Source organism: Carassius gibelio, chromosome A17, assembly GCF_023724105.1.
Source record: "Carassius gibelio isolate Cgi1373 ecotype wild population from Czech Republic chromosome A17, carGib1.2-hapl.c, whole genome shotgun sequence".
Classification (NCBI taxonomy): domain Eukaryota; kingdom Metazoa; phylum Chordata; class Actinopteri; order Cypriniformes; family Cyprinidae; genus Carassius; species Carassius gibelio.
In genome coordinates, this window is record NC_068387.1 from 8492440 (window position 1) to 8636618 (window position 144179).

General features: G+C 37.5%; 6 protein-coding genes and 1 long non-coding RNA gene across 12 annotated transcripts; 4 read left to right on the forward strand and 3 right to left on the reverse strand.

Annotated features, from left to right (window-relative positions):
* Window positions 1–1823: 1823 nt before the first annotated feature.
* On the reverse strand, window positions 1824–16668 carry LOC128031332 (exocyst complex component 5). The gene is made up of 18 exons (XM_052619521.1): window positions 16483–16668; window positions 16058–16152; window positions 12995–13142; window positions 12651–12845; window positions 10800–10864; window positions 9792–9820; window positions 9591–9700; window positions 9403–9447; window positions 9156–9296; window positions 7484–7566; window positions 7114–7323; window positions 6843–6990; window positions 6653–6761; window positions 5305–5425; window positions 5123–5209; window positions 4887–4995; window positions 4471–4686; window positions 1824–3237 (listed from the first exon to the last, which is right to left on the reverse strand). Exons 1-18 carry the CDS (start codon window positions 16507–16509, stop codon window positions 3049–3051), a joined length of 2127 nt encoding a protein of 708 aa, XP_052475481.1. The 5' UTR covers window positions 16510–16668; the 3' UTR covers window positions 1824–3048.
* A 51-nt stretch (window positions 16669–16719) lies between these two features.
* Window positions 16720–21522, forward strand: LOC128031333 (AP-5 complex subunit mu-1-like). Of its 3 annotated transcripts, none has more exons than XM_052619524.1 (9): window positions 16720–16866; window positions 16999–17148; window positions 18548–19211; window positions 19295–19522; window positions 20231–20370; window positions 20548–20633; window positions 20717–20829; window positions 20953–21049; window positions 21236–21522. In XM_052619524.1, exons 2-9 carry the CDS (start codon window positions 17081–17083, stop codon window positions 21316–21318), a joined length of 1479 nt encoding a protein of 492 aa, XP_052475484.1. In that variant the 5' UTR covers window positions 16720–16866; window positions 16999–17080; the 3' UTR covers window positions 21319–21522. The 3 variants fall into 3 exon arrangements, with proteins under 3 accessions (XP_052475484.1, XP_052475483.1, XP_052475482.1); XM_052619523.1 differs by having other exon boundaries at window positions 16836–16908; XM_052619522.1 differs by lacking the exon at window positions 16720–16866 and having other exon boundaries at window positions 16870–17148.
* Window positions 21523–24307: 2785 nt separating this feature from the next.
* LOC128031336 (N-alpha-acetyltransferase 30) lies at window positions 24308–32423 on the forward strand. Its single transcript, XM_052619527.1, has 4 exons — window positions 24308–25300; window positions 26907–27030; window positions 27297–27352; window positions 29596–32423. The coding sequence occupies exons 1-4, from the start codon at window positions 24509–24511 to the stop codon at window positions 29731–29733; spliced, it is 1110 nt and encodes a 369-aa protein (XP_052475487.1). The 5' UTR covers window positions 24308–24508; the 3' UTR covers window positions 29734–32423.
* A 1543-nt stretch (window positions 32424–33966) lies between these two features.
* On the reverse strand, window positions 33967–41523 carry LOC128031339 (uncharacterized). The gene is made up of 3 exons (XR_008188077.1): window positions 38322–41523; window positions 35712–35795; window positions 33967–35069 (listed from the first exon to the last, which is right to left on the reverse strand). It is a non-coding gene; the product is annotated as an uncharacterized LOC128031339 (long non-coding RNA).
* A 3850-nt stretch (window positions 41524–45373) lies between these two features.
* Window positions 45374–71008, reverse strand: LOC128031335 (solute carrier family 35 member F4-like). Of its 2 annotated transcripts, none has more exons than XM_052619525.1 (7): window positions 70685–71008; window positions 53172–53472; window positions 52079–52298; window positions 50752–50877; window positions 50468–50660; window positions 49254–49343; window positions 45374–46246 (listed from the first exon to the last, which is right to left on the reverse strand). In XM_052619525.1, exons 1-7 carry the CDS (start codon window positions 70902–70904, stop codon window positions 46005–46007), a joined length of 1392 nt encoding a protein of 463 aa, XP_052475485.1. In that variant the 5' UTR covers window positions 70905–71008; the 3' UTR covers window positions 45374–46004. The 2 variants fall into 2 exon arrangements, with proteins under 2 accessions (XP_052475485.1, XP_052475486.1); XM_052619526.1 differs by lacking the exon at window positions 70685–71008 and adding an exon at window positions 63577–63918.
* A 44774-nt stretch (window positions 71009–115782) lies between these two features.
* LOC128031420 (placenta growth factor-like) lies at window positions 115783–136873 on the forward strand. 2 transcript variants are annotated; one of them, XM_052619676.1, is made up of 7 exons: window positions 115783–116313; window positions 132544–132580; window positions 133354–133550; window positions 133771–133846; window positions 134046–134075; window positions 134149–134211; window positions 135530–136873. In XM_052619676.1, exons 1-6 carry the CDS (start codon window positions 116194–116196, stop codon window positions 134196–134198), a joined length of 510 nt encoding a protein of 169 aa, XP_052475636.1. In that variant the 5' UTR covers window positions 115783–116193; the 3' UTR covers window positions 134199–134211; window positions 135530–136873. The 2 variants fall into 2 exon arrangements, with proteins under 2 accessions (XP_052475636.1, XP_052475635.1); XM_052619675.1 differs by having other exon boundaries at window positions 115787–116313; window positions 133771–133850.
* A 1304-nt stretch (window positions 136874–138177) lies between these two features.
* LOC127933592 (CLOCK-interacting pacemaker) lies at window positions 138178–143266 on the forward strand. Of its 2 annotated transcripts, XM_052530665.1 has the most exons (5): window positions 138185–138340; window positions 138427–138499; window positions 138750–138865; window positions 139086–139255; window positions 141113–143266. In XM_052530665.1, the coding sequence occupies exons 3-5, from the start codon at window positions 138820–138822 to the stop codon at window positions 141878–141880; spliced, it is 984 nt and encodes a 327-aa protein (XP_052386625.1). In that variant the 5' UTR covers window positions 138185–138340; window positions 138427–138499; window positions 138750–138819; the 3' UTR covers window positions 141881–143266. The 2 variants fall into 2 exon arrangements, with proteins under 2 accessions (XP_052386624.1, XP_052386625.1); XM_052530664.1 differs by lacking the exon at window positions 138427–138499 and having other exon boundaries at window positions 138178–138340.
* The last annotated feature ends 913 nt before the right edge of the window (window positions 143267–144179 follow it).

The following is a 144179-nucleotide window of genomic DNA, read 5'->3' on the forward strand; positions in this document are numbered from 1 at the left end:
TACTTAGGTGACGTTTGTCTAATTCCTTGACACTGTTATTGAACACTATAAAACTGTAACTTAAAAAGCTGCAGTAGGTAACTTTTGTAAAAATATATTTTTTACATATTTATTAAACCTGTCATTATGTCCTGACGGTAGAATATGACAGATAATCTGTGAAAAAATCAAACTCCTCTGGCTCCTCCCAGTGTCCTATTGCCATTTGCAGAAACTCCATCGCTCCCGGTAAGAAACAACCAATCAGAGCTGCGGTCCGTAACTTTGTTTGTGTTCAAAATGTAGAAAAATGTATATAATAAGCGAGTACACCATGAATCCATTTTCAAACCGTGTTTTTAGCTTGTCCTGAATCACTAGGGTGCACCTATAATAAGTGTTTATATTCAGACTTTTTCAGATTGCTTCGGGGGTACCGCGGCGGAGTAACCCAGTACCTTTGTGATTCTTCATAGACATAAACAGAGAGAAGTAGCTCCGGCTACAATGTTCTTCCGCAAGACGCAAGCAGTTCTGTTTATTAACCGCCTAGAGCGTCAAAAGTTCCCTACCGCAGCTTTAACAAATGTAAGCGGAAACCCAAATGCCCCCCCACCCCCCTCCCCCCCCAAAAAAAGATATAAAAAAAGAAAAGAAAGAAAGAGAAAACTTGCTCGGGTCTCAGGGGATTCACATACTGAGTTCAGGTCAAAGTCCGTCTATGCTAATGGAGAACTTTACCGCAAAGTTTGCTAATTTAACTGTTGTACCCAGTAACGTTAACAGAAACAGAAAAAAAGTAGACTTGAACGTCTAACGACTTTTAAATATTGATCCACAACTGGAGAAATATCATTATTAATTAATTCCTCTTGAGGAAACGTCAGTGAAAGGTTTCCTTCCCCCAAACAAACATTACCTCTTCCGATGTGTGTGAGAGTGAAATGCTAAAATGGTGAGCTCCAATGAGCAGACTGAGGAAAGAGTGAGCAGAGCTTCATCCAGGCTTCAGTGTTGACAGCAGCACCGATAATCCTCGCCACCTGCTCAAACACACAGGCCCCAAATAAACAGCAGCAGCGGTCCTCGTTCACACTCACCCCGAGTCAGCCGTTGCCTCTCAACGGTTATCGCTTCCCGCGCGCGCGCGTGCACGCTCCCAGCAAACGCTAATCGCCACGCAAAACAAATAGTTCTTAAATGTTTGGAAAAGGCCGCGCTGTTTGCACCAGGGCCTAACAAAATAATTTTTACAAGCTATCCAGTTGTGATTAGGGCTGAGAGAATTGAATTTTCCTGGCAGTGATGATATTCATATTATCCTAATTAATAGTGCTGTTTAACTTTGTGACTGTTTGTCATTGTAGGAACGGCACACTGTGGTGAAAACAGAAGCTCAGTTCAGATCTGAAGCGTTTCTATCTCCACCTGGCCGTGACGACCGCACACATCTTAAAACACTGCTGCCTGGCGCTTAAACTGAGCAGTTTTCTCCAATTTTGTCTTTAAAGAAAAAAGAATAATTTTACTCCTTTGTGAAGAAGACTTCGTGGTTAAGAATACATGATGAGTCCTTGTGAACTCTATTTTTATAGACATAAATAACTGTTGATTATTTATATAAAGAAGTTTAATTATATTTTGGATAATGTTTTATCTAAATTAAAAAGATATTATTCAGACATGAAAATGTACTGCATAATAGTACAAATCCAGTGGGTTTGAAACCACCCTCAAAAAACACTTTTTTATTGTTTATTGTCTTATTGTTTCACACTTTTTATTTTGTTGGAAATAATTGATTATAATAAGCAGCTTGGACACAAGAATCAGCGCATACAGTGTGATTTTGACATAAATTCATGTTTGAAATGAGCACAGAATAACAGAATCAAGAATCAGACCATCTAATCCTTTCTAACAGTCTAACACACCTAGGTCATTCCCAGAGGTCAAAGATCCTGACCCCTGCCTCTTCATAAGAGGTTAAGGGTTAGAGTTCAACTGGTCATATGACATTACTGCATCTAACTCATCCCTGTCAGATAAAAGTGTCTTGGATTAATGGTTTGTGGCTGGTGGCAACGCCCACATTTCTGGTCACTGAGCTACAGAATATCCATAAGAATTAAAAAAAAAAATGTCCTAATTAAGAATCAGATCAGTCTTTAAGAAACAACAGTGTGTGACCTGAGCCCTTTGAAACCTCACACAACACTCAGAGCTAACTCTCAAAGCCAAACAATTGTTTAATAATTATGTGATTGTTATTTGACTGTATGCAAATATCACTTTGATTTTTTGTAAGCAGCAGGCTGCTAGCACAGATGAAATATTTATCATGTACATCTCCAAAATAACACTGGAAAGGTCAGCATTGCAGGGTGTAGGACAGTTTGGAGATGAAACCATTCTAATGTAATTTTATTATTATTATTTACAGAATTCCTCATTAATCAGCCCTAACTGAATTTTAAAATCAATGTGTTAATGTATTCGCTTTAAGAGTATGAAATTAATTTAGAACAAAATTAGCTTTCAAAGCATGGCAACATGTACACCAGCACTGTTCAGCTCAAAACAGTACGTCTCCCTATGTGTGCACAAGAGCCTGTGTGAAATGAGCTTGACAAACTCATTGATCCTTTCTTTCTTTCCTCCCAGTAGAGCCACAGAGGATGATTTGGCACAATCAAAATAAAAGCAAATAAAAACAAGTCCCTTGACCACCCAAGTCCAGTGGCAGAATGATTTGAGTGGCCCACCTTGGTTCATCTAACTGAGATGATCACCCTCTCTCCATTCGAAGCCGAAGATACGGGGGCCCTCTACTTTCATTATACATCCTTTTAAAATTATATCATAAACCTGCATACAGAACAAAATGCGTAACTTAAAACTGGGGGACTTGGAAAGGGTTGGGCTTTGAAACAGCTGCCCTTTTGTTCGTTAAACACAAAGTTTAATTTCCACACTGAATCACAGACAAAGACAGTCAAGATTGGCCACTTGTGTTTCTCGCAGCTCTGACTTGACGGCCGTGTGGTAATTGAGCAGCCCTGCCGGTCATTAGCTGAAATGGCGTCCCAGTCGGGCTGAGCGGTAGTCTACTCTCAGCTGGACGAAAGCGTGGAGGAGGTTCTTGTCGAGGTTGGTCAGCTGCTCTCCGGAGCACACCTGTTTGAGATTGTCCGGAGCCACAACCAGAAGGTTACACAGAGCATGAAGCGTGTCGAAGAGCTGGAGCACGAGAGGAACCTGTGGAGGATTTAGATGCAGCGGTTACGTGCATACCTATTATATTTGGAGAAGTACAATTTGTTGAATTGATCCATGTCTCAATGTAAATACTTTAATTCACAATGCTGTTCAGTAACACCACACACATGAATAACTTTCTGCAGAGGCATTGGTACAGTTTAAGTCAACTATTGAAGCAAGAAGCTTAACTTTAGCTATGGCACTGTTATGAACCATTTTTTTTTAATATAATTCCTGGTTGGTTGTGGTGAGGAATGTATAAAATTTCTCTCTTATTTGAGAATTTACTTTTTTATTATTATTATTATTATAGAAAGTTCGAAAGAACAACAATTATTTGAAATTGAAAATTTCTAATGCTATTAAATCTCTTTACTGCCTCATTTGATTAATTAAAGAATCCTTATTGCTGAATTAAACTATAAATTAATTACATTTATTTCATTAAAACCAAAAGTTTTGAATGATGGCAGAGGCAAATTTTTTTTAAAACAATTAACTGTATAATAATTAATACATATTTTTGGCAAATAACCAAATAAATAGTTGACCCCCTTTATTCATTTTGCAGTCTAGTATATTTTTTTAATAAAGAAAAATAAAACTGTAAATACTAAAATAAGTGAATCAAGGCATCACCATACATGAAATCTGCTACAGAAAAAGTACACTGCATTCCTAACAAATAAAGTCTAGTATTGTATTCAGAGCAAATTTGTCCATGTATGAATTCATTTAAATGAAGATTTTCTCTTATAATCCATTCAGAAGAAGTGAAAAACCTTCCCAGATTTGCGTGGATCTGGTAGTAATACAAACCCAGAGACATCTCTTCTTGCATGTTCCTCAAGAAAGTTTGAGGTTCCATTAGAAAATCAGCTTTTACTGTATTTGATGGGCTCTATGTATGTGCACTGATCAATGTCTTCATGTGACTGAAAGCCTAAATTCAATATTTTTGATCACATTAATCTCATCTCTTCAAAAGAATTAGAATCCATCCATTCAAACGGATTACTTTAACCATTTCTTTATGCACCTTTTGAAGCGGTAACGTTTTGAGGAAATTTTACAGAGGGAAAGAAATCTCTCAGTTTTCGTAAAAAATATTGTCATTAGTGTTTCAACGATGAATGAATGTCTTATGGGTTTGGAACAAGATGAGAGTAATTGCTGATAAATCAACAATGCCATGAGGTGGCAAAAATAAGACCTTTGACCTCTTCTTACCTTGAAATCTTTGGCAGAGCGGCGGTATTCTGCCACATCACAGATGGCTAGCATACCACCCATGGAGCTGTAGCTGAACTGCTGCAGGTGCTCGTGGATCAGCCGGTGGAACCGCACTCCCAGCTCGGTCAAGACCGTGTCCACGTTCTTACCATCCATGGACCGCCGCACACGCTCCACCTGCTTGCTCACATAGGCACACACCTTTGAGCACGCCTAGAAGAAAGAGCACAGGAAAGATGGCATGTTACACACAACAAAATCAAACAGGATGTGGCTACTAATACTAAAAATTCTTCTACAGTGCTATCAGTGCATTATCAGAGTCTCAATATTTCTCAGGCTGTTATTCACAGAATCTTTTCACTGCACTGATACAAGTTTCACGAGACAATAACATGGTTTTAAGATCTTACTGTAGTGTACTGTATCATGACATTGTTCTCGTCTTCTGGCTTGAAGTCGGTTTTCTTCTGTTCATTCACCAGGATGTGCTTCATCTGGCCTACCATGCAATTTAGTGTCCTAAAAACAAGCAGACATAAGAGACGGTCACAGAAATTGCATTTAATGGCAAGGATGAAGTCAAAGATATGCTTTGATTGAGAATGATGCTCCATTAAACAGATATTTCAGAGAGTCATGAACCAACCGATCAATCCCGGTGTCCAGCTTCACCTCCATCTGTTCGATCACCTCTTTCTTCTTGTGCAGGCACTCCGTCAACTTGGGAGAGGAGCTACAGGGGTTAGAGTTCAAACAAATGTAATGGTAAAGACACCAGTCAGTAGTCGCAGAGATAAGAGCAAGTGAAACAAAGTCAGTCAAACTCACCTAATAAGAGGCATAAGATGATCATTAAACTGCTTATCAAAGAGGTGAAAGATTGTGTTGGCCTGCTGAACCACATCCAAAAAGTAGAGGTTGGCATTTTTGGCATCTGCAGATGGGATGGCTGTGCAAGTCAAAAGACAAATGGTCCACTTCAGATGCATTCAGAGGAGCTAATGCTGTTTTCAAGTCATGTAAGAATTATCATATTTACCACATGAAAAGCATCACAATGTTGGAGTAAGGAACTTCAAATGAACTCTCATTGCCTCATCTTGACTTGATTTTTGTGAATGCAAAGCACTACGGTTTCACTTTCACATAATAATAGTTTACTACATAAACCTAATGGCACACAGCTACACTGGAACACACTTGTGGATAAATTAATCTTCTTCCTGTGGTCATCATGTAAAGAACAAACTCGACAAAAACCATGTGACCCATGACTAGCTGACAGGGACTAAACTGAACTGAACTGCACAACTGTGAAAAATAAGAAAATCCACTTTGTAGGATTACAAGATCCATAAAACACACATTAATTAAACATCTAATGGGTATGATTTGTACTTCATTATGTTGCACTAAAAAACTTTTTCAGGAAGAAAAAAAAATCGATCATTGTGTCAATTTGACTTCAATTCAATTTAAACCAAGGCTGTAATAGTTTTACATTTTTCATGTTTTTCAGTGCATTATAGTTTTTCATTTAGTATGGAGAATGGGTGAAGACATGCTTTTTTTGTAATGGACTCTATCTGGATTCCCCCCTTATCATTTCTATATAACATAGCTCCCACTGCACTAACAAATTATTGAGATTATTTGGTTTATATTTTTGCAAACTTTTTTTTTTTTTATACCGATTCAATAATTTAGACAATCGTGTGAACTGGTCTGGTTCACACATTATTGTCTTTTATCTTAGCAAGTTTAACCCTATACAAGAGCAATTTCAATCTGATTAAACGTTATAAAAGAGCATAACTAGAAAAATTATATTCACAATAGAATTTTTAGAAAATCATGTTACGTTATAAGAAGTTTATAACTTGTTTATAACCTTTTAAAAATGTCTCAGGTCTTCCCTTTTTTCATTTCATTCCACTTTTTCTTGTGTTCGACTTTGCATCTGTGTTCAGCTTTTCTCCACAATGGTAGTAATTCTAATAATGTTTTTTTTTATGCAGTAATATTTTCCAGTGACTTATGTCAGTTGATGAAACATTTTTAAAAATACATTTTCGACTTTTTAAGTTCAGTTTACACTTATAACCTTCATTTGAACAAATCGGTAATTACATTACAGTGTAACATTTTACTATCAACCGTTCCGTGTTGGTCATACCTGACAGCCCAATCTCAAGCGCATAGTCTATATGGTCCACACACAGGTACTCCACCAAAAGCAGGAAAATGGAGAAGGCATTTTTTGATAGATCTGCTGGGTCTGACAACTGCAACAAAGACAGAAAAAGGGTCTATCAAGCTAATATCAGCCCACAACTTCCAACAGAATTTTCTTAAAATTCATATACCTTGTTGCATCTCTCAAAGGATTGTCGGGTTTCCTGCAGCAGGTTAACTACAACCTCTTGTGAGAGGAGAGTCTCTCCATGTGTGTCAATGCTGGGTCCCAGAGGCAGGTTAGTGCGTTGTCTGATCCTCTCTTTTAGCTCCTGCATACTGTCAAAATGAGGACAAGAGATGGCAGTAACGATCTCTAATGTTTCTAATGTTCCCTCTCTAATGTTTCAAGAGTAACTCTGAAAAAAAGAAAAATCAACCAACCGAGCAACAGTTCCTCACCTTCCCGTGCCTACAGGACGTTTTTGGTGGTTCTTAGAGTCATAAAAGCGCTGAAGAATCAAGCCACTGCGGTTCTGCAGATATTGTCGCTCCATGTCTATGTAGCTCTCCAGATAACAGGAGAATATATTTTTTATCAGTTTAGATAGAAAAGTTTGCTTGTCTGAGCCCAAGTTAAAGTCTGTGAGCTTAGCAGCCAGTGCCGTAGTCCTAAAAACAAATGAGTTATGACAGTTCAAAGCTGGTGTTCAGTAATTCATTTGACATATATCTGAGACTTTAAACCATTGCAGACAAGACAAACACATGGTTTTATGAGAGCAAAATGAACAAGTGTAATAACTGATAAAAATGAAATTCTGATTGATACCGTGAATAGAGGTCATAGAGGTTCTTGAGGTATTGCTCCACATCAGAGTGGCGTGTCTCCTCTAGTCTTTCTTTGACATGAGCCTAAAATCATAAGTCAATTCATGAGTCAATAAATGTTGATAGGCAGCGGTTTTCAAAATACTTTCACATGTATTTTCGTAAGCACCATCAGAATCAGAAGCATTCTGTGCACTTTCATTATAATCAACGAAGTGTAAACATGATGTAAATAAGAGATTTAATGTGCAGTGAAGACAGCTTTTATAATTATTACATGAATCTGCATTTAGACTCCACAACTGCCACTTGTTCTGTTTCATGTAACGTGTTTTTTTTGTCCTTCATTGTGTTTTCTGCCCTGTCCACAGCAGCAGGTAAAGTTACAGCGGGTATTAGTCAGCGTCTCTCTTGCTTCCCCTGAACACACTGAGTTTTAACAGAGCCTCTAAAACGTGGTGGATGGAGGGTAATTGAGAGCGAATGGGGAAAAGTCCAGTGTTAAACTAAAATAACAATAACAACAATACAAAAAACAATTATATAGAGTCTTTCAACTTTGTCCATTAAACTTTTTCTGTACCAGGTTTGGTACCATGGAAAAACTTTTGGAACAAATTGCCATACTAATATAGATGTACCAAACCTGGTACAGAAAAAATGTGAAACTTTAATGATAATGGTACAGACTACTGAATTTTTTTGTATTGTGATAACACAAAATAAGTAAAATAAAAAAAATGCTAGATTTAGAACTATATTTTTTACATGTTCTGAAGAGTGTAGTACTTGCCTGTGCAAAACTCAGAGCCACAATGTTTGACTAATGCTACGTGGTTGCTACGGTGTTCTGGTTAGTTGTTTACTGGCCCTCCTCAAGTCTGTACTACAATCTGGTCCTTATACAGTCATGGCCAAAAATATCAGCACCCTTGGTAAATATGAACAAAAAAGGATGTGAACCTGCATTGTTAATCCTTTTGATCTTTAATTTTACAAAATTCACAAGAATCTAACCTTTCATTGGATAATGAGAATTTAAAATGCGGGGGGTTTCATCATAAAATAAATGTTTTTCTCCAATAAACATTGGCCACAATTAACAACACCCTTTTATTCAATACTTTTTGAAACTTCCATTTGCCAGTTTAGCGGCTCAAAATATTCTCCTATAATGCCTGATGAGGTTAGAGAACACCTGACAAGGGATCAGAGCATTCCTTCATCCAGAATCACTTCAGACCCTTTAGATTCCCAGCTCCATGTTGGTGCTTCTTCTCTATTTTACTCATAAGAATTTCTAGGGGTGCCAATAATTGTGTCCGTGTATTTGAGAAAAACATTTATTTCATAATGACACCCCCCACCCCCATTTTAAATTCTTATTATCAAATGAAAGGTTAGATTTTTGTGATTTTTTTAAATAAAAGATCAAAAGGATTAACAACACAGATTAATTTTCACAGCCGCCTTTGTCCATATTTACCAAGGGTGCCTATATTTTTGGCCATGACTGTATATAACTCATGTCCCTACTTTAAATCTCCAGATTAGTTTTTTCGCACACAAGGGCATCATTTCATTTGTTCGCATCTCTTAATAAAGCATGAGCAACAGCCATAGAAAGCACAATTACTGTATATCATTTGTTAATGTGTACATGTGTTACATACCTGTATCTTATTCTCAAAGATGCTCTGAATGAGTTTAGCCATGACAGTCTCTGGACTGCAGAAAACCTCTCCAACCTGTTTATTAACCCGCTGACACAGAATGGCAATATCTTCAAATACATCATTCCGCATGTACGCTCCCTACAAACACCAAAAGACACTGGTGATGTAACATACAAACAATTGGCCTCTGTATAGATACGTAAAAAGAACAGAAACACTCTCAGTTTCAGATTCAGTCTGGTACCTCTTGGCATTGCTTGATGTAGACATCCACACAGTGGGCATAACCCTGTGATGAACAGAAGTGAAGTGAAGTGATAAGATAAGAAATAAGATAATAAATAATAATTTCATATTATAAATGGAACAAATGTCCAAAATAAGAAGTATTATGATCCTCCTTAGTGCTCTTCACTGTATGTCCCAACAAACCTTAAAATGTAGCAGGACAGCTGCCACCTCACGCATGCGCCCAATCTCTCCCCTTCGCTGAGCTGCTGTGAACTCCTGGATCAGCTGACGCTCAAGGTCATGATATTTACCTTTCAAATAAACACAGGTCTTATGTTAACACTGCACATTTAGCAGACGTGTAAATAACATTGCTGTCTTGTTTAGTCTACTGCTGCTTACTTGCTATCTTGGCCTTGACATCAGAAAATCTGAATTGGGACATAACGAGGAAAACAAGCATGGAAAAGAGAGAAGAACAGAGGGAATTTGAAACACATCTCTTTTTTGAGACCACTAAAAATGATCAGTGAGAGAATATCACAACAAGCATGTTTGAACTTTTGCTTAGATCTCAGACACAGTCAAAACAAACTATGTGAATGAAGAAATTTTCACTTGTTATGTCTTGGTCAATGCATTACCACATTTGCTTGCTTTGAATTTTGCCCTAAAGTTAAAATATGATCAAAGGCAGATGGGGAAAGTGTTTGGAAACCTGTTTGACTGCAAAATTTTTGCAATTCCATCAAGTGAAGCTAACGGTGCAGAAATTCTACTCTTAAGTTTTAAGGCAAAAGTATACTTTGACTTTTACATGTACGCTAGGGCATGCATGCACTGCACATGCATTAACTTTGTCATCATCATAGGATGTGTGCGGTACGATTTTTCAAGGTCTCTCAGGTTGAACATGCATAACATAATTTTTGTGCCATAATTGTTTGTTCTGCAGAGATGGCAACATCGACCCGGGCTGCTGTTTCACAGTCAAAATGGTAGAAACGTAACAACAAGGGGTACCAGAAACCACAGTAACAACAGAGGGCAGTGTTGACAAGTGCTTGTGTGAGAGGGTTAAGAGATACCTGCAACTCTAGTTTAATCAAGTACTTACACATTTTATTGATCATAATGGAGAGAAACAGCACAGAAACTGGAGAAAGCTGAAACTTTCTACTTTGCATATGTTGAGTGCCTGTGTACGTGCATGCTATCAAATAGAGTACACTTTGAAAGTATGTTTTTTTGGTCAAATTTATACGCTAAGTATACACAATAAAAACCAAAGTATGCTTTGGTCTTTAACGTATAATCAATGCTGTTTATTTGATCTATTGAACAGCACAAGATTGTACACTGTTCCCCAAACCTCCAATATGGCCTAGACTCCATCTGCAGGTCACTTACCTATCAAACGGCAGCTCCTGAGCGATCAGGTGCAACTTCTGAATGATGTCTGCAGCTTCTTTTATCTGTTTGGGATGAGAACAGACCATGGTGAGACAGGGGAAATGGTCACTACAGGACATGCACCTTAATACACAAACATAGGCCAGAGGCAGCACCCTTCAATCTAGGGATCGGCTTACAGTAAATCTGTCCCTCTCGTGCATGTACCTCACTCTTCTTGTCCACCATGAGGATGATAAGAGTTGGCTCATCCCCTGCACACCTGAACCTCATCATCAGCAGACCTTAACACCTGTCCATCAGCCGCTGCCCAGCCAACACCTCACGCTCACTCATGACTATTAAGAAAGGACTCATCTAATCCCTCAGTAAATCACCTTCCATAATCTGTCCCCACGGGCAGGTAGCAAGTCTAGGCAAAAACAGGACCCTGACAAGAACCCCCCACCTCTACCTTTAAGCCCAATGGACGAGGAGAAGAAAAGGCTATCCGAAAGGCCATGCAGTCCACATATCCTCTTTTCCCACTCTACTTCTCCTGCCTGCCTCAGCTAACATCATTATTGTGCTCCCGTGAGGTGGATCCATCCCTTTTCCGCTCTCCTCGCCGAGGTTTTCTAAGTATCTGTCCCCCAGCTAAGATTAGCTAAATCCCATGTAAGTGATGTAGCCGTCTCCCAGCAGTAGGGGGTTTTACCGGCGCTTGTCTCCTCGCTGCCTGGGCCCGGCCCTCCCTTTCAGAGGGATTAACCCAGCCTTCGTTCCTTCCATTCCCCCCTCTCACTTCCCCTCTTTTCTCTTCTGGAGGTGTGTACGTCTTGAGAAATACTGAAATGTCTGGCGGGTATATTCCCACATGGCTCTCTGGGAGCATGTTGGTGGCCTTATGCTAATAGCATCAGAAGATGTAAGACTTGCCACATCATTACCGAGTGACTTGAGAGATTAATTTATAAAGTGGCATTTCCAATTAAGTTGGCGTACATCAACATCTGAGCAGGCCACATACAGTATATTAGCCACAGGCATCTATTATGGTGGTATGCATCACAAAATTTTATCGGCTTTGGTTGCAACAGTTCAACAAGGAACTATCTAAAAAGTCCAATCTGAAATCCATAGGCAACATTACCTACATATATATACCCACAGCTACTCATCTGTATGTGGCCTGTCATGGGTAAAGCTGCACCAGCTGTTCTTCCTTAAATTGAAACGCTAGGGGCTTAGAAACTAATAGTTTAGTTTCTTTTTAACTAAATCTGTACTTAATTTGGTTGCACCATTTAGTTCATAAGGCAGAATGTAGCTAGTAGGACATAAACTTTTTTTTAAGTAATGCATAGTCACATAAAAACGGCATTTACCTTCAATGACCCAATAGCAGCCTTCAAATTTTGGCATGAATCTCAGTTTATTCTGTTAAAGCTGATTTTAACTACAATTTTCCCTCATGTAACTAACAGAAAAAATAAGTTTCCATTGAAATATTATACTTCATCAAACAGCCCCTCACTTTTTTAATTTTTTTTTGGCATCTGAAATGTCTAGGTATAAATAAATAACCAGCTCATTAGCCAAAATGGCATAATCTCCCATGAATGACGACAACTAAGAGAAGCTATACCGTACAAACATTTGACAACACAATTAACTGTAATCCTCAAAAGATGATGCATTCATGTTCAACACTGTCTGTCTGATGCCACACAACAACTGACTTTTTAGATCATGCCCATGATTCTGAATGATGTAGCTACACTTGAAATGCAAAAAATCAATGAAAATATACGCCAATATGTAATTGTATCCCTCTGTGGTCTGAATGTGGTCCTCTTGGCCTCTGACCTTTTCTGGATTGGTGAAGACATCACTGCGTAGTTCTCCATCCAGGAACTCGTTGAAGTATGTCATGAGTCTCTGAGCCTCCACTGCCCTCTGTCTTGGAGTATTGACTCCTTCTAGCTGATCCCCCAGATGACACACCTTGGTGGCCACGTAACTGATATGTTCATCCAACTCCTGGAAGTGCTGGAAGGCTACCTTTGAAACAAGCATAACAAGAACGTTAATGTCCTATAGGTTACATTTATAGGCTCATGTAATATAATTCAGAATAAGTAACATATGGCTACGCAAATGGTTCAAAGATCCAATCTTAAAATAAATGTTAAAATGTATAGGCCACTGACTTGGTTGCTTCTTTGCAGGTCTTGGACCTTGTGGGCAAACTCCTTGGCTTCACGGTGACATTGCTGCTCCAACTTCTCCACCTTCCTTTGAATCCTTTCATCCAGCAGTTTTAGCTCCTCAATGTGGTTCACAAACTCTTCCAGCAACCTGGAACCAAAGACATGACATTAAAGGACTGCAGGCAGCAAAGCACAATTACTCTCTTGACAAGCATTTTAAATACTTTAAACACATTAAAGGGAATACAACATATTTTTTCCCCCCCTGAAGTCCATTTATAATGTCATTCTTGGTGTATTTCAGCAAAAACCTAATTTAGCTTCACAACACCTTTGTATTCTAAAACTTGTAAGCGTATAGTACATGCAGTCCATGCATAGCTTACATAATGATGCACCATTACTACTTATTAATCATTTATTATTATGTACTTGCCACATAAGCCTTGCAAATAGGGTTAAACATAACAGTATGTTGAAATTTGTTCATATATCGTACATGGATACTAGTTAACCAAAAGGAAGAGAATCGCTGTAAAGCAGAACTCTGAAATCATTTTCATAAATGAAAAGTAGCTACAGTAGAGCAGAGGCATCGGTGAGCGTTCCAAAGAACACTCTTTGTGTCCAAAGAAGACTGAGAAAAAAACCTTTCCCAGTCTGATTTGCGTGATGTAGGCTTACGTCTCAAATTAAGTTCGCTCGGCTAGCATGTAATCTGTGAGGAAATGTTATATAAAACCTGACCAATCATATGAAAACGCCTGAAGCTCTGTTCCCAGATCCTGAAACCAGCTCAACGGCAGGGATCAGTATACGCTGGGCTGAGACTCATTTATCTTTCATGAATGCTTCTTCCAAATAGATGCCCAAAAAATCTGAGAGACTGATCTCAAACTGTGAAGCAAAAAAAGCATCCAGGGAGAGCATCTTATTTGTCGAGATCACATAAGCACTTACCTCGGCAGCAAATCAGCTAATGGCCTTTTACCAGAAATTGTGGTACTTCATAAAAAGAGCCTCTCTGTGCGCGTACAAATTTAAGAAACCTCACGCATACAACCAAAAGCTTCGTCAGCTGCATTTCAAAGAACTTGTAGGACAGCAAAGTCAAAAGCTCCAACTCAGCAAGTTTGGATTCTCCGGGTGGTGGCAAAACATTCTGAAGTGATGAGTATATAATCTCATATCACCGTAATTCCCTAAACGCCGCTGGCAGCTTAAGTTCTTTTTCCTCTCCATCTTTTCCCCTCAAATTTGTTCTCTTCCATCATTTGTAAGTCAATGGTTTGCCCAGCTCACAACAGCCTCTTCATGGTGGGTTATTTGAGAGCTTGGTGTAAAATTTGGGGCGATGTTTCTGCTCTGGCATGCAAAAGCACTTTTGCTCTGTCCGTGTGTGTTAAAGTAAACTTCTTATCTTTTTAATGCTTTTGTCTCTGACAGTGAAACGACTGTCAAACTAGTCAAACTTCAAGAAAATGATATGTTGTGATAACATCCATGCTATAAATTTATTATAAAAGGATCTTTAAAAAAGTTTTTGGCCTATTTCAATGTATTAGAAAATGTAATATATGTGGCGGAACAAGTGGCATTTGCAAATAAATAATTTATATGTTTTCTCTCAAATAACTTTACTAAATGCACTTTTCAAGTTACTTCTAACCAACTGGTGTCAAGGTGAAATTAGCGGATATATGAAGTCAGTTAAATTCACAGAGGTCACCACAGGTTTTTCATTTTAAACAATGTTCTTTTATCTATTTAAACTTCTTTTATTTGACCTTATTTTTTGTGAAATGTGTTTTTTTAAAGGGTTTGTGCTATATTTCTTTAAAAGCATTATTACCGGTATTATTTTTTATAATGGGACAAGTTTAAGTGTGGTTTAGGCTTCAAAATACTTTCTTGGGCCACTGTATGTAGATCTAGGCCCAGAATATGCCAGATCTTTTCTTTTTGCATTTTCTGCTTTTATTTAGAAAAAAAAAAAAAAAAGTATAATAATAATTCAAAATTAAATAAAATGTGCTAAACAGGGATAAAACTATTAGGATCTGGTATCTAAAAGCATGCAAATTTTCTTAGTATTTTTAATAAACAAACTGAAATATAAGGTAAGAATTACGATTTATACTGCATGCATGAATGAATGCACTTCACATATATAAACTGCATATAGGATTCTTAGGAATTTAAATAATGCAATAGCTGCAGACCTGAAAATAAGTGAGTGAAGTGAAGTGAGTGAAGTGAGTGAGTGAAGTGACATTCAGCCAAGTATGGTGACCCATACTCAGAATTTGTGCTCTGCATTTAACCCATCCGAAATGCACACACACAGAGCAGTGAACACACACACACAACGATGCCTTGCTCAAGGGCACTTAAGTCGTGGTATTGAAGGTGGAGAGAGAGCTGTTCATGCACTACCCCCACCAACAATTCCGTCCGGCCCGAGACTAGAACCCACAACCCTTCGATTGGGAGTCCAACCCTCTAACCATTAGGCCACGACTTCCCCAGTACAATCTAAAAACAACACAAATAATCAAAAGTGTATGGGCATTTACTCCTACATTATTTTTTTTCCTTCTTCCAGATTTTTGAATAATATAGTATGAGTAAGGCATAAACTATGAGATCCCATGATAATCATCTCTCTCTCTCTCTCTCTGAGTCTATTTCTGTGTCTATAAAAATGTGTTTATAACATGAAATAAAAATGTTAATTCAGTCTTAGATTTCAGCTTCTATAAGGTAGACAATAATTACAACTGCACTCATGAGGTGCATCTTAATACTCTTTTTGTACAGTATTGAAGGGCTTGTCATAGACTGACACCTTGTTTACAATTAGAAGACAACTCAACAATTTCAAGAAGAAAATCATACATATGCAAAAGCTTGTTTGTTTGTTTAAAAAAAAAACTAATTTAAAACATTTAAGCCTGAGGCTTTAGATTAAATGGTTTTTAATACAGATGACGATAAACATGCATTTAAAGTCAAACGACTTGTGGTGTTTGTTTATGACATTCATAAAATTTTCTGACTCACTTTTTTGGGTCAAATGCTTCTGCACCTCCTTTGGAGCCTCCTCCAGGAGTTCTCCATGCCAGTCTCTCGATATACTCATCAGCATCAAAGGGTTCCTGTTAAGATCACACACATAATAATGAATAATCAGCTAAATGTAATTGCTAATGGCATGCACAGAAAGATAGCTTTAATAAATTATGATGCCCATCTGTTCTATTTCTACAAAGGTGCTCTATAGAATCTGAATAGTTCTGGTCAGATCTGAACAGTTCTGGTCGTCTTTATGTGACACCAGTGCTAATCTACTGTCAGCATGCAGCATGGCATTATATATCACAACTAAACCATGTAAATACTGCACTCAGATGCATAAGCTCTGAAAACAGTCTGCCTGAGCTGTAACGCAGACCGTGACAGCTTTGGAGAAAAGAGACCTAACTTACCTCGAATAACTGAGCTGTCGTAGCCATATTTCAAAGCGTCAGAAAGCAAAAGGTTACTCCGCAATAGTTACTCCTTCAAACGGCGTAGTTCCGAGACTATATTTGGCTCCTTGTTGTTTATATCTATTCTGAAAACAGTCGCTTCCTGCGTCCAGCTGCAGCCATGACTGGGCCGGAAATAGACAGAGAGGATACAAGGGTGAGGATAAGAGGGCGACGCGTTTGAGAACAGGTCTGGGATCAGGTTTGATATTCCACTCAAACGTAGTTGAAAACAGCGCAGTTTTTAGGGCTGGTCCCGCGTCAGCCCCGTCGTATCAAAGTGTCACATGATCGTTGGAAAACAGGAAGAAGAAACTGTCACGTGGGAATAACATGACAGAGGCGAGTTCCTTTATTTAGCTTTCATTTCTTTTAACATTTAGGGTAAGGTCTTAAGTTTATATCGGTCACACAGTGTCGAACTGTGTCACATAAAACAAACAAATACATAAATAGCAATCTTTCTTCTTACAGAGTGAGCTAAAAATTGCATCCTTCACTATATGTTTGGCATGTGAGACTAGTCCCACTCATCCTCAGGGACGTAACCAGCAGCATGAGTGTACGAGCACTATGGGTTGTCTCACACGAGAAGGGTGAATCTGGAAAAGTGAGGTTTTCTAGGTAAGGACATTTTCTGTGAAGGAATATTAGCGTACTGCGTATTGCATACTGTCTTTTACTTTTTGTGTTCTAACATTTTTCTGCATCTGTACTGTATATAGTATTTGTAACTTGTACAGTATGCAAGCAATTGTTCTGCAGGGAGTACTTGTATGATATATTATTTGGCAAACTGTAGAGTAGGCAACTACCAAATCGTATGGCAGAAATATTTAGAGTAGGATGCTGTTATGAAATCAGCCACATTTACACAAAGCTTACCGTTTATGCATAATGCCTAATTAAGTATATTGCACAGTTTTCTAGTATGCAAGTAGGCCACTCCACTCCAAACGTAGCATGCAGTATGCGGCAGTAAACATTGCAGTTGTGTTCTACTCTGTTGTCATTTGACCCTGTCCTGTCTCAGTACCCACACTTGTGTTTAGCTGTGCATGAAGAAAAGTGTGTTTAAAACGTTTGATGACCTAATGGGACACAATTACACCATAGTGTTGTAAAAATGCATATTTTTACAGAGCTTAATATGCACATTTCAAATACTTTGCACTTTAAAATAAACTTCTGAATGTCTGTTCAGTTGTTCCTATGTAACAAACAACACAATGTCTGATTAAGTTTTACTACCTTCACTTTATTTTCTTACACGGGGAAGGTACATGAGTTTTAAATAACGCTTCGAACTCTACGAGAATTACGAAGTCCACACCATAACTATAACAACAGCTACTGACACAAATTAAATTATGTATAGTGTTTAGAACATTTTTTATTTGTAATATTTTTCAGAACATTTTTTTTTCCAGCTGACGAATGACAAAAAACAAACAAAAAAACATTGACAGCCAATTTGAATCAACCCAACTTTATATTTAAAGTGGCAGATGACGTAACTGTAGTGCATGCTTATTATAAACACAATGTTATCATGCATTTTTATGGATGCTATTATAATTATCATTGTAGTTATCATTGTTCTTATTGTTCTTGGTGTGAAAGGACCTTCAGCAAGTAATATTGGTGTTATTGGCATACCAACAGCCCTTTAGCAGTAATGTAATATTGGTAAAACTGGTGTTCGAGATGTAATTATTTGTGAAGGGCATTGAGATTTGCCATTTTTCCTGAGACAATTTTGCACGTTTCTTTCCTGTCGTGTACGCACACTCTCAAGCGGCCAAGACCACAGTTGTGGGTATTGGGACAGGCCTGTTATTACACTGTGAAAGTCAAGTTGTACACATTGCACTGTGGGATACAGTATGTAGTAAGTTATCTGGGTTTTCCATGAAAACTGAGAATGCAAAGAGCCCTCTTTCTACAGAAACTGTTTGATTGGAATGGTTTTCCCAACATAGCCAAAAACATTTTTTTTCTTTTGTTATGTTTTTTAATTCAGGCGATTCCCAACAGTTGAGTTCCGTGCCAAATCCTTGGCTGGAACTCAGTATGTGGCCGTTCCGGAGGACCGCGTCATACCCCAGCTGCTGCTGACAGAGCTGGGCCTGGTGGATCCTGACAAATCTTACGTCGAAGCACGGGACGACTGCGCCCGTCAGCACCGCTCACCGGCTGTGGAGCTCCGCCTGGATGGCCCGGGTGGGAGAACCCTCTGGCCCGTGCTCACAGTCACTCAGGGGGTGTTAATCCTAGCCTGCCTTCCTCTAGTGGAAGCACCTCCTGTGCCTCGGCCACCTCTCCCCAGCCTGGCCTCAGTCTCTCAGGGCTTAGCGCTTTTGTCAGGCCTGCAGGATTTCCTTTGTGGCCCTGGAGGTAAACCAGAGTCTGATGTGCTGGCCTCCCGTTTGGCTGCTCTTCCCTCTGTGCTCCTGCAGGTTTGCCCTTTGGGGAGGCCACTGGACACCCCTCCTCCTGCTGGATCAGTGCCTGCCTCTGTGGCTCCAAGCCCAGGGGGGGCTCAAAAGCAGCCAGCCTGGAAGGCAGGGGTCCACCGAGGCAGGGCTGTAGTAAGTGTGGCCCTCACTGAGAAGGTGAGGTCCATGCAGTACAGCAAGAATAGTCAACAAGACATCTGGGATGTGTACGGCATGGTCATGTGCAAAGTTAGTCCTCATCTTATATACTGAACATGTGTTCTGTTTGGTTGTTATAAACTTGCATTACATTTATCACTTCATGTTTTCAGTGTGAGGTTGAAGGTGTTCTGCCCAATGTGATCGTCACCCTCACACTCCCACACAACGGCTCGCCCCTGCAGGACATTCTTGTCCATCCCTGTGTGACGTCTCTGGATGCAAGCCTTCTTACCGCCTGCAGTGTGGACGAGAATGACGGTTCCGCCTTTTCAGGGCCATACAAGTTCCCTTTCTCACCACCTCTGGAGCTTTTCAGACTCTGTAGTTACACCTCACAGGTAAAGCATATGCTGGCAATAGTTTGTCTCATGCTTTGTCTCAAAAATGTACCATTTAAAAAGTTTGGGTCGGCAAGATAAAAAAAAAAAAAAGTTAAATGTAATGTCAAAAATATAGCAAAATGGTCATATACTGAAATACTTTTATAATTTGAATTAGCTGTTTTCTATTTTAACATAATTAAAAATGTAATTTTCTCGTGTGATGGCAAAGCTGAATTATCAGCATCATTACATTACTAGAAAAATGCTTTTTTTTGCAGAATTCTCTGATGAAAGGAAAGATCAAAAGAGCAGCATTTGTTTAATATAATAGAATTATTCCATTATAAATAACTGGGCAATGACTTTTAATCAATTTCATAAATTTTTGCTGAATTAAAGCAAACAACTGTGTATGTGTTTAACCTTATTTCTCTCTCATTATGTTACACACACACACACACACACACACACTAAAACCTGCAGTTAAGAGGCGCAGCTTTCCCTCAAGTAGGCGTGGTTTCAGCGCAAAGGCGGCCACGCTCCCAGCATTAGAGAGCATAGGATACCGCCCATTTTTTCAAGATTTTCATCACCCATTTTAATTAATTGGTGTATTTTTGAGTGATTAATAATACATTTTTCTGTGTTGTGACAAACTCAAAAGAACACATATTTAATATTACCTTTACAGGGAAACTGATTTTGGCTTATATCTTCTTTGAGGTACCTGTGCCACCAATTCTTGGCTCCTACAAGCTGAAGGCAGAGGAGAATCATTTGAAGGTCAACGTCGTCTTGAAGCTCCATGAAAGTGTCAAAAACAGCTTTGAGTACTGCGACGCACACATTCCATTTTTCAACCAGTAAGTTGCTCTAATTTGTTATAAAATGCATAACTCCATACTGTATATGTGTTGGGCAGGGTTCAGCATTTACACTGTCAGATATTTATAATCTTGTTGTGTGTCTTTAGCTGGTACTGTTGTGCATATAAATGGTACACTGGCTGTTATAGTGCTCTTGTATGTGCATATTTACAGGAATCTAATGGGAAGTGTGGAGGTCAAAGTGAGCTCAGGACAGCTTGAGGTGTCTAAAGAGAAGAACCTACTGGTTTGGGTCCTTGGTATGTACAGTTCTTCATATTCCATGAGATTTCATGTTAAAATTCAGATTTATATTACTGACATATGTCTTTTTCCTCCTCAGGTCAGAAGTTTCCAAAGTCCCGTGAAGCAACGCTGGAGGGAACTGTTCATTTTTCAGGGACTGTTGCTGGACCGACTGACCCTCTGTGCTCAGGACTCACCGCTTATGCAAAAGTGAGGGGGAATTCAGGATCAACCGATTTGTTCTTTATAAGATAGCAAGACTCCGTTTATTGCACAGGATGTATTAATATAGTTAATAACAGTTGATGTCATCTGTCACTGTGTTCTTTCCAGCTTCATTTTCGTGTGCCAGATTTGACTTTGTCTGGTTGCTGTGTGGACCAACACTCAGTGCAGGTTTACTCATCCGCCAAACCACGCATTGTCACAAGTGAGTGTTTCAGTGACGGTCTATATATATATATATATGATAATTCAAAATATTAATAAATACTATAATAGTACATAAAAATCTAAAATAAGACAGTCCAGTGATGATTGCATGTTGAAATAGGTTCACATTGGCTTATTGACATGTAAAAAATAATTGACCCTATATATGTTTTTTTCCCTCTAGCACGAGAGCTGGTCTCCTCCGAATATTACATCTGGAACTCCACAGGTGACGCCCCAGTGTCCTCTGGACTCATGGTGCTGTGACAGCATCTCATCGATGCACACCCACCTTAAGAAATCATTGTAGATATTTAACAAATATCAGGCACTAAATGATAATATGTACGGCAATGTTGCCTCTGACAAATGTCACTGTCAGTGATACATATTACATTTACAGTGCGACTTTCGTATACAGTATAGTTTTTCTAATCTGTCAAAACATTAAATACTCAGCGTCTAACAGAATGTGTCTTTTGTGTGAATATGACTCCTTTATTTAGCTGAAAACGACCTGATATAATGAATAAATATTTATTATGTTAATGCTATTATTTTGCAGTTGTATAAATATATTTATTATTATTTTTTATATATTTAGTGATTAACTAAGGCTTTTAAATATAAAGAAAGGTGTGCTTTATCTGTACAATTTTTAGTCGAATGCTCTTCCATCTTCACTAATAAGAAGTAATGAAGAATTAAAATTCAATGAACAGTTTTTTTTATTTATTTTGCTTCAGACTGGGCCTCACGTGTTTACTGGTGTTCAGGCTTTGGTTTTTTCTCTATTAGCGGTTCAGCTAGTTTATATAGAGGCCCCTTGAGCTCACTTACAAGAGGACTTTGGCCCTGTGTTTGTTTGATGAGGTTGAAAAGAGTGTATTTTGATGGGAGAGAAGGCAATTGTTAAGGGGAAATACCAGACTGCTATCCAAAGAGGTTTTTAATTAGTTTCCAAAGTGACCCATAGAGGTCCAACTTAAGCTTGTCTCGGCCTCTCTCCTGCCCAACAAAGACACTTAATGCAGACTTAAAAATACCAGTCAACCAACTTGCAACTAAAGGACCCTTTACTTCTGGGTTTTAATTGTTACAATAGGAAATCAGTTATTCAGCCTATGATGTTATAGGATATATCTGCTTTGGCAAAATGTCATAAAACCAAACAGATGCATAAATTGTGCATCACCTTATATACATTGTATGGCTCTGGGCAGAAAGCCATTTATGCATAGCTATAAATAGCAGCTGAGTTGCATTTGGCTGTCAATCTTGTCTGAGAATTCCCATGAAGAAGACAGCAAGATGACGACCGTTCAGCTGGAGCCACATAAGAGCTCTCCACTGAAGCAATCCATTATCTGAGAGATTAATTGTCTGCAATGTCTACTGATTGCCTTGCTGTGTCTATGGAAGAACAAAGGCAGGGCTGCATTCTCACAAGGATTTCCTCTAGATCACCGAGTGTGATCAATCTTATGGCTGAAGTAAGGTCCTCTTCATTTGCTTTATGCGTCTGTCTGTTTTCAAAGAGCTTCTCAAAGGATTCTACACTTCCTCTTAGTCCAACAGGCTCATGGATTCAATTGGGTCATTCCCCATCATACATTCATTCTAAAGGAATGTGTTCCAAGATTCCGATTGGAATTTCTACAATAATTACGAATCATAATAGAAAAAAAAGATGGTTTATCTTGTGTCGTATTGTATATTATGTGGTATTTACTATATTGGGAAAAAAAAAAAATTCTTCCAACATAGTTGAATAAATAGTTATATGTTTATTTTTTAACAATTAAATGACTCTTTTTGTTTTTATTGGTAGCAAAATAGTTAAGATATTGAGAACTATGTGGTTTAATATATTTGTTATCATGTTGGAATTAGGGTTATTACAGTTAACTAAAACTAAGACAATAAAAATAATAAAATAAAGGTAAACAGAAACAAAACCAAATAAAATATGAAAAAACATGATTTTTTTTTTAGATATAGTTTTCCCATTTCAACATTTCTCATTTTCATTTAGTTTAACTTGATGTGCTAACACAACTAAAACATAAATTCAAATAAATCCATAAATAAAAACTACACAGACAAAAAACAAAAACAAAATTCTTATAGCTAAAATAGTGAAAACATAAAATTATGCTACTAAAACTTATTAAAAAGTGACTTATTAAAAATATAACTGAAAACAAAATATATAAAAAATAAAATTCTGAATTATACACTTATGTATACATTTCCATTTTTTTTAAGGTAATCAGAAAGTAAATGTTTCCAATTTAATAAAATATTCTCAAAGTTTATTTTGTGTCTACTGAAAAGACAGCATTATTTCAGCATGCTGTAGTCATAAAACGACAATTCTCCTTCAGCATATACTTTTAAGGAGCGCTCACTTAAAATACACTGCATCAATGAACACCACGATGTGCCCTGGCTGGGACGAAGTCGCACATAATTGGATGTATAGATCCATCTAGTGGCTCTTCTTGGGAAATAGATTTAGGACATCCCTATGTATGTATGTATTGAATTTTATAGTTTTTTTTTTTTTTTTTTTTAATGGCACTTTAGAATTTTAGACTTTGTTGTAGCTATATTCCTTGAAGATAATTCAGCATTTTGTATTACAACATAAATTAAACATTAAACATAAATACAACATATTCATACCTCAAAATTGTGAAGCAGCTGTTAAAAACACAAGTTACTAAATTGATATATCTTGGTCGTGTTTTCAACATGTAGTGCCAATTAATTCAGGAAGTGCCCTTGTTAACTAAAACTATTAAAATAGTTTTCGTAAATTGAAGTATCCTAAATTTGAAATAAAATAACATTTAAAGAAAATAGAAATGTTGTTGTGGCAACAAACAGACATAAATAAGCTTCCATCTCAGATGAGTAGGCTACTAAAAATTACAAAAACTAAGATAAATAGAAATATTTCAAAAACAATATTAAAATAACACACACCAAGCACACAACAGAAGCACATAAAAATGACTAAAACTAAAAAAGAAAATGAAAACTGAAAATATGACAAATAGCTAGTTATTTAAGAATACAAATACATAGGACTATTATAATAGTATATAGATAATACTAAAATAACACTGCTTTGGGGGTGACCTACTTGAATAAAAGTTTTTCTTTTCTAGAAGACTGATATATTACAAACTCAATTTCCCAGCATCCTTTACTGAAACGCGCCGACATAGTGTCGTAAATCATCCGCTCTGCTTAACGGCAGATAATAGGGCCAGTGTGGAGTGAATTGAGTAATGGCAGGAACAGACACGAGATAGTCCACGAACCTTACGTTATTCGTACATTTATCGGGTAACAGCAGCCGGACGGGCGTCTGTCCTCATCGTCGTTCGCTGTGAGAGGCTGATTCCGACCCCGTTTTTCTGTCATCATAGTAACTGTATGCAGTGGAATGGCTGAAGTGCCGCCTGGGCCTAACGCACTGCCTTCATCCTCGAGCGAGATCTCACCACTGTCCGTGGACGGGTGCACCTTACTGGGCCACGACGATGAGGGACGGGACATCATCAGCCCCGGCGCAGGACACCAGCACGCCAGCGACTATAAGGCGATCGTCAAATCCAACCAGAACAACGTGCATCCTAATGCATCAGCTGCCCAGTTCCACACAGCCCAGCTGAACGGGGTCCAGTGCCACCACACTCACCTCCAGAACCACGTCCAACAACACCGGCCGTCCGACAATCTGAACGCCGCTTCCGATCACCACTTGGACGGGATCGTTGCAACACAGGGCGATCACACGGAAAACAACAATTTCACGAGAAATAAACGATGTAGTGATAAATCTCAGAGCCAGTCGCCGTCGAACAACGGGATAAACTGCACTGACAGTATGGGGATAACGGAGAGCAGCTCGTGTCGACTGGAGAACGATGTAAGTAGCAGGACTGGTTCAGCGGATCGAGCTCGAGCGGCAGCGGTAGCGCTGATGGACGGGGCTGAGTCAGGCCCAGGCCCGCAGCGCGCTCGAGTAGAGCAGGCGGCCGCTGACAGCGCTCCGGTGGCGGGGATGTCGAGACTAGCGCTGGAGGAGCACGACGACTCCATCCGATACGTGAGATACGAGTCTGAGCTCCAGATGCCTGATATCATCCGACTCATAACTAAAGACTTATCTGAGCCCTACTCCATATACACCTATAGGTACTTTATTCACAACTGGCCTCAGCTCTGCTTTCTGGTATGTATCCCGTCATTCAGTTAATCTTGATGATGTTGAAAAGATCAGTGTCAGCCTTCAGTATCATCTCTGATATAACAACATGGTTAGCGTTCACGTATAAACACGTATAAAATATTACTTATTAATTAGCATTTTAGTTTATCTAGGGTTTTAAATGATATTCGAATGTGCATCAGAGAATAGTACGATATTACCTTGATTTTGGACACATACCATGTTACCACGACTACAATGTTACTATATTAAGTAAAAAAAAATATATATATATATATTTTCTCCATGGTATGTCTAAAAAAAACAAAAACATGACATATATATATATATATATATATATATATATATATATATATATATATATATATATATATATATAGAGAGAGAGAGAGAGAGAGAGAGATTTTTTCATAATAATAGTAATAATTATAATTATTATAATATTATTACTACCTGTCTTTTACTAGAGTAATGTTTCATACTAAAACTGTTATTATAGCTATATATAATAATATATTACTATTTTCTACTTTTTGTCTTATCTTCAGATATGTATCATTAATATTAGAGCCTCCAGCATCATCGCTGATATAATAATATCCTGGTGTAGTGCTACCGGTATTTACAATTTTACTGACTGATTAACATTTTTGTATGTCTCGTATTTAAATGATTTTCCAATCCCTTATAAAAATTAACCATGGTTTTACTACAAATAAAACCAAAAAACCATGGTTACTGTAGTTAAACCATGGTAACCACAAATTAACCATGGTTTTGCTAAATTAACCATAGTTTAACCATGGTATTTGTAGTAAATCTGTGGTTATACAAATGGTAGTCAACACGCCAAAAAAACATGGGTTACTACAGTTTTACTATAATAAAACCATGGTTATTTTTCGTAAGGGATGTACAACAAAGAATAACGTATTATTACTCTGCTATGTGTCCAAAAAATGGCATAACCATGTTCCCGTGACTGTAATAAACATAGTATTGATATAGTACGTGTCCCCAGTGTAAAGTATTACCAGTGGTATGTCTCAGAAACATGACATGACTATATAGAAACATATTGTTTGTTTATTTCATTTGGTGTGCATTTTTAAATGATTCTCCATTTTTTCCCCCTAAGTGTCATATTGTTTAAAGTGATGAATTTAGTCAAATGACACACACTTGTAGTAACACGACTACATATTATTGTATTGTATCTTTTTCAAGAATGATGTTTCATATTAAATCAATGGTTTGTTGTTGTTGTTGTTTTTTTTTTGTAACAAAATGTACCATGGTAATACCATGCGTTTGGACCAATGCTATGGTAGGTTTATCATTCAGTACCATCACTTTAATATATATATATATATATATGTTTCTTCCATAGTAGCTACATGAATCTAACCATGGTAATGAGGAGCAGGCCATATCATGGTTTACCTGTGATTACTATGGCTACAGTTAAGATAAATACCACAGTTTAACTATGGTACATTGTCAGAGTTAGCCTAATAATAGAGATATTTGCCATTGTTTTGCTCCTATTTCACAGCCCATAAGAGTAATTGCAGTGTCTTGATGACTCTGTTTCTGTGATGTGTCACAGGCGATGGTTGAGAAGGACTGTGTCGGTGCCATTGTGTGTAAGCTAGACATGCATAAGAAGATGTTCCGTCGCGGATACATCGCCATGCTCGCTGTGGACTCCAAATTTCGCAGGAAAGGCATCGGTAAGAGCCGTGTTAGCGTTGTAGCCCTCATCTCAGAATGGCAACAGAAACAGATCTTTTTATAGGACACACATCTGCTTCAGTGTCAGCTCATGGATACATTTAGTGCCTCTGAACTGCTATGAATCAAGGGTTAGTCATTCTGTGTTGAAGGAACCCAATCATTCCATGTGTTTTCTCCATTCGTATTGTATTATTTACCATGTTCAACAGGTATTTGTAATATGTGTTATGAATGATTAAAGGTTGTACTTATTTTTTATTAGGCACCAACCTTGTTAAAAAGGCCATCTATGCTATGGTGGAGGGGGATTGTGATGAGGTAAGACATTGATCTTGTGAAAATTTTACACTATGGGTGTTTTCGGAATGGAGTGCTACTAAAAACCTTACGCTACACAATCGAGGAAGACTTAGAAGCAAGGATTCTCCCTGACGAGACTGATTAACAAGTATTGTTAATAGTATTACTAATATTAAAATCACATTTAAAGTTATTGATTTAATTTTAAAATAGTAAATGAAATATTTGTAAATGTTTTAAATTACTTTATGCTAGATTGTTGTCCTGTGAACTAACACTGGATTTTTTTTCACGTATCTTAGAAATAAATGCAATTCTTCATTATATTAATTATATTATCATCTTTATATTGTTAAATATGATTGTAATGCATTTAAAATGCAAATTTCAGACCAGCAATGATATTTTTTAAATTATTATTGTTTTGTATTTTTTGTTTAGTGGAAGATTGGTTATATTACTTTGTGAGATACATCATCCCAGGCTAAGCAGTCAGGTTGTACACTGCAAATATAGTATATGTACATTTACGCTACCAAGTGTCTACATTTTATTTTTATTCAGCAAGGATGTATGAAATGAATCAAAAGTTACAGTAAAGACGTTTACCTTTTTAAAAAATGTATTTAAAATATTTTTATTTATCTATTTTTAACTATTCAACAAAGAAACTTGGAAAAAATGTATCACATTTCCACAAAAATACAGTATTAAACAGCACAACCATTTTCAACATTGATAATAAAAAGAAAAGTTTCTTGAGCAGCAAATCAGTATTTTTACCATTTTAAATGGTAAGATCTCACAAGGTTACTGTTTTTACTAACCAAATAGTTCAAGTGAGCATAAGAGACACAATTAGTGAGCATAAGAAACTTCTTTCAAAAACATTAAAGGGGTCATATGATGTTGCAAAAAAAAAAACACACATTATTTTGTGTATTTGGTGTAATGAAATTTTTATGCAGTTTAAGGTAAAAAAAAAAAATAAAAATAATAATTTTCCACATACTATACATTTACTTTCTGAAACACGTCTATTATACAAAGCACATCAATCTGAGAAGCAAGGTGTGCTCTGATTGGCCAGCTATTCAGTGCGTTGTGATTGGCCAAATACCTCAAGTGTAAAATAGCCCCTTAACATGCTGTGATGCCGTGTCACAGTGTTGCCAAGTCTGCAGTTTTCTGGTGGAATTGGGCTGCTTTAACACTGATGCCGCGGGTTGTTTTTCATGTCCGCTGGTTGAAGCAACCTCAAATAGTGATATTGAGGCCTGGAATGTGAATACCAGGGGAACCTCACCAAAAATACGTATATTTTACTCCTGGAGCGTGATTTTTAATGGGGGCGTTAAATCAATTGGGCTAGTTTTGAGTAGAGATTGGGTGGGTTTTGCCGAGAAAACCTGGCAACCATGGTGTCCTGGTCTGAACGGTCTGCATCCAGTGGGGACATATTTATGGATTTTAATGACTTATACTGTCTTTTTATGTCTGCATTTGTGATCGGAGAAACGAGAAACAAAAAGCGCTACTCTACACTGCTCAGAACGCCTTCAATCCTTTACATATGTAAACGTACTTACAGACTGCGAGTCAGAACAACCAGCATTATAGTCTACTCCCAGGATCAGGAAACAGTCTTCCATAAAATGTTCTGCACACATCTGAATATTTGGGTTGAACTGTTCTGGAACAGTGTTGTTAATACAACTTTACCACTGATTTCAAGTTGTGTCCTCTCTTGAAAGACCAAACAAAGTATGTTTGCTTTCACAAAACACCCAGCTTCTCTATGACATGGCAGCAGCGGCAACAATAGTACAACGAGTATCCAAGTTATGCCGCCTTTCTCTGCGTGATCATTTGAGCAGCGTTATGTAAATCTTCCCACATCGTGATGTAGGCATGTGGGGGCGTGTTTAAGCGAGCTGTTTTAGGAGGATGTGGATAACTCTTAACTTTTATAAAGAATATCTATTTGGGCTTGAGACTTTAGTCTTTATAACTTTAGGGATCTTATCTATTTACGAACAACTCGTAACACTCCAAAGAGAAAGGAAAACTTGAAATCGCATCATATGACCCATTTAAGAAATAGAGAAAATTCACAAACTATGTTCCAGCTAAGTGTATGTGGTAATGCCATTCCAAATATGCCACAACTTCTGTCTTCCCTCATCTATGCTTTACTTGTAAGTGTATTTCAAAACCTGTACTATGCCCTTTTTGTATACATGCTTTGTTCTCATCCTTAGGTGGTGCTAGAGACGGAAATCACCAACAAATCGGCCCTGAAACTCTATGAGAACCTGGGCTTTGTCAGGGACAAGCGGCTGTTTAGATATTATTTAAATGGAGTGGATGCACTTCGGCTCAAACTCTGGCTTCGCTAAATCAAACTACGGGGTCCCTCAACTCTTTCTCCATCCCTTTGGCCTCCTCTTCCTCCGCCACAGTCCTCTGGCTCAGATCACCTGACTTCCCATCAATAGAAAGACACTCAACCTCTGCTGAGCCATAAAGGGCAAACTCTGAGGGAAAATCATAATAAAGTGTTTTAAGAACTTTTGTGTGAAAGAAAGAGAGAGATTGTTGTGAAAAACAAAACACACAAAAAAAGTTGGGTACTGATATGACACTGACAATGAAAAGGAAAGGCCGGTGGCTTCTATGCTCAGGTGTCAAATGCCTGACTTATGACCTCTGTGTATTTGTGTCGGGCAGTGGAGATGAGCTGGGCCGAACATGTTGACGGCATCCACAAAATGTATCATGCCGAAAGTAAACAATGCGCCACACCTCTGTTGTTGTTGTTTTTTTATGAACAATCACAAACCGAAGGATTGGAAGTGTGTTTAAACCGACTCAACTACTCAAATACATTTTTGGTTTCCCTTTTTCCCTTAAGAAGAGAGTGCATGGGAGCATTGCAGGTTGCAATTGTGTTGTAGCCTGCTGCTTTGCCTTTTGTTTTTGTTCGTTTTTTTTCCATACCGGGGTCTGTGGTTTATTTTATGTGTTTAATTTTATGTTTTGGAAAACCCTGAGCAGAGCTTTGTCTGCTTTAGAAGTTCGATCTATGATAAACTAACATACACAGATTCAGAAACACTTTAACCTGAATGCTGTATAGCAGTACAGATGGCACCTTTGCTCTTTTAAGTTGGTCTTATTAGCTCATATTACGCCATATTGGTTTATGTGACTTGTGATTCTGACACAGATATCGTCATCTCACCATACAAGTTGTCTCGATGCTGCTTCATGAGTGTTTTGTACTACTAAAATGGAATTGAAAATGAATGAATCTAAATGGGCCTAAAATGAGAGTATTCGCAGTTATTTGAAGACTTTTTAACCAGAGTCATCGTCATGGATTCTACCTTTCCATGTCTTAAACGATGTTTGGGTATTCAGATATGCTGACCTAGACAAATGAACCTCAAACGGACGCACTTCTCATTTTTGCACTGATTAGATGGGGTATAATTTCTGTGTAAGTGGACCAGTAGGGGACAGAATTCAGATCTCACCAGCTCAGATGCTCCAATGGACTCATGCAAATAATTGCTTTAAAGTCATGAAACAGACTGATTTATATGCAAGATGACATCGTTTTGAGGTGTTTTAAATGTAACGGAGGAAGTTTCTGGAGGTTAGCATTTTTATGGGTTTGTGTTTAACAGTAGTGTGCTGTGGCAGGTTGTACCATCACTCATGTTGAAAGTGTTTCTATGTCATTGCCAATAGACCCCCATTTTGCTTTGCTGCTGGCAAATGAGTTGTTTTTGGAAGAAATCCTTTTTGTCTTTTCAAGTTTGGAGTGGGAAACAAGTTTTTTGATTTGCTAAATGTACATATGGAAGTTTGATTTGTCGTTTTTGATTGTCATTGGAAAAGTTCCCCATAGAGATGCTGCTCTCAGTTGTTGGGAAGATTGATGGGTTGTGTTATAAATTTGTGCTTAAATAGACTGATTTTGCTGATTGATTTATGAGTCGAGAAATCTTTTTTTGGGGTGGGGATTCTGTTTAGTTATTTTTTTTTAAAGCCCAAATTGTAGTACATCAACCAGAAATGTGACAGTCCTATCAATCCCCTTTGATGCATCAGACCATGTGCTATCTGTCAGTAAGGCTCAGGTGTTTGGTTTCTGTTCAATTCTCCTTTCACTTGCCAGGGACTCCTTTCAAGGTTCCAGTGGTTATTAACTGCCACCTTGTCTTTGTAAGGACTTTATTCCTTTTGATTTGTGGACACTCGCTGTTAAGATGGAAATTTCAGAGCCTTGAGTAGTTTTCATCTAAACCGACCATCTAAGTCAGTCTTTCGATTACAGATATAAATTTATTATTTTATGTTCTGCCGAAGGAAGAAAGTCATATACGTTTGGAACAACATTAGGGTGAGTAATTGATGACAGTTTTCTTTTTTGGTGAAGTGTCCCGTTAATAAAATTCAGAACCTTTCACAAGCTGCCAACCTTGACAGACAATAATGCCTTTCTGGCTGGCGTTCATCACCATTCTATGCTGCCCATATTTTTGTATCGGATGAATACTTATTGTTTAAAATTGTGGTTGGCACAATGATGTTGATTTGCACTGCCAATATCTGACTTTTGTGGATTATTTTTGTAAGCGGTCCATCAAATGTTATGGCCATTTAACAGCTTTAGACCGATCAGCTGGCAGGTTCTAGCTGGACAAGATCACATATTTAGATGATGTGGACACTAATCTGACTGGCTTCTGTTTTGGGGATTTATTCATTGATTGGATTAATTTTGAATCTGCACTTGTGGCTAATTTTCATCCCTGTAAACGGTGGAGTTTCTGTTGTAGTTAGTGTTACTCTTGTACTTTCATCTAATGATTTGGAAAAGCAAGACAATGCTCTACAAACATGGATCCATTTTGTTGGGGAAAGAGCGACCGTTTGCATGTTGATTACAATTTTCTCCACCCTTCTTTCTCCCACTTTCACCCCTGGCAAAATGTCTTGCAAAAGTTTATTTGTTTTCAAGTGGACAACAGACCTGGTTTAAAAAAATTATAAATAAATTATTTGATTTTTAAGCAAATGTAGTAGCTTGTTTTTTCTGGAAGAAGACCTGGGGACTTTCATAATGTTCCATTTGTGATGTGTCAAAACATAGTGGTATTTTTTTAATAAAGGCAGAATTACATATTTGGCTGAATAATGGTATCCAGGGAATTGTCAGGAACTTTTTTGCATAGTCACTTTTAAAGTTAGCTTTGATGCTGCTAGTAGTGCAACAATTAAAAACGTGAACTTTAAACATGCTTGCTTTAAAAAAAAAAAGGAAAGAAAAAGGCCATTGCAGCAAAAGTGACGTGAAGTTTTATTTTTTTTACCTCATCAGTGGTACTTGATTATCCATGGATGTTAATTTGTATAAGTACACTAATTTAAATCTGTTAAAATTCATTTTTTGTTAAGAGGAGGCAGCTGTACTCAAAACCACCACAATGTTTATTTTAACATGATAATTGCACAAGACCAATTTACATAAGGTTTTATTTATTTATTTTATTCCTCAGACTAGATCCAATCCTGTTTTACAGTCAAATTGCCAATGCAGCATAATAATTAGCATGTTCTGATTTTAAGGTCTTTAGACACCATTTGTTTTACATAACCATACCACATAGTGTTTAACAATTGTTTTATACTAGTTTAAGGTTGGTTTACATTAAGCTTTCAGAAGTTGTTTGATTATTAGCCACTTAATTCTTTGTTTTTCCTGATGGCTTTATTGAAAAAGTGCAAATCTCCCTATGATTAGGCTGGTGGGGAAAGCATTGTGGAATTACTTTTAACATATCTGTCTGGGCAGTCGTGGCCTAATGGTTAGAGAGTCAGAGTTGTAACCCAAAGCTTGTGTCTCAGTACCAGCAGGGATTGTAGGTGGGGGGAGTGCAGGACTGAGGTGAGACCCTTGAGCTAGGCAGCAGCAAAAATGACTGCCCACTGCTCCAAGTCTGTGTGTGTGCTCTTGGATGGGTTAAATGCAGAGCATAAATTCTGAGTATGGGACACCATACTTGCCATCACGTCAATTAATTTCACACTTGGATAGTTCATCCAAAAATAAAAATAAAAATGTGGCTTTAGGCTGAGGAACCATTGGTGAGCAATTGATGCCTAGTTGATGGATAGGACAACAAAAAGTTTATTATTATTACTTTTTTTGCCTAATTAAAAAAGACCAATTCCTGCAGGATATAAAATTATCATTGAATGTCATTGGGACACCTTTCCTCCCAAAATAATGGGAGGAAATGGATTTGCTGGGGGGTTGTCATTTGGTTGCAGGGGGATTATGATCTGGCGACTTAAGGGAAACTGGTTCTTGGGATTGTAGTATTGTCATTTCACACCTAAAAGGTCCCTAAGTTTGAGACTTTTCAGTCAGGAGGACATTCTTTGTCAAGTTTGTTCTCCCCATGTTGGTGTGGGATTCCTCCAGGTGCTTCATATTTCTCCACAATCTCAAGACATGCGGGACAGGTGAAATTGCCGCTCATTTATGAGTGTTTGTTAGCCCTGCGATGGACTGGACATGCATCCAGACTGTTTCCCTGCAGTCCAAGATGCACAAATAGGCTTTAGCATCACCACAGTACAAATTTGTAAAATCGGGATTGATGTCGCAACCAGTCTTCAGCAGCCCAGGTTGTTAACCATTACGCTTTCACTATTGTGGAAGAACTATTCCAGATTAAATTGCTCCAATTTACACCTGGCAAGAAATGGAAGGATCAAAGTTTATCTGTTAAGTACTGTTGACTTGCACCTAAATTCTGCAGACTCCACAGGAATTATAAACCATTATGACCTGCTTGTTTGGTAGAAGTTGTAGTAGTTGCACTAGATGTGTACTACTGTAATCACATTCCCCCTCACTTATGAGCTGAAGGTTGAGTTAATGGTTTCTGAGTAATTGACAACATACCACAGATGCAGTACAAATTAGATTGAATAATCATTTAATGTACACTTGTGCTCGCATCCTCTCAGACTAACTGTGCTTTTCAGAGTCTGCCTGTAACAAAGGCCTCTTGTTAATTTCTCATTCTTCGTGTAGATAAAATTTTCCAGAATGAACCAGAGTAATGTCCATACTCGTTTTCAGAATGTCAAGGTAACTTCACGCTTGCATTACAAGGCCTTTGCACAGTTTCGCTCAAACCACTGTACAGATCTGTTCTACTATTTGGAGAGTTCAGGGAGTTCTTATGACAACATTCCTTTCCCAGACTTATACATTTCTGGTCTTCTACCACTGGCGGGATTTCATTTTCCATTAGTGGTTTGTCACTCATTGTGTCTCCCATGTTTTGGTCTGTCAACTGTGGACTTGGCTGCAGCAGCTCCCTTACATCCAGAATCTGTCCTTCAGACTCATCCCAGAAGATGTTTTGTTGCATTGGCCTGGACACAAGCCGAACCCTCTGTCCTCCCATCTCATCTCCTTTCACTGTCAAATAAAACAGTGAGGTTAAGTACTCAACCAGAATTGAAAGGACCATAAGGGCAATTCTACAATTGGTAAAACGATTGCACTGAGGGACTCACGATAAGAGGTGTATACCCTCTTCTGTTTCCCTCGACTTTCCCTAAAGCACCTCTGCTGAGCTTGCCGCTTCTTGGTTGCTTGGCGACTGAGCATCGTCTGTGCCAGCAGGAGACCTTTCATGTGTCCCTGCGAAGGTCAAGAACGCTTGAGTGATCTACCTAAAAATAGCCTCAATGTTTTAATGTAATTCCAAGTGCCTTTTTAAGTAGTTGCTAAAATCTTGTCATGACACTTCTTGAAGCCCCAATAAAAAGGGTCTCAGATTTGGTTTAAAGATTGAGAGACTGAGATATGGATTCAGAAATGCAAATATACAATTAAAATTGACTGGAAAGGTTGGGTTGAGAACGTGCAGGTAAAGATCTCTCTCAGTGTCGACGGCACTGGTATTTTCCACCCTGATGATGGAACTCAGAGTTGAAGGTAACACTGCTGCACCCCAGCATACTTTCCACTCCAACAACACCGTAATCAGATCTAGTGGGACCACAGGGCAAGGCTCAGTGCTCACCAGCTGTCAGTCTTTTCCCTCTTTAAATACATCTTTTAGTCTTGAAACACCATCACAAACTCTCCGTTCCTGAGTTGTCACAGACACTCTGAATTAAAGTGGATCTCGAAGGCCCGAGTTGAGAACCTCTGCTGTACATTATCCCTTACATATCTTCAAACCTTACAGCACTTTCCCATCAATGAATTTGAATTGAATGTATTTGGTTTAATGTATGTTTTACTTTTTATATGTCCACCCTGAAAAGAGTTGTATACCTGTAGTGTTTTGCTTGTGCCACAGTACCTTCCCAGGATGGGATTGGAACAGCAGTGGACAGGCCCATCTCTCCACTCCCTGTCCTGACAAGAACAAAATGTATGATGTTCATTAACAGGTAGGATATTGTCTGCTCTTGGATTTACCCTCCTTAAAAACAACTTTACAATTAATTAATTCTTTCAAACAAAAATGGAAGAACATTGAAAGACCTGAGATTCTGCAGATTTGTATGTCATGCATGCATGTTTGACAGGATTCACCTCAGCCCCAATAGCAGGGGTCATTTATAGCCATCCCTGTGAGTTGAATGCTCATAAATAGAATAAAAAATGAAAATAAATGACTTGAAAGTAACTATACAGTATGTTCAGACCTTTTCTGGTTGTGGTGGGTGAGACTTAATAATGCTGTGACCAGTTTTATCACAGACACTCTGAGATCCTGTGGGTGACATCACAACTCACAACTCAAATCATAAAAAAACAAGGCACACGACCATGGTACTGTATGTGGTTAAAAAAAGATTTTTTTTTTAAACTTAAGTGTATAAAATGTATTCCACTATAGCACCAAAAGGAACTGCACTGTAAAAATGTAACTTCTAAACGGGTTTTCTGAAAGCTTCCACCATCTGCCATTGGTCAAACATTAAAAAGATTACCCCACCCAAGATGAATTCAGGATAACATACTACCATATTACCCTAACCTATAAGTGCAAATAATATACTAACCTGAACTCAGTCTTATAGAACTTTCAGTTAAAGGTGCTGAAGGGAACTTTTGTAAAAAAATATTTTTTACATATTTATTAAACCTGTCATTATGTCCTGACAGTAGAATATGAGACAGATAATCTGTGAAAAAATCAAGCTCCTCTGGCTCCTCCCAGTGGTCCTATTGCCATTTGCAGAAACTCCATCGCTCCCGGTAAGAAACAACCAATCAGAGCTGCGGTCCGTAACTTTGTTTGTGTTCAAAATGTAGAAAAATGAACATAATAAGAGAGTACACCATGAATCCATTTTCCAAACCGTGTTTTTGGCTTGTCCTGAATCACTAGGGTGCACCTATAATAAGTGTTTATATTCTAACTATTTTAGATTGCTTCGGGGGTACCGCGGCGGAGTAACCCAGTACCTTTGTGATTCTTCATATACATAAACAGAGAGAAATAGTTCCGGCTATAATGTTCTTCCACAAGACGCAAGCAGTTCTGTTTATTAACTGCTAGAGCGTCAAAAATTCCCTACCGCAGCTTTAAAGAGCCACACAGATGGGAAATCAAAAATTACCTTTATTACAGTGTATGATGTAGCTGTCCATCAGTGTAAACAATGTGCAAATAATTAAACCAAAAAGTACACGATTTATAAAGTTATTGGCTTCTAAAGTAAGGAGTCGACTCTGAATCGCTGAAACGAGTCCTTATAGATTTCAAATCTTTTGCCCATCTCTATGTACGTCACTAGGAGCACTTTGCATAATAATCTCCGCCTACCGTGTTGGGAGAAACAGAACTCTGACCTGCCCCACCCCCCACACAGACGCTCTGGTTGGTGTGAGAGCATCATGTCGAGGAGACGGTGTGTTTTTAATTGTAAAGGCATGTTTGTTTTATTTTTACTGCCAAAGAATGAAGATCAGAAGAACCAATGGCTAAAATTCATTTTTACCACAATACCAGAGCAGTACAACAAAGCCCTTCATTACCAACTTTAACAAAGGGTTCATTACCAACTTTATTTAGACCAACAAGCATCTCGGAATCACAACGCGAAGTATGATTATGAAGTTATGTGTTTGTTTTCTCCCGAGCGCCTTATCAGTATGTGTGCTGTCTGCAGCCTGTCTGCGCTGATCTTCATTTACACACACGTCATTAAAATGAAGTGTAACTCCGTGAATACTCAACGAAGAGACACGAGAGAGATATCTATAGAAAGTTTAACATGTCTACTTTAAAACTAAACAAGTGCTGCCGAAAACAGATATTCTGTGATATAGTAATCCATATGAAAACAACGCGATGTCTGTTTTTCATGTCTCCCTTCATTATATTTAATGTGACCACGCCCCTGCGCTGAACGCGCTATTCAGATTCAAAATGAAGCGCGCGGCTTGAATACGCACACATAGAAGAAAAAGCAGCAAGACTGTTCAAGTTTTTTATTTTACTGTTTGCTTCGCGGTGAGAGGAATAAGACATAATTCACCCCAAACAGATGCTAACGCATTGTTTACAATGAAGTTGTGTGCGGAACAACCAATCAAAACTGTCAGTTGACCAATCAGAACACAGTATGCAACCGAAAGGTGGGGTTTAAGGAAACTGAATCTTTTGAACAGCTTCGCGCGAACCGTTTGGGGATCTCTGAGAATTTAGGTAATTTTAAAATGATATTTTGACAAAATGACAATGTTTTTTAACCTTGGATGGATTTAAACCTAATGTACAGGACTTATAAACAGTGATAGGAAGCTTAGAACTTTCATCTTACTGGCTCTTTAACAATGTCATAAGTAGACTTTATAGTTGATGCTCTATTTTGCTGAAATTCAAAAGTCAAAATGCCAAATGTAAAGTCTTATGATCACAGTACTCACCTGGTTTTAAATGAACAGAATTAGGTATTTTGTGTTTTCCTGTCAAAGGAGGCAGATGGTTGGTCTTCCTCTGTACCACAATCCCTTTCTCTTGCATCTCTGCATCTTTAACAGCAGTGATCATCTTTGATGAAGATGGGAACAGAGAAGGCTCATTTGCCATTGGTTGACAATGAGATGGTGCAACTTGGCAAATCCTTGGCCTGGAGTTGCTATTCCCCATAGTGCACTTATACTCCCAGCCAAGGTTAGTTAAATATAAAAATAGGTGCCTCAAGGAACTGCATTAGACTCCATTTCTTGACCTTTTTTCCAAGGTGCAATCCAGGCCTAACTCTTCACTCCATCTGAATGTTGTGTCCAGGGCTCCTCACATACAGTTAAATATGTAATATTGAAGATGAGGGTTTGTACTCTTCACAAAATGTCCACTTGTATCTAATCCATTTAAACTGTTTGGTTAAGTTTTGACCGCACCTAAACAAAGAGTATTTCTCCTTAGTTCTTTCTTAACTGTACAAAATGGAACTCTGGCAAAGTTGTGTTGTGAAATGGCAGGTGCGTGTCCCTCACTCGCTTTATATTTCTTGGTTTTGGCGTAATGAGGCAAGTTTCCATGGTGACTGTCCCCACAGGTTACTTTATATCTGTGTGTTAATGCTTGGACGGCGGTGCGAGGGCCCTTCTCTCCACTGATTGCTCAGGCATGCGACTGCTCAGGGAACCAAGCTTGATGATTGACAGAATTGGTGACAGTTTTCAGTCTGATTACAGCAGGTATAACTAGCTGGCTTGTAATTATAACAAAGCAATGTAATTATTATTATCATTATTATTAATATTATTATTTACTTTTATCTAAACAAAAACTGCCTGCTAAAACATCAGACTGATCCACATCTTTATGACTATGATGAAAAGATTTTTTTCTTTTCTTTTAGAAAGCTTTTTATATCCATATTAGATTAGTAAATTTTAAACTTTTTATACCATTTTCACCAAAAGCTTAATTTTAATAAATTTCCTAAATTGTCATCAAAATAACAATAATATAGTTTTCTTTTGAACTAGATGCTATGTGAAGACTTCTTTTTCTCGGAGGACTGAAGCTTTTGAAGGGAAGGGAAGTCGTGGCCTAATGGTTAGAGGGTTGGACTCCCAATCGAAGGGTTGTGGGTCCTAGTCTCGGGCCGGACGGAATTGTGGGTGGGGGGAGTGCATGAACAGCTCTCTCTCCACCTTCAATACCATGACTTAGGTGCCCTTGAGCAAGGCATCGAACCCCCAACTGCTCCCCGGGCGCCGCAGCATAAATGGCTGCCCACTGCTCCGGGTGTGTGTGTGTGTGTGTGTGTGTGTGTGTGTGTGTGTGTGTGTGTGTGTGTGTGTGTGTGTGTGTGTGTGTGTGTGTGTGTGTGTGTGTGTGTGTGTGTGTGTGTGTGTGTGTGTTCACTGCTCTGTGTGTGTGCGCATTTCGGATGGGTTAAATGCAGAGCACAAATTCTGAGTATGGGTCACCATACTTGGTTGAATGTCACTTCACTTTCACTTTTTCACTTTCACTTTTTCACTTTCACTTTTACAATCACACAGTGTAACTGCACGGCCATTGGTTCGCTAATTTTTGCATTCTAAAAGAGCAGCAGTGTTGCTGCACATGCCACGTCATCAGGATTGCATTGCATGCTGTCGATGGCCACTCATGCCTCGTTTCCACCGCAGGAACTTTACCCAGGAACTAGGAACTTTGGCCTGGTACTCGGTGTGTTTCCACAGCAGGAACCAGGAACTAAATAAAGTTCCGGGTAAAAAATGCCCCTCAGAAAGTCCCTGCTGGCGAGGTAGTACTTTTTCAAAGTTCCGGAGCTTTCGGGGGCGCTAAACATCCTGATTAGTTGAGTTCACGCAGCATTGGTTGAGTTCAAACACCATTTATTCTGATTATTTTCAAAATATTACTGTTATTGTGTCGTGAAATGTAATTTTAAAAGTATTTCAGGCGAGAATGTATTTGTTTAAAACTCAAATATGTGGTTTATTTATAAAGACAGCACCTATTTAAAAATGTGTTTCGCCGATCTCAGAGACGCTGAGCTCCACGCGATCAACAGGAGTTCAGAAGGCTAGACCTTCTGATATGTGCCGCTGGCTCTGATGTCTCTTTAGTGAAGTGAGTGAAGTGACATTCAGCCAAGTATGGTGACCCATACTCAGAATTTGTGCTCTGCATTTAACCCATCCGAAATGCACACACACACTGTGAGCACACACCCGGAGCAGTGGGTAGCCATTTATGCTGCGGCGCCCGGGGAGCAGTTGGGGGTTCGATGCCTTGCTCAAGGGCACCTAAGTCATGGTATTGAAGGTGGAGAGAGAACTGTACATGCACTCCCCCCACCCACAATTCCGTCCGGCCCGAGACTAGAACCCACAACCCTTCAATTGGGAGTCCAACCCTCTAACCATTAGGCCACGACTTCCCCCAAAGTGGTTAGTGGTTTAGTGGTTAAACATTAAATATAATTTGTTTTGGGTAAATCTAACAGGTTATCTTTGGTCTGTATTCAATTTATCTTTATGTTAAAATAAAAATAAAAAAGGCAAATTTATATAATACTTTGTTTCATTGTAATGGCTGTATATACACATATCCCTGAACTAAGTACATTTCTGCAGCTGTTATTATGTTTAAATGAAAATGAAAGGAGGCAGTGGTATTTGATATCCTATTTCGTTTTATTGTAAATATACAGAGAGGAAAATTCCAGTAGCCATGGTCAGCTGACTGAAGTTATCAAGTACGCTGCTGTTTGCAGAATTACCGGATTCGCATCGTAGCAGACATCACACTCCCGAGTCGAATGCGCAAAGTCTGAACTACCGAGGATGCACATCCAAAATCAGCGTACTTTGAAACGCGCGCAGACCTACGTCACCAGTCTATTTGCCTAATCTTCCTGGTACTTTACACCGCGGTGGAAATGCAGAAAGCAACAGGTCTGGGGGGGGAAAAGTTCCTGGGGAAAAAAGTTCCTGGTACAAATGTTCCGGGTAATTTCGGTGAAAACGCAGCATCGGATTGCGTTTCCTGTGTGGGCAAGCCCCATGAAGAAGCTGCTCTGACCGAGATGGAGTGTTCACACTGCGTGAACATGAGTCCCATCTCTCCGCCCCTCGCACCCTCCTGTTTTCTGCGGGACAAGACTACTAAGCGCTCGGCTACGAGCAAGCTCACACCGGCCCAGATCCTGTGTGCCTCGCCCTCGCCAAGCAGAGAGGATTCTCCCTTCTTCTTTGAGCTCTCAGACCAGCGTCCCTCGGTGGATGCGGGTGATGTGGTCTTGTTCGTTGTGATGGAGGATGAGTTATTTGATGACAGCATGTCAATAATAGCATCAGAGGAGATGTCATCTTCTGTGCTCTCCTCAGTGGATGGCACTGAGGAAAGAGGCTACGAAAAACTGGCTCCTCTTGATGAGTCAGTAGCTGCGCATCTCTGCCCACCCACTGGCATTGGATGGAAAGCGAAGGTCGCTCACCCCTCTAAGCCCTGCAGAACAACATCTGCCCTCGTTGGATGAGCGTACTCCTCTGCCGGGCAGGCAGCCTCAGTTCTGCTCTCCATGGCCTTACTCCATGTCTTTCAGGCCAAACTCCTCCAAGTCATAGACAAGTCCAGATCCTCTCGCATATACTCCCAGAGGACTGGTTCTTTTCTTTGGATCTGAAAGATGTTTCTTCCACATCCAGGTAGATTCTTGAGATTCGCCTTTAAGGGAGTGGTATATCAGTATACGGTCCTGCCCTTTGGACTGTTCCTGGCTCCTCGCACTTTTACGAAGTGCATGGACACAGCTGTCTCCCCTCTGAGGCAGATGGGTGTCCGCATTCTAAATTACCTCAATGAATGGCTCATCTCAGCCCAGTCAGAGCCCAAGCTAATATCCCACAGGTCCCTTCTCCTCAGCCACTTAGAGTGCCTTGGTCTGGTCTGTCTCCCAGCTAACGAACTTCATTTCTAGTAACATTTTTCGACTCAATCCACATGAGGGTGATAGTAGCACCAGAACTTGCACTGGCCATACAATGCATAACCTCAAATTTTGCATTTGGGTTTCAGAGCCGTTTCATCTGCTGACATTAGCCCCTTGGCCCATTCCCCTGAGGCAGGACCTTCTCTCTCAGGCGAACAGGATGATTTGGGACCCCCAGCTCAAGCTGTGGGCTCTGCACCTCTGGAGGAAATAGTAGATCACCCTGAGAGCATCATGAATACTATCTCAGGCTAGAGCACCATCTACCAGATGCTGTTTTCCTCTTAAGTGGTCGGTATTTTCTGCCTGGTGCACAACCTGTGACGAAGACCCAGATTCATGTGATATATTGGTGACTTTGTCCTACCTACAAGAGCTGTTGGACAAGGGCCACTCCCCTTTCACACTCAAGGTCTATGTGGCAGCTATAGCAGCTTCCCATGCTCTTATAGCCAGACAGTCTGTGGGCCAGAACAACTTAGTTGTCCGTTTCCTAAGATGACCCAGGGGCTCAGTCTGCCCCGGCCCCGCACAGTTCCAGTGTGGGACCTGCCTACGGTCCTGTGAGCCTTCAAGGGCTCTCACTTTGAGCCACTACAGTCTGCAGACTTGGAAACCCTGTCTTTGAAAACCACTCTGCTACTGGCTTTAGCATTGGTTGTGAAAGTCTCTCTCAGTAAGTCTTGCCTGTCTTGAGTTTGCGCCTAACAACTCAAAAGTTATCCTAAAACCAAGACATGGGTAAGGTGCTCTACAACCCATTTAGAGCTCAGGTTATTACTTTCTCTGTGCTTCCTGAAGTTTAACTTTCTCTGCCTGGTTAAGGCGCTGAAAATTAACAATGACGGCTCTGCCCCATTCAGGCGGTCGGAACAACTTTTTGTATGCGTTTGGCTATGCCTGTTTTTTTTTTTTTCAGGTACACTCTTGGCCCTTTCAGTAGTGCTGAGGCTATACAAAACCATTGAAACGTTTATCCAAAACTGGGCTGACCTCAGTGAGTTCAGCCTTTTGCCACCTGCAGAGTTCACTTTGCATATAATTGGTCCCTCTTAACCTTTTATGCTCAAGGCCAGTTCATGTCTGTCGTTCCTTTTTCATGACACGACGGGATTGTATTGGTTCCCCATAGCATCTAGCGATGCAGTACAAGTGAAGTATCGAAAAGAAACATACTTGGTTACTTACATAACCTCAGTTCCCTGAGATACAGGAACGAGTAAGGTGTTCCTTGCCGTGTCATGATACTGCATAACGCAGTGTTGTCGCTGCAGTCGAATTTACCTGAGATCCTATGGCTAAATGCCCGCTTATATAGCCAGATGGCCCTGCCCAATCTGGCGGGCTTTGTCGCCATAGGCTCCTGCAACTCCCCTGCAGAGCCATTAGTTTATTTTTTATTTTTTTTACTGAAAGAACCAATGGTCACTGCGTGATTTACACTGCGTGATTGTAAAGACTTTCTACTTTCTATTGAAAGGGAACTATATTATTTTTAATTTGATGACGATTTAAATTTTTGGTCAAAATTAAGCTTTTGGTGAAAATGATATAAAAAAAATGAAGAATGTATTAATCTAATAAAAAGGAGTTTTTCCCCATAGTGTGTAGCGATGCAGTACTCGTCCCTGTATCTCAGCGAACCGAGGTTACATAAGTAACAGTACGTTTTCTTATATTCATATAGCTGATACATGCAAGTGTTTTCAAAGTTGACACATACACCATATGACCAAACTACTATATATTTTGCATTGTGTAATTTTCAAGATAATATTTTTGTATTATGAATCTTATTAATTTCTGAAGCATTACCTATTAAGAATTAATACCATTTAACATGCATACAGTATATGTGTGTGCATTTAAATAACAAATAATCTATATATTAATCGAAGAATAATGAAAAACATGTATCATCTTTTACACAAATTAATTAGTTATATCAGTATGGCTATATTTAACATTGATGATAATAAAAAAAATGTTTTGTGAGCACCAAATCTTAAAATGAAAAAACCTTACTTAACCTAAACTTTTGGATAGGTCATAAAAATACTGTAAATCTTCCTGTTGAACTGTGTCAGCATATGGCCTGTTATCGCCACCTCCCAGGGTGAACGAACTGGGCCCCATAATGTGGATTTAAAGACTTCCTCTGTGCTTTTTATACCTCCCCTCCTGTTACCCATCACTTCCTTTTCTATGCTTCATTTGCTTTAATAGGCTTCTCGAGCAGTCTGAAGATGTTCAACCTGTCCACTCAGCTAATATCTCATTACATTTCCAAGAAAGCAAGGTTGTTATATGCATTGACACAGAGCAGCTGTCACAGCACTGTGTAAGTTTCCCGGTGTGTTCATTGCCTTAGACATTCACATGTTTGTGTTTCATGTTTGGATTCAGAATTGCAGGTTTTTTGTCACAATGCTGACTTCATTTCTAAGAATTGCGAGTCAGCAGTGTTATATGATCCTTCAGAAACAATTTTAATATGTTGATTTGTTGCTCAAAAACATTTCTTATTATTATCAATGTTGAAAAAAGTTGTGCTTAACATTTTTTGTGGAAACTGTAATTACCCCCCAGATTATTTAATGAATTGAAAGTTCAGAACAATAGTTTTTATTTGAAATAGAAATGTGATCTTTGTAAAAGTCTTTACTGTAAGTTTTAATTAATTTAATCCATTCTTGCGGAATATTTTTTTAAAAGATGTCTTTCACTTTTGAATTTATTCTTAAAATATTTAGACACATATGTGTTGTTTAAAAGTATAGAAGAGTATAGACTATCATGTGTTCCCATTTCTGTTTCCATTATTGGTGGATATATTTAAGATTATAGATATTGTGGTTCTTGACCAAGAATCTGACTATGAAACCTGGGGCTTCTTTCATATATATATATATATATATATATATATATATATATATATATATACACACTTTTTTTTTTCATTATTCTGGATTGTGACTGTTACACTATATTTCATGTGTTGAAAAAATAAATGACAAATGCTTTTCAGTGCAGATCTTTATTTTTGTCTTTTATTATAAAAAGAAAAGAAAGGCTTATTCATTAAAGCATAATATATTTCTCCTACATGTATTACACACTACGTACAATGCAAATAATCCTCATATTTCATATACATATATATCCGATCTCTGTATGCATTCATGTAGTGAGCCGAACTGGCCCTGACAGAGTCTATATTCACAGAATACATTCCATGGGAAGGGGCTAGCGGAGGGGTTCAGGGGTGCGGGTTGGCGTGCAGCGGGAGACAAAAGTCTGAAAGTCCATTTCTATGGAATGGATGCGTATATCTTCCCATAGAAATGGCAGGGAAGAGAATGCTAGATCCCTTCTGTAAAATAAAAACACTCGAGCCTTTGCTGTGATCTCTATTAAAGAGCAGGACGACATGATCTGTGACATTTCTTCTGATTTGTTGATGTTATAGTTCTTATTAAAGAAAATACTATCCTTTCTCTTCACTTTCATATTCTCTTTTGTCTTTCCAAAATACAAATAAAATCAAACTGCTCTTTTTTTATTTATTTATTATTTATTTATTTTATTACATAGGCTGCCACAGGGTGGATCAGTGTTGATCGCTGGTTATTCATTCACAGGTCAAAGGTCATGCCATGGGAATGGATACGGCTCCATTGGCTCTACTCCGGCTGCGTGTGTGGACGCTGGATTCCGTGAGCTCCTCGCCGTGCTCCTCCGTCTTCTTGTCGGCCAGGGTGGTGAGGAAGCGCAGGGTGACCGTGTCCCACTCCTCAGGGAGCAGCAGCAGCAGGAAGCCCAGGCAGATGATGCAGGTGGCAGCCAGACGCACCACGCTGAAGATGACCTCATGCTTCAGCACATCTATGGCTGTTCACCGCACAGAGAAAGAAAAAAATAGGGAAAGAAACAGATCTTTTAAAAAATCTAGTTTAAAACACATATGCAAAATTCTTAAATATACTACTTGTATTCGTGTCTGTTTCACGTGTCCGGTTTGAAAATCTTTGATAGTATTCTTCAGAAAAATACCATAGAGTAAACAGATTTATTTTTTTTACTAGATTTTTTCAATTACACTTTTCAAATGTATTTTAATTATATTTTTTTTTATGTCATAATAAATATCATTGTTTTTTTGGAGTTTTCATGGTGCATCAACAAATAATGTTTCAATAGGTTTCAAATATATTTTTCAAAACTTATTGATCTTGATTCATGAGGATCTGCAGGGTTTCTCTTTATGACACTATTTCCTGTTTAATGCTTTTTTCGCTATATGTTACTACATATTGGTTGCACCAAATTTGATTTGGTGGACCAAAGTTTTTCCAACAATATTAATAAGGAGTAAAGTTTTTTTTTTATTATTATTATTATTATTTTTTATTAGCAATACTAATAAAATTATGCCAAACTATCAATAAGGTTTCCTTTCAGGATTATTATAAACTAAAGCCATAAAAAAAAAAAAATGTTGCTTGAAATAAAATGAATGTTGACAAAATGATATACTATTTTATAAACTATCAATTTTATAAATGATTGTAATATCATCTAATTACAAGTACTTCATTTTTGTAAACTAATTTCACAATCCAGATGACGTAATCGGTTACTACCCAGCTCGGTACATTTATGACCCTGGACTACAAAGATTAAGTGTCAGTTTTTGAAGAATCTGAAAGCTGAATAAATCATCTTTCCATTGATGTATGTTTTTTTAGGATCGGACAATATTTGGCCGATATACAACTATTTTAAAATCTGGAATCTGAGGTTGCAAAAAAATCTAAATACTGAGAAAATCACCTTTAAATTGGTAAACACACACACACATATATATATATATATATATATATATATATATATATATATATATTCTAAATATGAACAAAAATTATAATGGTATCTTGATACTAAATACTATTTAAATGTCTTTCTTTGTTGTGATATCAGGATCACTTTACTTCAGAAATTAAAAACATGCTCACAGCTGTGTTCACGTAAGTCTAAGTGTTTTTTATAGGTTGCTTTGTGGTTGCTAGGGTGTTTTGGGTGGTTACTAGGGAATTTCAAAGTTGTGCTTACTGGTTAATTTGAAGATGGCTCACCAGTATATTCAGGCTCCTAGAGACAATACAGGTCCTTCTCCAAAAATTAGCATATTGTGATAAAACTTCATTGTTTTCCATAATGTAATGATAAAAAAACTGAACTTTCATATATTTTAGATTCTTTGCACACCAACTGAAATATTTCAGGTCTTTTATTGTTTTAATACTGATGATTTTGGCATACAGCTCATGAAAAACCTAAATTCCTATCTCAAAAAATTAGCATATCATGAAAAGGTTCTCTAAACAAGCTATTAACCTAATCATCTGAATCAACTAATTAACTCTAAACACCTGCAAAAGATTCCTGAGGCTTTTAAAAACTCCCAGCCTGGTTCATTATTCAAAACTGCAATCATGGGTAAGACTGCCGACCTGACTGCTGTCCAGAAGGCCATCATTGACATCCTCAAGCGAGAGGGTAAGACACAGAAAGACATTTCTGAATGAATAGGCTGTTCCCAGAGTGCTGTATCAAGGCACCTCAGTGGGAAGTTTGTGGGAAGGAAAAAGTGTGGCAAAAAACGCTGCACAACGAGAAGAGGTGACCGAACCCTGAGGAAGATTGTGGAGAAGGACCGATTCCAGACCTTGGGGGACCTGCGGAAGCAGTGGACTGAGTCTGGAGTAGAAACATCTAGAGCCACCGTGCACAGGCGTGTGCAGGAAATGGGCTACAGGTGCCGCATTCCCCAGGTCAAGCCACTTTGGGCTACAGAGAAGCAGCACTGGACTGTTGCTCAGTGGTCCAAAGTACTTTTTTCGGATGAAAGCAAGTTTCATCCAGTCCAGTGATAGTCCAGTGTCAAGTACCCACAGTCAGTGATGGTCTGGGGTGCCATGTCAGCTGCTGGTGTTGGTCCACTGTGTTTTATCAAGGGCAGGGTCAATGCAGCTAGCTATCAGGAGATTTTGGAGCACTTCATGCTTCCATCTGCTGAAGATGCTCAGAATTTAATACCCATATTATCATTTTTCAGGCTGATTGCTTAGGGAAATAACAGAATTCAATGCAAACTATACAGTTAATTAGGCATAAATGAGACATTAAACAGGCTTGGGTGATAACTATGTACAATAGTTTTACTTATTATTTCATGAAATTAACAGTTGCAGGTTGACAGTACAGTGTTTTGTTAACCAATTAACTCCAGACAAATCAAATTCATTACCGTAGCGAAGGAAATGTCCAGCATTAGTTGCTGATATTTTAGGGGGAGGACTCTTTAGAGTAATAGTAATTGTAACCATGTGGCTGTTTGTTGACTTCAAAATAATTATGAACTTTTTTAGTATTAACATTGGTTCTCATAAAGACAAAAATATTTTCAAGTTAATAGCCTTGGTCCCCTTTGACTGGCTACGAATTTCTAAAATGGTTAATAATAATAACTATTAACTATAAATTCACATTCCCACTCTGTTAATAGTGAGAACTGGTCCCTATATACGAAGTGTTACCAGTTGATTTTGCATAAAGAAAATCATGCCTATTTTTATTTATACTTGCCTTGTGACATTGTTTTAATGTCATTTGAGCACATTTTGCACACAAACCCTCATTACCATAATGCAGGAAAAATGAAATGGTAAATATTATAAAAAATAATTGCAATAAAATCTTTACGGAAATTATTTTATTGCAATATGTTAAAAATACTTTATTACTTAATTAGAATCATCAATAATGATAATTATTATAATGAAAATGACAACAAAACCAAATTATGTTAGACAGATAGACAGACAGACTCACACACCTGCATTGCCTGGAACACTGAGTAACGTCCCAATGGATATGAGGATCGGATACGTGAGCACCACTCCTACATTGACCAGGATGTTAAATACTACAAGAGAGAGGGAGAGAGAGCAAAGGGAAAAAAAAATACAAATAAATAAATAAAACTGGAACTTTATGTTATGGCTTTTTTCATTCAATCCTCTCTAAGTGGCCAAATACACAGAAAACTTCATGTTTTGGAAGAATGGCAATAGTTAATGGATATCATTTTATTCTTAAAACACCCTGGAGATACAGAGCTCCACTTCAGCTCAAATATACAGTAAATATAAATGGATCTGTTACTATTATACTCTATATGGACTGATGCAGCACATATTGGATATCTAAGAAATGCTACTTCGAGTTGTAAACGGATGATTCTAACCTGATTTCTCTCACTTACTAAGCACTTAAAGCACTGTTGGAAGCGTACTTAAGGGTTGTATTTGATCCACTACAACACTCACATCTGAACCAGCAGTGATCAAGTGGTAAACCGTCAGTAGGATTTAACGCCAGTACTTGTGTACAAACTAGATGATTTCATTATTTACGTATTATTTTCCCCCAGCTGGTTAGCATTTGTCATTTAGTACTGTAGATGGGGCAACATTACTTTGCCAAAAAAAACATTTCTCTACAGTTTTTTTAAACAACTAACATATAAAACCTTCGAAGAAAATAATTTTTGAACAGTATTCCATGAGAAGTCTCCTGTGATGCACTTATTTGATCACAGATAAAGTATAATTATAATATTGTGATGTATTCTTACATTAGTAATTAAAAATAGATTTTTTTTTGTATTTATTTCAGAAATCATTTTAATATGCTGATCTGCTGCTAAATAAATATTTAGTTTTATCATTCCTAATCTTTTTCTAATGTTAAAAAGAACCAGATTTATTTTAAATGAAAAAAGCCCAAACTGTTCAGTCTTTCATGCCACTTTTGATCAATTCAATGCATCCTTTCTGAATAATAGTATTATATTCTTTAAAAAAAAATCCCACTGAACCATAAACTTTTGTACAGTAGTGTATAACGCTACTATTTCATTATGTTTACCAGTGCCTGAAACATAGAAATCACAGATATTTCATTAGATTATTGTAGATACAGTAGAAGGCAAATCAGTAATGCTTTTAAACTAAAGCTGAAGAATCAGTTTCCTTAATTTCATGTTACCTAGCCAAAGGCCGGCCACCCCGCAAAGATAACCCCAGGGCAAAGAGGAGAGGGAGCCCCAGTGCTCCACCCTGGTGAAGTACAGGATGAGGGGAACGCAGGAGATGAAGATGAGATTGAAAAAGCCCATCGTGGAGAAGAAATGAGCAGCCTCGCCCAGATTGGCACTGCCGAGGAACATCTTAAACAGCACCTAAGTGTTACAAATACAGCATATCAAAAAGAAAGCAGTCTTAATGGTCATCAAGGATCTTCTGGGAATAGTTATTTTCAGCTGCACTCACCTTGTAGAGAGCAGAAGTGGAGGCGGAGCCAACTGCAAAGGCCACACCCATAAAGGAATCCCCATGGAAACCATCAGCATATGCCATCATCACGATGCCTGTGATAGCCATAATGGCAGCCACAATCTAAGAGGAAAGATCACAAAGAAATTAGAATTCAATAAAGGCTTAAAAAATGATTGAAGTTTATACCACAATACATATCAATGCACATCAGGGAATGAGTTTTCTGGGAGTATTTAGCCGATAGAAAAGCACTTATGAGTCCAGATCTGAGACGTGATGTAAAGATCATAACAGCTTTTGGCAAAGCAAAGTTTTTTGTTTTTTTTTAACACCTGAACAAGAATAATTTCTCATTGACTTTCCATTTGTAACACTTGTTCTGTCTATAAAGACATCAAGTTGCTGTTTAAATCCAATTTCATGAATCATTTGATACATCAACAGGTAGTGCTTTCTATGTAACTCATTGCACTGGTAACTGGATTGCACTCATTTCATTTCTAACACTGTAACTGTTTCCACTGAGATCCATTCATCTAGATGCCTGTGAGTAAATGTTAAGTATATTGTTATATCAGCCAGTCACTGTCACAAGATCAGCCCTGGCAGTGTGATCAGGCCCCCAGAAAGATTTAAAATATCCCAAAGGGTTTATTTTGTGATAAGTACCAACTGACTATACATAATCCTGCTAATTAAATGACATCTTACCAAATAAAGTACAACAGCAAGCAATTTTTGGGGTACAAGCTCATTTCTGAATAACAAAATCAAAATGGCAATTTTGAAAAAGTAGGTCCAGCCTAATTGTTTTAATGTGCCATTTTAATATGATCACAGCAGCAAAGCTTTAACATTAAAAAATTATGAAATTTGACATGTATACTTAAATTGTTGTACCTTGTATACAAAGACAATGCATGTGCATTCACAAAATACAAACCCATTATAACTTGTTTGAGAGTTTCTAGATATGCAGCAGATTGAATGAAAACTGGACACACTATCTAAATGACAAGTTCAACAAATGTATTGTTGGCAACACTTTAATTTAGGGACCAATTCCCACTATTAACTAGTTGCTTATTAGCGTGCATACTGTATTACTAGCATTTTGGCTGTTTGTTAGAACTTATAAAGCACATACTAATGTCTTATTCTGCACAACCATATTTAAGTTCCCTTAATCCTACCCCATACCTAAACTTAAAAACTACCTACAATGGTTTAGATGCTTGAACCCCTTAAAAGTAAATGCACAAGAAATTCTTCAACTGACTTGCAACTATTTGAGTAACAATCAGGGTTATATTCTACCTACCCGCACACCCATGAAACGATCCTTGAGGACAATCCATGACAAGAGGAAGACAAATGCCTTGTGGCAGCAGTAGAGCGCTGAGACGTCTGTAGCGGTTAGTTTTCTCAGTGCTAATAGGTACAAGTAGTTAGTAAGCGTCCACAAGATGGAGAAAGGCGCTGTTCTCTTCAGAAACACCTTCAGAGACATTCCGTCCTCCCCAAACAACCGACTACATTCCCTACACAGTGAAATGAGAAACAATAAAGGTTTTTGTTGTATGCTTACCTTGATAATGAAGCACTGTAGCCTACTAGTGGTTTGGTCTAGAAACTGAAGGTTTACTTTGGTAACCAAAAGGTTGCAGATTTTAACTCTGTAAGGGATTATCGGTGTGCTAGTTAAAGATTCAAACCAGATTTGATGTTAGTGATGTTAAACGTTGGATCTCAGGTGTCTTGTAACCAATTGTGACATACCAATTTTGAATATTAAGAAGTACAAATGAAGCAAATTCCATGTCCATGCCAAAAGCTTTAGTGTGAAAGACACCCAGAAATAAGGCATTTTGTACTTGATGAATTGGTGACAAATTCATATGTATTCGTATAATCTCATTCAAACATTTTCGAAATGCTCTGCTAACGATTCCCTGATGGTTTAGTGGTAGACCTACATTTTACATTTGATTCATATGAAATTCATACACAATTTGTAAAATGCTTTTTCATGAGATCTTGCCTCTTATTTTATACAATTGCAATTAAATGGAGACTAAAAGCTCCTTAAAGAAAAGGATCCAAAAAGACTAATTGATTATAAAAGTGGTCTTTATGCCTACGTGCTTTTACTTAGACAATATATTTGTGTGTGGAATAAACAAAGATTGTATTAATTTATCACTGAAAATCACACAGATCTCTTTGTTACATTTATGACAAAAGTAGCAATGTTCAGTTTGTCTGACAGATCAATTTCAGTGAAGTGCCAGCTAAAGTAAAAATTAGTAAATGTTAATTTTTTTTTACAAGTCTGCAGCTATTGTACTTCCTTCACAAAGTTTTGCTTTTCACATCACATCATAATCCACCAGATTCATTCATTCTGACTCCACCTGAATTTCTGAATGGGCGTCTGTTTTTCTCTGGTAGTGGCCACGTGCCCAGAATAGTAGAGGGGGAAGAAGAGAATGTTCCAGTTGGTGCTGAACCATGTGATGAAAAAGGGACAGGAAAAGGATTTGAATGTGAGCTGGACCACCTGTGTGATGCCCACCCAGCACGAGGAGACACACAGCACCACCAGCAAACCCCCCAGCACCTTGAGCACTGTGTTGACGCAGGTCTGATATGCTGTGCCATCTCCACTGGTTTCACTGACTGGAGTCTCTGCATGTGAATCTGAGCCGTCCTCTCCTGCAACACACAGATCAGTATTGCACCACTACAGCACACATTATACCGTCTCGCCTCACTACATCCCAGGTAATAAAATTGGATTATGAAATCCGATGTGTTTATTTTTATTCTGCACACTGTTCTGCAGCTCCAACTGTGTTTAGCGTACATCTATTCATTGGATGATAAAACGGTGTCTATATACAAACCCGATTCCAAATAAGTTGGGACACTGTACAAATTGTGAGTGAAAAAAGGAATGGAATAATTTACAAATCTCATAATCTTATATTTTATTCACAATAGAATATAGATAACATATCAAATGCTGAAAGTGAGACTTTTTGAAATATTGGCTCATTTTGGATTTCATGAGAGCTACACATTTCAAAAAAGCTGAGACATGAAGCAATAAGAGGCTGGAAAAGTTAAATGTACATATAAGGAACAGTTAGAGGACCAATTTGCAACTTATTAGGTCAACTGGCAACATGATTGGGTATAAAAAGAGCCTCTCAGAGTGGCAGTGTCTCTCAGAAGTCAAGATGGGCAGAGGATCACCAATTCCCCCAATGCTGCGGCGAAAAATAGAGGCGCAATATCAGAAAGGAAAACATTTGCAAAGAGTTTGAAGTTATCATCATCTACAGAGCATAATATCATCCAAATATTCAGAGAATCTGGAACAATCTCTGTGCGTAAGGGTCAAGGCCGGAAAACCATGGATGCCCGTGATCTTCAGGCCCTTAGACGGCACTGCATCACATACAGGAATGATACTGTAATGGAAATCACAACACAAACTCTATAGGTCAAAAAAGAAGCCATGTCTAAACATGATCCAGAAGTGCAGGCATTTTCTCTGGGCCAAGGCTCATTTAAAATGGACTCTGACAAAGTGAAAAACATGAAAGATAACATGACAATGCCAGACCACATACTGCATCAGTTACAACATCATATCTGCGTAGAAGGATCCGGGTACTGAAAAGTCCAGCCTGCAGTCCAGATCTTTCACCCATAGAAAACATGTGGTGCATCATAAAGAGGAAGATGCAACAAAGAAGACCTAAGACAGTTGAGCTAGTAGAAGCCTGTATTATATAAGAATGGGACAACATTCCTATTCCTAAACTTGAGCAACTTGTCTCCTCAGTCCCCAAACGTTTGCAGACTGTTATAAAAAGAAGAGGGGATGCCACACACTTGTCCCAACTTTTTTGAGATTTGTTGATGCCATGAAATTTAAAATCAACTTAATTTTCCCTTAAAATTATATATTTTCGAAGTTTAAATATTTTATACGTCATTATGTTGTATTCTGAATAAAATATTGAAATTTGAAACTTCCGCATCATTGCATTCTGTTTTTATTTTCACAATTTGTACAGTGTTCCAACATTTTGGGAATCGGGTTTGTACGTGCTTGTATTCACAGGTAAATGTCAGCATGTTAGCTGAATTCATAACCTTAAAATGCATTATTATGAAAATGTATGCTAACGATGGACCAACAGATTTGAACCTGTGTCCTTTTGAAACACACACACACACACACACACACACACTGGGTTTTACTACCAAATTAAATGTAATATCTAATTATTATAATATTTAATCTACACTGGAAAGGTTTCTGCGACACCTTTGTAAGTGCGCATGTTTGCAAACCCAGGTCGCACATGCACATAAAATTTGTTTTGCAGTGTTGCCAACAACTAATTTTGTTGCTAAATTTAGCAACTTTTCAGACTACCCTAGCAACTTTTTCTTACAAAAGCACCTGGCAACAAATTTAGCTATTTAAAAATTTTATATTGCTACTTTAAGCAAGTTTTTATAAGTGACTCAAACAATAAAAAGGCACAGATTTTCCAACTAACTTACACAAAAAGAGGAAACCAAAGATGCCAGTACACACATCTCATGAATTAAGTTATTGGAATTGGAATTGTTGCAAATTTGGAATTGTTCAATTTGATAATAATTTACCTTGTTAGTAGCTTGTAACTGTGATTGTTGATCAAGTTAGTACACTGTAAGAAAAATATCTAGAAAAATGGAAAAGGTACTAGTAAATTTTCAGGACATTATCCATTATCCGTTGTAACCCCTGAAACCCCAAAACACAAAATACAATGCATAATTTAAAATGCAGGTAAAAACCTATGAATTATTTTCTTATAGTGTAGAATAATAACTACTAATACACTGCTTAAAACTATACTTGTTCAGAATGTGTAGATTTACTAGTTTACTAGCTAATAATATTTAAATTGTAATCTTACAAAAATATGTAAGTGCTCAATAATTCAATGTTGTGTTTAAAAATAGCCATTTCTATTTTAATATTATATTATGCATTTATACTATTTTATGAACAAATCTAAATGAGCATATAGAAAAATATAGTTTTTGCTGATATTTGATGTAGTGACAATTTTGCATCATAATTATGTTATGACGTCATCGCGCAATGACATCAAAACGTGATTTAGCAACTTCCCCTAAAAATCAGTTGGCAAAACTATTGTTTTGCCCAAAAATTTATGAGCGTCTGTTTTTGTATTTTGTGTTTTGGGGTTTCAGGGGTTACAACGGATAATGGATAATGTCCTGAAAATTTACTAGTACCTTTTCCATTTTTCTAGATATTTTTCTTACAGTGTACTAACTTGATCAACAATCACAGTTACAAGTTACTAACAAGGTAAATTATTATCAAATTGAACAATTCCAAATCAGTTATGAAAGACACAGCTTTAGTTTAAAAGAGTACAAAGATAGTTTTAACTGTCATAACTTCTGGAGAAAAATAGCACAGACACAGGACTAAGACAAAACTTTCTAGAGTGCATGTGTTGACTGCATGTGTTCGTGCACTCTATCAAATGGAATATACTTTGAAAGGATGCACTTTCAACTTTATGCATACTGTAGGCTAGCATACAGGTACAAGTACAAAAACAAAGTATAATTTGGGCGTTAGTTTGAAACTGAGTTGACACTATTCACTATTTAACATGTAATTACAATTACAAAGACAATAGACTGAGACTTTAAAACTTCAAAAAGAATCCAAGAGACCATAAAAGTATCATAAAAGTGGTTCATATAATTTGTTACTGTATTCTATATTCTATCCAACTTTTCCTGAGTAAATGATGAGCGCTGCCATGATGGATTCTAACTTTCATTTGTATGCTATCCTGTTCCAGTCTCTTTAATAACCCATGTAAAAACCAAATATAAAAAAAAGCAAGTGAATAAATTTCTGAATTTCAGAAACTTCAGAAACTTTCTGAATATTGCTGAAAATAAAAGGGTTAAGCTGTACTGCTGTCGACTGCCACAACAACAGCAACAAACCGAAGGAATTCCTGTAAACATTTGAGCACCAGCACCTTTTCATATATAAAAAGAACTACTAATGCGAGTGCCTACTTTAGGTGTAAAATTTAAAAAACAAACTTCACATCTTTAAGGTCTGCAAACCTCCTATGAGGTTAACAGAATATTCAGTATTACGAGACAAAAACAACTGCCAGCCTCATCTACTGAACTTCGAATGAATACTATTCCTTAGCAATCCCTATTCACAGCAGAAAATGCTAAAATAATTTAACTTTGCTCTACTTTCTTTCTGTTCTTTCCTGCAAAAACAAAAACGTTCATTTCCCGTCTTTTATTTGGTCAAATATTGAAACACAGTAATATTGGCTATTTTTAGACAGGGTTAGGAAATGCTAATTATGTGCTTTATTGACATGTTTTATTCATGAGAAATTCACCAACCGGTCCTCGTGCGGCTGCCCCTGATGTTTCTCTGTGGTACGTACGGATGTATCGATCAGTAGCTGTGAGTGTCAGTTACCTGCAGGTGAAGCACTAAAGCCGGACAGCATTTGAAATCTGCCTACGTCGCACAGACAAGGCTCTGTCAAAAATAGCTCCACAGGGTCATGGAGAATCACAGAGACAATTCAGATATAATGGGATATACATAGAAACTCGACACCACAGGGCGCCCAACAGCCAATCATAATACATCCTGCCTGTCATCAGTCATGACCTCCTTCATAGAAGATGTACTGACAACATTACACATCAGTATTCTGAAGACAGATAATAGATAGATAGATAGATAGATAGATAGATAGATAGATAGATAGATAGATAGATAGATAGATAGATAGATAGGGGAGTGGTGGAGGGGGGTGATGGGAGATTGAACAGAGGGGAAATGTGCTAGTATCACAAAGTCAAGATCCATTATGCTGTAGACTCAGAGCGATCAATTTACACCAGGCCAGGAATAAAAGATGACATGCACTGGTCTATGGTCACTAGCATAGTGTGCTGGGTCAGCAAGCACATCTACACACACACACACACACACACACACACACACACACCACTTTGTTGTTGTGATCCTGCTATCAAGCCATGGATCTTACCCTGACTGAAATACAGGGGAAAATATTTTATGATAAAAAAAATGTTATAAAGCTGTAAATATAGCAAAGATTACTGGAGTATGTTGTACAAAAATATAACGTTTTAGTCTTTCTATTTCAAAATGTCATGTTTAATGTGTTCAGTGTGTTACTTGCAGTTTCTTTGTAATTACTTTTGACTGTATTATGGTTCATGTGATTATATCAATGGCATAATGTGTTCAAAAATTAATAAAAAATGTGATTCATATATACAATCACTTGAATACTAATTTCATATTGCAAAAGGTCCAGATATCATAATGAAAAAAAAACCTTGTAAAAATAATTAAATTATTGAAATGTTTTTCATAACAAATTATTTCTTAAAAAAAAAAAAAAAAAAAAAAAAAAAAAAACTTTTATTGATTTGTAATTGTACTATTGCCAAACATTTGTCCACCAAATCACAGTCATGTGGTGCAACATGCTAAGGCACGCAAAAATGGACACAAAACAAAATAATAATAATACTCATTAATTTACAGGACAATGGTGTTTTTGGGACCTGCCAACACAAACTTTGGAAACAATTTTCAGGTTCAGGTTTCCAGTTTTTTAAAGTTACAGCGTTATCTCAAATGTGCAAATTTCTGAAAATGGTAACGTCATGAATGCATGCGTGTTCAGTCAATAAGAATATTGTACACTTGCATATTCAAGATGTAAATAAAATATTTGTCATTTTAAGAGTCATTAAATTCAACATAAAAGTTTTATAATAATACAGTTACATTTAGTCATATAGCAAATGCATTTATCCTAAGCAACTTACAAATGAGGACAACAGAAGCAATCAAAACTAACAAAAGAGCAACACTATGTGCAAATAACAAGTCTCAGTTGGCCTAATGCAGTACATGTAGCAAGGTATATACACAGACACACACACAAAGAAAAACAAGTAGACAGAATATAAAAAAACAGAAAGCTAGTGTTTCTTTTTCATAAAAAGAAGACAAATAAAGTAGAATTAAAATAGAATAGAAAGTGCTAGAGTTAAAGGGTCAAATAAAGATGTAACAGATGTGTTTTAAGTATTTTCTAGAGGAGGGCTAAGGGCTTGGATCGAGTTGGGCTGGCCATTCCACCAAGAGGGAACAGTTAATGAAAAAGTTAGTGAAAGTGATTTTGAGATGGCACAATAATGCATCGTTCACTTGCAGAACGCAAACTTATAGAGGACACATAACTCTGAAGTAATGAATTTATGTAAAGGGGTGCAGAGCCAATGGTTGTTTTGTACAGTAGGTAAACATTAATGCCTTGAATTTTATGTGAGCAGCTACTGGTAGCCAGTGCAAATTGATGAACAAAGGTGTGACGTACATTATTTTCGGCTCATTAAAGAATAATCTTACAGCGGCATTTTGGATTAATTGTAGAGGTTTGATAGTAATTGCTGAAAGACCTGCCAAAAGAGCATTGCAATAGTCCAGCCTGGATAGAAAAAGGGCTTGAACAAGAAGTTGTGTTGCATGTTATGAAAGAAAGGACCTGATCTTCCTAATGTTGTATAAAGATAATCTGCAGGACCAGGAAGTTTGTTGTGGTTGATGAACCTAACTGGATGGTGAAATTTTGATAAAGTAATGGATTTGCTGTAACCACAAGCAGTTCTGTATTAGGTTGAGTTGAAGGTGACGGTGTTTCTTCTAACAAGAACTGTCTGTTAGACAAGTTAAGATGCAAGCAGCTATCACTGGATCATCAGAATGAAATGAGAGGTAGAGTTGAGTGTCATCATAGCAGTGATATGAAGCCATGTTTCTGAATGACAGAACCTAGTGATACCATGTAAACAGAGAAAATAAGTGGTCCAAGAACTGAGCCCTGAGGCACCCCAGTAGTTAGATGTTAAGATTTGGACACCTCACCTCTCCAAGATATCTTGATGGACCTGATGGATCTGAGAGGTAAGACTCAAACCACTGGTGTCCGGTTCCTGAGATTTCCTGAGATTGGTTTCAGACAGGCGGCAAGGAAGTCGACCGGAAGTTGAAGTCGGCCGCGTTCCGCCATCTTGTAACAGAACTTCACTTGCGTTAGCATCCCATTGACCTCCCATTCATTTTGGCGTCACTTTGACAGCGAATAACTTTACATCTGAGGCGTTTAAAGACTCCATTTGTCCATTATTTATTTCTAAAGATACACAACAATGTATAAAGGGCTCCATTACCTTCTATGTTACATTATGGCCCGTAGAAACAGTTTTTGTAAAAATAGGCTAACGATTGCGTCATAACCACTGGACTCTCTGTCGCACAGTAGAGAAATTACCGTACAGACAGGAGGAGAAGCTCGCAGGCAATTAACTTAATATGGCGTACTGGCGTTACATTTTAAAATACTATACAAAATAATTAATCAGAATACTTACTCCAGCTCACTCACGACAAAGAACTCCCCGCTCAAGCTCGTCGTCTCTGCAAGATTAACGATGGAAGTTTGCACGCACAACTACTAGAAGATTTACATCTGTCAGACAGGTTGCTGACGTCGTCAAGCTTCGTTTGAGTCTGCGCATCAGAAACGGAAGTGCTAAAAAACGCTAAAAATGGGCTTCACTTGTCTCAATTGAGTTCCAGTGGGGTCGCTGTGTCCATTTCTTTTACTGTCTATGGTTTCCAATAGGGTTGACAGAAGAATTTGGTGGTTCACCATATCAAAAGCAGCGGAAAGATCCAGAAAGATAAGTGTAGAAGATTTGGAAGATTCGCTCTTGCCAGACTTCATGCCGAATGCCCACTTCTGAAGCCAGACTGGTTGCTGTCCAAAAGGTTGTTCTGTGAGAGAAAGGCAGAGACTTGATTGAAAACAAATGGTTCAAGTGTTTTTGCAATGAAAGGTAGAAGGGAAACTGGTCTGTAGTTCTCTAAAAGAGTTGGGTTAATAGTGTGTTTCTTAAGAAGTGGGGTTTTATACAAGCCTTTTAAAATGTTGAGGGAAAACACCAGTGTCAAGGAATATGTTAACAATGGATCAAGCGGACAAGTAGTAGGATGATTGCAAAAGATAAGTTAATAATACACAATAATAATAATAATAATAAAAATAATAATAATTAATAATACACATTAAGATTAAATAAAGAATAATATACATAAGGATTTTTACTTTTTGTTTATCATAAACATTCTCATACAGCATTGACCTCGTTATGCTCAACAGTGCACAAAACGTCTGATTCAAATCTAACTTTATAAAGGCTAGACATATTCAAAATGATGGTATGGTGTTCTCGTAGTTCCATGTGGTTATCATTTTGGATTTTGAAAATATAAGTATTTTAATTTACAGCATAAAAATGAAAGGCCTGTACAAACTGAAGGATACTTTTGTGAATAGTAAACAAGACACTGACCTCATTTTTTATATAAATATAGATAGATAGATAGATAGATAGATAGATAGATAGATAGATAGATAGATAGATAGATAGATAGATAGATAGATAGATAGATAGATAGATAGATAGATAGATAGATAGATAGATATAGTGTACAGGTTTATCACTACTTTAATTTAATCACTTCAGTTTTTTTGTCCTTGTCCTATGGTGTGAGAAATAACCTCAATAAATATGAAACCGTAAATTGCATGTATAATAATTATATAATAATCAGTTGTATTTTATTTTATTTGTAATATTTTATTTGATAAAACAAAGATACTGCAAGCTGACTCAACCTTGCATTGTAAAAATAGAGTCCTTATAACATCAATAAGTGTTATGAAATTGTTATTCCAAAACATACTTCTGATATGAGCACCTCTGTCCTGTCCGATGTTGAGCAATTCAAGATGTTTTTGACACAGTTGCACCTAAACCACAACTCAACTCACATAAATGAAATAAAAAAACCTACCTGACAAATTTACAGACATATTTTATACTGAAAAAGGGCTCCCACAGTGTGCACCCACACTGACAGACTTTTAATATTGTGGATAGCTTGGCTGAATTGCTTAAAAACCTGCAGAAACCAACAACACAAGGGAACTGCAGGTCCAAGATGTGGAGGCACAGAAATGTCACATCAATGGTAAATACCTGATTTACCGCCCCTACATATTTTCACAGCGCAGCACAAAATGTTATTGTTATTTTACAGCAGCAAAATGTATTATTTTATCAGTTTATGACCTTGTACTATATTTGTACTTTTAAAATAACCCCAAAAATAAATCTTTCAAAATGTAAATTGTGTCATCCCATCTCAAAAATGAAATAAAATAATGAAATAAACACTGAAAACTAATTAGCATTGCTGGCTAATGGTAATCCTAGGTAATTATTTTACCCCTGTATATACAGGTATTTATGAAGGTGTCATACTTTACAAAAATGTTTCATTTGTTGAAATTAGTTAACTACTTAAGTTAACATGATATAACAATGATCAATAATTCTACAGCATTTCTTAGTCTTAAGTCTTGTTAATTTTATGTTTAACATTTACTAAGACATTTTTTTAATTTAAAGTTCTATTTGTTAACATTAGTTAATGCACTGTGAACTAACATGAACAATGAACAATTGTATTTTTAGTAAATAACATTGAGAAAGATTATTAAATGTTGTAAAACAAACGAGTTAACAAACTGTAAAGTGTTACCCCTGAAAGACTCTCAGCACAACAGCACCATGAAACCGGCATCGTACTAAAATAAACAAACAGTAAATCATTAAATAAAATGTAATTTAATACTGAAAGTGTGATTTAAACTGCTGAGCTGAGATTACGGCTCCTTTTCTGCTTGGTTGCAAACACACAAACTTCTGGAAACTAACACACACACTCAGAGCCGGTCCTAGCATTTTCAACAGAGGGCCCCCCATCGTACATATCTTGTACTGACACCTTAGTCTAAAGCGATGTTATTTGGGCTTGTTAGAATTACAAATTATTTGTTTCTTGCTTCAGACCAAGGCTGCATCTCATTGCTAGTTTTACTTGATCTTAGTGCTGCGTTTGACACTGTAGATCATGACATACTCATAGACTGATTACAAAACTATACAGGATTCAATATCTTACCTGTCCAATCGCTATCACTTTTTTATTTAAATTGGAAGTCATCTCAATTATCACCAGTAAAGAATGGAGTGCCACAAGGATCTGTCCTTGGTTTCAACAATTCAACCCATTTCAACAATGTTTTCTAATCTTTCTCGCTTTCTTTTCACTTTTTTCCACTTCTCTGCAACCAGCACCTCTTTTATAGTCAATTAATTTAAATAATTTTCCAAACATTAACAGACGCAACTAAAACTTTAGTGATTTTATTATTACCGAGAAGTATCTGAACCCTGACATGGGCCCCTGTGGTGGCCACAGGCCTCTATGCAACTGATTACATCACTTATTAGGTCAGCTGGCTCTGCACACACACATAAACACACACTTAACACATTTCACACCATACTAACTTGATTTGAACATATGTCTAATTTTTCACTTTCTTACAGCATCTTCCTTACATCTCTGCTCAAACACGCACTAGTTTACTATCTAAACAAGAAAACATATAATTTTCATTAAAAAGTTAATTAGAAATACTAGACTAATTATGTTTGTTATTTAAGCGTAATCATAACCACACAAACATTGCGTTTTACCTTCAGAGATGGTGCAGGTGAGCACCTGGGCGCTATAGGAACTGAGAGGGGCCACTCGGGCCGAGTGTTTCTTCATCCTTTCCTCCTTCCTTGGGAGTCCTGAGTTTTTTGTTTTGTGTATGAGCGGCACGGCTCAACTCCTCCAACAAATCCACTTCATCCCCACGCACATCTCTCTTGTCACTCCCAGTCTCTTTCTGGTTCCTCTTGATATCTTTTACTTTGCTGTTCTCCTGCTGTTACTTCTCTCTTTCTGCTAAGTGACAAACTTACTGCTCTTACTCTCTGGCTCACACACACTCTCAGTGTGCTCTATTGTAGATGTTGCACTGTCATGCTGCTATCCTGCGTCTCCTAGGGAGACTGAGCTTCAAGTGTGTGTGGAATGCAGTCATCCTCTTCATATCTCTCTCCCTCTGTTTCTCTCTCTCTCTCTGTCCCCGCCTCTTCTTCTGCTCAAAGTATCCTTTGCTGTGTTTGGAAGGTAACCAAGCAGCTCGGCTAATTATGCTGCATAGGCCCCTCTCCCCTTTTTCTTTTTCTCCTCATCATTCTTTCTGCTTTTCCAATCTGCCATTATTTTCAGTCAGTTCCATTTTTGCCATGTTAGACTGATGAGGCATTATGATAAAGATGATTGATTTAGTAGAGTAAGAAAGTAGCTTTTAATTTTCTTCCTATCTCTCCTTGCCCAATCACTCTCTTTCTTTCTTTCATGAGCACTTGTGCTCCACTTGAAGGCCCTTCACTGCTTGCTTTAGCAGATGTCTTGTCTTTCTGTCTAAGCCTCTGTAATAAAACCCAGTATAGAGCCTTGGGGGACTCCATAAAAAGTCTTGTCTCTGAAAATTCAGTGGGTTCCTGGATGAAATGATACAGTAATGAAACACATGATACCTGTTAATCTCTCAAAGTGTCAGGAAGTGGGAGTCTGGGAGTACTTTTGTTTAAGTGGGAATTGCTTTAAAGATATTGATGTTTAACAAAACAAATTGGACAAAATGAAAGTTCAGTAATCTTTTACTTGCACTATTTGGTCTGTCTTCTTGCATTACACAAAAATAGATTTTTGAAGTATGTTAACATTGTACATATTATGCAAGGATACAGTGACCATAACCACTGTCTTTCTTTTTTTACTGTTAAATACAAAAAGATACATTTTTCAAAATATTAGAGCTGCTCTTTTCCATACAACAAAACAGTGATCTGGGTTAATCAGAACTAAAACTAGAAGTGCATCCCAATTTATGTACTTATGCACTATTCTATGCTATTTTGTAGTGTAAATAGTGCCAGTAAAAGTGTAACAAAAAGTGCACTTCATATACCCAGATGATACACTTTATTTAACTGAAAAAACTAAGTGCGTAGTGTATATGTAGTGCGTCACTTAAGATACAACAATTATTTTTGTTAACAAAAAACTATTCTAGTTTATATATACGTATATATATATATATATATATATATATATATATATATATATATATATATATATATCAAATAGTGGTATGAACTCTAAAAGTGCTGTCCTTTTTATTTGTTAAAACATATATTTGTCGAAAGACCTAATAATAAAATGTGACATTCTGTAGTTTTGTCGCATATTCATCTTCTAATCATATTTAATCACATTCAAACCAAGACACATTTTCTGCCGGTGTCTGCCGTTTTTTCTCTTTGGTCTGAACAAATAAATCATATGAAAAAAATCTAACTGAATCTTATACAAAATGGTAGAATATCAAAACATTCATAATTATGTTTCTTACCTTATAACATTCTTTTTATGTGAAAATTCTGACTTTTAATATCAGTTATGACATTTGTGTTTGTATGAATATTTATGTAGCGTTTATGTAGAATTTTAGTTTGTTCTTCGCAGAGGCTACGGAATGGCTTTGTGGTCAACAAAATGTATAAGCTTTTGCTTTAGGGAAAAGAGCAGCTTAAACATTTAACAAACTATCTCCTTTTGTGTTCCTTAAAAATGGTTTGAAATATCATAAATGATGCTTGTGAGAATTTATTTTTATTTTTAATAATTTTGGTGAACTATTCCATAAGAGTAACTTTATTGTGTGAGCTGTGCTGTGCTGGGATTCTATCGGACTAAAGGGAGTCTTTAAATCACAGACCAATTTGAGTATCAAGTACCCCATATAATAGGCCTGCCTGGTCAGAGCAGGGTCCATTACACCCTGCTTGCGGTTTTCATGGCCTTGCATTTAATACATCTCAGAGATGCTTGTTCCAGTGGTCCCAGCCATTCATTCAATCAGCGAAACACCCACCTACATCTGTTTCACAACCACACATATACAACATATACACAAAAAAAGAAAGCTTTCTGTCTCTCATTCATTCACACTGGCTTGATTTAAATGCACGTACTGCATTGTGGTCAACCGCATACTCCAGAACTCAAATTAAGCTTGTTTGCTAAGCCAGCACTCATTATACTGGCAAATTTGTAGCAGGTTTTTAAGAAGAGTCAGATTTCTAGGATGAGCTCAGAGTGTGTCACCCAGCAGCAACTGAATAAATGTATTAATTACTTTATAACTTTAAAAACCCACTTTCCGAACAGTGTAGTTAATTTTATAATTGAAAATAAAGTTACAGTGGCACTTGGTTAACCGTTTGGTGCCATTGTATTATTATTTCTATCATAAAGGTTTTATTAAACCATGAGTTGTTTCTTTACACACACACAGCAAGTGGATCTACAACCCTTTCTCACCAGTCAATTGAGTTTGCATTCAATCACGTATATCAATATCTTTCACAACCAGAGACCATAAAACATAAACCCCAGCAGCGCATAGAAAGACAGATTAATATTTCCGCAGTTTTATATTACACATCCACACACACTTGATGATAGATTTTGTGTCAAGACATCATATATTTTGTGATGCCAAGAAGAAAATTAAACCACATCCTTTTTAATGACTTAACTTTTCTCTTGCTGATTTATTATTAAAATATTGCAGACACTAAAATATCTTCCACTTCTCCTGTATGAAAGATTTAAAAAAGGCACAAATATGGAGCTATACTGAGTAATGGTTTTATTTTCAGCCTCTTTTATTAAATGGACACCTGCCATTCAAGATGCCTGTTGTTTCATCCCTGTGTCCCCCTCCTCTTGCGTCCTGCCATAGCAACACCTGGCCCTTGTGTTCCACCTTCGCCCCATTCAGCACCTTTGTCATTTAGATCAGTGCTATGTTCCTCCACCATTGTCCACAGACCTGCTGCGTCCTTTATGCACGTCTATTAGCTGCATTCTACAAGATGAGAGCGAGACGGGAGCAGGATAGTGCACCCACACGCTATGAGTGTTACACACTCTTAATAGCCAATTCGTCAAAACCCAATAAAAGACTTACAAGAGCGGAGGAGTGGCGTGATTCACATAAATATGAACTTTCTAGTGTCTGTCACTTTAGAGCCATGGTTACAGTTTTGAAAACACATTCTAAAGGTCAGGCTACAGCCAGTTGGACACCACCTGGTCTTTCCTGTTAACAACTACTGAAGCCTTTCTGTGGCAAAATCATGCTTTGGTGAATCTTAAATATGACATAGAAAGTCATAATTACAGGTGCATCTCAGTTAAATTATAATGTCGTGGAAACGTTCATTTATTTCAGTAATTCAACTCAAATTGTGAAACTCTTGTATTAAAATCAATGCACACAGACTGAGGTAGTTTAAGTCTTTGGTTCTTTTAATTGTGATGATTTTGACTCACATTTAACAAAAACCCACCAATTCACTATGTTATCTCATAATTAATACTTAGTATCTCATGATTTCTCATGATTTGGCCACGTTCAAGAGGTTGTTTTTAGGGCTGCACACATTGGTATGCTAACAGGTAGCTTTCCTGTAAACAGAACTCTTTAGAACCACTGTAAAATGAGAGGAGTGACACCTTTTGGCCGGGCAAAGGGGTTGCAGCTCCTCTCTGATGATTTGTTGTTGCCAAATAGTCATTCACCAATCCTAATTCTAACCATATCTGGGCCTCAATAGCAGCAGAATGTTCAAAATATTTACCCCATAAATGTGTGTGTGTGTGTGTGTGTGTGTGTGTGTGTGTGATTCAGCAGTCTGTGTAAGTGGGATTATGACTATATCACCATAAATCAATAAAAGAGTGAAGATATGTGTCAAATGACCAGATGGGGGCAGCACAGGAGTGCACATAAAGTATAAAAGTATTATATCATTATAATGTATTAGCCAATATACTGTCTGTATATCGCCAATATTATGCCATCAAAAAGGAAAAACATTATTGCTGCTCATTAATGGTATTTACAATTTTTTTTTACAAAAACTACTGCATATATAGACTTTATTTACAAAATGACAATAAACATTACAAAAACAAATAGCTAAAACTAACTAAAATTAAAATATAATTGGAAGAAAAAAAAAGTTGATATAATGAGAATTGTATCTCGATAATAAAATGACACTGTCTGGAAGTGTGAACATTACTTTTTCACTTGGGTTAACCATTCTGGAACGATTACTTACGTCAGCTGTCTGCTCTGAAGTCTGTAAAGCTCCCAAGTGAGCCTACATTTAACAGCGTCTCTCTGGCTAAGTAGATGAGAAGAGTCCCATTAGGCCTGTCTCTAAAAATAGCTCTCTAGGCGAGGTGGTCTGGGCAGAGATGGAGGGGGGCATACGTGCGCTGCATTCAGAGCACCCACGGCAGATACGTTTAGATGATTGGGTCACATTGACTCTGTATATTGTCAGAAGACAACAGATGACACCGACCGATTGTTTCTGTCAAAGGTTATGCTGGATGATTCTTTCTTGGTCTTATTGATGGCTTTTTCGCAAAGCTTTGCAGAAAACAGTGACATTATCATACAGCCTAGTTAAAATCGAGGAGAAAAAAGTTAAATATAAATAATAAATCCCAGAGGCAGCGCTTCCATGAATGGTTAGATACTGTGTCAGTGGGGTAATATCTACACAAAGGTTTCTTTTCTCAAGATTATTGGGTCACACACCTTTATCAGTTAACTGATTGATTAGTAATTAATGTTAGTACACAACAGACCAAGCAGAACACAGTTTAGAGACAACTGATCAATGGTTCTAGTAGTTTTCCATGTTGTGAATTTATTTTTTATTCAATAAAATGCTTACATATTTTTTGTTGTTGTCCTTTATTAATGCAGAGTCATCACAAAATAACAAGGATTTATGATGATGTTGTCCAAACCCCAATTTGCCTCGGGCATTTCCAAACTTTTGGATGCAATGTATGCACATATATTACACCATGAGTGTCACTCACAAATTTGCCAGTTTTATTTAACTTCATTTCTTAAAAGGAATTGGATGTGTTAAACTAACTGCAAAATAATTATATAAATAATACATACATGTTTAATTTTCATTTATACCTAAAAATTTATTTTGTATTTTTTAAATAAAAATGATGAAGTAATTATAATATATATATATATATATATATATATATATATATATATATATATATATATATATATATATATATATATATATTATAAATATACAAAAACGTTTTAGTATTTGTTGATTTTTGAAATTGCGTAATCATTTAATGAAACTGGTTGCGAACACGCTTTCATTTAGACTTTAACAAACTGAACTGTTGTATTCATCAGTCATGAAAGAAATAGAGTTGAATTTGGCTATTTCCTCAGGATCAATGTAATATGCAATGGATGTTATTGTGTGATTTTTGCCAAAACCAATACTTAACTGGTTTATAAATTACAAAGCATCAATTTTGAGCTTTCGTCCAATTCGAGGCGGAGTACAGAGAGATTTCATTGGGAATAACTAGTTCTGTTAAATAGTAGTGCTTTCACATTGTTCTTCTTGCCTGTCTATGACTGACACTTTGATTCACGACATATACTGCTGAGTCAGGTCTTAAAACAGAGGAGAGCATTGTATAGTCTCTGAGGAAACATGTGACACCTTTGCATAAAAAAAAAAAAAAAAAAAAACCTTTTTGGTTGAGCACAATAATTGTTGCTTTCGACTAGGCATTTATAAAAATAAAATAAAAAAATGTGGCACAAAGGTAAATGCAACACAATATTTAACGTTACCATATACTGTCCTCAGGGACTTTGAGGCATCACATGCATGCACGCACACATACAGTACACGATATCCATTGGAGTGGACATGATGATTCATGTACTTACATACTGCACCAGTGTAATAACAGCACACCAGAGACACGGGCTACACTTGCCCATTGTGTAATATGTTGAACTTACACTTGGCCACAATAATAATAAAAACATTTCAATCCTGCAACAATTAAGCGGAACCTCAAATTCATCTTGTGCCCAAGACTCTTTCGATTGCATTAAAATAGACTGAGGGTACTGAAACTCAGGAGTGGCACGCATATTACAATTAGGATCTAATCACCAGTCTACTCCATTCACACTGCCATTTAAATAAGTGTCTTTCAGCCTGATATCTCTGTGCATTTTGTCTAACATATCTTGCAGTATATATTGCTTGTGATTTCTTTTTTACTTGTAATTTCACAACGACTTACTATCAGTGAATTTCTGAGTGTGCTGTGCAGTATGATTGTATGTATTTAGCCAAAACCGCACAGTTATCTGCAAACATTTATAGCTGTTGATACTAAATTACTTCACTAATGGATCTAAACTGTCTATAAAGGAGCATTTCATTATTATATAATCTATTATTTCACTATTTGTAACATTTTTAATTCATGTAATCTGATTAATTCCTTCTTTATCTTTATTTTATATTCTTTATGTTTATTTCTTATATCTATTTCTATCCGGTTTACCCTATCCGGCTATATTTTCCATTATATTCTATACTTTCACATTCAAAACTTCATCAGAAAGTTCTGCAGACTGTATTTATAACAACAGAATGAGGCAGTGCGTGCAGCATGTGTTTCCTTCACATTCACATGATATAGATTCATCGTTCAAGGCCAACACAGCGTGCAGACAGCCGTGACTTGATCTCCACACCATTACTATTGCATTGGTTATTGCGTGTGTTTTTGAACACTTACTTCTGTGGCTGGAGTACCCGGGTTTATAGCCGTAATAACCAGTGATTCGTAAAATCCGATCCTCAATGTCATGGACCCCGTTGGCCGTCACTTGAGGCGTATCCCAGCGGTTGTTCACCTGCGGAGACGCCTTGCCCGTTAGGTGCGGACTCTTGCCCGGTAGGTGCTCCAGGCGAACGCAGGGCTCCTCTCCCGAATTCTGGATCTCCGTGCTGCTCATCTTACCTTTGCACTGGCAAAACGGCACCTTTCAGGTCGCAAGCGATAACCAGTCCCACTGTTGAGAACATCACCCGAGTCAAATTCCAGCACACGTTGCTTTGAGGAGTCGCTCAGGGTTGTGTGAAACTTGCCCAGCGTCTTTCATGCATCAGACGCCAGGGGGCGTCACACTGCTCCGAACAGATGGCAGCAAGCACTGGGAGGTCCGATTCATTTTTGAGAATCGGTTCGTTCGGAGAGTTCGCTTTACAACAAACAATTAACTGATTCTATTCAGTTATCAGCGTTTTATTTTTGTGGTAAAAACAAAAACAAAAAAACATTGTATTTTAATTTAGGTAAAGTGGTTCGACTGTGATTTAACAGAGTGCTGTTTTGTCTATCCCCCACCTCACAGTCATACTTTGTTTGTGATTCACACACACGATTCGGTTTGAATGAATTAATAAAAGAACGACTCTCTCGAGATTCAGGTCTCACGGTAGAAGTGGACGCAGTGGAGTGCCGTCGTTATTACAAAAGAGGAGACACGAGTGCATCGTGGTGCCGTAATTATGTTACTATTGGGCTCCTGCTTGAAATATTTTTGATGGAATGGTGCTTAAGGTGCCTTTCAAGGCATTGTAGTGACAAGTCTCTTAAACATTTCATACTATTGCATGCCAACTAGTGGTATGCAATCTTAAAGACTAAAATAAGTGTGTTATGCCTTTTCTGTAAAATGTTTTAAATTTAATTTAAATTTAAGATTTATGCATTTAGCAGACGCTTTTATCCAAAGTGACTTACAGTGCATTCAGGCTATCAATTTTTACCTACCATGTGTTCCTGGGGAATCGAACCCCCTGATAGCGCAATGCTCTACCAATTAAGCTACAGGAACACTTGTATTGAAATAGGTTTATAGCCTAGTGTAAAACTGAGATAGACTCATAGATAAATAGATAGATAAATAGATATAGATAGGTAGAAAGAAAGAAAGTAAAGAAACAGTGTTTATCCATTCTGTGCTTTAATTGCTTTCACTGTTTTAGTGCACATATGTTGCACTTTAATAGTTCAGTGGCCTGTGGCTGTGTCTCTATTTATTGCTTTCATCACATATTTATGAGGCCTTGAGCGTGAGAGTGTAGTAGCTCTGAGATGGTGGCACAAGGCTATTTCGCCCGACATAAATAGATTCGGCTATAACTTCACAGAATCAGCACACAGACATCATTTCTCCACTCCTGATTGTTACCGTGAGCACTACAATAATTAATTAATCTTTAGCTATAATCACAGAGGCACGGTTGTCATAAAAGTGTTATTGAGTCCATTTAGCCACACAGTTTGGACCTCTCTCACACCAGAAAGTAAGAACACACAGTCAGATCTACTATAGAGCAAAGCACTATTAAATGCCTCTGAATGCAAGTTTTGAGTTGCTGCAGCATAGAGCACCTCTGCTCAAAACCAATGATTCTTGCATAGAACATCCAGTAAAAGTGCTGAGGTTCAGGGTAAACCCAGTACAATATCACAAGCCAAGTCTATTTCGGTGACTCCTCTATGGTTCTGCAGCAAATCCTTAGCACTTTGTGTGAAATTGATCTCCGGCATTGGGAGGAGATTTTTCTCACGGAGCTCTTGGATTTTCTGAGCGAAGGACACATGCTGAGTTTCATATGTGGCCCCAATTACAGCGCCAGACTAAGCTTCCCTTCCCTCACTTGTGGCTAAACCAATCTGCTCTGTACATTGTTTAGTTTCCTTTTGTTCTTCCTCCAGCCTGCCATGCCATCTCTGTCTCGTTATGGTTGTTTGGTGGCCAGAACAGCAACTTATGACACTGAAGCCCGGAACTTTCCAGTTTGGCTTTGTTTTTGTAGAGCCAATGAAATACAAAGTAATGTTCAGTAACACTTTATTTTTACACTGTCCTTGTTATCATGTTACATGTACTAACAGTAAATTATGCAGAATTACAAACAATGGTTACACTTTGTTTTAAGGTGTCCTTGTGTAATTATACATTAAAGTACTGAGTAATATTAATTACTATAGGGTTAGGATTACTGAGGGTTAGGATTAGGGTTACTTGCATGTAATTATGCATAATTAATTGTTATGATAATAGTAAGTACATGTAACATGTGTAACTAGGACAACCTTCAAATAAAATGGTAGTCAAACAACTAACCCTAAACCAAAATCCAGTCTTAACGCTATAGTGAATCAATGTCGTTACAGGTGCAGTAAGCGATTTCTTGAAATCGCATCAAAATCAAATCAACATTTATTTCTATAGCATGTTTAAAAACAACACATATTGACCAAAGTGCTTTACATTCTCAACATTTACAATCTACCACAAAACAAATTAAGAACCCACCCAATACAGATCACTACTCCAGACCCCTGGGGCAGTTGCAAGAAATAGTGTAGAGATGCGTTTTCAGAAAGGATTTAAAACATTTCAATGAGTTAGAGGATCTTAAATGAGGAGGGAGGATATTCCAGACTCCAGAGCCTTGGAGCTGCCACAGAGAAGACACAATCCCCTTTATGGCTGATTTATACTTCTGTGTTGGATCTACGCCGTAGCCTTTACGCTGTAGGCAATGCGTAAATTTTCATTTATACTTCTGCATCATTGTCCGCGTCGATGTGCAGTACACATGCAAACCGCTAGTCTGCAATGACCACGAGCATTTTGCTGGTGCAACCTGCAGTTTCACGACAAAAACAGAAGAAGTGCCGGGTCGTCGGAGAAGCATTATAGCCGTGACAACGGCAAATAAATAATTCAATCATTATTTAAAACTACGAAAGGAGACAACAATGGAACATGAGAAGATGGCATTCTTTCCATCTCCACAAGGACTTGTACCGTGGCAGATTAACATTGTTTGTCACAGACAACTACTGATGTATAATGCAATTTAGTATAATAAATGATAAGACACTTGTTCTTTGCTTTATACGAAGATATAACATTAAAATATAATAAAGTACACATAAACACACACAAAACTCAAGGACATACTGAGGGAGGGATTCTAGCAGACCAATCACATTTTGAAATATTACTATTTCCCAAATATTAATAAGTAGTTAAATTATGAAAAAATCAACAAAACAGTATTGTTGTGTTGGGGAAACTTGTTTTTCTTTATTTTTGCAATACATTTGGAGCTGCTAGTAGAAATGACAGACCTTTAAGAACATTTTTCAAGGACTATTGGTTTTGCCAAATAGCTGGAACCAGCTGGACTAGGGTGGCCATTCGTGCCATTTTCGCAGGACACGTCCTGGCCAGGATTTCTGTATTGCCTAAAATATCCACATTTTGGCTTTGTTTGCGCTGCACAGACCAATGGCTTCTTGTGCTTTTGAATCGCTCTCACAATACTTTGATGTCATGCACCGATCAGTCAGCTCAATGACCCTCGAGGATTTATCCCCCTGCTCCAGCAGGAGAAGGATGTATTCAGGGTAAAGGATGGGATCCATTGGGGCACACAACAAAAACAAAAACACTGAGAGAAAACAAAATGTAATGTAAACACGCTGTATATAGTTTTTGGTCCGAGATTCTGTCACACTCACTCTGGGAAGGAATAAAGGAACAAGTGGAAAACACGACACACAACAGTCCAGAATCCTGACAGTAACCACCTGTTTAATGTAACAGCAGTAAGATGTGTAAAGAAACGGCAGTATTCTGAAATATTGGCTGTCTGGTCCCTCTGTCAGTGAGTGCTGTCAGACAGACTGCTTCAGCGGGGAGCTCTTCAACATGATTATAAGGGTTAGACGTAGATGACTGTCCTCTTCACTCTGCATGGATTCTCTGCCCAGAGAAGAGACACGGTTCACTCAATAAATCACTAGGCGGCCATTGCCCTGTGAGCATATGGGTGTAAGGTTTATTCTATTTTTTTTTTAAAGGCAATAGAGTATGCTCGGCCTTTCTTCTCTTCTTTCTTCTTCCTGGTATGAATTTTTATTTTTTATTTTTTGCCCTCTGAGGGAAAGGACAAACAAAATTCATCATCAGAAACAGTCCAGACAGACATTCAATGCGTGACTGGAGCCTGATTTGTCTATTTGGCTGCCGCAAGAAGGATATTTAGTCAGGGAAAGAGAGAAAGAGACTATTGTAATGAGATATGGAAGTGACATTACATCGATTCCAATTAAATTAGTGAGAGAGACACTAATTACAAAAGTCTGAGATTTTATTAACATTTTCAGTTTTATTTTGCTTCTCTGCATTCTTTTTTTTTTAAATTTTTTTTAGTACATTAGATCTTTAAGTAAATAGCCTTCCTAAGGCCAGTATCTCCATTACTGTTGCACATACTTATGGTTAACAATTTGTTTTAAAAACCTCCCACACTCCAAAAAAAAAAAAAAGTGAGAAAAGAAAATGCAAAAAGGGTTACATCAGCTTTTCGTTGGGGCAGTATCCTCAAAGAAACACATTTGTACTTCCTTTAAACCCCTAAAGGGTGCATATTAGTATCATAAGAGTACATATTACTACTCTAAGGTACTAGCATGCACCCTTTGGAGGTAAAGAAAGTACAAAAGTGTCCCTTTTGGTGCTGTTGATGCTGTTGAAATGTAGTTATTTTTCTTCTATTAAAGAAGAAGTTTTTATTTCTTCTTCTATTAAACTCTACAGACATACTAGAAATGTCAAATTAAATATCTTATTGAGATAAGGAATGCTTTTACTGTTTCAAACAAATGTTTTTATTTTTTTTATTTTAAGGAGGTTAAAAAGGGCAACACCTAGAAACTGCATACATGCTAGAAACCAGAACACCTCAGCAGAACCATAGTGGGTGCACTTTGTCATAGGGCAACAATATCTTACAATATAAATATAATGTAGGATCTAGAAAAAATCTTATCGTAATTAAATCAGAAAAATGTAAAGCAAATGAACAAAAACAATTTTTAAAGTTTGGGCTCATAAATATTAGATCACTCGCACCAAAAGCAGTTACTGTAAATGAAATGATCACAGATAATAGATTTGATTTACTCTGCTTGACTTAAACCTGGCTAAAACCAAATGATTATATTGGTCTAAATGAGTCTACTCCACCAAACTACTGTTATAAGCATGAGCCCCGTCAGACTGGTCGTGGCGTAGGTGTTGTAACAATATATAGTGATATTCTCAATGTTACCCAGAAAACAGGATACAGGTTTAACTCTTTTGAAATACTTCTGCTAAATGTTACACTGTCAGACATGCAAAAGAAATCTAATGTATCTCTTGCTCTGGCTACTGTGTATAGACCACCAGGGCCGTATACAGAATTCCTGAAAGAATTTGCAGATTTCCTCTCAGACCTTCTAGTTACAGTTGATAAGGCGCTAATCATGGGAGATTTTAATATTCACGTTGATAATGCAAATGATACATTAGGACTTGCGTTTACTGACCTAATAAACTCCTTTGGAGTCAAGCAAAATGTCACCGGGCCCACTCATCGTTTTAATCATACACTAGATTTAATTATATCGCATGGAATCGATCTTACTGCTATAGATATTGTACCTCAAAGTGATGATATTACAGACCATTTCCTTGTATCGTGCATGCTGCATATAACTGATATTAACTATATGTCGCAGCGATACCGTCTGGGAAGAACTATTGTTCCAGCCACCAAAGAAAGATTAGCAAATAACCTGCCTGATCTATCTCAACTGCTATTTGTACCCAAAAATACACATGAATTAGACGAAATTACTGACAACATGGGCACTATTTTCTCTAATACATTAGAAGCTGTTGCCCCAATCAAATTGAAAAAAGTTAGAGAAAAACGTACTGTACCTTGGTATAACAGTAATACTCACTCAAGAAAGTAACTCGTAGTCTTGAACGCAAATGGAGAAAAACTAACTTAGAAGTTTTTAGAATTGCATGGAAAAACAGTATGTCCAGCTATAGACAGGCTCTAAAAACTGCTAGGGCAGAGCATATACACAAACTCATTGAAAATAACCAAAACAATCCAAAGTTTTTATTTAGCACAGTGGCTAAGTTAACAAATTACCAGACGCCACCTGATTCAAATATTCCACCAACGTTAAATAGTAATGACTTTATGAATTTCTTCACTGATAAAATAGATAACATTAGAAATACAATAGCGAATGTAGATTCTACAGCATCTAACACTTCAGTTTCATCCATCGCACCCAAAGATAAACTGCAGTGCTTTACAACCATAGGACAGGAAGAGCTAAATAAACTTATCACTGTATCTAAACCAACAACATGTTTATTAGATCCTGTACCCACTAAATTACTGAAAGAGCTGTTACCTGTAGCCGAAAAACCGCTTCTCAATATCATAAACTCGTCGTTATCTTTAGGACACGTCCCAAAACCATTCAAGCTGGCGGTTATCAAGCCTCTTATTAAGAAAACAAAACTAGATCCTAGTGTACTGGCAAATTATAGGCCTATTTCAAATCTTCCATTAATGTCTAAAATTTTAGAAAAAGTTGTGTCTGCTCAATTGAGCACCTTCCTGCATAAAAATGATCTGTATGAAGAATTTCAGTCAGGTTTAGGCCCCACCATAGCACAGAAACCGCACTTGTTAAAATTACAAATGACCTGCTCCTTGCGTCAGACCAAGGCTGCATCTAATTTCTAGTCTTACTTGATCTTAGTGCAGCGTTCGACACCATAGATCATGACATACTCATAGATCGATTACAAAACTATACAGGTATTCAAGGGCAGGCTCTAAGATGGTTTAGATCCTACCTGTACGATCCCTACCATTTTGTTTACTTAAATGGGGAGTCATCTCATTTATCATCAGTAAAATATGGAGTGCCACAAGGATCCGTGCTAGGTCCTCTTCTAGTTTCAATATACATGTTGCCCCTTAGTAATATTATTCGAAAATACGGAATTAGCTTCCACTGTTATGCTGATGATACTCAGCTATATATCTCAACGAGACCAGATGAAACTTCCCAATTATCTAAGCTAACAGAGTGTGTTAAAAATGTAAAAGATTGGATGACAAATAATTTTCTCCAATTAAATTCGGATAAGACAGAGATACTAATTATTGGACCAAAAAACACTACACAGAATCTTGTAGATTACAATCTGCAACTAGACGGATGTAGTGTTACTTCCTCTACAGTCAGAAATCTGGGTGTTATATTAGACAGCAATTTGTCTTTTGAAAATCATATTTCCAATGTTACAAAAACTGCATTCTTCCATCTTAGAAACATTGCCAAGCTACTAAACATGTTATCTGTTTCTGATGCAGAAAAGCTAGTTCATGCATTTATGACCTCTAGACTGGACTATTGTAATGCACTTCTAGGTGGTTGTCCTGCTTCGTCAATAAACAAGCTACAGGTAGTCCAAAATGCAGCAGCTAGAGTCCTTACGAGGTCAAGAAATTTTTACAGTCTCTGCACTGGCTACCTATTAAGTTCCGTATCAGTTACAAATTATCATTACTTATACCTATAAGGCCCTAAATGGTTTAGCTCCAGCGTACCTAACTAGCCTTCTGCCACGCTACAACCCATCACGCACCCTAAGGTCACAAAACGCTGGACTTTTGGTAGTTCCTAGGATAGCAAAGTCCACTAAAGGAGGTAGAGCTTTCTCACATTTGGCTCCCAAACTCTGGAATAGCCTTCCTGATAATGTTCGGGGTTCAGACACACTCTCTCTGATTAAAAACACATCTCTTTCGCCAAGCATTCGAATAATGTATCTTTTTAATTGTGAGTGTAGTTGCATCTGATCAAAGGTGCATTTTTATTCATTAGCTTGGGTTAAACATCCCGTGGTAACTAGGATTTACACAAGCTCCAGTCTGGTTCCAGAACACCTGAGAAGAGATGATGCTGACCCTCAGAGGACCCCAGATGATGCTAACCCTGAATCAACAAACAGAACTAACAATTATTGCTAAATGTGTGACTGAATCATATAATAACTTAATTAATAATATTGATAGTTCATCGTCTAGCTGACTACGTCTTGTATTATTATTATTATTTTTATTTTTTCTAAAATCCTGTCAAATGTGCACAAACTACTAGCTACTACTAAATATTGTAGAAACATAATTTTCTGTAAAGTTGCTTTGTAACGATTTGTTTTGTAAAAAGCGCTATACAAATAAACTTGAATTGAATTGAATTGAATCTTATATAAACAGTACCTAATTTATTTTTTCAAATCTAAAAACATACCTATACAGTACATAAATTTACCTGCAGTTACCAGTTGTAATTAAAACTACTGGCAGTAAAACACCAACAACATTGATTCCTTTAACAAAATGTATTATTTTTATAGGGCAGGTTATCACTTAATAAACAGTTATGCTCACAGAGATGTTATGACCTTAAAACTTTTTTACCATATTGCATGATTTGTAATTACATTTTGATGTTTTCATCTCATAAATTAGTAACACTTTCCCAACACTGCCACTCACTAAATCACACACACACACACATTTTTTTTTATATATAGATATATCTACCATTCCACTATTGACCATTTTTATTCTGTGAGTCAGTGGATTACTACTGGCATTAGATCACAACGCTACCAAATGATCAGCTCCATCAGCTCTGAATATGCCCTTCTTTTGCACTTGACTAAAATGCTAATGTGAGGAGATTAAAATTCAACTTTCATTGATTCCAGGAGCCAATAGCATGTTCCTCGGTCAGAGCTATCATGGTTAATGAGGCAGCTGGCTGTTAAGCCTCTATATTTAGAACCGTCAGGGCCATTGTATTGGATAAGCAATCTTTTTAGACAAATGAATCAGGCAGACCTTTCTAATCAGTCAGACTTCACATGATTTATGTAGAAAGTATACATATTCAAATAATTCATGAATAATGAATCACAGTGCTGTGCTCTTGAATATATTGAAATATTATATACACATGCATGCATAACAGAGCATGACTGCAAAGCTCTCTGACGTCAAGTGTATTGACTGTGAGGTTTTAATATCTGTCATACAGTATGGCTATCAAAGATTTCATGTACAGGGACACTTGAAGGAGAGCGGTAACCTGAAGTCTCTTCTCTGTTTCTCAGACCTGATGGGTCACCTTCACGATCAGTCTCTTCACAGCCAACTGGAACAAATATTACATGTGCGCTAAAGATAATGCTTAGCTATTATACAGAGAATGGGAAGGGTTTTAGCCAGAGATTTTACATTTATTGGAGGCATTTGCTAAGGCAAGCATCATTACTATTGCTCATATGGTTATGCATTTTAGCAAACCTCATACCTGAAATCCTACTTTTCTGGTTAAGGTGTTTATTTTATGGCCAGGCGACCAACAAATGTCAGTTACAAAATGAACTGGTGAATTTTTTATGTGTGGCTACTTGCACACACACCATAGCAATGTATAGCTATAATTAAACACAGCATGGTGTGATTGTAAAGAGCCATTGAGATAATGCCTCCAGGTGTGCCAGAGAACAGTGGTATTTTGGGGTGTATTGATCCACTCAGACAAGAGTTATGCGTGGCTGATAAAAGGCAGTGAAACAAGAGGAATAAATGCCAAATCCTGATCAGCAGGTGGTGATAACGCTGATAAAGTCAACACCGACACCATTTATTTTGATTGGCAATTATTTTTTATTGTTGTCCATTTTAATACATTAATTATATCTAAAATAAATAAATAAAAGATTCACAACCCCAGACGTAACACATAAATTCCATAAAAAGAAAATGTGACACATACAATATATACATAGACTAAAAATGTAAATTTAACGCAATGCATTCAATGTCAATTACAAAATGTATTACTGTGGACTGTTAGGCTTATATTTTCTCATATATAAATAAAATAGTCCTGTCAAAATTAACGCAATTAACGCAGGGGTGGAGTTACAGTTGGCCACTTCGGTGAAAGTGAATTAAGCAAATTTAAGTAAAAAGTGAAATGAAATGAAAAGTGTCAATTGTCTGCTCATGCTGCATCGTAATTCTTGTTGTGGACGTTTTTTATTTATTTACTTACTTTTACAGAAGTTTGCATTATATAATCAATCACACATGATTCCACTGAGTTTATGAATGCAGTGGCCAGAGACGTTCAGATTAGTCTTTGCTGAAACACGCTGAAAGTTTTGCTCAATTTGCATGCCCACTGACAGAATTCCACACTCTGGCAAATTCTCTCATCATAAACAACAAAGTGCAGATATAAATAAGAGATTCATTTCACAATGTAGACAGCTTCAGTGATTATAAATAGAGTTTTTAGAGAGTTTTAACTCACACTAGAGTTAAGTCAGTCATTGATAATATAAATGTTCTTTGTTCGCTTTCTCTATGTAATTTATTTGCTGTCTGAGAAACTGTGGAAATTAAAACCTAACTTACAATGGTTTATTAAATTGTGATCATGTTAAATACAAATTCAGTAGTATTATTTTATGATATAACACCCATACCTGGTTCTTGCCTAAAAAGACGGGTTTGTGATATGCATAGCTATTAGTCTAAAGATTAGGCTAATAACATTTAGCATTACCCTAGAGTTGGTTCACCCTCCGCCTATATGTATATGTATAAGGCCTATGGATAAGTCACAGGTCGGAACAGTATGAAGACGAGGCACATTCAATCTCTTAGCTCCCCTCTAAATTTTAATGACAAGGTTGTTTTTTTGTCGACTGACTGTACCCCGTTATTGTGACCGAGACTGCCTTGACACTATGCGTTAAAAAAAGCTTTTTGTCCTAGGTGCACTTGCGCATTGTTTTTCAGGTAGCATTGCAGGTAGGTTTCTTGAAGTGTTTAGGAGACATTGCCATAGTTCTTCTGGATTTAGTCTGTCTCAGTTTGTTCTGTTTCTTCATGTTATTCCAGACAGTCTAGATAATGATATGATCAAATCTCTGTGTGGAGCACTGGCTGTTGTCAGACTCCTTGTGCAAACAAAATTATCATTGGATTATTACAATTAATGGCAAAAATTATTTTTGGAAATTTAAACTGATATTTACTACTGACACACTACAGCAAAAGATAGAAATAACTGACTTGAAAGAGGTTATATGATGCTGCTAAAAAGAACATTATTTGGTGTAATGAAATGTGTTTATGTGGTTTATGGTAAAAAAAAAAAACACTGTATTTTCAACATACTGTACATTATTGTTTCTCTTCTATGCCCCACCTTCTGAAACTGTGCTGTGATTGGCCATCTATCCAGTGCAATGTGATTGGCTGAATACCTCAAGAGTGTGAGGGAAATGTTATGCCCCTTAACATATTGGGAAGCCCTGTCCCACAGGAGAGAAGAGACATAAATATTAAACCCCATTATAAACGTGATATAAACATGATTTCTAGTCGTGTCCTCTTTTGAAAGGCCAAACAAAGTAGTTTTGGATTCTCAATGAAACAGCGTCACACACCACGGTCTTGAGTGAGTCCCAGAGTGAGCCACACCAGGCTTGAGTGAGCAGAGGCGGGCAGCCTTGAGAATAGAGCAGCTGTCTGATTCTGCGAAGGAGTGTACCTTGGTCTTGCAGCAACCACATGTGACTACCCTGGGCTGGATGCCTCTTCGTCCACGGTGAAATACAAACCGGCGATCCACAGTGCAAAGTTGATGTATTTCCTCTGTGACCAGCATGGATCAGCTCCAGGCATGAGTAGCGGGCTTCTCTTTGAGCTTCTTCTGCTGCAAGGCTTCTTTCTTTAGAGCCCAGCAGGGAAATTATCTTCAAGCTGAAGGAGAAAAATTCTGATGAATGGCGCTCTGAGCCAACTTATATAGCAGCCGGCTACATTGCTTTTTCCCATGTAGCAAATGTTTTCTGGCCCAGATCTGGGCCAAACAATCACTTTTCCTTCGGCCCAAGTGCCCTGAAGTTGCCCAGAACAAGGGACACACATGTACCATAACCGGCCTGAATCTCAGCCAGTTAATCACCCTTAACTGGCCCTGGACTGGGCCAAAACAGGTTTTATTATTGGTGGTGCCAATTGTCAGCCACCAGAATCCACAAATCTGAGTGACACCTGAGCCTTATATAGCCCAGACCCAAACAGAATCTTAATATTTCATATTATTGCATTGTGTATTACTATAATCACCTTTATTCATTTTGTGAGATGCTTTGTACTCACAAACTATGCCAATGAAGTACATTAAACTGAATAGAAAATCCAACTTAAAACCCATGCATTTCAGTTGCAGTCCTCTCTAGCAGAATATAATAGTAGTGTGAGGAGCAGGGCATAATTTAAGTTGTTAAATGCTGAAAACACTATCCGATCCACTCCGTCAAGATGCACGTTTCTCATTCAAAACACACATAACCAGAAACACAGCATGTTGCAATCTATGATGAGACCGGCGAGAACCAATGAGTGTTTGATATCGTTGCTATAAAACTTGTTGTAAAACTTCTTACTATAGCTACAGAGGAAGGAGATACATATCCGATGCCGATGAATGCGCTTTGAATTTGGTTCTGTTCCTCACTCCAAGAAAAAGAAAAACATGGGGAACAGGTACCAGAATGTAACACAACACAGGGAGACCAGGAGGGAGGAGGACAGGTGGAGGCTCAGGGGGAGGGATGGAGGGCCAGACTAACAGAGGGGAACAGGGACAGGAGTGAAGACAATAACATGAAGCCCCCCCAGGGCGGAGCAGAAGACCACCACGTCCCTGTGGTCGATGTCAGAGTCCCCCAGGGCGGAGCAGAAGGACACCACATCCTTGTGGTCGACGTCGGAGTCCCCCAGGGCGGAGCAGAAGACCACCACTGCCGTGTGGTCAAGGGGGAAGCCCTCCAGGGCGGATCAGACCTCCATGCCGCCGGACCAGCGGAACGATGAGGCTCTGGTAATCCTCTGGTGTTCTTACTGGACTCCAGAAGATCGGTGCTGGCCTGACTCTGTTCGTGAAGATCAATGGTGACTTGACACTGTCCTTGAAGATCACCAGTGACTTGACTTGACTCTGAAAGGTCAACGGTGACCAGCCTTGTCTCTGGAAAATCCATGGTACCTAGCCCTGACTCTGCAAGGTCATCAGTGACTAGCCCTGACTCTGGAAGGTCATCGTTGACTAGCCCTGACTAGTCCTGATTCTGAAGGGTCCACGAACACCTGACTCGATTCTGAAGGGTCCTCGACTCTGGAGAGTTCACTGGAACCTGACTCGACTCTGGAGGACACCAAGTGGAAACCCAGGGAACACAACCCAGACACTGTGACAGTTTTGACTTGCCATTTCAAAGACTACATTTTAACATTACTACACTTCATTAAAATGTATGTGATCATTTAACCATTATCATGCAATATTGTATTTATCTTGTTTATCATGGGTCACATAATATGCAGCCAGTTCATAGCCTGATTTGGGCCACATATCACCTGACTGATCAGGGCCACACTCCTCCCACTAACAATCAGCCCTCATATTGTTTGCCTGATATACACCATGCCATCATTGCCACAATTGGCCCAGTTCTGGCTGAAAGGGAACATGCCATTGCCGACAGGAGGCCAGGAGTGCCAACATGAGGCAACATTTGGGTCAAGTAATACAGGTCCTTCTCAAAAAATTAGCATATTTCATCCGACCAATAAAAGAAAAGTGTTTTTAATACAAAAAAAGTCAACCTTCAAATAATTATGTACAGTTATGAACTCAATACTTGGTCAGGAATCCTTTTGCAGAAATGACTGCTTCAATGCGGTGTGGCATGGAGGCAATCAGCCTGTGGCACTGCTGAGGTGTTATGGAGGCCCAGGATGCTTCGATAGCAGCCTTAAGCTCATCCAGAGTGTTGGGTCTTGCGTCTCTCAACTTTCTCTTCACAATATCCCACAGATTCTCTATGGGGTTCAGGTCAGGAGAGTTGGCAGGCCAATTGAGCACAGTAATACCATGGTGAGTAAACCATTTACCAGTGGTTTTGGCACTGTGAGCAGGTGCCAGGTCGTGCCGAAAAACGAGATCTTCATCTCCATAAAGCTTTTCAGCAGATGGAAGCATGAAGTGCTCCAAAATCTCCTGATAAATAGCTGCATTGACCCTGTCCTTGATAAAACACAGTGGACCAACACCAGCAGCTGACATGGCACCCCAGACCATCACTGACTGTGGGTACTTGAGTCTGGACCTCAGGCATTTTGGCATTTCCTTCTCCCCAGTCTTCCTCCAGACCCTGGCACCTTGATTTCCGAATGACATGCAAAATGTGCTTTCATCCGAAAAAAGTACTTTGGACCACTGAGCAACAGACCCTGTAGCCCATTTCCTGCACACGCCTGTGCACGGTGGCTCTGGATGTTTCTACTCCAGACTCAGTCCACTGCTTCCGCAGGTCCCCCAAGGTCTGGAATCGGTCCTTCTCCACAATCTTCCTCAGGGTCCGGTCACCTCTTCTCGTTGTGCAGCGTTTTTTGCCACACTTTTTCCTTCCCACAAACTTCCCACTGAGGTGCCTTGATACAGCACTCTGGGAAAAGCCTATTCATTCAGAAATGTCTTTCTGTGTCTTACCCTCTCGTTTGAGGATGTCAATGATGGCCTTCTGGACAGCAGTCAGGTCGGCAGTCTTACCCATGATTGCGGTATTGAGTAATGAACCAGGCCTTAAAAGCCTCAGGAATCTTTTGCAGGTGTTTAGAGCTAATTAGTTGATTCAGATGATTAGGTTGATAGCTTGTTTAGAGAACCTTTTCATGATATGCTAATTTTTTGAGATAGGAATTTTGGGTTTTCATGAGCTGTATGCCAAAATCATCAGTATTAAAACAATAAAAGACCTGAAATATTTCAGTTGGTGTGCAAAGAATCTAAAATATATGAAAGTTGAATTTTTATAATTACATTATGGAAAATAATGAACTCTATCACAATATGCTAATTTTTTTAGAAGGACCTGTATATTTCAAGCCAAGTTTGCTATGTGGATTGTAGGTTGAAGTGCCATTTGTTTGTGTAGCTACACGAACGTGAACAAATCAGGCTTCAGAATCGGAGTAAGCAGGAGTTTACCCCATAAGCGTACAACGCAACAGGAGAGACCATTCGAAAAATAACTTACTTAGTCCAGCTCAAAACAGATCTCAAACATGATGTGACGTTACACTTTAATTGTAGCTTTAACAAAATTAATCATACCATATACATTCCTTATAGCCAAACTAATTGTTCTATGTTAATTAGGTTATAATGAATTCAATTATTTTGCATCAATAAAAAGAACATCCAATAAAAGCTTAGACTGCTGCAAATTAATGGGATTTCGTTCATTCAAAATACACAATGGTCATGTCATGTGACATGGAAACACACTGCTAAATGAGAATATCAGTTCACACACCAGTTTATTAAGAGCAAATGGGTTATCTGTTGATAAGCTGGTGGGGTATCTGACCTTTCATTATGCATGCATCAGCAGCATGGAGGGGAAAGTTGCCTACTATCACTGGTTCAGTGCAGATTCAGTTTTCTTAACAGCAAGCAAGTATTTAGTGTTACAGTTTGAAAGAGCAACTGCTTAGAGCATAGCCAGCATTGTTTTGCATATATTGCATATAATGCAGGACTAGAGTAAAAAAAGTCTCTGCGGTCTACTTTTTTTTCTGAGCTTTGCTCCTTTAGTGTTTATTGTATTTAAATGCTGCAGTATTCCCAGTATTCTTCAGAAATATGTATAGAACATTTCTGTAGCTCTAGAGCAGGGCTGCTCAAACTCGGTCCTGGAAGGCCGATGTCCTGCAGCGTTTAGCTCCAACCGCATCAACACACCTGCCTGGAGGTTTCTAGTATGCCTAGTAAGAGCTTGATTAGCTGGTTCAGGTGTGTCTAATTGGTGTTGGATCTAAACTCTCCAGGACAGAGTTTGGGCACCCCTTCTCTAGAGCATGGCACTAACAACGCAGAGGTCATGGGTTTAATTAACAGAGAAAGCAAGAACTGATAAGTAAGGGACCATGCACATCAAGCCGGTTGTTATCACAGAATAACCCCTGCCAGGGTGATCAGGACCCCAATGCAAATCGGAACAAAACATTTAAATACATTTGAAATATTTGAACACAAAGCTTCCATGAAGAAAGCAGTTGCTAGCAAGCAGGAAGTTCAAACTAGATGGATATTTAAGGGATATGGTGCAGTCATACCATTTATTACACAACATTTCACCAAATAATAATGCAGACAAAAAGATATTGATTTAAGACAAAAATGTTTTAAAATCTTGCCAGTATGTTAGTTATTTTAGGGCACTTTCACACTAGCATGTTTGGTGTGCACCTGGGTTTGATTGACATCAGTGTTTGGTAAGTTTGGCTAGTGTGAAAGCTGTCATGCGAACACATACATTAAACCCATATGTCGTTTACTCTGCTGCACATAGCAGCACCAAATTAATAAAAAAAAAAAACACAATATAATGACCCACATTCACGTTAATGATGATGTAAGATGACTTCAGATGCACTGGGGTTTGATAGAATCAAGAGTGTGAAACCAGAACAAAGCTGCGGAGGGTGCCGGTGTTACGGCATGGTGACCGTGTTATCTGGTGACCTTCTTCAAGTTTCAGGTCCTCCGCTCCAGATGTGATGGAACGACCACAGCAGATTTGCTGATTCTGAAAGCACAAACTGACATGATATTAAGCTGTTTAAGCTCGTTGCCAGTAACGAAAAAGTATGGAAAATAATAGTTTAAAACCTAGTCTCTCGTAGCCAGACCTTCGGACTGGCTGAAAATCTGGAATCCATGGCAGCTTTCATTTTGGCCGTTTGACTGTCAATGGGTTTGGGTTGGGTGCCCCAGTATCTTTTTTTCCAGGCGGAACGTTAAAGATCCCTACACACGTATCCCAGAAATCCTGTATAATTCAACCAATCCGATGATGACTTTGAAACTCCTTAAGTGTTTCCACTTTTGTGCGCCATATGCATCAGACATTTAGCCAATGGTCCATGGGCGTGACGCCTGTGGCTGAAACTATTTAAAACTGTAACATCGGGAACAATCGCACTCAGGTTCAAACCAGAGCAAACCAGCCCAGTGTGAAAGCCACATTTTAACCCATTACAGTGTACAAAACAATTGTCGCAAAATGGCAGCAGCTTCATTTGTATGAAACGAGAGAGCAGGTCTGCAATACCAGGATGACATAAATAACTGTACACATAGTATTGAATCAAGTTTTAATATTTACTAGCTAACCATATGCAAAGCACTCTAGCAAGCAAATGTATAGTGCCGACTTCTGTTACCCGGATGAGCCTGTGTTATCAGATTTTACTGCTTGTTATCAAGGCTTTTCAATCTCATAATTGAAATAAAAAATGTAACACAGTTTGTAGTTCAGGAAGAAGACGGCGGGAACCTGCGAACATTTAAACAAAACTTTAATCAAATAAAATGACTGATGAGTGGCGCAGGTGTTGCGCATTAGCATTTACTCCACAGGCCTCACTCCGTTCCCACAGCTCTTGGCCCCACCCCTCTTTTCACTTACCTCCATCAGCCCTCGCAGGCTGGGGGGTACCCACGAGACTGAGCTATACTAATTTAATAAAATCGCAATATAATTGGTATAAAATAATATTTATTGTTGGTTTCCTGCAGCTGTATCCCTTCTAGCTACAACCACGAATATAACACATAATTACTGTATTTGCAGTATTGTAAGGGTAGGTTTAGGGTTGTGGTAGGTGTAGACATTAATAAACCATATCTTTACAGTAGCATTTTTCGAACTGTCGAACTGTACTACCCACTGTTTTAGTGGGAGGTAGGAAAATATGACAGGGTAGGAAAATCGACCGAACACCGACACACTACAGCTCGGCCCTCCACCAGCTGGGTGAACTCTTCCACATTGCCTGGCTTCAGCCATGGATAGCCCTCGGTGGACGGCTCGACACTCCTCCGCCACACACAGCGGACAGCAGCGGCTCCTCCGCGTTCAGGCAGCTGGCAGGAGTCCCTCGTTCCCTGCTCCTCACCATCAATGGCGGATGGCAGCAAGTTCATCTGCCTCCCGGCAACTCACTCCAGCCTACCACTTTGAACTTCACTGATGGCAGACTGCTCTGCCAAGCTCGATGGCACCATGGATTCATCCCAGTGGCGAGGGATCTCTTGCAGTGTGTCCCTTCCTCCTCCCGGGTTTTATATATATATATATATATATATATATATATATATATATATATATATATATATATATATATATATATATAGTCTCCTGTAATGGCCTCCTGTATTTCCTCAGTATCCCTGACTGTTGTTTGTTTTCAATTATTGTTATGCTGTGCTACTCAGTTAATGCATTAGCGCTCCCTCTCTTTCCCTTTGGTGTGCTTTCATGTAAGTTTGCACAAGATTTTAAATAGTGGGCGAGATTCTTTAAATTATACACATACAGACATGTGCTCAGAGAGACAAGTCCTCTGGCTTCTCCTGTGTACCCTAGTCAACATTTGAAGTGGATCAAAACCTTTCATCAGAGTTGTCCTAAAACCTAAAACCAAAAGGAGTTCTTGTATTAGGACAACTTTGATTCACTATTTTTTTTTATCCACTTAAAATGTTCGACTGTATATCTCTTCAGTGCACATCCCAGATGCTGTCCTTCCCTTAATGTTAAAAGAACATTGCAAGTGCTCAGAATCATGAATTATTCCCAGGCTTAGCCAATGGTCTTCATCTTTGACAGACATCAAAAACTGATACTTCACTTCATGGAGAGTGAAGGTCTGCATGAGTGATCTGACAATTTAGCTTGACTTTGAAAATAAACCATACCATAGATAGATCATCTCCCCGCTGTCTGGTGCTGGTCTAGCTGCTAAATCAGCATAGCCATGCTCAGGGGTGCAGCAACCCTTTTGGGCCCTATGAAAGAAAATGAGGTTGGGCCAACTACTGCACCCATACAAGCCAACCTAGTTATCCAAAATCTTAGTCTGAAATTTAATAATACTTACCTATTATTTTTGCTTTTGAGGCACCAGGTATCAGTATTTGGTCAGAAACCTACTCATAGCCACGGGAACATATTTTATCTGGGGGGTGGGGCTTCATGTTGAAGGGCGGGGCCATGGTAGGGTTAAACTAAATCTTAACAGGATTTAGGATTCTGCCATGGCTTGGGCAGAATATGCTTAACCACGCCCCTCCAACCATTAGTTTGCTGCTAGTGAGACATGACATGAGGAGTGCAAAAATGAAACCCCATCCTCTATTCAATATTCAGTTTCAGTTAGATATACATCACTCTACTGATTTAGAGTCAGCAGCAAGGTCCAGTTCACGCAGAGCGACATAAAGCTTGTTATTTGTGTCAGGTTATTCACTGATATATTTTCAGACATTATTAAAGACTAGATTTAGTAAAAGTTAAAATTTAAATGTTGATTTGAAGTGTCAGTTATTATTACTGTAGTCAAATCTGGACAGAGAAAGCGGTCTGTTAGGCTACTAGCTACAGTGTGATCAGTCACACATAAGTCATCAAAATAAATATTGGCTCAGTGTGACCAGGCCAATATTTAAAAACAGAATCGAGAGTTTACATACCATAAACAGAGATGTTCTGTGTTTGAGATGAGTATCCTATTTGAAAAAAATCTGCATTACAATCAGCTATTGAAAAATTGAGATTCTACCATCCCTATTGGCATGGTAAAACGGCTTTACAAAGCACTGACAGCGTTTCGAACCAATGGTGTTGAGCATTATCAAATTAAGAGGCTACAATTCATAGTTTTCAGTTACAAAAGTGTGTGGGCCATTAGAATCGTTTTATCCTTTTTTTTTACTTCTCAAACAGCAGTCATGATGTTCAGATGGGTTGTCTTTTACTGCTGTTTTCAGGTCAGTAATCTGGTGGATGCAACAAGGATAGAGAGAAATAATGTTTGACGAACTAGCTGTGATTCTAAACCTTTTAAGAATTCCTTTTGGGGATTTGAGTGAAAGTCCTGAAAGGCTCTTTCCTTTTCTTAAAACTAAAGGCACTTTAGCGCATGTTGCTTCTTAGGGTCTGCAGCTCTTCCAAGAGCTATATAAATCTTGCAAATGTAGGAAATGGCTTGTTCAAGCAACTTTATTTAGGCATTGTGTTGCATACGGGCCATCTCCCTCAAATGCTCACTTCGTGTTTGGATAAACATTAAAGAAGCAGTTCACTCAAAAAGAAAAATTCTGTCTTCAGTAATTTACTTGTTCCAAACACAATCAATTACTCAACCTCATCAGTTCTCATGTGTCAAACATGCATGTTTGAGCATACCATGAGCAATAAATGAATAAAAACCAATAAATCTCTTCATCATGATAAAAGTTATTTTGTCTTATCAGAAAAACTTAGATTAAGCTGATTGATTGAAATGGATTACTTTTTGAAGCTTTAGTGTATGGGGAACATTCAGCTGAGGGACAGATTTTCTATCTTATTTACATGTGTCAGTCAGTTTTGTGACACCAATGAAATAATGGGTTTCATTAATGGGTAACTATGTGCTATCAGTTCTATAGAAAAGAGCAATTGTGGAGGAAATACAGTCATTCAGGTTTGACATAATTTTAAATACACAATGTAAGCTTTTAGGTTAACTATCCTGAATATGCAGATTACTCTCTACACCTCATACTACAACATACATTATAATCATGTTAAGACCACAAAATGTGCCAAAATGTGCAAATGCATTTTTGGAAGGTAACGTGAAACCGTTCAGAGTTAGTGTTCTGTTTAATCCCATGGTTCAGATGTGTACAGGAAGAGTTACGTGATGTTGTTGTTGGCTGTTGTCTCCTCAGTGAATGGTAAACAAACCTTTAGTTGGAGGGTATGAGGAGTTACAGCGCAGGGTAACATATTTAGAAATCTCCGGGGTCAATCCGAACACCCCCTGCCTCTCCCACTACTGGAATGATGGATGAGGGGGCACTGGAAGAAAAGGTAATGGAGGTGGAGAAAGACAATCCAGGAAAAGACAGAATTAGTAACAGCAAATGGGCATCTTGGAAGGTTACGGCTCTAAAGAAAGAATGGATCTGATGAGACAATGACAGTGTGTTGCCAAACTTAAATTCGTTTTTTTTTTGTCTACTCTATAATGTTAAACAAAAAGCCTCTGAATTAATTACTGTAACCACAGAAGAGCTGTTGTTTGTAGAATGGTGAGTGGTAGTGAACATGAAAAGGCATTTGCAAAATTCCTGAGTGAAACCCGGGTTCATTGAGGAAAAAACATACAAAAAAACAGACATTTCTGTATAATTGCATGCCTCTTACTTGTTTTGTGACCACTTCAAAGTGAAACAGATGGATGTGAATCTGGCAAAGTTTTGTTACGTTGATTGTTGCATGTGTTGCAGCAGTTCAGAGATGAAATGTCCAGTGAGTTAAGTTAATCGCATTTCAAAAATAAAGTGCTACCTACAATAAATTCTAATTACCATATAGCCATTTTAGCTTGGGAATGGGCCTCTACATATACGTTCTTAAGAGTTTGAATGATTAGTTTTGTTTTACTCAATTAATATTTCAAAAGCACATTCTTTCCCCAACTTGTATGACCTTGAATCCACCATTTTCCTGGAGGAAACAATGATTTTTCAGTTATGTTAAGAAATGGAAATGTGTGTGCATATTTCAAGATAACTGCTTACGAGGCCATTAGACTGTTCTGTGCATTGACAGCTGTGGTATTTTTATAGCTCTGGAATTTCAGTCCTTTCTTAGAATGATTGTAAGGTAAGGCACATTCACAATTACTTCTCCAACACTCCAAACCCCGTCCTCAACATTCTGGATTCGCCAGCTCTCCGCTCATGTGTGCCTGTAGAAATCACAATCACAAAACCAGCCAAACTACTGAATTGAATTGCATTCAGTATGTAATAGATGACGCTTATAAAAGTAATACCCACCATTCTTCAAGACACATCATTTAGACTCATTAAATTGAATTTTTTCTTGAAAATAGTATAGAGGTTTTAAAAAAAAAATCATATCAATGATAAATTAAAATTTTAAAATACAGTCCAATCATCTTTGAAAAAAAATGTATGAAACCAACATGAATACAGGAAGGACATATCTGTAAGATCTTGACAGTTGTGCTTATGGATTATCAAATTATTTTTCCTATGTGCACTGTAAAAACGACTCCAAAAGTATTTTTAATTTCAAAATTCAATGTATATTTTTATTGGGGCTAATCATAATGCCCATAAACTTAATGGATAATATCCTGGCAGAAAATAAGCATTCATTCACTTTTATTTTGTTTTAACAGCGTGGACACATTTTTCTCTGGCAAATAATTGAGCAATGTTAATGAAAATAATAATAATGAAAATGTTCAGTATCATTCACATGGCTTTACTTACAGTGAGATTTTCAGTTGAATTGTTGTAGTGGTGGATCATACACAAATACTCTTGGAAAGTGTCTGAGTGAACCTCATCGGAGACGTGTACACTCCTTGTAAATCTCACTATCACTGTAAAACCTCCTCAGTTTGTTAATTAACTAATTGAACATGCAAGACCGTTGATTAAACCACACCACTCTTTCAAATACACACTTCCTCCTGCAGAGCCAGGAGGGACATTCGTCAGGCAGTTCTCCTATTATCTGAGTGCCAAAAAGACAGACAGACCCCAGGTGCTGGGAGCAGGCCAATTCATTCTGTTCTCCTTCCAATCATGCTTTATGACAGCTCTTCTGGGAGACTTGCCATCTTATCAGCCTGTTGTTACTGGGGGCTCTGATGGTGAAGCAAATAATGTGAGTGAGAGTGCTTCTTTCAGTAATGTCCACCTCCAGCACTTTGAGGATTACAAGTACATTATGAGAAATAATGAGTTGAACACATATCACACACGTAAATGCCATCACATTTACATTAAACGCTCTTCTTCCAATAACACATAATGAGGCTGAGGTCATCAAGAAAGATGTTTTCATCGCAAACAGAGCAACTGCAAAGAAGATGTGTTAAACATGATGAGCATTCATCCATTATTGATTGTTTCATTGGAATTTCTTACAGTCTTAAAATAAGATTAAGTACATTGTCAGACTTTATAATGAGAATTATACTTATTATTCAGATTTGCTGGGTTCTGAGTCAACGTGAAATCTTGATCCAATTTATTTCTGAATGCTAATTCCTGATCTTACTGTGCAAGATTCAGAAGTGCAGATTATTATGAAGGACAAATAGTCTGTAATAAAGTTTTAAGTTATATTTTACAACTTAAAACAATTTTGTGCTTGTGAAAAATATACATGACTAATGTGCTTGCAGCTCTGTACAAATCTTTTTATTCTGATTTGTGTTTGTTATAAAGTCTAACCCTCAGTGTTACAGTATGTGGTTTATTCACGTTTACACACATCTTTTTGTTCTGAAATCTGAAATGATTTTCAGGGAAGTGAAGAGGAAGTTAAAGGGATAGTTAATCCCTAAATGAAAATGACCCTTATGAATTACTCTCTCTCAAGCCATCCTGTATATGACTTTTTTGTTTCAGATGAATACAACTAACTGTCATACTTATATTAAAAAGTGATTGGCGTTCCAGCGGATGACGTAGGACGTAAGTGAAGCGTAACCTCCAGTGAAAAACAAAAACAAAACACAAGTCATGAATTAGAAGTAAAAAACAAGGATTTGTAAAGAAAATTGTCACAGGATTTTGATATAAGCCAAGAGGAAACTGTTTTTTCTGTGCTGTAAACAAAACTCTCTCACGCAACTAACCAAAGTTTACAAACTCACACGTCATCCTCTGGAACACCTCTCTCTAGTGAGCATGCATTCAACACAAAGCAGAAACTAAAATTTTATATATGCACACACAAGATTTTTAAACAAGTCAGGCATTACACAGTTAATGAAACTGTCATGTGTCTATGAATCAGAACCTGCCTGAGTCAGCACCAAAAGCGCTGTGTACTTCTTCCCTGGCCCATGTCACAGAAAACAGTGATGTGATCTCCGTCTGCTCACAAAATTATGCATGTTCACTGGGCAAAACCCATCAAATGAACAGTCTGTTTCCCGGCTGTCCAGTTTCCCCAGTGTAATTGCAGAAGAAGGACCTTACCTACCATTGCAAAAGAAATATGAACAAGACTGCTTGTATACGTTCTCAAAACAAACTACTCAGCCTTCAGCGGTGACATCTGTCCAATGTTTTTACCCTTTAGTGTATAATACATCCAGCCAGCGCTGACACTAATATCTAAAGGATAATGGAAAGCTTACGTTGAGCCCATAGGATGCAAGGGAGGGTTTGTATTCATTGCTTTTCCTGCATTTTATTTTCACCAGTCCTGAGATTCCAGCTGATCTATTCTTGCTGGTAATGTCTTTGGGGTTTATAAATTTCCATTGCTAATCAATGTGCCTTCTTAGCTTGATGACGGACTGGTTAATCTAATATTGAACCCTGTATTCTCCTGGCTTTATCCCTGACAATTATATCAATAGTTTTTTATCCTCTTCTTTGATTTGCTTACCTCCCCATGTCACTAATTGTTTTCTCTTATAACCTTCTATGGCTTTTCATGCTATTTCTTTTTAAATCTGGGACATGCTCATGTATGAAACATGCCATTCTTCAATGACACACTTTTCACAACCCCATCTCGCTGCCTCCCTTATTGATCGTTTCTTCCCTCAAGCAATGCATGTCTCAGCGCAACACACAGCATCTCTCCGGTTCACGATGGGGATCATTTAACTCGTTTGTCATTGGCCGGTCTGCAGGCATGCTGGGAATAGTGAGGAATGGATGCGAGCAGTTTAATCCGTCACAAAAGCATGACCTGTTATGAAATTGACACTTATTGACCTTTATTCTCGTCCTTCACAGAAAGATCAGGTCGTAATTGATGGCCGGTTATTATTGATTTCTGTCATGCCTTGAATTAGGATTTTGGATTGATGACGTGGTTCTGCCATTTCATATATTCTTAACTTTGTAGTATATACTCACATTATGTTTGTCCTCTGAAAGCTTCCTTGTGTCTGCACAGTACATTAAGAGGATTGATGTATCCGTCATGTTATTGTACTCCAGTCGATTTCCAGGTCACAGAGTGGAGGATGGAGGAGCAGGGAACAGAAGAAGTGTCAATCAAAATGCAGAGTGGATTTTTGTGTGTGTGTGTTGCACCTAAGCATTAATCAAGAACTATTTTTTCCTGTGTTTATGCAAATTTCAGTATTTTCTGACTGTATATATATATATATATATATATATATATATATATATATATATATATATATATATATATATATATATATATATATATATATATATATTTTTTTTTTTTTTTTTTTTTTTTTTTTTTTTTACTACGAACAATGTAAATACAATGTGCTGTGGGTTTGGGGCCATTTTAACTTATATTTGAAAACGCAACATGCACCTCCCATTTTCATGTTTTGTATTGCAATTGTTCAAAGTATAAATTCATTTCAGTTGGGACGCCTTGTGTTTCTTTGCTTCATAATGAGAGTTGATGCATAATTATGTATTATAACATTCTGCTGAACCTAAACCAGCATAGATCTCCTCAGCGATTTAGAAGAAAGTACCTTGTGATGAAGCCTGATAAACATTGTTTTGTTCAAAATCTTTAAGATAATATAATTTTGCTTTGAGTGCAGAACATCACTGGGAGTGATAAATTGACAGTAGACAAAAAAAAAAACTAAAAAATACACTTTCAGAAATACAAGATCAAATAATGTGTTATAAATAAAACATTGACCAATAGTCACACCAAGCCGATAGTTTCAGAAGGATAAAATGTCTCTTTTGCCTCCCGTCTCATTGTGTTCACACTGTAGAAACACCATCTAGAAACACATCTGGTGCAGAATAAGATGTTGACTGAGAACTGCCCAAGTGTGAAATGCCCAATCAAAACTGAGCAAATGCGCGTCATTTTGTGCCATAAGCATTACATTGCTGCCCTCCAGTGGGTATCAACAGCAATGAAGTAGTGGTAGTCCTAAAACAAACAGACTTCCCACTCCAAACCTGGAGTGATATTTATCAAAAGACAGAACAAACCCACAGGAACAAGTACATGTAAATTAAATTGCAGCCTAATGCTGATTGAAGATCATAAATGATGCAACAAATGTTGAATTTCCTAATTAGTATTGCATAATTAGCACTTGTCTTGTCTCTTTGGGATTGGTTTGCTTTTATAATGAGCTTTAAAGCATAACCATCATTCTAAAGTAGACAGTAACTACATAACAGATGCATAAGGGTTTCCAATATATCCACTCCTGATTAGACATTAATTCTATGACATATTATTCGTTCTAACTTTTAGAGATATATTTTTAAGAGCAACATCTTTTATTTCCTTTAAAAGGTTATGTAGATTGGGGTCCCTGACATTTTAACCTGGATTAATGGTAAAGGCTACAAAAAAAATCTGTCTCTTTCTCTCAGATAAAAGCTTTTTTGGAGAGGTTCGGAGTGTGTTGAACTCAGCAAGAAATGTTTTATCTTTACTGAAAATGTGAATGACTTGTAAGGAACGTACTATATATTCAGTTGTAAACATTAGTCGAATTACAAATTATTTTATTTACAATGAAGATATCAAATAGGGATTTTCTCAGAAGAGGGGTTGACTAATACATAGATCTATGATGAAAGTGACAGTGAATAAAAGTCATGGCTAAACAACAGGAAGATAAAATCCTGTGGCACAGTATTATGTATTTTTTAATGGTCTAACATTCCTGAATCTTTGTTTAAAGGTAAACTACACAATTTTTTGTTTTCTAGTTGATGCATAAACATTTCCTGCAAAATCCAAATTGATACCTTAAATTATTAACTGTTATTAAAAGAGTAAGTTCTATTGACGTTCACCAGTATCTAAGTTTTATATTTAGGTAAGCTGACACTTCTTCCAGCGGAGCCCCACTGGACAGTTGAGTTATGTAACTTCATTACCCGTCTTCACAGCTCATCCCCACCTGGTGGCCTGCTACAGTCATCAGCCAAAGCCTAAACCCTGGGGCTCCATAAACCCATCCGTTAGATTGGGAAAGTCCTTCACCGGAGTTTCTCTTCAGTTGTTTGAGGAAACAGGAGCACCAGAAGCTCACTGCCGTCATACTGTATGAACGGATGGATACTGAACCAAATTAAGTTGATTATATGTAAATTCTCCTAAACCAGTTGTTCTCAACTGTTCTACTTTCAAGACCCAGACTGTACAGTACAGGACTCTGGACAAGTGGCATCCCAACAAAAGAGCAAAAACTGTTGAATTTAATAAAATATCACTATAAATTGTAAAGGCCGCAACAATAAATTTTTCAAAGTTGTATGGTCTCTGCTATCAGTAATTCAGTAATTCATACATATCAAGTGGATGACACATATGGTTTTCATTTTTTTTTTTTTTTTTGCAGTTGGATATTTAATCTGGGTCTTATGTTCTTTGAGTAGATCATGGTTTTAGTTCAGGGTGAGGCAGTTCTATCAACCATCTGACCCTATTAGTACAGAACAGAAATTAATTTTTGGATCGCTACTGATCAGTTGAAAACTTTAGACCTAAACACACTTTAAATTTAGTGAGTCTATTGTTATTAAAAGCCCATTCAAAATGAATTGTTACAACAATAAACCATATTTTTTAAATTAAATACTTTTTACTTATATACAATACTTTGCTGTAATGGTTACTAAGGAAACTAAGTTGTTTATATATATATATATATAATTTTTGCAATTATATTCTATAAGGAAGTGGAATTTTGGCTAAAATATGCAGCTAAACTTGCAGTGGAACACAAAGATTTTTTTGATCTTAACTGATGCCTGGACCCCATGCATTTAAATCCGAGGATGCTCAGCAGCTTGCCAAAACAAAGTTAATGGGAATAAAATGATTTGTATTTCATGAGTTGGCGATTTGTCAGCTTTTTAAATCATGAGTTTTGATTAATATATATATATATATATATATATATATATATATATATATATATATATATATATATATATATATATATATATATATATATATATTCCAGATCACGTTCAGACTAATGCTGTCAAATAATATTCTAAATTCGAATATGTATTCGAATATATAATAAAAAAAAAACGAATTTCGAATGTGAAAATTAATATTCGAATAAAAAAAAGGTGGAAAAAAAAGGCCAGATACAGTTAGCATACCATTCGACCACTAGCAACATGAGGTCACATCTCAAAAATGTGCACCCAAATGAGCATTCTTGTAATGAACTCCAGCTAAACAGTCACGTCTTGACACTTAACGTTACTTTGCATCGTCCGCCGCAAGCTCTTTGTCTGCAACACGACAAGAGCCCATAACGGATAAAATAATTTCGTTCATTTGTAAGGAAATGAGACCGATCAGTATTGCGGATGGGGCACGCTTCGGGGAGTTCTGTTAAGCAATGGATCCGAGGTTTGATTATTTAGCAAAATCATCTTCTTGCTTTTGTTTTAATTAAGTAGTTCACCCCAATATACTGTGTATCGTGTATATATATATATATATATATATATATATATATATATATATATATATATATATATATATATATATATATACATATATATATATATATATATATATATATATATATATATATATATATATATATATATATATATATACATACATATATATATATATAGGCTATATATTGTCATAGTTAATCCTAGCCAATCTCTAAGTATAGTCACAATGAATGAAAATTATAAATTATCATAAAAGTGGTCCATACAACTTTTCTGTACTTCTGAAGCTCTATTTTTTTCTATATATTTGTCATTTTGGTGCTTGAACAAATAAATGAACAAACAATGTGTCCTTTCCATCAACACTAATTGGCCTTAGTGTGCACTGCCCCATTTGTCACTATTATAGACAAATCCATTCCTCACAGCAGCTACAAGATGGTCACATGGTTTACTTGCAGGAAATGAAAGCTGCAATGTCTGGTAACCTTCAAAACGAATGAACTGACAGTGATGTGTTAGACGTGCAGAGCATTCAGCAGGGCAGAAGGTCATTCAGTTTAAACAAAGACTGAGTAGTTCTGAGTAGTGCTTGTGGAAATAATTCACCCGGTATTAGCCAATATTGTTCATTCTTCTCGGCCCTTGTCTTGTTTATGATGAGCAAACATCAGGTTTGGATGAGTGGTTTGAAAGATGTGACTCGTGAATAGCCACGTCTGCACTGCCACTTCCAAGCTAACTCTGTTTCCTCTATTCCTGGTAATGAAAAGGTAAAGCTGTAAAAGTGTTTGGAGGAGCAATCCCCGTTCTGCGTAAATGGTTCTATGTTCATGCAAGTAATTCATGATAGAGCTTATGTTTGTATGTTTTATGTTTTTTTATGAATCTTTGCAAATCGCCTTTCCTAATATGTGCTAGTTAGGAAGTTTAGCGGCTGAAATTTACAGTCTGCTCGTCACCCCACACAAGAATGTGGCGGATAAAAAAGGTGTTTTCACACTACTATTGAGAAATTTTAGCCAAAGTATGTTATAGACTTTTCATTAAGACCCTATAGAATCATATCAACTTATATCAAATGGGCATCTCATGACCTCTTTAAGCGTGCTTTCACATTGGAGCTTCTGGTACAGACTCGAGACTGTTTGACATCAGAGTTTGGTTTGTTTGGTTGAAGTCTGAACTCATCCACTTGAACATGGTCTAAGGTACAGTTCTTCTGGACTCCAATACAGTTCAAAATCTGACTAACCTGCACAAGTAAGACACAAACCCTAATTGAAATTCTTTGATGACTGCAATGTAAACATGGCTTTATGGTCCAAATAGATCTAAAGTATTCCTAAAGTATTCATAAGAGTAAGAAGTGTCAACATCTTCTGGTCCTAAAGTTCTTGACCTTTGTAAAGATTAAAAGAGCTGTTTGAAGTTTCTATAAACTGTCTGGATTGGTTTCTGCTTTGCTTTGCCAAAAACAAGTTTGCATGCAAACAAAAATACAGCAGTCAAAACAAGTGAACATTTTTCTTTGAAGAATAGGACCTGCTTTTCTTTACCAAGTAAAGTAAAGTCTTTACTAAGTAAAGTGGACCCTCGTTTTGCTAAGTTGCGAAGTGTGCTGAGTGTTTTTCTAGAGTGATGTCTCTGATATTTTGTGTTGCTTACTGTCGCAAGTCAAAGTTGCTCACCCCCAAATCTCTAGATATGGTTTGTGTCTCTCCTTTAATTTAAAACTGTAGAATATTTGGCCCTTTTTCCAATGTTTTCATCCATTCTCAACCTAATGTCACATACGCAATGCAAAACTCCCTTGAGAATGTTTTTCTTTTTTTTTTTTTGACATTTCTCATTGTATATAATTTAATTTCTCATGGCAACAGTTCAAGACATTTTCCAGCTGTTCATTGCACAACTGCTGATTTGTCCATTCAACAGGCCAGACCGACCTCATATTTCTCATGAGTTTGCATGTTAGACAGTAATCGAAGAGCTAGTTTGCTTCTGCATCTACTTTATTCTTCTCATGCAGTCGATTTCCTTTATCAACTGATGTCCGCACACTGGCAAAATTTAGCCTTATGCTGGGCAAATCAAGCTAATGATTCCAAGAAAGTAATTGCTGCTCCTTATCACTCTAATCCTTTGCGACGAGAAAGATGAGCGAGAGAACATGAGAGAATTTAATGTGTAATCGAACAGTGAATAAAATGATTGCACTGGAAGAGTAATGGAGGTTAAGAGATGGCAGATAGAAAGAGCAGCTGGATTAGTGGGAGAGAGAGTAAAAAGAGAGCGACAATGTACAAACATCGGTGTTCTTGTTAAGGAGGCATTTCCTTGAGTCCCTGCACACTCTCCAGCTCCCGACTGTTTATCCCACAAAGATAACAGCAAAGGAAGAGCAAAGTTCCACCAGCTTGCAGCCAGCACTTCAGCGGCAGTATCATTTGTCATTACTAATGTCTTTAAGATGGCTAAGTTGGATTTGAGGGCCATGGAGGGGGGATCGTGAGCCTGTTGGGACTTATTGGGTTATCTCTACTCTGGCAGTCACGACAGTGAGGTCCCAGCACCAGGCTGCAAGTGTGGGAAAAACAGCCACGGTCGTAAATGTGCATGACAAGAGGAGCAGAGAAAATGAGATGAGATAATGGGGAGGATGTGTTGTAAGGGTTCTCTCCCTGTGAACATTCATCTTTGCAGTTGTGGTGTTATGACCATCTCATCTCCTCAGTACATACATCATCTTCTCACCCACATCAACAACATTACATGCTTCCAGAGATGTAAAGTTCTGATTCAGTTGAAGGCCTGTGCATGCCAGGTGTGATGTGCTCTACTGAATCGGTATATTTCTTCAGAGACAGGTTAAAACTACAGGTGGGTTTACAGGTGAGGTGAGCAATGCCTTGAGTAATTAAGGTTGCAGGTGTGGAAGTAAAATTGAGGGTGATACGACTGTAAGTTTCATGATACAGCAAAGTACATGTGTGCTGATAAATTCCCGTTTACTTCAATTATATGCTAGGTAGATAAATGAAAACTGCAGAATGGCTTTGCACTATCATTTATTCACGAGTTAGTTACATATCCAAGTTGGTACTTTGGCAAGGGGTTTATAATCAGTAACAATATTGATGAAGTCTAAGTGAGTATAGAGGTTTGAAATCTTGGGATATGCGATGGCTAACACTAATAACGGTCTAATATTATTCTAAGCAGCTAGTGCCATTTGTAGTGTCCATTGTCAGCCAGCAACACAGTTCAATAAATCCACTTCAGAAACGTTGTTGAAATAAAAGATGAAAATATCTCTGGTTTCAAATTTACAAGAATGAAAATGTGAGCTGACTAATACACTTATTCTATAGTTGCTAATGAAATAAGATTACTAATAAAAGTAACAAGCAGTTAGCAGTTAGCAGGTAAGAAAACCGTTCGCTTCCACAGCTCTCATATCTGAATAACATAATGAGAATCAACGTAATATAGTTGGCCTTTTCTTAAAGAGGCAGTACACTATTTTACCAATATGTACCAAATCCTATAAACAAATGAATTCTAAGATGCTTTTAACCTTTTAAATAGTATTTGAACTTCTAAATTAAACTATTTACCTTTTTAACTTTTAATTCTTATTCACATTACTATGAATTGTACTTTGGCCTCTACAGTGAGCATTGCTAATTACTGTAGCTAATTACTCTAATTTAAAACATCCCAATACAGATGCTAGTGTTGATTGAAGATTGTGAATGATAAAGTTTTAGCAGCTTGCCCACAGATCACAGATGTCCAAGAGCGCATGAGTGTTTAGTGTTTGACGTAAGCTGTTATCACTCTCAGATTGGTATCACACACAGTTAGTTTTTTTCTCCCTCACTTTACATTTACATGCAGTACACGTTTAGGTGCCAAATTGTGCATATGGTTGCCTCAAAACATACGAGACTGAGCCCACTTATCTGAAATTGTGAAATGATTAGTCGTTTTCAATATGTTATGTCCGGCTTAAAATCTGATGGTCAAGATATGTGGTGATTTTTACTACACAAAGCTTTGTTGTTTTGCAACCAAAAAATGAAGCGTATCTACTCTTTAGATCGGCAGTTATTCACTTTATAACTTTTTCTACAAGGCAAGATTCTGAAATTTCTCAGAAAACATTAATGATAAAAATAAACTCATTTATTTCCCTTGCAGAGCTGGGAATGACTGGAAATTACAGGAGTCTTCAACGTAGCAGTAACATAATTTTAGTTTAAATTAATGTGCAGGCAGCCACTAAAGTTCACTTTGTCTGAAGGAACTTTCCTCATCCTTGGAAGTGCCCTGATCTTCTCTTTCTACCGGTCTACTTTGACAGGCCATTCACTGTTTTGGGCCTTTCCTTCCCATATCTGACTATCTTGCTATTATGAGAGGAACTGCCATTTAGAAAGTATCAGTAATACTGGTTCAAAAGTGTAGCACTGAGTGTTTCTTTTGGCCAGCATTTTAAGTGCCTTCACCTAAGCCATGATGTCATAACACTACACATTTATTTTGCCAATGCATCCTGCTTCATTAAAAAGCATCAGAACATTAAATATTGCTTTTAGGAAAACTGTGTGTTTAAGAGAGGATTATCTGGCTTTCTGAATGACCTCCCAAAACTTGAATTCCCAGTGAGCAGTGCTATCTTAAAAAGTAGGTGAACCTGTTCTGACTGTGAACAGTACCATGCTATATTGCTATTTCTGATGCAGCTGTGAGCCAGATGTTTTGCCAAGAAGTTTCCGAACGCATCCAAGTTCTCTTGGTTTAGGATCCCAGTCCCTCAGCTCATTGTAGGGAGTGATGTGGTTTCAAGGTCCAACTGAAACATCCTCTGGTTGCCCCGTATCATTGAATCTTTGCCACAGTGTGAACTCGTGGGACTAGAACCTTAGCAAACAAAATCCAAAGCTTGTTTGTTCATGCTAATGTACAACTCTATTATTAGCTGGAAGCTTTATAAATCTTTTATTTTCCCAAACATCAAGACATACATGCAAACACATATTTGGGGACCTAATTTAAGAATGTATGAACCTCATTAAACTGCTAGAAAAATATGAAACCAAGAAAATGGGTTTTCAGATGTGTATTCCAAAATTACTGTATTACATCTGCCCCCCCCCCCCCCCCCCCCCTGCACCCCCACCCCTCCCCCCGGTCATAAACATATGATTCTGTTATCAAGGAATATTTTTTTTTATTTTCAGCAAGTTGTATTGATGATATAAATATGGCAAAACCCTATACACCCTAAAAAATGATTCAGGCGACCTGTGACCTCATCTAAAATATCTGTATTGTTGCAAGTTAAAATTTCAAATGTAATAACTAAATTAAAACTTTTAAGATGAAAAATTTATTTTGTTGATGTTGATCATTACATTTACTTAATATTGTGAGTAATTTAAACTCAAATTTCTGCATTAATTGAATTTATTTGTTAACTTTGGAGATTGGGTAGTGGATTTCTAGTTTCCAGCATGCTTTGCATACGACTGGATAAGGAGAGTAAATGTTGAAATTAAGTGTTATTTTATGAGTTTTTTAGAGAAGGGAAAGAAATGTTAAGTGTTTGATGATGTAATGTTTCTGCTATGTTGAAGTTTTTGTGGTCACCGCTGTGCTGAAGAGTTGATCCAATGAAGGTAAACTCTACATTGATTCTATTAGCAACGACTGTGCTAATGCCAGTGTTCATTGAATATACATGCTAAATAAGTTACAAATAGCATGTGCTATGATATCTGTGGATTGGAATAAAAAAAAAAAAACTAAAAAACAAGTTCATTTAAATCGGTTCCAGGCCAACAAATACATTAGTTGGAGCAAATTAATTTGGTTTTTTGAGTAATCAACTTATGTTGATTATGTCATGTTTATGTTATATATTATAAAGTTCTTCTAACTCAGTGTAGTTTGTAGGCTGAACATGATTTCATTAGAAGTTGTCATAACTCAAAAACAACAACAAACAAAAAAATGCATATTGTTGCGTAACTATTTTGTTTATTGTTGAACTAACACATTCTTTTTTTAGAGTGTAATTCTTCCCAGTTGTGACTGATATCTCTTCCCTTTATACACAAACATACACAAACAGAAAACTTCCCTCCATCTTTGTTATAGTACTCCTATAGGGAGTTCCTGTTCCCTCTACCAGGCCCTTGTTTACAGACAGCTTGTCCAGCAGTCCTCTGACCACTCAGAATGTGCAAACCCACAGAAAAACAGATATGTTTATACTGAGGCCATTACCAAGAGTATAAGCCCAAAGACCTCAACAAAAGGATCCACAGAGCTACAGTCCAGAAGAGTCCACCACCACAATTGAAGAGGTGGTGATATTTGGAGCACTGGAGAGGTAAAGTCCACACATGCTTATCAGGTCCCCCGACATACATTTTCAAAACCCCTCTTTTAGGAATGTCATAGTTCACCTCCAAAAAAACAAACAAAAACAAAACAATAGTTACAGAAAAATAATTAACTAGGGTTAAATACAGAGATATGTTTTACCTAGTGTCTGCCAGAATATAGTCAACTGGGAATTGTCCAAAACAGACCATTTCACTGAATTGCCTTGTTTTTTTGTTGCTCTCCATGAGAAAGAACAGGAGCTGTTGGATGTGGTCCACGAAGTACAGTTCCACCTTACATCAGCACTGCGTGCCTCCCACTGAAAGGCGGGTGCTCTGGTCATGTGACAAAGTTTCTGGGGACTTTGGGCCTTCCCATGGTTCCTGTGTTCTTTCTGTGTACCCCAGGGAATGAGGAGGCTGAAGGACTTGTTTCAGGAGGGGGCCTGAGAGACTGAGATAGTGGGAGAGGCACTGAGATGCAGGGAAGGGGGAAATTAAGGGAAATGTGTAGGGGTGAGTGAAGGAAATAGGGTAAAGGACAGCCAGAAACCAAAAGAGAGAGGGACATGCTTTGACGTCAACACAAGTTGACAATTGACAAAGTGAGGGAAGTTAACTGGGAACAAGATAAAGAGAAGTATATGGAGGGAGGGAGAGATGGCGACATCTGCTTCTCATCTGGTATGGGAAAATCCCCCAAATCCATGAGGATTAGGCTGGGATCCCTCGAACGAGGTTGCCCAGTCAGTTGGATATTCTCAGATTGTTAATCAGCACTGAAAGATGCTTCTAGTGTCTCTGTGTTCAGTCTATATTCAATAATAATATTAAACAAGGTATTTACAACAATCTGTCAAGATTTGTACTTACCGTACCAATGCAAGCGTCGCTTTTAAAAATGCCAAGGTGTTCTGTGTGGTTGCCAGGGCATTGTTATGCATGTGTTCTGGTTGATTTCTAGAATTTTTTTATGCTCACCTGCCTGAACTACAGAGTGCATTCTTAGTTGTCTATGATATTCAGACTTTTGAAATGGCCTGGATCTCTCCTTCAGTGCAAGTGCATGGTAGTATTTCACTTACTTTTCACTTTATGGTCCACCAGACTAGAGTTTATAGTCTGATCACTTAAAAAATAATAGCACACCCCTTCTTAATAAGTCGCTAGATTCAATTTACCATTCATGTCCATGACACACGGTGCAGGGGTATCCTATCCAGCCAGGACCCCTTTCCTGCCAAGTTTAGATCCAACAGATCTGTTTATTACAGCTGGAGCCAAACTCTGCTCCAAGGTGGCCCTCCAGGAGCTGAATTGATTGCCCCGACTTAGGCAGCGTCCAAAAGCAAAAAAAATGCTGCTTTCGAAGGATGCATACCAAGTTATGTACTGTCTCCTGAGATCCCTTTATGTGATCGATTTTTGAAGACAGCATAGATGCCTTTGATATCCCACAATTCTGTGCATTCAATTCTGTGATGGGTGAGGTAAAGAAAATAAAGATGTCATCTGAAAATTGCATTTGGTGGTCAGTTTGTGTGTAAATGTATGTTACCGGCCAACTTTTGATTTTATTTCTATAGAGAAATCAGTATTATAGTAATTAAATATTCACTTGGTTATCACCAATGCTTGTTCTATTTTCTTGTAAATCATTAAACCATTACGCTGCCTCAGAAGCATGTCCGAAATAAGTTTTGTGAGGTGCCTTTGTGCGCAAATGATCCCGGCAAAATAATTTCCTGATAGGGCAGCGAGGGAACAAGAGAGCAGGAACTGTTAGCTAGTTCTGATAACTATTGTTGGATCTGAACTCAGCAGGTCATGGCCATCTAGGAACAGAATTAATTAGCAATAGTTTAAGGACTTCAGTCCCTATGCACCTCAAAAATGTGTCTAGTAAGTTTTTGTGGTTTTTCATAGGGGAGGTGTGTTGTTTTCTTCTGATTTTATTCATTTATTCATGTTCTGTAGTGGTGGTGTAGGGTTGGTTTGAGGGAGCAGGATAAATACATTTGACTAAAATTGCCCCCTATTCCTTAAAAGTAATTCAGCAAAATCCAGCCCTCCAATCCACTTCTCTGTTATGTCTACTTGATAAATATGTTGTGCTGTCGATTATCTCATAAACCCTTCAGAAACGCAATCATTACCTTTCTAAAAATCTCTTAGAGCTCTACTGTTCCAAACATTACCCTTAATAATAAGTAAAAACAAATGTCTTCTCAGCGTTATCATAACATTTTTTTTCCACTGGCCAATGCATATTTTAAATAAATAGAAGTAGTATCACATTTAATAAAGGGGGGCATTAGACTGCTTTAGTAAACATTTCAGCCAAAAACCAATTGTAATCATTAATACACCTTTATAATATGTCACAAAAGATATTGCAGTGTTTTTCAAAATATATTTTTGTCTTTTAATTAAAATTATTTTTTAAATTATGTATTTCAAGACTTTATTCTGAAGCATTACCAGTGGCAGTGTATGAACAGTTATGTGCTACACTCAGAAGGAGGCGGGGTGTGTGTGTGATTGCATGATGATTTATGCCCTGGGGCATGTCCTGTTTCTCTGATAAGACGGCTGTCATTCTTTATAATGAGTCTCGAACAGAGTTGACTTCTAAGTCTCACTAGAGTGAGTGTAATACAGCTGGCTCAAAGCTTAATTGTCCAAGGCTACTGTATGTAGCATTTGGTGTGGTGTTACAGAAGAATGAAAGAGATAGACTTATACAAAGAAAACAGATAAAGACAATACAAAGATACATAACCGGGTGTAGACAGACAGTATGCACTTACATATTTGTTTTATTTGCACCTGTGTCTTGGATCAATAAAAAGGTTTCAGGCCCCACCATAGCACAGAAACTGCACTTGTTAAAACTACAAATGACCTGCTTCTTGGATCAGATCAAGGCTGCATCTCATTTCTAGTTTTACTTGATCTTAGTGCAGCGTTCGACACCATAGATCATGACATACTCACAGATCGATTACAAAACTATACAGGTATTCAAGGGCAGGCTCTAAGATGGTTTAGATCCTACCTGTCCGATCGTGACCATTTTGTTTACTTAAATGGGGAGTCATCTCATTTATCATCAGTAAAATATGGAGTGCCACAAGGATCCGTCCTAGGTCCTCTTCTAGTTTCAATATACATGTTGCCCCTTGGTAATATTATTAGAAAATACGGAATTAGTTTCCACTGTTATGCTGATGATACTCAACTATATATCTCAACGAGACCAGATGAAACTTCTAAATTATCTAAGCTAACAGGGGTGTGTCTCCTATTAAATTCGGATAAGACAGAGATATTCATTATTGGACCGAAAATCAGTACACAGAATCTAGTATACTACAGTTTGCAACTAGACGGATGTACTGTTACATCCTCTACAGTCAAACATCTGTGTGTTTTGATAAACAGCAACTTTTGAAAACCATATTTCCCATGTTACAAAAACAGCATTCTTCCATCTTAGAAACATTGCCAAGCTATGAAACATGTTACCTGTTTCTGATGCAGAAAAGCTAGTTCATGCAGTCATGACCTCTAGACTTGACTATAGTAATGCACTTCTAGGTGGTTGTCCTGCATCTTCAAGTTACAGGTAGTCCAAAATGCAGCAGCTAGAGTCCTTACCAGGTCAAGAAAATATGATCATATTACCCCAATTTTACAGTCTCTGCACTGGCTACCTATTAAGTTCCGTATCAGTTGCATGTATCATTACTTACCTATAAGGCCCTAAATTGTTTAGCTCCTGTGTACCTAACTAGTCTTCTACCACGTTACAACCCATTACGCTCCCTAAGGTCACAAAACGCTGGACTTTTGGTAGTTCCTAGGAACCTAGTGCTTTTTCACATTTGGCTCCCAAACTCTGGAATATCCTTCCTGATAATGTTTGGGGTTCAGACACACTCTCTCTGTTTCAATCTAGATTGAATAATTATTGTTATTAATGTTCATCGTCTGGCTGACTACGTCTTGTATTAATTTTTCTGAAAAACCTGACAAATGCACATAAACTGACAGTCACCACTTATAAGCTACTACTAAATATTGTAGAAACTTAATTTTCTGTAAAGTTGCTTTGTAATGATTTGTATTGTAAAAAGTGCTATACAAATAAACTTGAATTGAAAAAAGTGAATTGAATTAAATTTACAATTAAAAATAAAACATGGAAGAAATGTTGTTTGATCATTCCTTAAAAAATTTGTTTCATTTTAGTAGTAGTAGTAGTAGTAGGCTATGTACATTCTGCTGAAAAATAGTAATACATTTCTGGCAAATACTTGTCTTTAAATTAAATCATATATAATTCATATCATAATTTTATATAACTGCAATGACCTACTTCTGATTAATTAATTCAAAATTGGACAAATTCTGTGACATTCCATGTTAAACTGTAAAATACAGCTTTATCTATCTGATTCTGGAATTGGAATCAATTTTCGATACTCAACCCTAGTCAGGAAAATTATACAAGTTTCAGCAAACACAGAGAGGCTGGGTTTGTACAACCAAACATTTGTAACCTTTATGTCTCTAAGAGACAGGTCAGGTCTCTCCGTTCTCACAATCCTGCTCGCGCCATCCTGGAGCTTCTCTTGTTTATTTGTTTATACAATGTGAGGGAAACGGTCATGGAAAATCAAACATCAGATTCAGGGCGATGCAACTGAGATGTCCGACTGACATATGTTAAGAGACATGCTGGTGGCAGGCACAATCTGTGGAATTATGAATGGAGAAAAGATTTAAATGCAATAAAATGTGTTATTATTTCATAATAACACACATGTAAAAGGCAGAAGATGTGTAGAACATTCAGCTCTGGCATTTCAGTTCTGGAATTCCAGCCAATTCCGGCCTGCTAATGAGCTACACACCCAGTCAAGTTGTGCTCTGGATTTCTTGATATAACTAATAGGATCAAGTAAAAACATTAATCTCTGTACTCATTTCTACATCAGTTCCAAAACCGAGCCTCCCACCATGTTCCATGCCAAAAGCAAGTTCTTGTTCTACAGAGGTGGTCTTTAACTGTGGTTCCCCGAGGGTGCACATCCATCTGGGACCAGGCCTCTTTACCAGCCCTCTAGAACATATTTCACCAGACCAGTCCATTATGAGACAAAAGTAGAACAACAAACAGGCAATATCAGAGGAAATCAAATCCAGTGTTTCAGCAAGTGCACAGCGGCCCTGGAGCTCTTATCTCTGTTAATAGCCAGATCAGCCAAGGTGAGGAGTTACGCCGCTGCCAAATTCTCAACGTCCGGTTGCGCTGTGTATTGTTTTAAGATATTAACTTTCCACAGCCCTAAACCCATTATCCTATACACCCCTCCTTTCCCTTCAGTTTTGCATTTTTTCCCTTCGACCCGCGACAGATCGCCAGCTCCCCCATCTCCAACCCCCCACCCGCCCCCATTCTTGTTCCACAACTAGAAGACAGTGGTAATAACTATTTAGGTAGTTGTCTTTCCCTATGCAAAAATGATCTTGAAATAAATAATTTAGCTTGGCAGCAGTTCATATAAACACAACTCCAGCGGATGGATTTCACCTTGCATTCGCCTCTGGCATGTCCTACTTCAAACTCTTGTAATGGGACACGCTGAGGCTCTCAGTCTGACAGCCCTCCCTTAACCTTACATTGTGTTGATAAAGATTAACCTAAGTGTTCGTGGAATAATTAGACCAACTTCCTGTGAGGAGAGACTGAATTTCTTTGGGTTTCGTCATGCAGAAGAAAAATTATATCATAAGGTTTAAAGTGGACAACAAGCCCTCACAGGAAATAACAACATTGTAGTACCACAAAGTACAAATATGTCAAAAGGGGGAAGGGGTATTTGGGGTTAAACAAAAATTATTTAGAATCATCCCTCAGTTTACTTAAAATGTATTCTCATTTACATTAATGCAATAATGGAAGTCAAAAATATGAGCTTCACATGTCTGAATTTGAAACCCTTAACATGCATTTAAACTGTACATGCATGTTTTATTTTTTATGAACTTTAAAGATTACTTTTTTTTTTTAATAATAACTGGCAGCATGCCTCGTACTGTTTTGAGCATATGTTGTTTTTTAGCCAGAATACGTGTGAGTGTGTGTGTGTGTGTGTCTGTCTGTGTGTGTGTGTGTGTGTGCGTGTGTGTGTGTGTGTGTGTGTGTGTGTGTGTGTGTGGTTGTAGATGTATTTATAAAGCATGCATTTCACCCTGGGGAAGAATAAACTTATTAGCAGAGAGAAGAAATATTATTGTACTGCAATAATAAACAGTGCTGATCCAGGAGAGCAGAAGTCTTTAAGACCACAATGTTTTTGTATGTTTGATTTAGTCTTAGTCTTTATCTTGAAACAAAAATGCTTAATAGTCTTAGTCACATTTTAGTCATTTGAGTCTTTCATAGTTTAAGTCTAGGTTTTTTTTTTTTTTTTTTTTTTAAGAAGCCCAATAAGAGACAAGTACAATAGAGATACAAAAATTAAACACATTTTTCAGATACAGTAGGTTTTACTTTACATGTATACATTAAGTTAACATATTTTGTTGGTTAAAATTAACGACGGATAGGTATTTAATTTGGAATGCTGTCTTTTTAAGACGAAGGCATGCATGAAATACTGACACATGTTCAGTTTTCACCCACCTGTTCACGTTCACTTAATCCATAACCTTCTGTATTTACTTGAGATACTCAATAAAACTAAAATAAAGATTTCAAGGAAATGACAAAAGGTGTCAAAAACAGTAGCAAATGACTAATGAGCACCTGAAAGATGTTGTGTAAACAAATCTAATGCCATGTGACACATCGTTGTCAGACAATAACTGCACGTCAGACACTTTGCACGTGTTGAGGGGGACTTCCTAAATGAACACAAAAATCACAAGCCCATACAATAGAGTGGAATGCCTGAGGAAACTGTTCAACACCTGTCGGCCTCTAAGACGTGTGAGGGAAACCGTCACCTTAGTCTTGAAAATAGGAAGACTATAATACAATAAGGAAATCATAGCATAACATCAAACCCATTTTTACTAACAATGCAAAGGGGATTTTTCTGAAGACTGGGCCACTTCCAGGGCTGCCTGATCTCCTATTAGTGAATACGTCAGAAACAACAGGTGGAGGGACGGAGTGCAGACGTGTACATAACTGAGATCGGGCAATTGCAGGAAGTTGATTCATGTAACATCCGGGTGAGGAGCTGGCCAGATGGTTTACGGTAATGACACACTGCAGTTATGGAGACTGGCAAATACCTTTAAGCTTCATGATATCCGCTAATTTCATCTTGTCAGCTCAGATTAGTGTTCTCATGTGTAAAATGAACCTTCCTCAGAAATCAGACCTTCTAAACAATGATGAATGGATAACTTTAATGTAGATTGTGCATTCTCCTTTACAATCGGAGAACATGAAGATTCGAGGGGAATGTACAGTCAGCCCATCCATTATGCCGAGATCACTTCTTGAAACACTTCTGATAATAACAGAAATGTGAGAGCTGATGTTCATGAGCACATTATTTGATAGACTGTGCCTGCTTGTTGTCTCTTCCAATGCAGAAGATTCAAAAAATATATATGCTCTTTTAAGTTTCATTACAAATATCTTAATTTAAAGTGTCTGGAACAACATGAAGTTTAACAAACGATGACACAATTTTCATATTTGGGTAAACTCCTTTGAACTTAATGCATAACATGAATGATGCCTCAAAATTGTGCAGCTTTTTGAGTTATTACTTTTCTAAGTTAGATTTTGATTTTCACCTGGAAGACCGTTAAAACAGGCTAATACATCAAAGCCACATAAGTGCTAGAATATCATATGCTCTTTTGATTACAAACATACTACGATTCCATCAGTTTCGTAAGTATTCCATACCTTAGGAAGCACTAAAACTAAACTAAAACATACAGGCACTACTCAATATAACGGTCATGTTGAAATATGTTAAATAGCATCATTTTTTTCAAAGCCTTACCAGGCTGAAAGCTCGCTGACTTCCTCGATTTGGTAGGCGCTAAAGAGAAAGTGCTGTGAGAATGGGGAGTGATCTGAGGTGGGGGAACGCACTATGTTTGCTGACACCATCCACCAACGTGTGCTCTTTACAATAGCACATAGAGGCCCTGTCAGTCAACATGGCGTGAAGTATGCAGTGAAACTGAAGAATCTCCAGCCTGTGCATTCCAGCGCTACTGCAAACACATAACACATACTTGTATACAAACATTGTGTGAGTAAGGAAAGAATCCTTACAGCTCAACCCATACCACAGCTCTAAACCACACATTAATAAACAGAACATAAAACAGCATGCATCCATGCATAATCTGATTTATTGCAATAATACAGTCTCACATGTCTTCTTATGAGTGTGCTTCCCTGTTGACTTCATGATACTACAGTGTACTCAGCGAAAGAATTTGTTTGTTTCTCAGGGTGTCTATTCTGAGCATGTGCTTTTTCTGGTCCGACTGACTGACTGTTGGACTCCATAGAGCTTTGCTCAGAACACTAGATGAATTTTGAAACTTTTGACCACAAAAACCATAGCTGAATGGACCAACATCAATATGCATAGTTTTGTGTCGTCTTAAGAAGTGATAAATGCCAACCCTGTAGCATGGAAGTACCAGCATGAAGAGAAGAGACTGAAATGGGAAATGCAAATCTTTTTAAACACCGAGCGTGCAATGTTGCAATTAAACCACCATAGGTTTTTAACTTGGACCTTATTCTATGTAATTGTCCCCTTTATTTATTTATGACAACATGAATTCAAGGAATTGACGAAGGTGTACCTCTGGATTTTGGAATATTGGTGCCTTCATCTGTTTGCTGGAAGAATGGCTGTCACATTCAAGCGCTTTATGGCTGGAGAGATTAGAAAACATGAAGGATAATAATGGAATTTTGTGCAATATGCTCTTTTATTGTTTTATAAAAATCAAATTATAATTTCATGAATATTATTACAGTTTTATAACTGCAACTTATTTATACAAATGTATATGCAGCATATTTACTGTTATCTTCTGTTTGTAGAGTAAATGTGCAACTTTCTCAAAATTGAGAATAGTTCGCCTACATTGTTTTGAAAAAATAAGTAATGATGCTTCATTCATGTGTTTTGTAACACTTTGTCTTACAAATGTACTGTATTTAACTTGAGTTAACATTTAACATACAATTTATTAATCTTATATAATGTTAATCTCAACATTTACTAAACCATTCGGAGATCTATTAACATTAGTTAATGCACTGTGAACATGAACTTTAACATGTTTATTAACCATCAATTACAAAGGTTAATAAGTAAAATATTTTGCTCCTTGTAAGTTTGTGTTGATGCATTAACTATTGTTAACAAATGAGATCTCGTTGAAAAGATTTCATACAATATATGTAATGAGAGCATATATGTATATATATATATATATATATATATATATATATATATATATATATATATATATATATATATATATATATATATATATATATATATATATATACATACAATTTGAGATTTTAAAATAATTATAAAGGATTAAAATACTGAAAGAATGGGCTTAAAATAATTTGTGAATAACGTTTAGATGTTACCACACAGGTAAAAAGATCAGACCAGGTAGAAATAAGTCCTCAGTATAACGGTTGTAGGTCACCACTTTTTTTTGACTGAATCAGTGAGAAAAGCGAAATAAAATGTGAGATGTGAGTTCACGGAGGGGAGGGCAGTGGGAGGACAGTATGAGCACGAGAAAGGCTTCAGGAGGAGGAGATTTAAATGATCAACTTGTTGAAAGGTAGTCAAGGCGCTCATATGGAAGTGTGCCACTCGATTTGGGAAATGCGCGAGCACGAATCTTGCACTAGAAAACCGACGCTGGATCAGTTGCGCGTGAAGAAGATAAAAACCTCCAAACACTGTTTACTCCAGAAGGAACTATTTTAAACATTTTACAGGTGGTATTCGCGTGCATCTTCCATGTATTGGATTCAATTAAGTGACGTGTCACCACTGACCTTTTAGGAAAACAGAAAGATAAAAACATCGCGGATAGGCTATGTTTAGCACATTTACCGGATTGCTTAATTGTATTTGGTAGCTTGGAGAAAGCACCGCACACTTTACTACGGACAAGCAAGACACGAACTGGCCACCTAGAACCGTTCTGTGGAATTTATGGTGAAGATTTATGGTGGATGGACTGTTTGGATTTTTTTCTACGCTTAGACTTGCCTTGGCATTCGAGATGGGCTATTTGACATCACTGTTACAACTCGTCGCGGTCCAGTTGAGCCTTTTACCTGCACAGGTGAGCATAAGGGCCGTCCTTTTTCACAGGTAACCTGCAGAAATGATACCCCAAGGATTGATTCTACGCTACAAATCGAGAACGCTGTTTTAAACCACGGAACGCGACGACTTGATCCTAGCGTTATAGCTCTATCGCCTTTCTAGGCTTGGAGTTTTTAAAGAATCGTGACAGATTAAAAGTAATTATTTTACTTTAAAGCAATGCAATTGCTCTGCATTTGTACATAAGAACGCGTCCAGTGTTGATGTCCCGTAATGACCCGTTGTGTAAACGCCTGTATGTTTAAAACGTTCTTGAAAGTTGCTGTTAGCTGACGTGTTCAGAATAGAGATCTGTAAAAAATAAAATAAAATAAATAAATAAAATAAAATAGAATGATTAGGATTTGAGCGTGACTACGTGCAGTTGACAGTCAGACCTGGCTGAATGAATGGAATCAGTTTACTTTTGACTTTCCAGTAAAGCCTCCAGACGGCTGTTTTTATAACACTCTCTATAACTTGATCCCTTTTTGATCCAAGAGAAAGTGTCGAGTCATGAAACGAAACGTGACGAACTGCATCACTCCCTTGATCCCACAGGCATGTGTGACACAGTTCCCCTTACTCACTAGTGATGAACCAATGCCAGAATCAGCAGACAGTCAGAGTCTGTCTTTATATGCCTTCTACTCTTGTCTAATGAGAGACCAATTAGGCAATGTGAGTATGTCAAAGTTAGTCTCATATATGAACAAGCATGTGCTTTTAACTACTCCAAGATATAAACTAAAATGACATACTGTCCATATCCATTTAAACTATTCACAATGAAATGTCAAAATGTTGAATAAGAAGATCATTGTCCCACAGCTCAAGGTAAAGTCTCGCGCCTCATGTTATGTGAGATGGCTAAGTTGAGCTTTGGCATGAGCGTCCACCTCAATATTCGTATCTTTTCCTCTATAACATAAATTAGCATGCTTTGAAAATTTTCATTGTGTTCACTAATGGGCTTAGATATGTCACAATCTATGCAGCTGTAAATCAGCTGTAGCCAAACAGTGTTAGTTAGACCACTACAGATCATTTGAGGAAGGGGTTCAACTTTCGAACTCAAGTTTGACAGTTTTTATCATTCATATCCTCTTTCAGTTGACTATATAAAACCTCACACCCACTTTTTTTCTGGGATAATGGTTTGCTGCAAATCTACGATTCTCTACTCGCAGATGCTTAAAAAGAACAGACGGACATTAAAAGAATGTAAATATGTTCATTTTTCATTCAATATTAATCCTGCTTCTGGCAGGTCAGAACAAGGTTTATCGGGCGCAGTAAAACCAAAAACCACACACTTCTTCCGGAGGCCACAAATGACTTACGCCTCCATTCACTTTTACCAAAAAACACATAGCATCTGTCATATCACTGGCCATAGACCAGGTGTGTGTGCGTCAGAGTTGGCTTCTGTCTCCTCTTGTCTCTTTCTTGTGCTCGCAGCCAAACTTAGATTTATTTTATTTCAGGAGTTACAAGAAGTTGGCAAGCACCTGCTGTTACTGATGCTGGTGATTATTTGAAAGAAAAGCTTCAGTTGAGTACTTCCTCTATAAATATCAATGGCAATCTTTCAATCTAAATGCTCAACAAAGTAGCATTCATTCTGTTAATGTTCAATGACATGACACCATTTCTTGTGGATCTATTATTCATTGAATGCAGCTGTTTCATGATAAGTATTTTAATGGTATTACTATTTGTAACTGTAATAATATTGTTATTAAAATTAATGTTTGTATTTTTTTGTGGGCATTAAGTCAAAAAATTAATAAGTCCTTTAAAATATCATAAAATTTGACCTCGACAAGGGTAGTTTAAAAAAAAAGAATACTTTTTAAAATAATGATTATATTGTTTGCTCACATACAACTTTAATGACTGATAACTTGATTAAATTTAAGAGTACTTTTTAAGAGCTTCTGGACAAAAGGTGTAACAAAATTAACAGTACTTTTCACCTTCCTTGAGACCTTGAATTTTTATTTTTTATTTTTATTTTTTTGTGCTTTTATATAATATATTCCTTCTTTGAATCTCGCTCCTGATTTCAGGGGGATCTGTATGAAGCAGTTTTGTAAGGATCACTTGTGTAAGGAAGGGAGTTGCTGTATCATTTCCAAAGTTGGATAATTAGCTTGCAGATGGTTTCTTTAAACTTAAGTGAACTCTGTCAGGGAATCTAGTGTTTTAGTGACAGAGGTTAAAATACTAGACACAGCATATAACTCTTCAGTATGGTTATACATATTATTATGCATAAGTATATAGCTGCAATAATTTTAACCACGTAAATTTGATTTCATCATGCTATGTTGCATTACATAATGTGTCATCCTGCAATTAAAAAATGCAACCTGTCCTCCAACCAATACGCTTGTATAGGTCGTTTGTCCAAATCCCTGAAATACGACCCATCAGAGCGTATATTACAATTGCGCCCCTATCGACAAAAGGTTGTTTTCATATTAATGTTTTGTACTCTTTTATTGGCACTCTGATTTGTGTTTCGTGTAGCTCAGTTGGTAGATTATTGCGTTATACCTTGATGTGTAATCATGCTATCATGGGTTGGATCCCAGGGAACGGACGTGTACGAAAATGTATATGATCAATAAATCATAATTTAGCATGATTTCTGTGAGGGTAAGGTTTAGGGGGTGGGGTTAGGTGTGGTCATTCGAACGAATAAGCCACCTACAGTAGTAAAATATGTAGGAAATACTGTGAGATCGGTGTAAAACGCCCACATATTGCATTTAAATAAACGTGCGTTTTGATTGGTAATGACTGTCATTATTTTTACACCCGCTAGAGAGTGCTTAACTTTAAAATGTAAATATAGGTCGTAATAAATGCTTGCACAAACGACCTATATGGTTGTTTTTTGTTGGAGGACAGGCTCAAAAAATGTGTCACAATCTCAGGCTTGCAACAAAGGGTGCTAGCAGGTACAGTATTTGCATAAGCGATAATCTTTATGATCTGTCAAAACATCAGATTTTTATTACACAGTTACCGTGACTAAAAAAATCCACAATTACAATAATCTTGCAATTCCTTGCAATTTAATTTGTCTCAATCAATTAATCTCAAACTTTATGTTGGGGTTTCTGATATTTGGCCATTGAAGCACACTTAAAATACGAATACACAAAAATAAATAAATACACTTTTTTTTTGTCTATCATCTCCTCTGACATCTGCATCTTTTTTCTGGTTGATGATGGATGGCAACCAGCCTTAAGGTGCAACATGAAGTGTCCACCATCTACTGTGTTGGAGTGGCACTTAGATCATTAGTTCCCTACACTGAATAAACTAATTTTGTTGGAAAACAACGTCTTATTTAAAGGGAAGGTCTAATGCTATTTCATTATTCTGACTTACACTGTTAAAGACTTGGATTCTTTTGCTAAACATGGACAAATTTCAAAAACATTTTTGGACGAATGAGTTTTTCCGTGCCAAATACACTCCTTCAAGGTTCGTTTAAGTTTCGGGAATTTGTTATTATTATAATTTTTTTTTTTTTTTTCAAATATGACCCTATATGATGGAAGTCGTCAGCAGTGCAGCACAGGACTTGCTCGAGAAGGATTTGTCCTTTTGTTTTTAGACCACAAAATCAACAGTCACCAAAGAAGTGGGTTTTTGGTTTTGAGGGAAAGATAACCTTGTTCAGCCTCCCAAAGAACCCAGTGTTAAGGGAACAGTGGATAGAGTTTATTTCTCATGAGCAGCAACATAGTTGTGCAAGTGTATTTGTTTGGTCCTGGCATTTCGGTGACAAAAGCTTTAGGGCCTCATGGGATTGTAAAGTGTCCACTGGATATACACTTCAGAATCTGTAGCAAGTAGTAGGTCATCTGGGTACTTTTTGACTTCTGTTTTATGAGCATTCAGGGCCTACTCTTTCCAGGGAAGTATGAAGTACTTGGGAAGACCAGTGTTGGGAAGGTCACTCTGGAAATGCAATACATTCAAATTACAATTTACCCTATTTAAAATATATTAAAATAAAACTTAATAATTCTTTTATTAAGTAATGTAACTGATTACCTTTGATTCCTTTTCAAAATTGAAACAAATCTGACAGGAAACACTGGCATCTAACAATGCCTTGAAAAAAAAAACTGTAAATAAAAAAAATAAATAAAGCTTATACATAAAACCAAATATAAAGTGTCTATGTGTGTGTGTGAACATATTCTGATGTAACCCCCTTTGTAATCATTAACATTTTCAGAAACTGTAATTTATTTACACATTTTTTTCCAGTAACTGTAACTGATTACAATGACATTTATTTTGTAATTAAATTACATAATACCGGTACACACACACACACACACACACACACATATATATGTACATATACTCCCCAACACTGATTACGACACCCCTATTTTGAAGAGAATTTTGCTGATCTTATAGATGGTTGCACAATAACACATATGGCCCTCTTGAGCACTGAGGAACACAACATTTTTGTTGCCAGTCAAACGGTGCTATTAAATAAAGCACTTTTTTTTCAATTTTAAATTGTTATTTGGAGACAACCTAGTGCCAAAATGCACAGATGCTTTACATTATAGTCTTAAAAACCTCCATGAAGAGAGCTCGTCTTTAATACATACATTACATTCAGCGGATCAAGCGTGAATTCCCCTTTAAATGGTTTACTTATGTGCAAGCTGCGTTGATGGAAAAAATGAGAAGATCATTCGATGGACCTACAAAGACACGCTCTTATTCCAGTATTCCAGCTGCACTCTTCCAGTGCAAAAATATAAAGCATTAGTCTTCAGTTTGTGAATTTTAATTAACCAATGCACACGTGCAAGGGTGCTGTCTCGCTTGGGTAAGGCCAAGGGTTTAGCACACCATTTAGTGCCAGCTGAAGCTATTTTGGCCCTTATTGGCTTCTAGACTGGCCACCTAGTGTTAACCAGTGCAGTGCTATGCATTCAGATCACCTTTTGCCCCTGGGTTGAATGAAATGCAGTTCCCAATGGACTAAGACAGAGTATGTGCTGAATAATATGAGCTCCCTCCCATTCGTTTTTTTTTCTTCTTCTCAAGGGAGAGATGTCTCCTTTATGCTGTCTGTCTCGCCCGTCCTTTTTGTCTCATCTGCTCTGCCACTGTTAGCCATCTCTGGAGAAAGGCAAACAGAATGAGAAAATAAATATTGTCCATGTGGTTGTGAAGAGCATTTATAAATGTCTTCTCCTGCCCTCTCGTGCCGGGAGGAGCATTCCAGAAATATGTTGAGTCAGGCACTGGGAGAAATTCTTCCATGTGTCATTGTTGTATATGCTGTCCTGAGCATAAGCTTACGTGTCACCCGTGATGATGTGTCTGTAATGGCAACTGAGGTTTAAAGGGCTACCTAACCTTTTTTTAACATCATTTGTATTTGACGTAAAAACACGAACTTTTTATTTTGGTTTATGTGGGTGCTTTTCTAAAAAAGAAATATCCTGTAACTGAAAAGTCAGTGGGTGGTTGAGCTTTAATGTCAGTGGTATGGTTAAGTGGTAAAATCTAGGCTGGTAACCCAACTGATTTGATATATGAGCTACTGCACCATCAGCATGTTGTTCAAGGAGCTTAGTCATGTTGTACTAGTGGAACTGTGAAAGCTCTGAATAGGAAAGTGTCAGATAAATAAATAATAATTGATTGTTTGGTGTAATATACAATGCAATGTGGCAGGCATTATAAATCACATTTTCACAAGTTGTACATGAGTCATGACACAAATTTACAATACATAATCTAATAGTTTATTTCCGAGTTTTGTGTATGTGTGTGTGTGTGTTGGTGTTTGTGTGTATGGTCAACAATGATAATAAGAAATAATTTCAACAATTATGAGAAATGTTACTTGAGCAGCAGATCAGCATGTTAGAATGATTTTCAAAGAATCGCGACACTGAAGACTAAAGTAATGATGCTGAAAATTCACCTTTTGCCATCGCAGGAAAAAATTACATTTTAAAATAAATTAACATTGAAAACAGTGATTTAAAAAAAATAATATTTTACACTATTACTGTTTTTTACGTTAATAAATTTTGCTCTGATGTGCAGAAGAGACTTTAAAAAACATTACAAACTTTTTCCAACCCCAAACACTTAAACAGTGTGTTTATTAGAAACAAAACACTGAAATTAATTTAAGATGTGAAAATTAGAAACTCCACATCCATAGCGCATTGCTGTTCTTTTATTTGCCTGTTTTAAGTGTAACGTTCTTATATTTTGGCGGAATTTCCCAAACTAACAGAAAACATCCTGAAAACATCGAAATGTTTTTTTTAAGAGTTTATAAATGTTAGGACAAAACATTCTTAAAGTAATGTTTATGTAAGTTATTATAACTTTGATGTATGTTTTCATAACGCTAAGACAAAACATTTTTAGAACAACATTCTTGGAACAATCCCATAATATTTGTGTTTACTTGATCAGTGTTCTTAGAATGTTGAGAGAAAATGTTCTTAGAAACATTTGAAATAAACATTCAAAAATAAACATATTATTATAGTTTGGGTGAAATAGTTGTATTTTTTTAACATTATAACCACAACAAGATTTATTTATTTTTTTCAAAATTTTAGAAACATTTCAAAACAATGTTCCTACAAGGTTTTAATAACTTAAATTTGTTTCCTAGCTTCGTCTAAAATGTCTGTTTTGCATACTTCTGATTTGATCAAAGTTAAGAAGTATTATAGACTCTTTAATAAGTCTGTATTTGTAGCCTTGTAGTTAGTTTGAGTGATGGGCTGAACAGCAGGGTCATGCTGTTACATACATCCACAGTCAGTTCATGACAGATTACTTTATTGCTTTACCAAATGTGCAACTTCATTCATTCATTGCTAATTTTGCCGTCATTCTATTTTTTTAGTTTCCTGTCTTATTTTACCTTCCTGTCTCCGGTGTCATCTGCAGTGTGGACTTCCATAGTCTTTCCTCCAAGTGTTAATATATTTTCTTTTTGGGGGGTTATGCGATGTGCCATATTTCATTTCCTTCCTCATTGTATCATGCACATTGTCTTTCTCCCTTCATGTAAATTCTTAGTTTGGCGTTCTATGTTTGTGTTAGATCTTAGTCCCTCTGGACAGGACAGTGGGGCTGAATATTAAAAGCTCTTGTGTTATTTCACAGATTCTAGCTACCTGGTAAGAGTGAATTTCCTCTTTCTGTTTTTAAAAGGGAGGATCATGCCAGCTTTGTTGGATATTTCGGTCATCTGATCTTATGCCAGAAGATGTTGTTGGCAATGTTCCCTCTAAACGGATTTTTGATGTTGCTGAGATCCAAAAAATACAAATTCCATGTAGAGGGCAGACACGTAAATGGGCTTGAGATTCATAAACCAGAAATAAATGAATAGACAGTGTGGATGGAAGCTTCGAGCAATCTGAGAGAAAGGAAGCATTATAAAACAGCTCAAAGAATTCAGTACAAAATGCAGGAACCCAAGATTCGAACCCAAGACAGACTAACTTGGCATAGTTGATCTAAATATTTGCAATATATGATATCATTTAATGTATTACATTTTTATTAAATAGTAAATAATATTTTTAGCTAAAAAATCTGCATTTTAGAATGATTTCTGAAGGATCATGCTGAAAACTCAGTTTAGCTATCACAGGAAAAATTACATTTGAAAATATATTCAAATAAAAGAAAAACAAATTATATATTATATATATATATATATATATATGTATGTATGTATGTATTTATGTATGTATGTATGTATTTTTTTCTTTTATACTATATATGTCTATATATGTCACTATATGTGATTCAGACAGCACAAAGAAGTATATAGCGTAAAGACATATGTCAGAGAAAAAAGCTGAAGAATCAAGTCGGGAAAAATCCGCCAAATAAGGGATGAGAGGCAACAAAGAGTGACAGGAGTGACAGCACACGTGTCTGTTATGTGCCAGCTCGGGACGGCATCCAGCGCAGGTGCTTCCTCTCCGTCAACACTTGCAGCCAAATAATACTTGACTCTGACCATCTGTCTGCTCGGCCTTCCTCTGCCTCCATAATGTGAAGCAGTAGCTATTTATTCAAGCTCCACTGATGGACTTGCTGGCAAAGTAAACACATGAGCAAACACTGTTAACTGATCTTGCTTAGGCTCACCTTAGATTATGTGATGAGTACGAAGTGTTCCCTCTTTAAACATGTGGAAGAAACCCCTAACCACACCTGTTCATGATCAACTAGCCAGAGAGTAATGTTTCTAGTGACAGCACATTCAGTGCATATTGCATTTCTGCATTGTAATTTATCTGCAGTATTGTTGTGCTTTCTAACTGGTTTAAAAGGGCTCTTTACTTACAAGAAACATGTCCATTCATCTCCGCAGGCATCACCTTTTGTGTCGGTAGAACTTAAAGAAAACATGAGTCAACATGCACACAGCAACACCTCCCAAAAGTTTCCCGCCAAATCGAATTTAGGCATACGCTTCCAGACTTCTCAGTCAGCGCGAGTTGTTGTGGTGACAGGACCCTGGCTCTTTCCTGTACAGGCCTGGTTATGGCCCAGGGGACGAGGCGCAATCACAATCAGGAAAAGATGGATCTGTCCTTCCTTCAGTGGCACTCAGGGGACTGCCATCCAACTCTGTAGCCTTTAATCTCTCATCTGGACGCAATTTGCTTCCATTTACATAGCCACAACAGGGCTTACTGTAATAAGGAGCACAATTATCCATGGTTGGCCAATTCCAAGTGAGTTTATGTGGAGATGTTTTTGAACAAGCAAATATGGTTTGTGTTGTGTCCTCCAGGATTTTACTCACTAGAATCTATTGCTGTTTGGGTCATGCAGGGAGATTACTGATTTAATAATTTCAATATTATCATCATGTTGATAGCAGTAGTAAGATATTAGGCAGGATATTAAATCAGATCTGTACTGTTTCTCTACTGTAAAACCATTTCAATTCTTATAGTTCAAGAACACAATTTCTTCTAAATCTTATTTTGTATTATGTAACTCACGATTGTGTTGTGAATGCTGGATAGCAATAGAATGTGAAATGTTTCTGTTGGAGAGAAAAAAAAATGCTTGTTGGATGTTTGTTGGAGTAATGCAAGGCTGTGATTTGACAGATTTGCACTGAGCCAGTAAAGACGCCCTGTTAGACTGTGCTGTGTTTATGTCGGGTAGCTTAGTTATTTGCGAAAATTGCGAGAGTTGTCTGGAGAATGACTTTTTTATTGCTTATTCATTTTGAATGTGCCTTTTTATTGTGTTCATAGAAGAATGAATTAATATAACCTCAAGCAACAGCCTGCATGAAACCATGATCACAGGATCATGTTCTCATTATTAAATATAAAGGAGCTTGTGGTTATTACGCATCATTGAAATATTCAGTGATCCTCCCTGTCTCACTTAGTTTTGCCAATAAAGGCGTGCAGCCTGGCACCAGATTTATAGATTTTTTGTTCTAATTTGTGATGTTGAAGTAAATGTTCCCATAGACTTCATGTCTGCTTGAAGTCTCTTTTTCAGTTTACTCAGACTCTTCCTGTTGAAGCAGGCCAGCCCTCTCCCACACTGCCGGATCAATTGGAAAAGACAGGGTGTAAGGATACTCTTTCTGCATGACTTCAGGTCACTGTGGATTATTATTTAAGAGACAGGTCTTTCTCATAGATGTGCTGACCTTAGCATTACCGTTGGGAGTGAAAAAGATTGCGTGAGTTATGCATTGAACTGATTGCTTATAGATGTCTCTGCATTTTAACATTAAAAAGGTTTAAAGGTGCTGTATTTAAGTTTTTGACTCTAATAAAGCATATAATTACCATAATATGTTTGCAGATATTTGAAAAAACATGCTAAGTTACCATACGTGTTTATCTGAAAAGCAATGCTACAGTCAGTTATTCTTTTTTTGAAAATGTTCATTCCGGGCCGGGATGTCAGTCTCTGTTTTGGTTTGTGAAACCCGCCCACTGCCATTTTACCCAATTGTATTTCAGTACCCCGGGTTGCCAGTTGGTGAAAAACACAGCGTGTTTCATTTCTTTAATCGTCAAGTGCACTTGTTCCTGTTGGTGCCATCAAACTGTCAACCTGTGTGTGCTAAAGTATGAGGAGGAGGGGCTAGGTGAAAAAAAACCTCTCCAATATTTTGAATTTGGACTGCAATACCTAGTTCAACCTCTCGGTGTCAATCCTACATACAGCACCTTTAACTATTTGTTTTGACTTCTTTAACCATTCCGGAGTTATATTATTAATGAAAACAGGAAAAGAAGAATAATTTCTGCAGTGTCGGTTTGCAATGTCAGTAATGGAGCGCATGACAACCACTGAAATCCTCCATCGCTGGAGCCAGCACACTTTCTCAAACAGCCTCTCATATTTTCTCATTTGCATGTGTAATGCATTCAGTTTCTATCATAACCCACATTTTTTAGAGGAGCCACAAGTCTGCTGAAATGTTTGGTTACCATTTTGTTTGCTTTCCTATTTTGCTCAAAACTTCCTGCCTTGCATCCTCAATGCTGGATGATTGGCGGTTATCAAACCTGATGTTTCTGGTTGTAGGAAACCCTGAAGTTCAGTAGACACTTAAAGTCCTGAATGAATAAATGAATGGATAGATGGACAGACAGACAGATTTATCTTTCAAAGCTTGGACTAAATCCTCATCATGCTTGCCTTGACATGAGTGTTGGTTTTTATCCTCTTGTCTGTCATCTTCACCATACAATACTGTAACTGTGTTACATTGAACATAAGGTTAGAAGAGGCCCATAATCTCTACAACAGAAGTGCTGAATCTTAAGTTAGCATGACACTCAGAGCCTCAACAGCCTGATCTTCCACAAAAGCCAATGAGGTTTGTTTTTCGCGCATCACCTGATAGGTTGAGCTTGTTTGAATTTAGGAACATAAACATGTAAATATATCACATATCATAGATTTATTATACACTTATAATGATATGATATTGAAATGCTTGTGGAAAGTATAATTAATAGCCTATTACAATAAATGTCTCATATCATGCATTTAAAAGCATGAAATTAAAATGTATTTGAATTGTATTCACCTAGTATTATTTTATGAGTACAAACAAGTAAAACCCAACAACTTGATTTTGTTGATTTTAAGTATGCTTATTACTAAGGTATAGTTGACAAAATTATATTTATAATAGATTATAAGTTGGTACAATGTAAGAATGCATTTGCATATTTCATAGACCTTTATATTGTTACGGTCGTGTCAAAGTAATGTAGATGAAGGGAAACAGTTGCAGAACCATTATCGTATTTTAATTAAAAAAAACACAAGACATACACAACTCAACTTAAAGTAGAATGGACAAAAGCTATGGGGAGAACTGAGAGTATTTGAAGGGGAGCAAACAAAATAACTAATGAGTTATTTAATCAAACACAGGTAAATGAAATGGTAATCAGGAGTAAAACTAGTTCACTGGGAGACAGGTGAACTGAAAACACAAAGAAAATGGAACAAAAACTTAACATAACCCTAACATAACTCCCCACTCCCGTAAGACACACCCATAACAGTACCATTGGGGAGGGAGAGTGGGCGCCCTGGAGGCTGGTGCAGGATTGGAACAGGGTAGAGACAGGGAGAGCCTCCAGGGCAGATCAGGAGATTCAGGCAGCCATGGCGGATCAGGAGACTCAGGAGGCCATGGCGGATCAGGAGACTCAGGAGGCCATGGCGGATCAGGAGACTCAGGAGGCAATGGTGGATCAGGAGACTCAGGAGGCCATGGCGGATCAGGAGACTCAGGAGGCCATGGTGGATCAGGAGACTCAGGAGGCCATGGCGGATCAGGAGACTCAGGAGGCCATGGCGGATCAGGAGACTCAGGAGGCCATGGTGGATCAGGAGACTCAGGAGGCCATGGCGGATCAGGAGACTCAGGAGGCCATGGCGGATCAGGAGACTCAGGAGGCCATGGCAGATCAGGAGACTCAGGCAGCTATGGCGGATCTGGAGATTTAGGCAGCCATGGCGGATCAGGAGACTCAGGCAGCCATGGCGGATCAGGAGACTCAGGAGGCCATGGCGGATCTGGAGACTTAGGAGGCCATGGCAGATCAGGAGACTCAGGAGGCCATGGAGGATCAGGAGACTCAGGCAGCCATGGCGGATCAGGAGACTCAGGAGACCATGGCGGATCAGGAGACTCAGGAGGCCATGGCGGATCAGGGATTATTGGGAGCCATTGCGAATCTTCCATTGCCCTGACTGGCTTGGTGTCGGGTTTATGGCCCCCCACCAAAATTTTCTTGGGCAAATCTAGGAATCCTGTGGGTCACTCAGGAGGAGTGGGCTCTGGTGGGTGCTCTGGAGGAGAAGGGCTGGCTAACATTGGGTGATCAGGAGATGAGTGAGGACTGGACAGGACCAACAAAGGTGATGGAGGGCTGGATGGGACCAGCGGAGGCGAAGGAGACGAAGGAGGGTTGGACAGGACCAGGGGAGGCAATGGAGACTCAGCAGACTCAGGAGGGCTGGCCAGGACCAGCTGAAGCAAAGGAGATTTGGGAGATGAAGGATGCTCATGGAAGAACCCTGAGGGTAGCACCATGTCCATTGTCACCAAGAGACACACTGGAATTGACTCTGGAGCGAGCTCTGCAGCTGGAGTCAATACTGGGCTTAACTGGAGATAGGGAGCCCTTCCTGGACTTAACTGGGGATCAGGAGCTCTTCCTGGGCTTAACTGGGGATCAGGAGCCTTTCCTGGGTTTAACTGGGGATCAGGAGCCCTTTCTGGACTCAACCGGGGATCAGGAGCCCTTCCTGGGCTTAACTGGGGATCAGGAGCCTTTCCTGGGCTTAACTGGGGATCAGGAGCCCTTCCTGGGCTTAACTGGGGATCAGGAGCCCTTCCTGGGCTTAACTGGGGATCAGTAGCCCTTCCTGGACTCAACTGTGGATCAGGAGCTTTCCTGGGCTTAACTGGGGGTCAGGAGCCCTTCCTGGGCTTAACTGGGGATCAGGAGCCCTTCCTGGGTTTAACTGGGGATCAGGAGCCCTTTCTGGGCTTAACTGGGGATCAGTAGCCCTTCCTGGACTCAACTGTGGATCAGGAGCTTTCCTGGGCTTAACTGGGGGTCAGGAGCCCTTCCTGGGCTTAACTGGGGATCAGGAGCCCTTCCTGGGTTTAACTGGGGATCAGGAGCCCTTTCTGGGCTTAACTGGAGATCAGGAGCCCTTCCTGGGCTTAACTGGGGATCAGGAGCCCTTCCTGGGCTTAACTGGGGATCAGGAGCCCTTCCTGGGCTTATCTGGGGATCAGGGAAGCGCTCACGAGGTGGCACTGGTGCTGGATGTCCAGCAGGCTTGACTGCTCGGAGGCCTGCAGGCATTTCGGGGTTAGGGAGGCGGAAGGAGCCATTCTTCTGTCACAGTTGTGTCAAAGGAAGGTAGATGAAGGCAAATGGTTGGAGAACCAATTATCATATTTTTATTCAAAAAACCACAAGACATACACAACTCAACTTAAAGTAGAACGGACAAAGGCTAAGGGGAGAACTGAGAGTATTTGAATGGGAGCAAACAAAATAACTAATGAGTTAATTAATCAAACACAGGTCAATGAAATGATGATTAGGAGTAAAACTAGGTCACGGGGAAACAGGTGAACTGAAAACACAAAGAAAACAGAACTAAAACTAAACATAACCCTAACAGCTATAATGTATTATGTGTGAGTGAATTAATATACTTTATAGAATATATTAAAATGTTAAAAATATTTTGCAAGATAAAAGTAGGCGAAAGCGCATGTTCATTACATAAATATTTAAAATATCTTGCAGTATGTCTACTGTACATATGGTTATAAATAAGATACATATACTTTAAACCCACTGTAAAAGCTGTATTATTTTACTATATAATATAAAATATACTTTAAGTACGATTAAAATTAACATATTTCTTAAAAGTGTAACTAAGCATATATTTATTACCAACATACTTTTAATATCCTTTTTAAAAATATATTTAAATGCAATTCAATACAGTTTTAATGCACTTCAAATATGCATGCTAGGAGTACAATTATACTATAAATATACTATGTGAATTTCAAGTACGTTTTTGGTATATTTTTAGAGTACTTCTTTTTCACCTGGGGATGGATGGATAGATAGAAAAATAGATAGATAGATAGATAGATAGATAGATAGATAGATAGATAGATAGATAGATAGACAATAAAATAACTTTTATTTTGTAAGACTAGCATGTACTTGTCCTATTTTGTTGCTTCAGTGTGTTCATAGTCAGTTAATTTCACAACTTTATGTTCCCACATTTCAGTGTTTTCCAGCACAGTCTGTCCTGTCGGCAATTTAAGCATTTGGCCTAAAGCACTGACATCATGGTCTCATCAAAATAATTTGAATCGACTGAGGAGCCATTAAAACATTAGACACAGATGGATGTCAACACTTATCACAATAATGATGACAAGTTAAAATGAACAGCGAAAAATGACCACAAACAAATGACATTAGATATAATACAATACAACAGTGTATAGTAATTGGAATAGCTGTGCATGATAGGAATTGAAGTAGGCGTACATTATTACAATTTGTAGTGTTTATTAGCTTTGTGATTTATTTGTGATCCAACTATAAAAAAAAAAAAAGATTGATATTGATTTTATTTTTACTCTCTCTCCGATTTTATTAGTTTGAGAAGCTAGACATAAAAACACCAATAGCATTTGGTGTTGCTTATGCTGTTCAAAATACACACAGCACCTTTAAGAATTGATATTGTTTACAGAAGTTTCTGGTGGTAACATTAGGGAGGTTCTCTCAACATTCCTATTCACAGCTATTTATGACCCGTATTGAACCTTTAGGAGTACTTTACTTTCACACAGTCCATCTGGTAACACACACAAGGACAAAGAGGTGCTACGTGAGGTCCATCACATAGCTGAGTTGATGTGCAAAATCCTTCTGTTCCAAAGGAGCATGGAGATGCCAACTGACTGACTTCTTGTCTCTAAAAGTTCTGCAATGTAGAAACCTAGTGTTGATAGGCCTACCTTTATCCCTGACTGTCACTGAACACTTGCTGCATACCTAGACAACATTTAAGGCAACATAAGAATAATTTAAAAGTCGGCAGCAAAATTATTATGCCTTATAAGCATATTTAAGACTGTATGCAGCCTATGCAGGCAATCCTAGAATGCAATGTCACAAGCTCAGCGGAAGACATTGTATATTAAAGATTTTTCATTTGGACCTTGTATGTGTTTTCATGCCACCTGCATCTTTTGATTTTAATATCTTGCTGTGGTGTCAGAAATTTTAGAATTTTTAACTTTAAATTCTTATTGGTTAAAAATAAAACCCACACGAAAGAACAGGAGTATTATTTTTTTGTGTGTGCAAAATATATAGATATTTTTCAGTAATTTACCTGCTTCAGTATGTGAAAGGCTATTAAAACGGAGAAGGACTATTTTTATTGCTTAATCATGATTCTAGTTTTTCTAATTTATATAGGCCATTGTTTATTGACTATGAAGTTCTGCATTATTGGTGGATGTATCCATCTCCCATCCAAGGTATTGAATGCAGTTTCTGACTTGAGGTGCTGATGTAAAACCACACTGATTCCTGCATTTTTCTGGTTTATAGAAAATGAAAAACATGCTGTTTATAATAGGCTCAATAAAAAAAGGGCACATGCACTATTGTTTCTTGCCACAAGCAAGTGCTGTTGTTTAAAGGCCCTTTCATTTAAGGCAGTGATTCCCAACCAGGGGATACTTGGTTGTTGAAGAAGTGATACATGATCCCTTTTGATGCCAATGTGAGTGAAAAGGTGGGACTGTTTGACGGGACTGTTGGAAGACAAAAAAAGATTGGGAAGCACTGCTTTATGGGTATATTAGGTTGTTTCACCTGCAGATTAAACTGTTTTGGGGCAATTTGATGAAAAATGTAATGTTCTCCAGACATCAGAATGATGTCAACTATGCAAAGTCTGTGTTTTTTTTTTTTTTTTTTTTGTTTACTTATAAAGTATATATATATACTTTTCAATATTTTATAGAGATTATATTATAATCTTTCTCTTTTTACACCCTTTTTTGCAGAGTTCTTCCTTAGTAAACATAAACAGCACTGCTAAAGGTAAGAGAATCACCTCATAACATAACATTTCAGGGATGTTTTACATATTTTTCTTTGTTATGAGGATCAGACACATGTGAGAAATTGAACTTTTACAGCATGAACTGTAAAAAAACAAACAAACAAAAAAACAACAACAACAAAAACCAAGACACATTCTATTAAAACTTTTTCAAAGTCCCTTTTCTTGCCATGTGTTATTTATTAAGCAGAGCCCTTTTGGATATTTTTTTAAACAAATGTTCTGTCAGATAAATATTTTATAGTCTCTTTATTTCAAGTGTAAGTGAGAAACGTACAATAACTCTCTAAATAACATTAATAACAAGAGTAATATGGCAGTAAAAAGTCAAAATTGGTAATAAAGAACCATTCTTTGCAAGATCCCATAGGACATTCTCTTTTGAGAAACCCTGATAAATGAAAAACAGGGCATGCTCACACTCACTACAGAGTTTTTTCTTGTTGCCTTTTCCCAGAGATTTTGTAGCTCAAACTATCAATGTAAATCAAATCTGTATTATATGTACATTTCTGCATATGTAAATATGGTTCATATACATACATTAGTCTTGAGAAATAAGGACACAAAGGTATTTTGGGAACTGTAGTTGGATGAACCAGAGCATGGACTCATATCTCAAAATGTCTAATCAGTCATAGTTTGCTCAGTGATTGCTTCTAAATGCTTAGGAATTTCTTCTTGTATTTGTACAGTATATGCATACACACATGTAAAGGTCATTGTCTTGTATTTCTGTGCTGCGTTGCAGTGATGCTGTTTCAAGAGGTCTGGGGGAAAAGCTTCTGCCGCACCATAGAGAAGCTAGTGGAAGTGGTTCAGGAGTACCCTGGGGAGGTGGAGCACATCTTCAGCCCCGCCTGCCTGCCATTGGTCCGCTGCGCTGGTTGCTGTGGAGATGAGAATCTGGAGTGTCACCCTACGCTCACTTCTAACACCACCATGCAAGTACGGATTTTTCTTTTGACAAGGCCGACGATATTTAGTGTTTCAAACTTAGCCCAGAAGATGGTACCTATAATTGTGAATACTAGCTCATACTTTCATATATTGAACTTTATTTGGACTTTGTATGCTTTTTCACTTAAGTGATGTCTATATAGGAGACTTTGTTTTGTCTCTATCAGACACATGTTTGGGATTGATATTAATATCAAGAATTTTTTAGTTGTTAAAGATCAAGCCAGCGGAGCAGGGCCAGGAATATGTGGAGATGACCTTTGTCGAGCACAAAGCCTGTGAATGTAGGTAAGGAAAAGATCAATTTTATCTAACCACATTTTCCATTGCAATACAGCTTTGTATTGTTGTCTTAAATACAAATAAACACAAATGTTGAGAATTTGTTTTGTTTGCTGAATTTATCAAGCATGAAATACGTTTGTAATAATCCCTCCGCTTGTCTCTGTCGCTCTATGATTTCTCTAAAATTGTGATGCCAAGACCAAAAAAATCTACAACAAAACAAGACAGGTAACAAGTTATAACACTTTTTATAAAACTTACTCACAAAGTGGAATTACAATGATTCCTCGTTTTGCTGTAGATGGAAACCCAGAAACAGAGGGAGAAAAAGGAAGGAGAAAAAGAGAGTGAAAGATTGTGACAAGTAAGTTAAATGTTGATGGTTGGTTTTACATTAGCATGTTGCTAAGCTAACAGTGCAATAATAGATTATACAGGTGCATCTCAATAAATTAGAATCACAATTTGTTATGTGAGCCAAAATCATCACAATTGAAAGAACCAAAGACTTAAACTACTTCAGTCTGTGTGCATCGAATTTATTTAATAAACGAGTTTCACAATTTGAGTTGAATTACTGAAATAAATGAACTTTTCCTCGATATTCTGATTTATTGAGATGCTCCTGTATAATCACAAAGTACAGAGTACACTCTGAAATGAAGTAACTTAATAACATTTTTAATTGGACTGAACTAATTTTTCGCTATATTTTCCTGCACAGAAAAAAATCTAAATATATTTCTTATCAACATCACTCCTTTGATTGATTGATTTTTTTTCCCCCCAATGAAAATGAATTTCTACTTGGCTTGACCCTTGAAAATTACCTTCATTGATCAAAACCAGTGGTTCTCACCCTTTTTGAAGGCCACTATCATCTACAATAATATTTGGAGGCTCCATGTGATTTCATGGAGCATTAAATATTTTTTACATTTACAACTTTTTTTATTTGGTACTATTTGCACCAGCAACTGTTACATTTTCAAAACTCTTAAAACTCATATGACAAATGATCATCAAAAGTGCACTTTTTTTCAAACATTTCCGCATCTTTTTCAATTGTCTAAGTACAAAACACAGAATCTGAGTATCCTTTTCACTACACAAAATAAGTGTTTCATCTATATAAATGTTTCTTTCACAGTAGCTGCCTTTCATAAAGCTCTTACTATCAAACTTTTAATTCGCATATCTTCTCATTTCGTTTAAAATATTTGTCTATTATTTAGTATAACTCTTCTTAATGGTTAATCAGTGAATCATTTAGTGCATCCATAGCATGATATCAGTTTTTAAAAGAATGACTAGCGAGTGACAAGTTACAAGTCTGATCGAATTGGATTCTGTACTAAGAAAAAACAGCTGTTGAGGGGGTAAACTAAGAAACTAAGAGTAGGTGAAGTAATAAATGTCTTGATTTTTGTTTTAGCTTATTTTAATGTTTGTTTTGTCTTTGTTTTAAATTATATCAAGTCATCTTGAGGCGCTGCCCCCCCGATTAAGAACCACTAATGTAGTCAGGTTGATAATAATAACTGTTGCACTGAAAACCAGTTATTTTCATTTCAGTGATAAGTGCAGGGTTTTTTAAATGTACTTTAAGGACACAAGTACAAAGAGTGCATTGTTCTCTGAGCATAAGTGGCACACTCACAGTAATGTGTGCTCTCTTACAGCTGTCAGCCTCCCCGTAGGTAAACGCTGTCTCGCCGTGATGCCAGCCAATCGTGCACATTCGCCCCCTTCTGTGCGACCCTCACCGTCATCATCGTTAACCATCCCCGATGCAGAGTTGTCATGATGAGTGGGCTTCTGTCAGCACATGGGGGCCTTCCAGTCATCTATACAGGGAACTCCTGTCATACAGCTCTCTACAGAAGAAAAACAACCGAAGACCAAACCTAAAATCTGAGGCTGAATGAAACCCTATGGACTTAAAATATTATAATATAATAAGATTGTTATTTTATTGTTTTATATTAGTTGTATTGAAAGTAGTATAGTAATAGTAGTGGTACTGGTTTCACTACCAGCTTTTCAGAGTCTTCCTTTTTTATTTATTAAAACCCACTGAAGTAAAACTGGTGCATTCCATGAATCGATATATTAACAAAGCCATTGTGTGTGTATTTGTTTATAAATCCAGAAGGAAGCAGAGAACAAAATGGCAAAGGTCATCTCTGTAGATTATGTTACTGCTATGCTAAGACTATATTACACTTTAATATCTGAAAACCATGTTAGACAATCTTTTCATAGATAGTATTTTCTGTTTGTGTTTTAAAGCTTCTCTGTGGCTTTAGCCCTCGACTTGAGCATTAAATTGACATACTGACCTCTAGTGGTAATAATAAAATCATTATTTTCACAATGTGTTCTTCGAATAATACTGATCTGAAAGCCAGCCCATTCTAATATACATATCATTATAATATTTCAACTTTGGCAAAACTTAAAGGTTTGATGTGTGCACTATGTAAGGATGAAGACTTTGCTCTGAAAGGGCCTGTCAACAGGAAACGAGACAGACGTTCATCACGATATGAGTGAATGTTGGTGCTTTGTAATATTGTTTTGTCAATGAAAATGACTGAATTTCCACACTTTGGACTCAGGTCTCTAAAGTGCCAGAATTAAACCAAAGAAGCATTATTATCTATGCTTCTGGCCATAAATATTAATACAATAGTTTTCATCAAAGGGCTATTTAATTCCAAATGTATAAAATTTATGTTTTTCAAAATATAGTTAATATGTATTAATATTAGACAGCTTTAAGAGTACCTTTCCATAATAGAGTGACTATTATTTGTTATTTCTGAGTATTATTAAAAAAAAAAAAAAAGATTTTGTTGAAAATGTATGCATTTAGCAGACGCTTTTATCCAAAGCGACTTACAGTGCATTCAGGCTATCAATTTTTACATATCATGTGTTCTTGGGGAATCGAACCCCCAACCTTGCGCTTCCTTGCTTGCTAGCGCAGTGCTCTACCAGTTGAGCTACAGGAACACTTTTTTTTTAAAAAAAATTTTTTTTTTTTTTTTTTTAATTGTAAAACAGTTGGCTAGTTTGTGCGTGTGTGTGTGTGTTTGTGTGTGATTTTGATCTAAAAATGGAATGGGTTGTTATATATATATATATATATATATATATATATATATATATATATATATATATATATATATATATATATATATATATATATATATATTTAGATATATACTAAGTATGTATTAACTTACTAAAGTTTCACTTTATTAATTGCATGATGTCATACAATTAACATAACAAATATTAAAGTGAACATAAGTCTGATTTAAAATTAGGTTTAAAATGTTTATAAGTCAGTTTATAATTTGATTTCAGTTACATACAGTAAAGTGAAGCATACGTGTTTATTTCAAGAGGAACTGGATCTAGTCTAGAGCTATGATCTTCATATAATCCAGAAATGTAATTAAATAGTCAGTAAATGCGATAAAATATTTTTAGAATGATGTTTGTGTTTCTTGGGTTTTAATCTTTTCATGTGGCTATTCAATAGTCACATTCCAGTTGATTTGATGTATCTGATTTCTGTTTTAATGCAATATTTTGCACGAAGTTATATAATTGATGTCGTTTTTGGAGCATGACTCTTCCGGAGGTTGGAGTTAGTGAAGTTACCCAAGACACTTTTCTGGGCCCGTTGGGAATTTGGGATGGCAATTCTGTGGTTGCTGCAACTGGCCAAAAGCCATGTACTTTAGGGCATGACCATGTGGAAATACATTTGTGTTTAGTATTTCCATTGACTTAGAAAGAAAAGATCTTAAGGATCGGGTTAAGATATGTAGAGGTGAATTCAGGGTCACCTGGACACATAATCACCATCAAAAAAGAAGGAACACCTAATATATATATATATATATATATATATATATAATAAGGTTTACATTTTATAGCCTGCGTGGACATAATAATAATAATAATAATAATAATTTGCTTTTATTTATTGATAAGCAAACTTTTAGGTGTCATTGACGTTTGAATTGCATGGAAAATGATTCTGCTAAATGATCCAATGTAAACTGTTACTTACTTGTAGTTAGTTATTTGTAAACAGCATTACATTTGTATGTATTGAAATTCATGGCAGATGACGCTGCAGCGCGTGCTAGATCACGCTTGACGTTGAGGTGCAGATTTCACAGCACACTTCAGAGTCACGTTTACAGTCGCAAGGGTTCGACTCTGCACCAATCAGAAGGCCATATGGAAATATAAGGCGTGTCTTGCATTGTCAAGCAGGTGACGATTCTTCGGTTCCCCTGGCAACAGCCATTTAAGCCAGTCGCGAAGGCGGAGCTGTGTGTAAACTCACGTTGCTCCCCGGTCAATCCAGTTTCTACAACAACAGAAATATAAGCTTAGTTTGCACTCGTTTAGCGTCGTTTTACACACAAGCCTTAAAAAGACAGAGAGCTTAAGGAAAACTGTTCTCGGTGAGTATTAAAAAACGTGCTTTTTATGCTGTAGTGTGTGTTTTTGGGTCTGTGTTTTGAGTCTCGTGTTTGGCATCGTGTATCAGGTGCTGATTCAGACTCCGTTCATACTGCGTGTATAAACTACTCAATACAAGATCTAAAACAAGCTGCTGCTCTGTATGTATTTTAAAAATGTATTTTACGATCTTGAGGGTTTATGGGAAACTTTGTGGAGTAATAGTAGGTAATTTATGAAATTATTATTATTATTATTTTTGTTTTTATAAATCCTGTATTTAGCCTTTAGTGAGTTTAAGTGCTGCATTTCATTGGCTTGAATCATGAATGTGCTCATGTTACACTCGACTATCATCTTTCAGGATTTTGACTTTTCTTATTTTAATCCATGCCTCTGTCCTGCTCTCAGTCATTGCCTGGATCAGGGCTGTACAGATGGACTGAAATCAAACAAATCGGACCACCAGAGAAGATCCAACATGGGCAACAAACGCAAAGCCTCAAGTGAGCTCGACAGAGACTCAGGTTTGTCTTTTGTAGATTTTCTAGTTTTGTATTAATTTCTCAGCTAACATGAGAAAGTAGATTTCACAACCCTTGTTTTTTTTTTTCCAAATGCTGCAGTATAATTATAACTGATCCCCAATTACGTATTATATACAATATTGTGTATAATTATGTTGTTATAGGTGTATAACTGCACATAATTATGGGGTTTTACCATTACAACATATTCTCACTGTAGATGCCAGCTCCGGATATATTAGTGCTTTGGACCAGACTGACTTTGAAGACATGGGTCCAAACAGTACTGCAGCACAAAGCATGCCAACAGCTCCTCGGGTTCCTTTCATTCCTGGCTCACATCCAGTCGTCTCTCCCATGATCGTAATGAACAACCTTGTCCTCAAGCAGGTATGACACATTAATACTATTCTGTAAGTGTCCTTGTCTCCGTATGTTGAATCATAGGAAAGCACATACCTGTTTGTTGCAATTACGGTATTGTTTTGGTCTCAAAGTGATATTTTTTTAAAGTATGTTGGTAGTTACTGCTCATTACTGCCATTTGCCTTGTGATTCTTGGATTGAATACTTTCCAATGCTTGCTGCCCAGCATCTTCAGATCACTGAGTATTAACTAACAGTAAGCTGAATACAATGTTTTAAATCATTTAAACTGATCAGTGTGTTTTTATGCACTTTAAATTACTCAAAGTAATTCATCTAACGGAAGTAGGCAAGAAAATGTGAATTCCTTCCAATATTGTACATTTAAATCTATATCATAAACAAAATTTTTGTTAATATTAAAAGGCATCCTAATTGCCCTTTTAAAGCAAGTTTATCTACCATTTCAGAAATGAATTTGGATAAAGCTGAGATATTGATAAAAGGGGAGATATTTCACAACACCGTTTCTTTGCTGAACCTAATTAATTTATTGGTGTGGATAATTAAATGTAGACAGGCTTTGCTTAGATTCTTATTGCCTCTTGTGTGTACAGTCGTTTTCAATACACACAAGATGTGATATAAATGTGTTTGCCTGCTGCTGCTTCTTATCAGCGCTAGCAAGCAAAACATGCTTCATAAATGAATGAGGCGATTACTATAAATATTGCAGCTGGGTCAAAGACTTAAGGGTAGCCGCAATGAAGAAAAGGAAGAATCTAGTCATACACTTCATTAGGGCTGTCACTTTTGTGAAAAAATCTTTTTCGATTTTTAAGACATAAGTGTTCATTGAATCGATTGTAAAATCGATTTTTCATGTCTAAAAAAAATAAGACCTTTCCTTTTTCAACGTCAAATGACGGACAAACGTAAAGAGAGCGCTGGAAACGCACAAGTCAACAATATTTCTTATTTATTGACATGAAGTTTCATGCAGACTAACAAACAGCAACAGGAGTGCAACATTCTCAAAAAAATATATATGCAGAGGGGATGGCTGCCATAACAAAAGAAAAACATCACTGCAGGCTTCAACCCGGCTGCATTTATGATTTAGGCAATTCAAAAATCTCCAAGATTATTTTAAATAATGATTCAATCCATTTCAAACAACTATTCAAAAAGAAAACGCGCATTGACCGCACTGATGTCCCGGGGACACTCAGGTACAGCTGCGCAAGGTGGGGGTATTACTGCCAGTAGTAATTACTGCTGTCAGGTTGCAATGGTGCTTTTCATAACTCAGAATCTCCTGTAACTAGATGCGCTAATGAGGCGAATTCGCGTCTACCGCGCCACAAGACCTCCAGACGGCGTAAACGCGTCTTTACATGGACTTAACATTGAAATAATTCGCGCCAGACGCCATATTTACGTTTGGTGGGAATGCAGAGAGGTCGCTTTCGACATCACTGGGTCTTATAGGCGTGTTAATTTGCTGGTATTTTCTGTCTAGCTTTCGCAAGGCATATAATACTGCACTTTCGGAATTCTTTATTTTCTTTTTCTGCTTGTTTGTGAGTTTTGTTACATCTATATTTTTTAATTGTTTAATTATTTTCAAATGAATAGTGTACATATTTGGTTAAAATCGATTCCCTATTTTCATTTTCGAAACGTTTTTTGGTTGGTCCGATTGATTGTGCGATCGATTTTCGGACTAAAAGTGACAGCCCTACACTAATATATAATATAAATGTATTGTATCTGTTTTTCAAAATTGTTCATTGATAATACTTGTTTCATCCTAACTCTGCACTAAAACCTTGGAGCTTAAACACTTCACTAAATGTGAAACAATTGGTTTTCCTACAGCCAGTCATGTCCGCTGGTGACTGTACCGGCCGAAGTTCTGAGAAGCAGAAACATTCCAGAAAGCATGTTCCCATGCAAAACGCCTTTCAGAAAACTGCCTCACATCTTGCACAAGGGTCTACAGTCGACAAGGGTCCCAGTGCTATCAATAAGAGGTCAAACCACAGTCATGGTGGAAGACATCAACAACGCCGTTATGATGATAAACCTTTCCACAGTTCCTCTTTGAAGCAGGATGTGTCTGAGACATTTAAAGGTTATGGTGTAGACCCCAACATTGCTGCACTGGGAGAAACTGGTCACTCTGTTGAAGAAATGTGTGTGGAAAACCCTTCAGCCAGGCTTTCTGTCCTTCAGGAGCCCCACACCACCACTTCACCAATCTCACTTTGCACTGACTCCTTCCTTGCTTCGTTCCCTCAGAAGAGTCCCAAAACTTCAGTCACCCAGAGCAGTGATATGGAGAATATCCCAGAGGCCCTTTCTCCAAGCTCTAGCAAACACGAACGCTTCTGTAACACATATAACATTTTGAATCGGTCAGGCCTGCTGGGCATCACACTGCGCACAAAGGAACTTATTCGACAAAATAAGCGATCCCAGGCCCAACTTCAGTGTCTGCAGGCTCAGACTGACCTCTTCTTGGAGGCCATATGTAGTGGAGATCCCAAAGTCTGGACGAGATTGCAGCTTATCCTCCAGAGGTCCAGAAACGGTGAAGAGACGCCAACAGACACACTGGTGGATTCTGTGAGGGGTGCAGAGTAGGATATGACCGATGTGGGTCGTATGTGTAGTAGCAGGTTCAGATCTTAATATTTCATCTGTTGTATTCTGCAGTTTTTGCCACCTTTGCTTAGACCCTTTCAAGTTTGGCACATTTCGAATCAGTTGCTTAGCAAATTTTGAACGTCTTGTTATAATATCAGTTGGAAACGTCAAAGATTTAAGTCTTCAGTAGAGTCCAGAGATATAGTTATCACTCCAAGTGTTATCCATCCAACATTCTTATTCTTTTGGTTTTGTCCTAAGTATATAAAGACAATGTTTAGATTTAAACTGCATCTTTTTCAGAATAAACTGACTCCGTGTTTCAGAATTCATTAGCTGTGTAGTCTCTATTTAAAAAAAGAATGCTATTAACCATTCTTTTATCTCAATCTAATCGTCTACTATTTGGAAAAAAGGCCTTGGAAGACTGGAATGCAAAAATAGTTTCTGCACAGAATGAATCAATTTCATTTCTAATCTCTTTATCTAATAATTTTGACCCTATCTTTGAAATCCAGGCTAAAGTCTCTGAATCTAATTATGAGATAACAAGCATTAAAGTTTGATTTCAACCATTTATTGCACTGATTTCAATCTTTGACACGGACTTACTCAGTCAATATTAAAGATATAAAGGTTATATTTTCACAGAATGTTCTACATTTTTATGAAGGATGATTTTATTTAGAAAACAGTAAATTTGACTTTAGCTGTGTTTTCTCAGGCAGGGTCACAAATGCCTTTGACAAAAATTTGAGTGCTTAAAAGTGTACAATTGTACAATTCCGTTGAAAATGTGAAATTCAGGATCATCTTTGTGAAAATTTGTAAAAATAAACATTTGTATGTGTATAATCTCTTCTGAAAGTAAATCTCTCCAAGTAAATGTTCTTGTTGTCTATGAGAAAGACCAATGGACGTTAAGAGTAAGAGTACGAATAACCATTTGTCCTGGTCGGTGTTTTTCGAAGTAGCATTTCAAATGTGGTCGTTAACTTATTTGTAATGCCTAGTGTTATATCGTTGAGTTGTTTACATTCTTAACAAAGATTTGGATGTGAATTAATCAAGTTGGCAAATGTACTGCTTGAATTTTATTTGTTATACTGCATGCAAACAGACTGTTCATTGTGTTTGGGAAAGCAAGTACTAATGACCGAGGTCAGGTTTAGTGCATTAATGAATGCACTATGTCATAGCATGTACATTGTGCAAGTGTACTTTGCTGTACACATGGTGTTGATTTATCAGAACGACATATTTTGCTGTAGAAATCTATGCAACAGTCTTGTTTAGTATTAGCATTGTACTGAAGTGCTGTTTTGTATTCTGTGGGTCACTTTTTTATGTGCCTTCAAAAATAAAGGCTTTTTAAATATAAAATGTCCAATATTTTAAAACTATCCCCTGGTTGTTAGTTAAAGTTTGAACAATAATCTGTTCAGTTAATCATTGTTTAATGTGTTTTAAGATAGAAAAAAGCCCTTAAAGTTGGGTTTTGGTTGAAGTCATTTTATACAAGGAGATTTGGTGGTAACCTAATTAGTTACAAATAAATAAAGCACAGAAAATACTATATTCTTCAACAGAAAATGCATGTTCATTATCGTTGCATGCCCTATTTTTCATCAGAGACTTATTAATATAGAAATGTATTACTTCACAGCAGTATAACAATTAAATAGGTGGTAGAAAAATGACATGAAAATAAAATTTTAGCTGTGATCGTGTTATTGGCAATGCAAATGGAAACTCAAGTTTCTAAACAACTAAACCAATCATAGACAACTGATCCAGTCAAGATGGACGTGAAGAATTAAGATGTTTTGATAAGATAATATGCTCAATTCAGCTGCAGCCACAGGATATCAAGGGCCATGTTTCAAAACCTCAAACAGGACCAATAGCAGAGCAGTTGTGTGCACTTATAATAATTGAAACGCTGACATGAAACTTAATAGCGGATTGCTGTTTTATAAGAGGGTTTCAGTTACAGAATAATGTGACCCTCCATTATTACTAATTATTTTGACCATATGGGACAGAGTGCACAGAAACATAAGCACACATTTACTGCTTGGTTTGATCATGCTGTAAATCAGCATATTTCTTTAGCTAATCTATCCTCCAGTGGAAATGTAAAAATACATTTTAATATACAGTTGCAATCAAAATTACTCAACCCCTCAGAGACTGCAGTACTTTACAAATAAAAGCTTTTCTGAAGATCCAGGATAAAATAAAAATTGCATCTATAACAGTTCACTGGCATATTAAAAGTGATATTGTCAATATA

Bases quoted from the DNA above. Each gene is read 5' to 3' on its own strand.
- LOC128031335 (XM_052619525.1), bottom strand. From the start codon at position 70,904: ATGAGCAGCACGGAGATCCAGAATTCGGGAGAGGAGCCCTGCGTTCGC. The intron at 50,661-50,751 runs GTGAGTGCAGCT...TGTAACACTTAG, and splicing joins CCACTTCTGCTCTCTACAAG to GTGCTGTTTAAGATGTTCCT. The intron at 46,247-49,253 runs GTGTGTGAGTCT...TGCGGTGAACAG, and splicing joins CAGTGTTCCAGGCAATGCAG to CCATAGATGTGCTGAAGCAT.
- LOC128031332 (XM_052619521.1), bottom strand. From the start codon at position 16,509: ATGGCTACGACAGCTCAGTTATTCGAG. The intron at 9,701-9,791 runs GTAAGCAGCAGT...TTTATTTGAAAG, and splicing joins TGTCAAGGCCAAGATAGCAA to GTAAATATCATGACCTTGAG. The intron at 9,448-9,590 runs GTTTGTTGGGAC...TGTTCATCACAG, and splicing joins CTGTCCTGCTACATTTTAAG to GGTTATGCCCACTGTGTGGA.
- LOC128031333 (XM_052619524.1), top strand. From the start codon at position 17,081: ATGAGTGTACGAGCACTATGGGTTGTCTCACACGAGAAGGGTGAATCT. The intron at 20,634-20,716 runs GTATGTACAGTT...TTTCCTCCTCAG, and splicing joins CCTACTGGTTTGGGTCCTTG to GTCAGAAGTTTCCAAAGTCC. The intron at 21,050-21,235 runs GTGAGTGTTTCA...TTTTCCCTCTAG, and splicing joins CAAACCACGCATTGTCACAA to CACGAGAGCTGGTCTCCTCC.
- LOC128031420 (XM_052619675.1), top strand. From the start codon at position 116,194: ATGGTGGATGGACTGTTTGGATTTTTTTCTACGCTTAGACTTGCCTTG. The intron at 116,314-132,543 runs GTGAGCATAAGG...CCTTTTTTGCAG, and splicing joins TGAGCCTTTTACCTGCACAG to AGTTCTTCCTTAGTAAACAT. The intron at 132,581-133,353 runs GTAAGAGAATCA...GCTGCGTTGCAG, and splicing joins CATAAACAGCACTGCTAAAG to TGATGCTGTTTCAAGAGGTC.
- LOC128031336 (XM_052619527.1), top strand. From the start codon at position 24,509: ATGGCTGAAGTGCCGCCTGGGCCTAACGCACTGCCTTCATCCTCGAGC. The intron at 27,031-27,296 runs GTAAGAGCCGTG...ATTTTTTATTAG, and splicing joins ATTTCGCAGGAAAGGCATCG to GCACCAACCTTGTTAAAAAG. The intron at 27,353-29,595 runs GTAAGACATTGA...TCTCATCCTTAG, and splicing joins TGGAGGGGGATTGTGATGAG to GTGGTGCTAGAGACGGAAAT.
- LOC127933592 (XM_052530664.1), top strand. From the start codon at position 138,820: ATGGGCAACAAACGCAAAGCCTCAAGTGAGCTCGACAGAGACTCAG. The intron at 138,866-139,085 runs GTTTGTCTTTTG...TTCTCACTGTAG, and splicing joins TGAGCTCGACAGAGACTCAG to ATGCCAGCTCCGGATATATT. The intron at 139,256-141,112 runs GTATGACACATT...GTTTTCCTACAG, and splicing joins ACAACCTTGTCCTCAAGCAG to CCAGTCATGTCCGCTGGTGA.